At 44.0% G+C, this 117,955-nt stretch overlaps 2 protein-coding genes and 1 long non-coding RNA gene across 4 annotated transcripts in view; 2 read left to right on the plus strand and 1 right to left on the minus strand.

Moving 5' to 3' along the window:
* Positions 1-5,827, minus strand: part of LOC146196602 (uncharacterized) — a 25,373-nt gene extending 19,546 nt beyond the window's left edge. The window contains exon 1 of the long non-coding RNA XR_014705642.1: positions 5,782-5,827. This is a non-coding gene — a long non-coding RNA (uncharacterized LOC146196602). The remainder of the gene's footprint in view (positions 1-5,781) is intronic.
* Positions 5,828-29,539: 23,712 nt separating this feature from the next.
* LOC146196603 (uncharacterized) lies at positions 29,540-81,491 on the plus strand. 2 transcript variants are annotated; one of them, XM_084598371.1, is made up of 19 exons: positions 29,540-29,986; positions 34,516-34,553; positions 44,275-44,439; positions 46,356-46,426; positions 51,987-52,079; positions 52,957-53,019; positions 53,244-53,376; positions 57,586-57,647; positions 59,567-59,644; positions 64,275-64,359; positions 64,453-64,514; positions 66,555-66,629; positions 66,716-66,785; positions 67,790-67,842; positions 69,993-70,055; positions 73,752-73,830; positions 76,743-76,816; positions 78,307-78,384; positions 81,315-81,491. In XM_084598371.1, the coding sequence occupies exons 1-19, from the start codon at positions 29,976-29,978 to the stop codon at positions 81,429-81,431; spliced, it is 1,470 nt and encodes a 489-aa protein (XP_084454497.1). In that variant the 5' UTR covers positions 29,540-29,975; the 3' UTR covers positions 81,432-81,491. The 2 variants fall into 2 exon arrangements, with proteins under 2 accessions (XP_084454497.1, XP_084454498.1); XM_084598372.1 differs by lacking the exon at positions 34,516-34,553.
* Positions 81,492-88,261: 6,770 nt separating this feature from the next.
* LOC146196604 (uncharacterized) lies at positions 88,262-94,936 on the plus strand. The gene is made up of 4 exons (XM_084596380.1): positions 88,262-88,476; positions 89,262-89,332; positions 92,713-92,799; positions 94,547-94,936. Exons 1-4 carry the CDS (start codon positions 88,434-88,436, stop codon positions 94,682-94,684), a joined length of 339 nt encoding a protein of 112 aa, XP_084452506.1. The 5' UTR covers positions 88,262-88,433; the 3' UTR covers positions 94,685-94,936.
* The last annotated feature ends 23,019 nt before the right edge of the window (positions 94,937-117,955 follow it).

A 117,955-nucleotide genomic window follows, 5' to 3' on the forward strand; every position in this document is an offset into this window, starting at 1 on the left:
TCCCACAAGTTGAACATTCCGGCGAGTCCGTCGGTCCAATTAAATGTAAGTACTTGTGCGTGAAAGCCACGTTTAAACGAAGTCTATGTAGTAAGCATGCCTGATGACGCGGAATATCACGCGGAACATAAAATTTTAATGTTTGATCGAGCCTTCTTTAACGAATGTGTCGGGCGTCTGGCTGAGCCCAGTAAGCTGCTGTAGTATTATTCATACAACTCCTAAGAACGCACGTCGTGTCACCTCTTGAAAAAGGCACAGCTGTTTGGAGGCCATTGATGAGTGCGCTTTTCGCTTCAACATTGGCCTGTTCATTCCCATGGAGCCCGCAGTGGGCAGGGATCCATTGAAACATTATCCTGTGGCCTTGCAGCTGGGCAGATATGAGGAGCTCCATAATGTTTAGTGCCAGGGACTGATAGGCAGTGTGGCGCAAGAAGTTTTCCAAAATTTGCAATGCCGTTTTTGAGTCCGTGAATATACACCATTTTTGAGGTTGTTCCCCACATATGCAGCGAATAGCTTCCCGAATGGCTACAAGTTCAGCAGCGGTACCACCACCAGGGCAGGCACATGGCCAAAGCAGAGGCCTTAGCTCACTACTACGGAAGAAAACTCGAAGTGTGCTATGTGGACGCGTCCGGCCCGCACCAAGGCGGGTCACGGTGGCAGTGATCAACGAATCCAAAACGGTGAACGGGCTCACATTTGAAGCCCGAAACGTAGCATAGGCAGAGGAGGTCGCCCTCGCGTTAGCAGCAACACACTCTGATTTCAAAACAATCGTAACGGACTCACGAGGAGCGTGTAGGAATGTTCAACAGGACTGGGTCCCGTACCTGGCCTACCGGCTACTAAAAACAGCTCGTACCTGGCCTATTGACTACTGCAAAACAGCTCGTACGTGGGAAGTTCATCCCGCCCCTTCATAATCTGGGCTCCGGCCCACTCGGGGCTAGATGGAAACGCGGCAGCAGATGCCACCGCCCGCGCGCTTTCTAACCGGGCAACCTCGTCCTCCTCCTCTGAAGAAGAAGTCTTCACACCAGCCTACACTTTCAGGCAAATTACTCTGCTGTACAAAACAGACACAGTCTTTACCCCGCCCGTGTAAAGGGTTAACAAAAGTGGAGGACTGAGTGTTTCCTCGCCTCCTTATGAACACCATGATGTGTCCGGCGTCACTTAAACACTTTGACAATGCCTTCTCCGGGGAGTGCCCGCAGTGTGGGAAAATGTCCTCGGACCTCTTCCACATGGTGTGGGCGTGACTTTAAAACCCTGCCTTTGCACCTAACCCAAATCTCACCCGGGAGGACTGGGAGAAGACCCTACTCGCCTGCTCTGACCTGAAAGCCCAAAAGGCGTTGGTCAAAAGAGCAATGGCGGCAGCGGAAGCCTCTGGGGTCCCGTACTAGGGACTCCACCTAGTGTTTGTGAGGGAAAGGGCACTAAGCCGGACCACAGAGCAACCTCCATGTAACTCTCTCTTTTTAATAAACGTTTTCACCACCACCACAACGCCATCGCCGGCATCCGATTTTCGGTGAACGGGGCAGATAGGTTTAACGGGGTAAACTCGCCACAGGTACTCTCGTGAGGAGAACCGTGATGTATGTTGCTCAGGTTTTCAGGTGCGATGAGATGTAAAGCCCCATTTGACCACACAATACGAACTCGCCTATGTCGCCAGGGGCGCAGCGTGTCTAACTATGGATTTAAGGGTCCACCAAGACTGGATTCGGATCTCAATCTGTCATATTAATATCTAAGCTCCAGTAGGCACTGCCCACTCGGGCCAGTTTGGTGACGTACCGAATCGGTGAGTCGGTTAGACCTCGGAAATTGATCCTTTCGAAACAAAAAGTTTATATTGCTCTGCCTCGCGACCCTCCTGAGTGGAATTACTATTATCAGCGGATAAGCTACGTATATCCCCTCTTGTCCACACATGCACGTCGGCTCATTCTGTCGGCTGATACATTTCAGGCGACTGAATTGCGTCACTGTGTCAGTTAAGTTTCAGTTCACACACTGATGTTCTGCAAACTTTTGATCTTGATATTACCCAGTGGCCCGACTTCTATACTTAATAGTTATTAAAGAATCGATGTAAGAGATAGGCGCATATGCTTACGTGGGACGAAGCTTAAACAGAGAACAGCCAAAGATGTGAGATTTTTCACTTCAAAAAAGAAAGCCAGGCCACATTCAACGGAGCTCCTCGAATGCTCCTGTTCTCTAAGTTGCATGATTAATTAAGACCTACTGGCCTTCTGAGGATCAGAACAAGCCTCGGTTTATTTAACTGCGTGGAATGGTAATTACAATAAATATATTTCTATGAATGAGGCCGACGAAAAAGCAGGCAGTGGTCTGGGGCGGATCATCCACACTAGGGCCACTCCCAATATTATAGCTAAGACATGTTTTGTGCTATGAATGGCGTGGACAGAAACAGAGCATGTCGGCACTAATTGTCAACAGAGATGGAACATTGCCGCGACTGGGTTTCGAACCTTAGCTAGAACAAGCAGATCAGCTTTCCTGGCCCAGGAACGAGAGCACTGTCGCCGCAGCTGAACACGACGCGGGTTGTTGTGGTTCCCTTTAATAGCGGCACATACGCCTCGTGTAAAACTGCAACACACCATAGCGCTGTGCAGTAAAGCATCGCATGAACAGTCGTCTTTTCAACTTCCAAATGCGAGACCCTTTCGCGCTGCATAGTGAACATCGCACTTCTCATGAACTTCCATCTACGCCGCTCTTTCACCTACCTATAGGTAAATACGCCACACACGTACACCGTCTGGACGACAGCGGGCGAGATCCACTACCGTAGTGTCGGGTAAATCCACCAGATGGCGTGATAGAGATCGCAATGCTTTCGCATTTCTGCACCAAAGCAGACTTATGTGCAACCTTAAAAATTTTTTACAGTGTTCTAGCAGCCGGATATTCTAGAACCCCCCCCCCCCCCCCCCCTGTACATTATTAAGAACTATCTCATGGCCACCCCTCATGATCTTTCGTTACTGGCTTGCAGCCCCGTACGAATAGCCAGGAGGTCCTGTATTCAGGAGTCCATTGGGAGCTCCACGTGGGACGCCTGAATCTGGTGGTGGTTGGTGGTGGTAGTGATCATTTTATTTATATACAAAAGAAAGGAAATGATGTTTGCCAGCCCCGGTATCTGCTATCTGATATCTGAAGCACCTGAACTGGGGCGGCGGAAATAAAGGGATGGCGAGGAAGGGGTAGAGGAAATCAAAAAGGTGAGCGATAGGGAGAAAGGAAAGGGCAGGTAAAAATAAAAAAGAAATATATGCATTATAGAACAATATACAGTAGTTTGCTTGAGGCTGGGCATTCTGTTTTCCCGACGAATTTTACTGTCTTTGCTTGTATGCCTTCAATGTGGATATTTGATGCTGCATGACTCTAAATGTTAGCCATAAGTATTAGTTGCCATCATATTATCCCATATTACTCGAGTGGCTATACACTCCCTCGAAGCAATTGCTGATACCCCAAAAATTGGTGCAGCGAGCAATAAATATTGCATAAACTTTCTTCCATTCTGGTAGCAAGAACATATCCTTTACAGGTCGAGTTATAGGAATATTATAGGAACTATTATAGGATTTAGCTGAGTTTTTTTCTTCAATATCTTGCAGGTTGAACTGGGCTGATAGGAAACTGAACAGAAAGATTAAGGTTGTCTACAAATATATCTACTCTTCACGGGGTGATCTCAGAATGATTATTTGCGCCAGGTTGAGAAGTTTGGACTCGAAATGTTCAAGCGTTTCAAGAGACGAATATAGAGTGTCTGGCAGCGATCTTTAGAGTATGTAAAATTCGCCACCTGCGCTCGAATTGCTACCATTAAGCATATCCTATGTGTGACTTAAGAGAGAAAGAAAGAGAGATAGAGGGAGAGAGGGAGGGGTCAAGAACAGGTTGACAAATGTATTTGTGCAGATTTTACAATATACACACATAGAATACGATGCCATATGGCCTCCCAACGTCATAAAACAAAATAGATCTCAATAACAATAGCTACGTGTAAACAAATTCTTTAAATATTTGGTATATGGTAGAAACAAAAATTGATTGAAAGAAGAATACTGGCTTTATTAACAAAGAAAAAATTGCAGATATTATTATGCACATCAAACATCCTCCACCAGCAAAAAGAAAACGTAATCCTTATTTCATATCTCATATGGAGTATGAATGACTGAAAGTAACTTACTATTCCCAATCAATAAAGTGTGAAGTTGCCTAAGTTTGGGAACTGTTCTGCACGCTTTATTTATTTAATAGCGTTCTTCTCATTTTAAATTTAAATTTATCGCTGACGAGAGCCTCATGTAATCTTAAGTGTCAGCTTTCTTCTTTAAGCAATGTTACTCAGCAAGATAGATTACAATGTGTCAGTCTAGGATTTCTAGCTAGACACGTGGAAGATTCACTACAGGTTGACTTCTTTAGCGAATTTTGCTCAACATAATTATTCTTATATTAAATTTACTATTCAGATGCACAAATCTAAACTTGGTTTCTCGATTTATGCTATTATTTGGCCGCACTGTTACCGTTTAATGCTACGGCTGCTGCAGCATTAGGATGTGGGATGCGCACGTCCATTACGGCGGATTAGAATTTCTCGGCGCATTATACGGGAGCACTAATACAGTAATTGTATGTCGAAGCGTCTGACTTGACTGCGCGTACGTCACCACGTTACGTGGCAATAAGCCCAGATGCCAATTATTATCGCATTATCGCTTAATTCGATTCATATTATGGAATTTTAGTGTCATGTCGCTGGAGCTCTGAACACTAGAACCCGACCAATTTCCTAAGAGCTTCAACCCATACTATTTCTCGACGCAGTTGTTCACTCTTTACAATCTGCCGTTCGTACATTCAGAGAAAGAGGCATCATTAATAGCATTTGATATCGGGTACTCATTGCAAGAAACAAGTGATTGACACCACTCTAGCCGACAATAGTTGGAATCGAAGACACTGCATATGGAATAGGAGCAGCAAGTGGGCTGTTAGCTGGTCCGTTTGTGTGGTAGCATATACGTAATATCCTGTGGCTATCAGCTGTCGCTGGCTTCTTTATATGCATGAGTTAGTAAAGATCAGTTGGAAACAATCGAGCAAGCCCCAGACCTCGCATACTGCGTGCCCGAGACAGCAGATGGCCGTCGGTGTTGGGGAACACTCTTGCGCTGCAGAATACTCAAAGGGACTGAAACACAAAATACAAAGAGAAATAAAAATTCGAATGTATTTCTTAGTATTCAAGGGCCGGGGTGGTGCAGTGGTAAGACGCCCGACTACTGTGCCGGAGTTCCCGGGTTCGAACCCGACCACGGCGGCTGCGTTTCGATGGAGGCGAAACGAAGTGGCGTCCGTGTGCTGTGCGATGTCAGCGCACGTTAAAGATCCCCAGGTGGTCGAAATTACTCCGTAGCCCTCCACTGCGGCCCCCCTTTCTCTCTATCCACTTTCACTCCCACCTTCATCCCTTCCCTTACGGCGCGGTTCAGGTGTCCACAGAGCAAGTGTGACAGATACTGCGCCTTTCCCTTCCTATGAACCAACCAACCAACCAACCAACCAACCAACTATTCAAGGGGCTGTTCAGATGCCTGGTTCGTGCTTTACAAGTTGCAACACACATTATTCAGTCATGTGGAATCACGTACCACACATAAAATGAAAGCACAGAAAAGAAAAGGAAATACAGCTTACCCGTCTGTTAGGCGCAGCTGCTTAAGAATCTAAACTGAGTGATATGTGTCATACGCTCTTCACATGGCACTGTTAAGCGGCGGCAGATTATCTGGGATTGGATGATTCGAGGGCCTTTTCGACATTGAAACCAGTGTAGCACCTTGCCTTCGCGCACATTTTCTTTCGCGTGGAACGGCGTCAAGCATCTACAGGCGAATCCATCACAAAATGCCTCTCATAAAGAGCTGTCGCTTACAAACAAAACGCCAATCCAAAGTGGTTGTATGGAAGGTGTTAAAATAGTATTACATAGTATATTATAGGTAAGGCTGACGATAAAGCCGGCAAGGAAATGAATTGGCATTGACCTATCAACAACCACATGCGTCTACTACCAGCACTTCTTAAAATAGGAGCAAAATTGGCCACTGCAGAAGAATCTTCTAAGCCGCATTTCCATGGGAGATAATCTCTAGCTAGTTTCAGGGGTCAAAAGAGCTGGAGCAGAGTATTAGGTAGCGCACACATTGCCCCCCCCCCCCCCCCCCATCTCAAATTAGAAAAAAATGAAAACTGAGGGTGCTGAACTGAAAGTATTTCTGACGTACTGAATTATGATGGCAAAACATTAGAACAATTGATTATTTTATGCATATAGTCACTATTTTCCTCAAGTAAATATCGATCGCCCATGGAGTTATCTAGAATAACTATGAATATTTTCCGTAAGCCAACATGTTCTGCCATATCCGACACTTTGAAAAAAAGCATGCAATCCGTTCATTGATAAGGCTAAAATTATTTTCCGGCATCAAGATAAATTGACCAGGGAACTGAATGAAGCTTATTGCATTCATAAAAATAGCGACACGTGCGTAAGCACATGGTCAGTAATCATCAGTGATTGTGAAGTTTTATATTTGGATTCATAGCAGTATGTTTTGTGCTCTTTGCGAGAAGGTGTAGCGCATGCGCGTTTGGTGGTCATATTAGAGTATATCACCCATGTATGTTTCAAGAAACTTTCAGTTGTTAGTAGCACTTGTCCTAATTCGTCTCTTCTTGTTCCTGTCTCTTGTCGCAGGGCTGGTAAAAGTGATGAAGACGAACCAACTATAGCTCAAATTTCCGTGTTACCGCAAAGATACCTTATGTTCCTTGTTTACTTCTGTATTTTTTACACGGGTTTATCTACACTTCGTGCGTTCATTGCCTATTGGCCTCTAAGACAGGGGTCTCAAGCACATATTGCTTGCTACTAGGGCCGCTCTGGGAAAAGGCCGTCCTTAATATTCTTAAACTAGGAGCCGAAAAACAACCCATATAAGCATAAAAGCAACAAATAAGCACAGAAAGAAGATCAAAAATAATGCTAAATGATAAATGATAACAATAAGCCAAAGCAATCTCGTCCCAGACCACATCCTTCGTTGTTTGTGGGGATTATCTCTAAAAACCGGATCGCCGCCATTTCAGAACGACTGGAATAGAGCAATTGAAAGGGCATAGTGTTTTATAAATACCACAGTCACTTACCATTATAAGATGCGGCGTTGAAGAAGAAAAAAAGGGCAAGTTGTCCAGACTCGTGTCCACAGCTCTTGAAGGCGGCTGACTTATGGCAAAGTTCATGCAGACTAAGGGGCCAATGTCTCTTCTCATTTGCACAAGGAACGTGCGCAGTGGACGATGAGGCTTTTTAATTAATTTTCTTCTCACTTAGAAAACAATCGTGGTGGCAAAGGCCGACTCGCGAACCTGCCACATGCTGTCGGAACAAATGCTTAATTATTGGGAACTGGCGGGCCGCATCACAAAACGCCGCGGCCGGGCCGCATGCGGCCCACGCCCCGCGTGTTTTTGAGATTCCCGAATAAGCCATACACTAAAGCTTCACTGTTCTGTTCGCAGTTCCCAATTACAATGTTCCCAATTACAGTTCCCAATTACAAGCAACATGCTGCTGAAGCAAGGAAAGCATCTCGTTAAGAAATGTAGCTGTATAGCCATGGACAAAGGTTTTCCGGATGCTCATTCGCGAAAATAAAATTATTTTAGGGTTCGTCTCACTGCCATTTAACCAGGCACGCATTTGGTCGGACTGCGTTGTTTTCTTTGTTTTTATGCTGTTCACTGGCCTACTTTGTACAAATGGCCACGCAGAAAAAAAAAACTGTCGGAGGCTTTTAGGTCACCGGTTACGGGCTGCCAATGCGTAAGCATGAAGTGCTGCTGTTTTGTTTCTGTTCGCGTTGTTTTTTAACCGAGTGTTAGCCTGATCAGCGCTCGGATTTAGATTGTGTGTGTGTGTGTGTGTGTGTGTTGGGGGGGGGGGGGGGGGCTTAGCGGTTTGTCGATACCTCTTCAACGATATATGAGCTGACGTTGTAGTCTAACATTGAACTGTTGTTTACGACTAACAAATAATTGGTTATTAACTAGGGCCTCTAATTACTGTAGCGCAATCGTACGTCATATAAGCTATTCGACGGAATGGCTTCGTGCTATAGTGTAAAGCTCAATGTTGATGCCAAATACTTAAATAATAGAATTCATTAAGGCCAACAATTAGTACAATGCAATGATACTGAGCATAATATACGCCACAATTTAACAGTTGATTATGTAATGTAATGTTCAATTTTTATAGTTAACTATGCACCAACAATAATTAAAGCTGCAATTATTTCAGTGGCATACCAAACATAATATCTTTAGAGTAAAGTTTAGTCTATTCACAATAACGAATAAACGGTAACGCACAGTTAACTAATTAGCAGAAATTAATTAAGCCTTAAAAATTTTTAAGTGCAACTATACCTGTCATGTAAGCTATCCAACGATATAACACATGTGGCTATTACGCTCGACATAAGCTACACAGCCACTGCGGAGACATTCTTTACAAGTATTTCATACACGCTGCTCATGAGAAAGGTAATGCTACGCATTAATTAATATTCTTAAAGCGAGAACGCTCACCAGAAACAATTGTTCATACCTGAATGTCGTAGGGTGCCCATGGTCTCGCAATTTGCTTTGCCTTCAGTGTCATGAGCTTGCATTATTGTGCACATAAGGACAGAGCGAGTGAAGCTTGTTTGATGCGCTGCATATATGTTATCAGGTTCTACATGCTCGAGGTGAAAAATGTGCATCTTGATTTTGGAGGATATGCAGGAATCAGCCTTTTCAGAGCGAAACTTTTCGGCGTCCGTTCGCGGATTTGTGGGTCACCGGGGCATAGTCACTGGCATGCTCACTGCCGTAGTCGTCTAGGCCGTGGAAGGTAGTGGCAAAGCGAAGCGCCACTTTTCATGGCTAGTCGATGACAGTGGAAAGGTAGAAATGCGAGCCAAATAATTCTACGTCCCCAGAATTGTTCACCTTTGACAACGGAAGATCTGCGAGAGTGTTCCAATGACGCCTTTGGTTGCTGTTGGCTTCTTAAGAATTCCGGTGCTCCCAGCTAATGGTACCTTATTATGATGTAGCACTACCACCCAATGCAACCTGTATTAATTAGTGTTTAATGCGCGCGAAATCTTCTGTACACCCGCTATGTAAAACTAAGTGGAACGCATGCTATGACGTTCTTTTACGTCGTGCTTTGCCATGCCTTCTTTAGTGCTTCTAAGTGTGTCATGCAACCAGACGATGTCACCCGTTTATAATTATAATTTATTAATGATGCGGCACTATTGGTGCGCACACTCACAGACACCCTTGGCATTCTAAGGGGGCTTAGCTGCCCCGGTCTCAAAGGAGATGCCCTCGACTCGCGTGACAAGCTCAGCCGGAATTCAACTACCTTGCAGTGACAGAAGGGGGTGGCCATTTGGTGCCCATCTTTCGCCGGTTCAAGCCAGAGTAATGTTCAGAATCAGAAGTAAAAAACAAAAACAAACTTTATACACAGCAAGAGACGATACAGAGGAATTCACGCTAACACTTAAAATACACAGACAAGAGGTTCACAGAAAGGCAATGCAAAGTATACAACTAAAGGGGCTTTCAGTAAACACTAGATATTTTATAACACTGAACAATACATGAGAGAGTCGGAACAAATAAACAACAAAATGTTCACGCCAACTTTCCGGCGCTTCTTTGTAAGGAAGTATGTTTATACCCGGACCTGATGAAGCAGAATATCACGCGGAACATAAAATTCAAATATTCAAGGTCATTCATCTGCGTGAAGGGGTTTCGAATCCTGTGCAGGAATGAACAGATCAACAATTCCCTTGCCCAGACACGAGAGCATTCCGCCACCGCCACCTTTGCCAGTGACCACCCTTGTGGTGCATAGCAGACTGACTGTCTCGTGCTGTGCAGTTAACGTCATCGTCTTCGTGAAATTTCAGCTACTATAGCTCCTTCATTTAAGCAAAATAAATGCGCAAACTCACTAGAGACCGAAACCGCAACCGTGTCATACAGGCTACCGAAACTATTGGACAAAGAAATGCTAGTTTGATCATTTGCCGAGAAGCGTACAAGCGCGGAAGCGAGCCAAGGTCGAAGCAGCAGCAATGGCTGCGGCTGTGGCCGATAGCAAACGCTCGTAAAATTTGGATCAATAATAGTTGAACCTCTGCAATTTAATGGTTCCGCTTCACAATGATCCGTTCTCTAAGGTGTTCCCTCCACGTATCCCGGCCCCTCTCGCGCGTCTCCTGACAACTTGACACCCAAATGCCAAGGGCTGCGCGGCACGCGTGTTTTGTGAGACGGAGAGGGGCGATTGAAGTCGCGCCAACGGCTTTGAAAAAACATACGCCGGCCAGTTATTAAACCGAGCCAACTCTTCAGTCGTGCTGTGCTGCGGGCGTTTATTGCTTTTCACTCCACACACTAAACAAAAATAAGTTCATAAGGGAGAAAAGCGGGTAACATATTCCTTTGGGCACTCTGTTAGGCCACGGTATACCCCCCAAGCTCTGTGCTAAATTTTCATCGCTAGAAATACAGAATACCTATTGTCCGCAACGGAAACTGACTTTCATTGTGAAATATGAGAATTTCGAGCAAATACCAAGATTTTAATTGAGATTTTAATGTATCATAACTGCTAAGCTCAAAACGGCTGGTGCAGTCTTTAAATGTTTCCTGCCAATGCTAATTGCATAAAATAAATATGATTTGAGGAAAGAATGCGCCCCTGTTTCTAATAGTATAGCCTTCCCTACATTTTGCGAGAGAAGCCTACCCCAGAGCTGAGAGAGAATTTCATAGCCTTAGAGGACATGCTACCCCCTTTTTACTCCCTTATGGGCTTATTCGTATATAGAGTGCTGAGCGGGAGAGTGTGAGAACTCTAGCTCTTGAGGTACACGTGAGTGGCGGGAACGATAAAAGTACAGAGAGGTGCACCGTCACCTGAGAAGCAAAGGATGCGAGCACCAGCCAAAGGGAGGTGAGCACCTCTTTCCAACGCCTCAATCTCGAGTCATACTGTGGGACCACAATAGCAGCGTGAACAAAACGTTCGCCAATAAGCCGTAAAAATGTTTCCGAAGGAACGTGTTTCCCAATACTTTTTGTCACACTGCACTAACAGCTGAGGAACTATACAGGCTGCTGAAGTGTTACGTCGGTGTGACAGATTTGGGCAACGAAAACTAAAATCAAACAGCATTTATCGACAGTATTTGGCTTGTCTGCCAGCCGAGCGAATACAATGTCAACACATTAAAAAAAAGCATGTAATTTGCGGTGACTGATTGCTTTAATGCATTGAAAAGTGTTTTCTTTCATCCGTTTGTTGTATTCCATGGTACGGCGTCTTGCAAGCAGGCGGGCAGGCAGCCGTCGACACGGACAGTAATGGGAGCGTCGAGGGTAAGCACTTCCGCTCCGTCACCCGCCCCTTTCTTGTGCGCAAATCGAAGTGCGCTTTCAAGAGGCACCTTTCTTCTCTGACACTGCCCGTCAATCTTCCGTGTGTGTTCCGCAGGCCCCGTCTTCTGTGCTTTGACTGGCGGCGGCTGGTTTCTTCACCGAGCTGGGTGCGACAGCCAGCAATGACGCTGCCCGAATGCCGATAGAGGAGTGTGCGTTTTGTTCACGCCAATATTCCATTGTGCCAAGAACATGCACTATTCCGATGGTCGGTGAGAGGCCACCCTTGTGGTGCATAGCGGATTGACAGTATTATCAGCGTGAGCTCAAGGATATAGATCACTTGTGGAGATCGTTACGAAGTTGGAATCTGAATTCACAGGTGAGCACGGGTAATTCGTTCGAGTGTCTTAGTAATTGAAAAGAACTGCGATCAACAAAAAAGTATGGTGTTGCGTTGTTTCTTTCAGATTCTTTCGTACTCATCGTTTCGGAAATGAGAAAACGTAACGTATACGCGCGTTCCATATCATGTGTCGTGCGAACCAGAATCGATGGCTCAAGACATCAGCAAAGCTATTGCTGCATCAGTGGCACACATAATCCAGTTTTTCGTTTCACATCTCACTAATGAACGCACATGCATATCAACATCACAGTGTCTCCAATTTACGCCGATGTTTACATGCACGTAGGAAACGCGCGCGGAAGAGAGCACGCAAGCGGTTACATTAGAGAGGCAGCGGAGAAGCGTTGCCGACATTGCTTTTCCGGTGTGAGACTAGTGTTCACCAACATATATTATGGTGAGGCTACCCAAAACAAAAACATAAAATAATGTGCCTCTGCCCGTGCCACTAGGTATAACAGTCCGTGTAGAAGTTTCCGATGTATGCTGCCGGACGAACGAGACGTCTTTCTAGCGAGTTCGTGTTGATGCGATTTGACAGGGTCGCCAACGCTACACAAACACGCTGTTTGACGGACAGAGCTGACCAGTTTCTGCATGGTGACTCGGCCTTAAGACGGGGAAGAACGCAGGCCTGACACGGGTAGACGGGTAACAGCTAGGGAGAGAAGCAAGTTCACCGTTTTTTTTTTTTTTTTCATTGTGGCTAGCGTTGAAGCACGGGGACCTAAAGCAGACAAGGCAATCAGCGTCGTTTAATTCAGAACCAACTCACTTTATGAACTCTGCCGTATCGCACTCTGCCGTTACGCTCGTCGACACAGGGTAAGAAGGAAGGGAGACAGGCAGAAATGCCAATGAAGGGACGAATATTGAGTGCGAGCTAGTGTGGTTGATTCCTGCGACCACCGAGGCAATAAACAACCTGCTTCTGGAGCTTCAAACGGGGAGGACAGCTTCGGGACAAGAAGGCGTTGAGTTCGCCGCTCGTTTCTGTACAGGACGCTATGAAAGTAACAAATGTTTGACCATCATTCCGTCTTCCTTGTTTTGTTGCTTTTGTTTTATCTTTGTAATGACGTCCCAGAGGAAAGAGGGAGTTCGGAATATTTCCTGGGACGAAAAATGTGTGCGTCATTTCTGCAGAGAGGTTGTTTTGTTCACGCGGTTTACTTACTTTTTTGCATGGGTGAAAACAAGAAAGTATTTTAAGAGTAATGGCATTACTACTCTGCAGACGCAATTGTCATGGGATGTCATTGCGTTTGTAGAGCAATTATTAGTAATGTAATATTGTAATTTTGTCATCCATGCCGCTGAATGAGGCGCTAGTCCACTAAACTCAGCTCTAGTAAACGATTTTAATTTTGGCTTATACATTACCGTATAAAGTACACAATTAACGGCTGTTTTAATGTCAGCCATGTCTGTACCTACGTGTGTCGTGGCTCTGCAGCTTTTGCGGCGTTTCAAAGACTACGGAGATCCTCGTTCTCATGACAGCATTTTTTGACATTTAGGAGAAAATAACTCGAGCGGAGCATCAGCATGTAGCAGTCTCAATCCACTAATCTTTCATTTGGACTGCATCGCTTCGCTAGAGCCATCTCTGAACGTTCCATGTAATAGCAGCACTGCAAAAAAAAAAAAAAAAGTCGTTAAAAGGCTGTATTTCCCATGATCCTCTAAGATTTCAAATGCCTAATTATATCAAATACGCTTTAATGAAATGTGCTATGACTAAACAATTACTTAGAAGCAGACGTAACTGCAGACAGAGGTTATATTCTATTGCATAGAACAAAAGAACATGTTTTAACTGCGTGGCTTCCGCTTCACTCGCTCCCTTGCAGAGAAAGCTGTTGTTGAAATTGTGTGCTGAGAACTTGGCTGATGGAAGTGAACCAACTGTGATATTCAACAAAACACCCAGCTACCTAAACTATCAGATGCATAAATATTCATGGGTTCACATACCAAGAACCTTAACATGGCAGCGTCATTACGACAATGTCAATAACAAGACATTTAGCGTAAACGCTGTGCGATATAAATGGCACAGAGACTATAGGAACCACACGAGAGCCGAATGACAGTTGAAGACGTATTGCCAAAAAATACCAGAAGAATACAAAACCTTACAAGGAAAACAAATGGCGCGCCCTTTATTCACTTCTACGTCAATAGTTTGGAATACCGTAATTTTTGGACTGTAGTCCGCATGTTTACATCGTGCGTACTATCAACGTGTACTGGTTATTCATGACTTTATTTGTTCACATCGCTTGTCAGTACCGCAAATATCCGCCAGTGCCAATGAAATAAATAAAAATGCCACGAGTTGGCGCCTGTGACATGTTACTGCGGTATAACTCATAGAAAATTGAGCTCCAATATGCAAGCAAATGTAGTCGGGGTAGCGAAGAGTGGCCGCTTTCCGGTGCTTATATATGTGATCACATGTTGATAACCTAGTGGATATATATAAGCAATAAATATGCCGCCACATAAAGGTAGACATCGTTATGAATATTCGCGATTCCAGCAATCATGCGGCACCTGGCGGAGAAACCATGCCTCAAGTAAAGAGGTCCAGTAGCAAACGCCCCTTGCTCACGCTGTGGAAACCCTTTAACCAGGCGCTCCACCGCGAAAAAGGAAAAAACAACAGCGGCAAACCGGTTCTGTAGCCGTTAAGGAGCGCGTGTCAGCACAATGGCACATCGCTTCACGTTTTTCCTTCCTGCTGTAGCGATCGGCGCCAGACAATCGATGCATTTTCAATCTCCGCGGAACGAATTGAAAGTGCCGTCTACAATCTATATATAGTTTTGTCAGTGTTTGTTTTACGATTTCTTTCCTGGTATCAACTGTCTTCTACTAACCTTCCTAAGGCACGGAACACCTACGGATAAGTACGAGTGAACAACCGTACGTACTACGCAGCTCGACTTCACGTGTCGCGTACGAAAGTTGATCGGCGCACGTATAAACAACTCATAATTCTAACAGCTTGATCATATCGCTTTTTCAGCTCGTTCTGCTAAGAACGTCATCATCAAATATGTGCAAGGGAGTATTCTACGACGATCGGCTTAATTCATCGCCGCGCCAAGCATGGTGTCTCGAGATCTGCAGGCCACGCAGCGCTTGACATTGCGGTCGGAATTGGACCGCCCGTTACGAGAATTGGACCCGTTGCGTGATCGCTCGCCTATGCGGCCGCTCACTTTCCGCGTTGCAGCTTATCACACTTGAATAAGATCCCAGAATCAGCATAGTTTTCTCAGCGACAGGTCTGTGACGACTACCTAGGTGAACTGATCGAGCCGCGGCCCCTTTTTTTAAATATATTCTCAAATAAACTGTAATTCGCCGGCGACAAAGCACGCTTGCAGGGCGCTCATTTGGTCAAGTGCTTGCATGCGCATCACACCTCGCAAATTACCAGAGCAGCAGTGAATGTAGTTATAAATGTACATTCTTGGTCAAAAGTCCTAAAGCCAAAGGATTTTTGTCTCATTAGCAAAATGAACCCGAAACGCCGTCATTAAAGGCCAAACACCATTTAAAATGCCGGGAAAGGATTTATTACCACAGCCAGAAGCTGTCTGACAGCATTTCACGGCAATTTATTCCTTAATGTGGCACCGTGACGGATTTATTTTGTGGCTGAGACAAAAATCATTTGGCTTCAGGACTTCTGACCACGGCTGTAGATACACGCGTCAGATCCAAAATTAACTTAATTGCTATATTAATCAAACAATTAATTGCTATATTATTCAAACAATTTCGAGGTCGTTCAATTACCTCAAAAATGTACTGGAATCAACACCTTATCTATGCCAGTGATCAAAATGAAACAGATTTCATCTTTTGAACTCCAGTTCTTGATAGCCCTTCACACTTGCCTTTCATCCGTCTTGCCCCAATCAAGTTTAGTTCTAGAATATTTGATACATGTGATAAATGCTGAAGTAAAAGTGAAGTAAACATTGCACAGTAAGAAAGAGATAGTAGTACAACAAATGAATGATTTTGGAGATATATTCAAACATCACCTTGCCAACTGCAGCATAAATGACCCCTGTGAATAAGTGACAGTGACTGATGCGCACAACCTTTCTTGCATGTACATAGAGTGTGCTTTCTTGGACACTTGGCGATTAATTGCAAGGTATGATTTGTAGCTGCTCTAAAGGTTGTAACCCATAAAAGAGCTCTCAAGTGGAGCTTGATAGGACGCGGCCCATCAGCTGTACGAGAAAGCCAATGCACTCATCAGTTTTTCGTGTTTGATGACACACTATTAAAGGCTTTCTGCACAGCAGCTGATATTTAATTAATTCCACAGCTTCTTGAGAATGTTCTTCTGCATGTGCAGTGCGCGAGAAAATTGCAAATGTTCATAAGCACTCATTACACAACAGGAGTAGAATGAGGGGAGGATGTATACACAGAATCAAAGCAAACCAAATAAGGGTTCCAATGAGCATTCAATTCAATCTTTATTCAGCTATTTTACAGAACAATGCAGAGAGCGGGCGAAAAGCTGCTCTACGGCAAGCTTGATTCAGTTCTTAGGTGACTCAGCCTCAGTTCGCAAGCAAACATTTCAAAAAGAGGATATGTCTTCACCTGGGCTGAAAAGAAGTCATGTTGAAATGTTTGCTTTCGAACTGAGCCTTCCCCTCAACCCTTGTTTGTTTTTCTTTGATACTGGATGACCAACGCTTCTATTTGTCACATTTTTAATGCTCTATTTTCACACTGCTAAATAGAAGGTTAAAGGCACATCATCTGGCACAAGCATTAATTGTCGTGTGCCTCCTGCGCCTGATATCAAATTTCTTGTTCTTTTTGCAGCACAGCATTTTTAACGTTTACACCCAGCCACACATGCTGTTTAATCCTCCTAAGTACTAAATAAGCCATTCATTCTCGGCAACAAGTTAACTCAGAAAGGTGTCACAAACTTCTTCCAGTAAACTTGCATGCTTGTATTAACAAAGCACTATTGCATCAATGTCTAAATAGTAGCGACATACTGTAAATGACTACGTGTCTGCACCAGACATATAGTTCTCTTGAGAAGTATTGCTTTCTGCACCTTTCTCACCTTTCCAGTTTACACCTTTTGAAGCCAAGTAGGCAACAGCAGCAAGTGCGGCATTATTTGAGTTGTGTGAAACTCTAAATTGGTATCAGATAAAGAAAGAACATAAGATATGGCCGCCATTTACCATAAAGCATAAGTACGCAACATTAGCTGCTCTGCAGTGCAGCTTACTTGAAAGACAAAACTAGTTACCACATACAGACAAGGTAATCAGCACAGCCTTTGGCTGGAACCTAGAGTTTCCGCAGTCACTGAAGCCACACTTATGCTTTCACTTGGGGTTAACACAGGAGTATTATCTATCAATGTTTAATTTTTAGAGCAGTGTTTTCTTACTACAACTCCGGCATTGCTGCGATCAGCTCGCAGTGAGCAGGAACTGTGTTGTTTTCTCATTACAATGCACACACAGACATTATACATGAATTATTTTAATTACAAACTAAGGAATGATACACTAATTTCTTCCATGACAGCTCTGCACAGTTCTGTGTTCTAATCTTTGAACAACTATGACAAACACATAAAGTGGCCCTGTACTCGCTTTCAGCAAGGAGTACAGTGCCACTCAGTGTTAAACATGTTATCTTCAACAAACACCAGAATATATTTCAGTCGTCTAGTTCGACATGGAAGACCAGGAGCCATGCTTGACGATGATGGCAACAGAGCATATATTTAGAGCATAATATATATTCGAAGTAAAACTGGAAGGACCAAAGATGAGTTAACAAAAACAGCTACTTTGCGCTACCTGGTTGAGACCTAAGCACCTAAATGGTTACAACATAACCGTGTTACATAACTAAGCATAGAGTTCAAGCTCGGAATGGACTGGACTACCCTTTCTTTAACCACTTGATAACAAAAAAATAAGGGCAGAGTTTTCAGTGGCCGGTCCTACAATTCAATTCGTATTGCTAGTCTTGCCTTACCCAGGACCCCACTATATGAACTACATCAAAAACAAATGCAGCGGCGCTATCTCCGGTAAGGGTATAGAACCCTCTCCCGTGGGGTGGCTGTCTTCCCACTTGCCTCCTACGCACCGTCACACCAACGCGTAATTCTTTAGCCTGATGCGCTACCACGTGTCATCCATGCTCGTTTTCTACCAAGAAAAACATAGAAAGGGCTGCAAAGCCGCTATGCCGAAGGCGATTGGGAGCCCGGAGCAGGAGAGGAGGTGATATTCTGGTTCCGACGCTCTGTACTATGCCAGATTGATGTTTCAATTGCTTCCTCGGGAAGTCTGCCGCCTCAGAGGAGAAGACAAGGAGAATCCCCATATTCCACGGCACTCGGTTATATTGGTACAAAGGCACCCTTGTTACAAAGTGCTGTTACGCATCCCTGAATGGCACTCATGTAGTCCATGCAGCTGCATGGGTGGCTGAACGCCTTCCCAAAATTAAGGGGAGGGGTGTGTGCTTTGCCCATAGTAGAGGAAGTTGCATAGGTGGGTACTGGAGGCATGCATCTATATGTGAGTGCAGACCTGCAGAATCACTACTGCATAAAAATACCATACATATTGACAGGAAAAATATTACTGCACTCACCAAAGTATTGTTATAAATGAACATCCAAGCAAACCGAAATGTGAAGAGGCTGAAATACAGTGTAAAAGCTTCGATCAAGCGAATCTTTGCTGGGCTTAACAAAACCTACAGCAGAAGGTTTGAAGTAAATTAGCTAATTTCTGAACGATATATGAAATGTAGAAGAGGTTGTTAATAAACTGATGAGCTTGTCTAAAGACGCATGAAGCCTGCGCGTCTCCATAAGTCATTTCTAAGTTAAGAAACCAAGCTTAAGACCATCAGCTACAATGTGTGGGGTACGTGAGGTACTAAAAAATGTTTAACTGAAAAATTGTCACTATATGTCCTACAGATTTAAGCCTTACGTGGAGTGGGGCTTTAATGTACAAAATTATGATGTTTTTACAATCATAGATAAGCAGAATACTGAGCTACAGGGAGGCTAGTTTGGCAGTCTAACAGTTTGTGAACTATTTAATGAAGATCCGGTGCCCGAATAAATATTTTTACCTCCTCCCAGTGTCGACTACGAATACCCGGCAGCTTTTATGAAAGGCCTGTGATGATTTGTGCTTAGTGAACTTTTACAAATAAGTCTCTAGGTGCCTATAATGCAGCTCCATCATATCATAGATTCACGAAATATACAATAACCATCACTGCAAAAGACAAAGCCGACTCTTTTATATAGTATTCAGGCGAGTTGAGTCAACTACCTACCATCCACATGCTCCATAATTGAATTTAATTTACCAGCTTCATGGGCACAAAACACCCAGAGATAAGAACCTGGAGTGACGTGATGCCTATCTCGTGTATCTCAACTCAGTGCTTTTATCTGTAGTCGTTTTTGCATGAAAAATATAAAATTTAACTTTTGACGTTCAAGCAATCGTGGCTAGAGTATAGACAGGTATACGTTTAAGATTCGAGTAAGCAATGGATAAATTTCTGATTAGAAGTTTCCATGAAATGTGTTTCCACAGACTGTAGATGCATGATTTGTAAAAATTGACAAAACACCAAAGTTTATTTCTTAGCCATGCAATCCAAGCTCCTTCTACAAGGTAAATAGCACCCTTTTCCTTGAATTATAAGATGTTCTAGTCTTTAGGGATGTTATTTTGGGTACACTTCGTGGCTGAGAAGCAAGCCTTGTTGCCTGGTAAAGATAGTGTTGCGAGAATGAGAAGCCTGCCACGCTGATCTCAGCGCCTCCGCTTTATACCATCGGCGGGCGCTATAATAGTATGTGCAATAGTTGCAGTGAAGCAATCCTTTTGATATTTCTGAGCCACTCAAGAAAATGTTCAGTGTCACAGACTCGACTGTTTTCCTGTCGCCCTCTGCGCCGCATGCTCCATACACACGCATCCGCCGGTCCTTTCGCAGTTTTCTGCAGAAGCTGTTCAGCCTTGAAAGCTTCAGCGAGGTAGGTTGATGCGGACATCAGGCCTTTTCATTTGTACTGTTAAAAAACACAATCAGAACAATGAAAAATACTAGCAGTAAATGAAAGGGCACTATGGTTCATAGAAATTGTATAAACACCTTTTTTTTTAATGGTGAAGAAACCCTGTGCAAAATGCGTACAAATAGAATAACTTCAAAAATGGAGTTAGCAACTGAAACTGGAGAAAACAAGGACCAAATTCCTTTACCAAAGATATGTAACATTTTAAGAAACATGTTTAAAATGACAGATTAAAAATAACAAAAACATGCTGTTCTACAGTCTAGTAAAAAGGCCTACCACATTAAAGGAAGAACAAGTGGCTCTTCTTAAACCATGGTCGTGTTATAGCCCCGAAAATATGCAGAAGCATATTATTCCTCAAACAGAATTTTTTTTTCTGTCCTAAATAATCTTCCTGGTGGCACTTTGCAGTCTATAGAGAACAGGTTATATATCATGTAACCTGAAAAGTTCCAAACTCAGAAGCTGGTGCCAAAGAAAAAAAAGCTTCTCTTGCCACCCATCCTACACCAGCAGTGCCATGCTCCCTTAACTTGAAACCAAGCAAGTGGCAAAAGTAAGGGGTGAGATACCATTAACACAAGGTATGGTCCGAATGATTTAGGCACACCGATTTAGGCATCCGAATGGTAAAAGCGCACACATCCAGGGCATGTGCCTCTCCACAACTGATAACTAGTGTGTAGACTGCACAGTAGGGGAGCAAAAGGTGCCACATAACTTCACTTTCACTTCAGTTGTTGAATCACTTTGCTGGTGCAAGCATCAGCGGAGCAAGACAAAATTGAGGCTGGCGAACCATGCAGACGAACGGAAAGCACAGTCTTATGGTTTACTTTCCTGCCTTTTTAGCAATTTTCTTAGCGCTTTCTTTACCTTGTAGCAGGGTTGGAAGTATTTAATCGAAAGGTAGCCACAAGCCAGACGGGCGAGCAGCGTGTGAATACAATACAATACGGTATTTACACCAACAAGATATCCTGCGGGTACGAAAATTCCAGAGGGCCTCGCTAGAGAACAAGTTAATGGTATCCGATAGCGTATAGATGCAGATACACACGGGAAAGAGGCTACGCAGCACGCAGACTTTTCGAAGGCATCACTTATCACGCTCGCATTCTCGAGGAAAGCAAATGCATACTTGCACGACACAGACAGTCGGCGTAGCGACACAACACGAAAACGGAAGACACGTGAGAGCTGAAATTGACACCGGGCAATGCAACCGGCACCATCAATCACGAACGAATTGTTGCACTAGTCCAGTGAAATGCGCTGTTAATTTAAACGCACTATCATGCGCAAGCCAAATCTCATCAAAAACCGCATTTGTTTTAAAATTTTAAAATAATAATGATGACCCTTCGGGCCACAAATATCTCCATATTATCCTCGGAAACAAAAACATACCGTAGACTGCAAAAAAGAAAGGTTTTACAGATCATTGCTATCAAACAGCGGAAGCAGGTGCGACGACCAGAGGCTCGTACGATGAGCGCGGCGCCTTTTCATTCACGCTGAATAATGGCGACATCGTTGAGGTCCTTACCTGTGGTATACGTAAACACACTGCAGTGCCAAGGTGTTTCCGTTTCTCAGAAGCACCGGCGACACAGTAACACGTCGCTTTTCTCCACGATAGATTTCGTAAACACGTTCGTCAGCTGATCAAGATTTCTTGAGCATCTCCAGCGATACCGGAGCCTGAACTTCGATCTGATATTCCCTGGTGCACTTGGAGCAAATCAAAATGAAGGTGAACCGTCACAAATGCGACCACTCTTCACAAAACACCCACATATCGTCACAAGCAAGGAACAGCAATACATTTTTAAGGGACGAGTTACGCGCGGACCTCAATACTGATGCTGATGCTGATGCTGATGCTGATGCTGATGCGGCCATTCCCCTTTGTATCGGGGCAGGAGAAACGGGTAGAAAAATTGAGGAGTGAAAGAAAATTCTATGCTAAATGTTCAGTCAAATAGTCCGAAGAAGTAAGAAAGAAAGAGAAAGAAGAAATTTAACAGGCTTCTCTGTTGCGCCACCAGTCCTCGAGGCGGCGCTTTGTCGTCTCCACTGCCCTCATGATTACCCTAGTCTCTTCGGGTAGTGACGTCGACTGTAGACCGAGTGCTGTCAAAAGCGCCTCCGTTTGCGTTGTCGCTGTTGTAGTGGGGGCGGGTCGCAGTTCTTGGCACTCGATCACTACATGTTGGATGGTCTCGTCGGCCGCGCCGCACCTGGGGCACCGGGTATCCAAGCCCTCGGTGTATTTGGCTCGTATTGTCCTTGTGCGCAGCACACCGCTCCGTGCCTCGCAAAGCAGCCCGCTACCTCGTGTGTTGTCGTAGAGGTTTGCTTTCCGTCATCTTGCCCAGTGTGGCCAGACTTCGCAGCGCCCCCTGTCGTTCATCAGAGTTGCGAATAAATAAATACTACGCATGCAGATGCAATAAATGTAGGCCTTAATGCCAAGGCCGGCGCAGTCAGAACGGTAGCAATGAATACGAAGAGATTAAGAGCCTTCTCGGCAGCGTTGATCACCAGAAATGTGGTTTTGAAGAGTTCAAGGACCAAAATCAATGCGATGAAATAGAAAGGCTTGACAATAAAATGTTTGCTTACCTATTGCATATTGCTTGCGGAAAATCTACACAAAGCATTTTCAGCCAAAATTTGCTGCTGTGGACTATAAACTGGGTGCTAACTATCTAAGCAAGAAAATTTTATTTATAGCTATAATCCAAAACCGCGCTGCCAGATTCATTTGCTCAGACTACTCTCGTTATTCTAGCGTTACAGCACTAAAATCTCAGCTTAATCTCCCAACACTGGCCTGTCGGCGTAAAATCGCCCGTCTTTCGCTGTATCATAAATTTTATCACACTTCCGATCATGAAACTGCCCCGATAACACGCGCTCATCGCTTTTCTCGTCATAGTCACCCTAACGCCGTCTACCCTGAACGGGCCCGCACCGAAACATATAAAATGTCATTTTTTCTTCGAACAGCCAATGACTGGAATGACCTTCCATCCGAAGTGGCGGCCATCACCAATCGTGTTCTATTCAAAACCGCCATTGAAGACCATCTGTGTTCGTATTAACTTTTTGTTTGCCCACCCCTCATGTAATGTCCCCTGTGGACCCTTGAGGAAACAATAAATAATAAATATGCCCCCAACGAAGTATAGTCCGATAATTACGGTATATGCTGTTTCTTTTCAACTCCATCGATATTGGGCTTACGCAAGTCGCGCCTTTATTACCGATGACGTAGGCTTCATGTAGCTCACGCTTCTGTTCATGGTTATATCACCTCCGAGTCTGACGTCATCCTAGTTGATCAGTAGCGCAGTCATTGCGATAAATATTCAATTGTTCTGCGCTTTCCTTTATGGGTCTCGTCTTTTCTGCTTTCGCTCATAAGCTATCAGGGCAGGTTTCCGTAAACCATTTAGCTCCTTCGGTTCATTAACCTTAATTTACACCATGCTTTCTACAAATTTTCTGGCACAGAAAGTACAGTTGTTCTTCTGAAAACGGAATATATGGTTCACGAGTCTCATTATGACTGCAGACAGAGGTTACATTCTATTGCGTAGAACAAAAAGACATGTTTTAACTGCACGACTTCCGCTTCACTTGCTCATTTGCAGAAAAAGCTGTCTTGAAATGACGTAGTGGTAACTTTGGCCTTTCTTTCTTGGGTTTGCAAATATTGCAAAATTTTGTGTACATAACGTTCAGTTCATTTCTTTGATATCTCCAGATGTCGCTATCCACATCCATCAATCATAGTCGCTCCACCTCACCATAACGGAGGAACTAGACCTAAAATTAACTGGTGCCTTTAAAGTTATTGTGTGATTAATTAAAATAATTCCTTTTTCCAAAAGTGCAGGATTAGGGCTATTATGTTTTAAAATGGCTAAATAAAGGCTCTACGTCTTATGTAGGGATTTGTAGCTTTGAGATGGCAGGATACAAATAAGAATTGTACCTTCCGGTACCCTTTAATCCTTAGTCAGGCAAGCTGTAAATATTGTAAAATTAATATTGTATTGGCCACGCAGGCACGATGGCAGGGCTTGGTGGCATGGCGGCTTTGTATTTATGTTGGGTGGCTTTTACGTAGTCGGGCAGCTTCTATGTCAGTAAGTATGTATAAGATACTAGGGGGCACAGATTGAGGCACTAGGGATTAAGTTGGCAGCAAAGTACATGTAAGCGAGCGAGCTTCCACAAGATGTGCCACAAACAACAGCAATTAACGGCATCAAGTCTTTCCATTTAAGGCTGAGCTTAATTATCCTAAATATTTTTTCAATGACTTTAAAAGAATAGTATGTTTTGTGGCTTATTACTGTATTGATATTTGCTGATTACAACTGTCTTTTTTTAATAATTGTTATTGTGTCTATGGTACAGTATTGTGTATTGTTCACTATTGTGATTACTTTGCATTTGCAGGAATTGTGCTTGCTCAGAAATGTTGCATGTGCTGTTGTGTTGTGTCTTGTCCAGATGTTTAGCGGAAGTACTGTGGCTTCTTGAAGTCTAAAATAGGAGCAGCTGGCGTCATTGCCAGGCACGGACCTCTCCTTTAATGCGTATGAAAAAAATACAAAGCAGTACATGCATCTAGGGTGACTCACGATTCTACATCCGCATGACAAGAAATTATCCGTACGCTAATGAAACAAACGTGTGTAGGCTCCCTACCCCACTGACGCATCCTAGGCTCACAAGCCTGTGCTCTCGCGCGCTTTCTTTTCTTTTTTCCGAGTTCGGATGCGCCCCAACGGCACATGCTCGGCTGTTGCGTGGTGTCTGATGAATCGCGGCGATGAAGCTTGATAAGTGCGGAGCAAGAAGCCGCTGGAGAATTTCCGGAGGAATGCGGCTGCTCTAAGACCCGCTGCCGGCGGGCGACATCGTTGCGACGGCCCGTCGCGGCCCGCCACGACGTTCTCGTACGTTCTCGGCGCGCCGGTGGCAAGCCTCAATAGGGAACCTGTTGCGGTACCCGGCGAGAGTGGCTGCTTTGCCCGCCGCCGATCTTTCTATCGTGATATTAGGCATTGTTAGCGTGAAGCTTCTCTTCTCGGTAATCGGACCCACCTTGTAAGCGGCATTGAGGGCATTCTTTTCCTATTCTTTTCGCTGCAACGCCTGTATAGCACCTTCTTGTGTTAGTTTATTTGTTTGTTTTTGTCCTGGAATAAACCGATGTTTTATCCTCATTGTTCGTGGCATTTTGCTCATCGGGTGAGACTACAACTCACGAACGCAATTCAAGAAGGCGTTGCCCCCAAATTGTATCTCTCGTAAAAGTGAAATTGAAGTTTTCAGGTCCGCTCGATGCTTTTGAAAGCAGTTTACCGATATCAATCGAAAGGAACGTGTACCCGTATTTGGTGATAGTCGCTTTTGTGGTCGGAATTTTAAACGAGTATAGACACGTACATTTTCTGTATCGGTATTTTTGCTTTAATCGATCCACAGTGGTCCAAAACAGAGGGACTGCGAACCAAAAGGCCCCAGCACAGATCAATTAATTTATTATCAGTGAATTTATCAGGGCTAGTTTCGGTTTCGATCTCTCCGGACACGAGCGCGCAATGACGTCAAAGATACGATGGATGGATGGAATATAGGAGCGTCCTCTTTGAAACGGGGTGGTAGCAGTAGCTATCATGCTCATTTTTCTCCATATATCTTAATTATTGATTTAGAATGGTTAACTAAACCATCATTCTATTTATTAAATTTTGTTCCTACAATACTAACATTATGTCACTTCTCTGCTTTTAAGCCACCAATCTTCCAGCCGTTTTTTTGCTAGTTTCCACCGCCGGTTTATTCACCCGGCCACTGTTATCTCTAAACCCCAGAGCTTCAGGAACAGTGATTGCGCCTGCATCAACTTCCGGATGGATACCATTGCATTCGAGTATGATATGGTCAATTGTTTCACTGGAGTTTCCACATACAGCAAATGCGTCATCTCCATTGTTAAACTTCTTTTTATAGCTGCGTGTTCTAAGGCACCCTGATCTAGCTTCAAAAAGTAGGGCACTGCCTCTTGAGTTATCAAAGAAATCTTCCTTCCTGATCTGCATTTTCCACTTTCGGTATAATTCCACACTCTGTTTTTTTTTCCATCTAATTTATCCAATTTTTACCTTCTGTGTTTTTCACCTGTTGCTTAATGCTCTTTATTTCTCCGTCCTTGTTACTAGCATACTTACTAGTTAGTTTCCTAGTTCTTTTCCTCCATTGTGAGTCAACGCTTTTTAGGTACAGGTATTTAAATACCTTAGCTGCCCATCTGTTACTGTCCAATTTCCTCAGGCGTTCCTCATATAATATTTTACTCTGAGCTTCCTGTACTTCGAAAGATGCCCAGCCCATATCTCCCTGTACCGCCTCATTTGTAGTTTTGCCGTGGGCACCTAGTGCTAATCGTCCAACGGATCTCTGATTTGTTTCTAATGTCGACTGTACCTCTGATTTTAGGCACAAAACCGCTTTTCCGAAAGTAAGTCCGGGCACCATAATTCCTTTCCAAATACCCCTCAATACCTCATACCTATTGTATCCCCACAATGCCTTATGCTTCATTATCCCGGCATTCCTTCGCCCTTTGGCCTTAAGTGATTGCTCATGCTTTCCAATGTATGCCAATCCTTCGTTTACCCATACCCCCAAATATTTATATTCTGCTACTCTAGGCATTTCAAGGCCTTGAATTTTAAGACCCTGATCAGTTGAGCCGTTGAAAATCATCAGACCCGACTTAACTGCGCTGAAACTGAAGCCTAGAGCGTCCCCTTCGTCTCCGCAATACTTAACTAGAGTTTGCAATTCTTCCAGACTCTCAGCTAGCAGCACAATATCGTCTGCATACATCAAACCGGGGAGGCGCTGCTCTACCGCCTTTCCACCTAATCTGTATGACAGGTTAAAACCTAGGTTACTGTCTTGTATCCTCCGTTCCAGGTTTATCATATAAAGCATGAACATCACCGGTGATAGAGGACAGCCTTGTCTTAATCCTTTGCATACTTTGACATCCTCCGTACTTCTTATCCGAGAACGCCACGCGAGCGCCCCCTACTGGCAAGGTTGATGATCGCGTAAACACAAAATATGATGACGCATTCGGGTCGCGTTTTTCGTCTGCTTGCTGCTCGCACGTACAAACAAATATCGTCGTCGAGCAGCGGTTCAGCGTAGCATAATTAGTACTGCGACGTTGTTTCGCCCAATAGCGTGGATGTTACTAATATTGCCGGGCACTTTAATCCCAACCCGCTCGTCTGCGACTCAAGCGACGAAGCAGGAATCAGCAGCAGCCACGAAAGCTTGGTGGGTTGACGCGCAGGAAATGTCAACTGGTAGGAATATTGAACAAAGGAGCCGTGAAGATGCTGCTTTATCAGTCCGGTTGGCCAACGCTGTGAGCCAAGCTGTTCCAAAAAAAATCTTTTAGAAATGACGCGATCAACCACCGTAACCCGTAAAGCTCTCCCGATGGCTCCCGTGCTCACGCCTGTTCACGCGCTGATTGGTCCCGACATGGCAGGCCTGCGTGCCGCCGTCCGCCGTCCAAGCATGTGGCGCCATCTGGCGCAGTCAAGGCAATCTGGGTGCGTAAAGCCGTGGCCGCCGCGATCGGCTCCCAAGTCAAAGCTGCCTCATAGCATCCGCTATCGGTAATCTAGCTATCGCGGATCGCTGTTCATTTGCTTACATAACTATTTGTACAAAGGACTGTCAGTCAAGGATTATTCGGACAATACGGACGTCCTGGTAGAAATAATTACAGTGATACAAGCGAACTTTTTTTTTCCTAGCTGCTGCCCGGTGCGACGCTAGCTCTGAAGGCATCGCGCAAAGCAAGAAAATATTTTACAAGATTGGCTTGTCTGTACAGTGGCGCTAAACTCCGACGTTTATTATAGCGTTAGCCCGTTCCGAAGCGCCTTTGCTGGCGCTTCGATGTGAAACCAGCGAGGGCTAGCGACGTCTAGGGTAGGCGGGGAGCGGCGCAGTATGTTCCCGGCGCGCCATCGAGAGGCACCGTTGCCGTAAGCCCTGCACTTGTGCAGGCATGCTGTTGTGGCCTGAGTTTAGCAGGCAGTCTCCATACGTACACCGGTGAGGTAACTGTAATATGCACCAACGAAGAAGCCATCCAGTAAAGCGAGCAGAAGCGTAGTTCTGTCTCAGGGCACGGCCGAAAGCGGCGGCGGCGCTGTTCGAGTCCGGCCATGTGTCGTCACTGCTCTTTGCTTTGCCGACTCCACGTCACAGTTGTTTGATTACGTCATGTTGTTTATCTATGTACACGTTTTCGTCACATAGATGTCGATGCCAATGGGTTTTGAAAAACGGAGTTCTTGCCTGGCTTGTTTTTAAAATCAAATTAAAATATCTTCGCGGAAACGTGCGAGGTTGGGATTGCTTGGGGAGCATCTCTGTATAACCAAGAAAGCAATCGTATTCCTTCCGACGCTTCAAAAAATGGTGTCTATACTGCTTTAATAATAAAAAAGCTTGGCATAAATTTTCAAAAGCGTTTTTGAACCAAACTAATTAGAGTTCAATGCAAGGCAAACAGAGCCGACGGTTGCATAAAGTATAAGGTGGACAAATTAGGTCACTAGGTCCGCCGGACGATGTTTCTGGGAGTTGGCGCTGCTGAAGATGCGTAAGACAGGACTCTTTACCGGAGTAGGCGTACTGTATCATCACTCTCAGAGGCGCTGTTACAGACCAGCAGTACCATTAGATACGCCTTTCGCTGTGTTAATACATGCAAAGCTCCGCGTTCTTTTCTCGCTACATGAGCATGAAATTCAACCAGCTGCAAGTTGAACGCATAGTTTCTGCTTTTGTTTTCCCTTTTTTTTTTTTTCATGCCCGTTCATATCTACTCTCACGGATCTACTTGCAAACCTTCTTATTACATGCCTTGCGTGCCCTGCATTCATTGAACTTTCCAGCTATCAGAAGACCTGAGTTGAACACGGTATTCGGTCGCAGCAGTGCTTCCTTCGGGCACTTACGAGAAAGCTTTATTTGGGACGCAAGCATGCACGGCGCACGTGTGTCATTCTGTCACGAACATTGAATGATCACAGCGTTACTAAGATGCGGTTAGCTGGCGAAGAGTAGGGTTACGGGAGGACGAATTTGAGTTACTCTGTCACGGTTGAGCATGATGAATGGCCATTGTCACGCCACGTGTGTCGTGCATGCGCGCACATGGCGACTTACCAGATGTGTCAGCGGAGGAGGCGGCGCGTATAACGTCAGCTACCCTTTTTATTTTTCTGCACTTGCAACGCAACTACGAATGTCACACTGCTTCTGCGCGCGCGTTAACGCTCAAACTATAACTCTGGTCGGGCTGAACCGCGCCGCGCCTACGGCGCGGTGTGCCGACACTACGCCCCTCAGTATTGCATTTATGTTTCAACAGATCAATTTCCTGGAAATTCTTTTCTTTCGTGCAAGGATTTATTGGTTTGACAGTGTAAAGTGCAAAGCGTTTGTATTGTCCCCTTTTCAGAAGCGTTTCACTCAGTTTTTTTTTCTTTTCTCTTAGCTGCGCAGACGTCTGCGGTGACGCTAAACTTCTTCGCACTCTCCGACGAAGGCTTTAAATCAGCTGCTCTTTCCTGACATTTTCCTAGCAGGCCGGTAAAGTCGCATTCGACCGGTCGTGTTGAAGTAGCAGGAACATCTTCACACTGAATATCTCATGGCCAAGTTTCTCAAAATACGGCTCACATGGAATAAATGATTAGAAGGTAAGTGACCGGGCGTCCTAAAACATTTCACTGGTTTTCTGCTGCACTCTAAACACAAATATTCCTGCAAGGGAGTAAAAAGTGGGTAGCATGTTTTCAAAGCACTCCCTTGTAGTGACCCAATATTCTTTCCAAGCCCTCAGGTAGACTTTCTCCTCTAAATATACTGAAGGCATCATCATGAGCATACTCCCTCTCTGAACCATATTTGTTTGATGTCATTAGAAATTAAGGAGCCTTTGCATTGCTGCACCAGAAAGGTTGATGGTGAAAATTAGAAGACATTGAGACCTCAGTTCAAACATTCAAAATTGATAGAAATGATCAGACTTTGAAATGAGAATCTGCTTCTGCTGCCGACCTTAGCTATTTCCTATTTCTAGTGATCAAAATATAGCTCAGAGCTTGGGAACCATGCCCTGACATTAATTGGAACCGCTGTACAGGACCTGCTACTCCCGTTTTAGTCCCATATAGGCGTATTAATGTTTAAAGTGGGGCAATAAGGCAGCAGTTGCAAATGTCATTGCTGTTTTGAACTCGCTCGGCCGACTTTGTTCATTCCTGAAGGGGTTTTGAACTGAATTCTAGTCGTGCCAGTACATCGTATAACCAGTAACTTAGTACGATATAAGGTCACCCGTGCGTGAATCAAAACTTAAGCTTTCATTTGCCTCAAGGAGGTGAACAGAAGATCATCTCCTGCCAGATCTTACAGGGGTTGTCTAAACCAGTAGACTTGCGTAATTATAGATCACATGTTAACTTTGCTCGATCAGCTTGGGAGTACCTACGTGACTAGTTATACATATTTAACTTATCTGGCTTTACTAGAGACTCATACATTTACGTAAGCCATCATTGATCCACTTTTACTGAACGAACGCTTCTTTCTTGAAATCTGTAGCATAGAACAGAAAGGGACTGTGAACGAGAACGGCAAGAAAACTCACACCACTAGCTTTCAACAGCCTGACTGCGCAAATATGTAGCTATTTGTACATTCTGTATTGGCGTTATTTCAAAGGACATGTGTTTAATCAGAGGGAGCGAAGATAACAAACCTTTATAGACAGGGGTCCCATTCAAGCACTTCCTAGTCTGGCTACCTTTTCTGCTTTGTTAATTTCTCGCGTGCGTCTATCCTTACTCTCTCAAAATAAGAGTACTTATAACAGGCTTCACACGTCAGCACTCTACTGTCTCTTGTCTTTTGGAAGACCACAGCATAGAAATATGAATCAAGAAGCCGAACTTCCAGCCTGTTATCACTACATCGGTAAGAACTCTCCTGTCGGCGAATTGTGCAGTCTCGCCAGTCACTTTCGTTGCCACTCACCATACACTGACAGCTCGGAAAGTGTAGAGTGAACTTGATTGCTTTTATTGGTTGCTTTTTTCACGGTTTACGCCAAAAGCCCCCTTCTTTGCGCGTACGCCATCTAACAATGAACAATCTTTATGAGCTCCGGCAACGTTGAGGCGGAGCTTCTTTGACCTTTGTGGAACATGTGACCCAAATATATACTTTTGGAAGTGGGTCCTGGCTTCATATGTCAAATAGTACCGGAGCCGTATGTGAGGCAACAATGGCGCATACAACTATGCATTTAGAGCGGCAAAAAAAAAAAACATGCTTGCTTGTGCAGTTTTCTCACAAGGAATCTTGGACAATGCCTGTTTGTATTGCGCTACGATGATTCCATGTTAGCAAGAACGAAGAAAATAATTGGCGTGGAGGTCGAGCAAGCTATCTGGACAGGAAAAAACAAAAAAAAAAAACGAGTAGGAAGTAGCTCTCTCTGCGTTTATGCTTATTTCCGTTCTCGGAAAAAAATGGCTTTTGCATAAGCACGTACAAATAAAGATGTTTCACTACTAACAAATTTCTCGCGGGCGGCCTCTGCCGCACAACCTATGAGGTATTTTATTGTTGATGGGCACAAAAGCAGCAAAACAGCGATAAAATAAAAGGCAATCTTGTGGCCCGTAGACGATGTTTCGTACAGTTTACGAAATATCAACTATAAATAAGCCACGCCTTCGCATCATCTGCCGATTCGCACACACATGCTCAGAAATTATGCACAAGCGCATTTTCAAAAGACAGCTATTAACGCATGAAATTTTTGCGTGTATAGCAAGGCTGCGCTGTAAACACCAATCAGATCATCTTTCGGGACCTTCGTACGTACACTTTCTATTTATTAGCGAGACTCAGCATGGGGGGGGGGGGGGGGGGGGGGGGGAGACTTATTGACGTAGACGTATACCGGTTTGCTTTACCCCTCCCACGCAGGCCGCGATTGCACTCACCCCTGCCAATGCTCTTGCGGAGGAGGAGTCCGACAAACCGGTATACTCCTACATCAGTAGGTCTCCGGAAAGCTAAATCTCTATTTTCAAGAAGTCATCCCACTGATTCTTTCCCGCCGCCTTAGATTGATGCAGGAAAACTTTAAAAGGAAGAGCATGCAGCGCGTCAGAAGGTTACAAACCGTTCCCATCGATATGTTCATAGCAGCATCTAGTAATATGTCTCATTCGCCAGACTTGTTGTAACATAGTCCTAAACTTCTCAGCAATTCTGGCTCAAACAAGGTAAAACGCCTGTCATCAGATGAGCTGCTCTCATATTGGTGGGAGCCGCAGTGTTGTCGCATGAACGCAGTACATCAGCACTGATCAGGTAACACAGCGAATAAAAGCCCACAGTACAACTAGAATCGGAGTCAAACGGCCAGTTTCTATATTTGAAGATTTGTACGATACTAAACGAGTGTAGATACCGTCATTTAGGAAAAGTGTGCTGCTTGTTAGCAAAGAAGTGATGACGATTTGAGAAATCTTTTGCGGTAAGCTACTGCTATTCATTAAAACTAACACTTCGATATAGGTGATACTTCCGTCACTCCTAATGATGTGAATAATGATGTTCAAGATCTGCCTAGACATTTTTCAGTGTTATGTTTGAATATTCAGTCTATTTGCAATAAACATGACATCTCACGTGTATTTCTCGATGAGCTCCAATCCCTGTTTACTGCGGTAATGCTTTATGAAACATGGGTAAAGGATGAAGTTGACTGCTTTGACTTGGTCAACTATCAGTCATTTTTTTCTGAATAGAACTAGTAGAAGAGGTGGATGCGTTTGTTCGTGCTTGATAGTGTACAATGTGATAGGCTTGATGAAGCTACTTCACTTACGCCTGATTATGAGGTGTACTGTCTGTTTTTAGCCACAAGGTCCTCTTCACTGTTGTATATTGCCTCCAGATGGTTGCATAGAGAACTGTTTACTCCATATGCAACATTTATTTCAGTTTGCCTGTGAATATAATTACGCAGTATATATAAATGGAGATTTCAACATTAACATGCATTAAAATACACCCAGAAAGTCATGACTTCTATTACTAATGGACTCATATTTTCTTGTAAACGTTGTGGCATCACCTACACGTATAACCACAACGACGGCAACACTCCTAAATTTGCTTATCACAAATAACGCTACAAAAACGCTCTCAACCGGGGATATCAATTATGTAATTAGTGATCACCTGCCTGTGTACATAGTTTACAGGGGTGATCCTGAATTCAAATCAAATTGCGAACCAAGAAATGTAAAACTGCAATGAATAAACACAACAACGTTAGATTAATTTTGACACAATATAATAAACGTCAACTGGGAACCAGGTTTTGCTGCTTTGACTGCTGACAGGGCGTTTAGTTGTTTTTTGGAAATATTCGTGCGCATATATTGTGACAGTTTTTCATACGCAGATGTAAAGAAACCAAAACGAGCTCTTAAGCCCTGAATTAGTTCGCATATTCTTCGAATGATTGCTAGGAAAAAGTCCCTCTACCATAAATTCTGACAAAGCCATAGTCCATAATTGTGGGCAATGTTTAAGGCACACAGAAACAAACTTAATTCAACATTTAGGAAAACGAAAAATGAATATCACCTTAATTTGTTCGATGGTTTGGCCAATCAAAAGAAAGTTTGGAATAGGCTTTTTCGAGTGTTGAACCGTAACCTGGCAAATATAACTGACAGTATTACTGTTTACGGCATTAGTTACACTAGACTCGCAGTCGCAAATAAGCGTAATAACTATTTCAGTACACTTGTTGATAGTGAGCACAATAATAGGGCATTGGATTACATTACTAACCACTCAAACAACAGTATTTTCCTAAGATGCTGTGATGAAAATAAGGTGCTCAGAATATTTAAAGGTATAGATATTTCGAACAGTGAAGACGCTTTTGGACTGAAAATGAAACCTGTTAGGTACGTCTTGGACGTTATCTGCCCGATTTTAACTTCTGTCTATACCTTGTCTCTAACTACAGGCATCTATCTTCCCTTCAAACAGGAAAATAGCGAAAGTAGTTGTAATCTATAAAGGTGGTTCCACAAACTATCTGGGCAGCTATAGACCAGTTTCAATTTTGCCTATTTTTCTAAGGGCTTGTAAAAAATTATCATTTACCACTTTCTAATTTTCTTGACAGGTATAATGTGACAACAACTAAACAGTTTGGATTTAGACGTAAGTCTTCTACTTAAATGACTCTTCTAAAACAAAAAGAAATAATCCTAAATAACATAGAATGTAAACAAATAACGTTGGGAATATACATAAATTTTTGCAAAGCCATTCACAGGATTGAGCAAGAGACTCTGCCTTTGCAACTTTTTGTTTGCGGTGTTCGGGACAAGGCACTATCTCTAACCAGTAGCTATCTAACTGACCGATATCGATATCAGTATGTTTCCATATATAATCATTGCTCAACTTATAATAAAATAAAGCATGATATACCTCAAGGAACTGTTCTTGGTCCCTTATTATACAGTTCAGTTCAGTCATTCAGTCGTGTCCGACTCTTCGTGACCCTATGGACCATGTCACGCCACGCTTTCCGGTCTCTCACTATCTTCCTAACATCACATAACTTCATCTGTAGTGCCTCTAGGATGCCATCTAACCATCGCGTTCGCTGCCTACCCCTTCTCCGGCGACCCTCAACCTTTCCCAACATCAAATCTTTCTCCAGCGACTCCTCTCTTCTCATCAGATGACCAAAGTAGCTGAGCTTTAACTTTAGAATTTAACCCTCCAATGAGCAGTCAGGCTTTATGGTTGACAATATCGACTGATTTGATCTTCTGGCAGTCCAAGGAACTCTCAAGAGTCTTCGCCAGCACCACAATTCAAACGCGTCAATTCTTCGGCGGTCAGCCTTTTTCCCGGTCCAACTCTCGCATCCATACATCACAACTGGAAAGACCATAGCACGAGTTATACGGATCTTGGTTGGTAGACTGATGTATCTGCTCTTTACTAGGCGGTCAAGGCTAACCATTGCTCTCTTTCCCAGAAGCAGGCGTCTCCTAATTTCATGGCTGCAGTCTCCTTCCGAGGTAATCTTGGAGCCCAAGAACAGAAAATCTGTCACAGCTTCCACTTCTTGTCCATTGATGCTCCAGGACTTGATAGGGCAAGACGCCATGATCTTTGTCTTTTTAATGTTCAGTTTAAGCCCAAACTTCTCAATCTCTTCTTGTACGCGCATCAGAAGTCTCTTGAGCTTGGCCCACGCCCAAATTACGGACTTCAAACATTAAGATATGTATTACCATAATTCCTAAACCAATACACTTTCAATAATCTATCCATTCTCTCAGTTTCATATAACAGTATCAGAAATATGTTCCTACAAAGCAATGAAGATAATTTGACCCTAAGAAATACAAAGTAACCATGCCATATGAAGCTGCTATCTTTTTGATTTTGTGCTTAATGTACAGAAACTTCACTGCGTTCTATCAGGATAATATTGCATAGATTCTTTATTTCTAAGACTGAATTCTCTTGTTTTTGTTTTTGCTGTGATACGACATCGTCGTGTCGAACCACTGCGGGATATTGGAGCTTTGTCAAGTAGCGTGCGCAACTTTTTTTTTCCTTTCTCCTCAGCCATTCTAAATCACTGGAATAAAATGAACTGAACTGAAGTAAGACGACCATGGTCCTGTGGATTCTACGGACAATGAATACAATTACATGCGTTTGGGCACTTGTCTATGTTTAGTACTTAGTCCTTGTATACTAAGGGGATTTACAGAAGCGGCTAAGTTTTTTTCAATGTCGACTAAACAAAATGCGGCATTGAGGTATATTAAACATGGTTATCATTTTATCCTTTTTTTTTTCTATTTGCCTAATTCAACTCACATATTAAGAAAAGAAAAAGTGGTACAGGGAGTTCATCTGCCATTACAGTGGTCTGGAGGGATTCCCACGGACAGCTTTACTGCGCGATAATGGGTACTAACCATTAATTTGGCCTTCTTAGGCAAGAGTCTTATATAATAAAATAATGCGTATTAAAATTATAGCGCTAAACTTCGGAGGGGGCTCTATTCTCACCGTTAATTTGTAGTTAAGTGGAGTTTTGTAAATCTGTTCAAATCTGTGCTTTACCGCGTCACATAGTTAAGCTAAAATATGCTACTGCAATTCGAGACCTTGTGTAACTAAGCAGTGAGGTCTGGCGGAATTCCAGCAAGCCAGCTGTTGTCAGCACCAGTCACGTCAGCCTTCGAACATCACTGATATTAATCGGTTAGAATAGTCATTGTGGTTTTGTTTAAGAGTTATTCTGTTGTACAGTTTTAAAAGGTTGAGAACAGTTCCGCAGAGCGACAAAGTAAAACAGGTTAGAAACAGACTACAAACCGCAGTAACCATCGGGCTGGATTAGTTGATACCGTGGTTTTCTTATCAAATCATGCAAGATAATCTCTGACTTTTCTTAACTATTCTCCCATGCATAACTGTTCTCCTGTCTAATTTTCAATTGAACGCTGTTCAGATGCACTCTACTGCATTACCAGATCGATGTCGGATAACCGCATGTTAAACTGCAATATGCTTCCTTGTCCTCCCTATAATCCGATAATTGCAAAATGAAGAAAGCGTGGGTAACTTTGTTAAAAGTGAACCTTGAGGGAAACTTTTGCAAGCAGTGTTCCTACGTGTAGAATTTTATTCTTAGAGTAGCGAGGCCTCTTTGAATTCGTTAAGTGACGCGATAGCGAAATCAGGAAGAGGCCGTTGATCTTTCGTCTGCCGAGCATGTATGTCAACTCACTCATCATCAAAATGGCGACAGCGATGGAGCATGATATAGTTTATGCGAATGTGGCTACATAAGTCACCTTCATAACGCCGGTGTAGCCGGCCGAACCGAGCACAATTGAGACGTTCAGCGACCTTTGCTCTAGCGCGCATTTGCATCGACCCCTTGGCGACAGTGGCACTATACGTCATTGTCGCCGTGGTTAGTTTTCTTCTAGAAGTACAAGGCATGTAGGCCGTCGCAGTTTTCTTTGTCGTAAGTGATTTGGAAATGGGTCCGGTCAACGAGCTTTCCCATACAGCCAAAAAATGAACGCAGCCTTTGCAATGATAAGGGCGACACGAAAAAAAAAAAAAAGCTCGCTATATAGCACTAGCCTTGCTTTCAAAACGGAGAGTGCAGTGCGTAGCCATCATTGTCATCAGCATACGGATAACGCTCTCGCAGGACAACAATACATTTCTACATTGTTCCGCAAATAGCGCGTTACTGGTCCGGCCACTGCACTCTCTCTCATTCTATTCTCACCTATCATTCGGCCGCCTCCGGTGGCCAATCCTCTTCTGTCCTGAAGTCGACTATGTTTCCGCAACAGACAATGCAGCGCAGCAAAGCCATGGACTGAACAGTCTGCTAAATGGACGTTACAAATTGGATTTATATCGTCCCAGCAGTACTTCTTACTAAGAATATACGCTCAAAATCCTGAGCACAATTAGTACAGTATTGAACTGCAAGGAAAACTTGTTGATGGATCATTTAAACGGCAAGACGGCTGCTACAAACAAGTGGGCTGCCACACTAGCACGACAAGACCCGACGACAACAGCGACAATCGACCAACCTGTCGGTAGACCGTGTCTGCGGCAGGCAAAGCTGTGGCGCTTGGTCGACAACGACACCTGTGCGACCGAAAACCAGATGTCTTCACAGTGTGACATGTTTTGAAGCCGGAGACGCAGATAAAACTTGCCTTGGAACTGTAGGCGGCCGAGTCCGAGCGAGAAAATCATTCTTGAACGTCATGTCGATGACTAATACGTTTCAGCATTCGATATAAATATATATAAAAAGTATAATTGTTTTATGTTGTTGAATATTCCCCGATCTATATGCGAGCGTCAGCCGCTAAAATGAGCTGGAAACTTCCACGGGGCCGTCGCAGGCGTTCGAAATGTCAACAGAAGCATGCATCTTTCAGTCAGAACGAGAGACATGCTGCTGTATGAAAAACCAAGGATGTGAAACACAAGGTGCGTATCGACAACATTTCCAAGAAGTTTCTTTCGGAAGGATATGTCATGCACTGCAAGAGCGATTTTTTTACAAAGAAAATGCTTATAGCGTACGTCGATTTCGCGACCAGCACGAGTTACATTGGAGCATTTCCAGAGTGCAAGATGAAAGAAGTGAGTTGTAAGGAAGCGACGAAGAAGCGAATGTATAGTGTACGAAGGAGAAAAACAGGAGGGAAACAGCACCTACGTCGCGCAATATCCTTCTGTATTTTCTTTTCCTGGTGAAAGAGCTCGTGATCCTTCTGAAATCTAGCTGCACAGTGTATGTCCTAACGATAATAAGTCGTGGTGGCGCGCGCGTGTGACCGTGATATGGAAACCGGTTTTAGGTGACAGTGTGGAAACCTTCAGCTTCACAATGTGAGGAGTTCAGTCATCATCATCGAGATTTTGACAAGGCCTGCGCACCCCAGCAGCCTACGTCACCATAACGAATGGGCGATAAAGTGCCAACAAATGAAGGTACAAGCTCTGATCTGAGTCGAGTCACGTGGTGTTCTCTTGCCAATTTACCCAAGTTCGTACGCAACATTCATTGTTCAACGCTCATCATCTCGTTGTGACGTTTGCTGATGGGAGAGACGGTCACGCAACGGCCTTGTTAGAATATCTCGGTGGTGACGGCTCAGTTGGCCGGAGGCAGCGATAGCAGCGACTGACTGATGCCGCTGCCGCCGCTATCGAGTTAGGACAACGTGATTGCGTAGAACATTGTCGCCGCCATGCAGAAAGAAGAGGAGGGGGTCCTCCCCTCCCTCTTCCTGCGTGTCGGCGAGGGTGCTCTCCGGTTGCCGAAGCGGCGACTCGCTATCAGCGGACCACGGTGCGTGCATTCCGTTCTCACCCGCTTCACTCGCTGGGGGCGTCAGCGGCATCAGTCAGTAGCTGCTATCTGTTCATCGCGCAACGTTCCTATGGGCCCACGCGCTGCTTCCCGCAACATTACGATATCAGCTCCCATCCCTCGACCACCTTTCCGACGTATACTGGGCCTGCGAATCCCGAACTTGATGCCAACATCACGGAGGCCGAAGTACGACTATCCATGACGCAGCTTCGCGTAAACTCCGCGTCTGGAGCAGATGGTGTCACCAACAAATCTCTCCGAAACTTAGACGATATATCCATCACAGCACGTACAGCTTTTATGAATGAATGTTGGGCGGAAGGCCGAATTCCGGAAGCATGGAAGCATGCGAAGGTCACATTCGTACCTAAACCGGGTAAACGGCTATCCATTGAAAACCTAAGGCCCATTTCTTTAACATCATGCATGGGAAAATTAATGGAGCATGTTGCCCTTAACCGACTCCACGCCTATGTCGAGGATAACCACATCATGCCACCCACTATGCTTGGCTTCCGTTCTCGACTCTCAGCGAAAAATGTGATGCTGCAACTTTCCCATCATGTTATACAACCCCCAATTGGCTCAGGTACCAAGGCTATTCTAGGTCTAGACTTAGCCAAGGCGTTTGACAATGTAGCACATGAGGCTACACTTACCAGCCTCCACTCAATAAATCTCGGTCCTAGGACCTTCAACTACATTCGCGATTTTCTTACGGGCCGAACGGCCGAACTAAATTTTGGAGCCATCAAATCTCACACTATAACACTTGGCAGCCGCGGCACCCCACAGGGGGCCGTGCTGTCTCTCTTTCTCTTTAACTTGTCACTCTTACCACTCCCAGACAAACTCAACCGTATAACAAATCTGTCCCATACGTTATACGCCGATGATATAACACTGTGGGTGTCATCCGGTAATGACGGAGAAATTGAAGAAACTTTACAACTAGTTGTGGACACTGTTACAGAATGCGCAGAGAGTGCGGGCCTCTCCTGCTCCCCCACAAAATCTGAACTTCTTCTCAAGCGTGGCAAACCAGGCGCTGGGGGTTATCCCCAAATCCGGGTGTACGCTAAGGGACAACCTATACCAGAGGTATCTTCTATACGGGTTCTTTGAATTAACATCCAGAACAACGGCCGAAACACAAAGTCCCTCAATCGCCTCAAGGGCACTGTCTCTCAGACAGTGCGCCTTATACGCCGAATCGCCAACCGATACTCGGGCATAAAAGAAACAGATCTCCTCCGTCTGGTCCAGGCATTCGTCATTAGTAGAATCACTTACACACTACCCTACCTTAAACTTAGCGCAGCAGAAACACGACGTGTCGATTCCCTAATCAGATAGGCGTACAAGTCCGCACTCGGCCTCCCCATAAATACCCCAACGGAGCGCTTCAACGCGCTGGGAGTACACAACACTCTCAGTGAGCTAGTAGAGGCCCACCTCACTTCTCAGTACGAACGGCTAATCCACACACCGTCAGGACGCTTTATTCTTAACACCCTCTCAATTGGCTACCCCGCAGCAAGGCCGGACAAAATATCCCTGCCCAAGAACCTGCGAGCTCAATTGAAGATTCCACCTCTCTCGAAGAATAGGCACCCTGAATACCATTCAGACAGGCGAGTACAGAGAGCCAAAAACTTACACAAGCAGTACCACTCCAAACAAGACACTGTCTATGTCGATGCAGCCGAACATGCGGACCGCAGTGCCTTCACGATTTTGGCTGTAAATTTCCAAGGTCAACTGCTCACGGCCGGCTCGGTCGTTACAAATGACCCGGAGGAAGCGGAGGAAGCGGCAATCGCCCTTGCGGTAAGCTCGACCTCAGCCCTACATATTATTAGAGACTCGAAAACCGCAATAAGGAACTACAGCAAAGGCAGAATATCCCCTCTATCACTAAAATTGCTGCTTGCCTCTCAGACGACAAACCAGAAGGCAGGAATGTGCTGGTGTCCAGATCAGCTGAATGGGACATTCAGCTGATCTGGACACTAGCACATTCCTGCCTTCCAGGAAATGAGGCTGCCCACAATATCGCCCGAGGACTCGTCAGCCGGGCAGTGGGACAACCCCTCATGAGGTCGGCGAGAGACCGTATGGCTTCATATCAAGAAATTACCCAATACTTTCGACAAACACGTAGCTTATACCCTCCGGGACACAAATCGCTCTCGAAGGCGCAGGAGGTCACCTGGCGAAAATTACAGACACATTCCTTCCCAAATCCTGTCACCTACGCCCATGCATATCCTGTATTATACACCCCATATTGTAAATTATGCCAACAGAGGGCCAACCTAGACCACATACTGTGAGCCTGTCCACGAGATAGCCCTCCGCGGGATCTGCAGCTCTCCACATGCGAGCAGTGGGAGGCCGCTATGCTCAGCTCTGACCCGCAAATCCAACTCCGGGCCATCGAGCGTGCAACCCAGGTCGCCAGAGCCCAAGGGCTCTTGGCCACCTAGAGCGGTAGCCCATGCTGCCTGACTTCTTCCTCGTCAAATAAATGTTTATCCTCCCCCTCCTCAGTTGCTCTCTTCATTTCTCAGACCACAATGCTTCTTTCATGACAGCCAAGAACTGTTTAGTTTAGTGTTTCTTGAAGGAATACGTGGGAAAAAAAAATTAAAAAATGTTTTCTGTAATTGTACGTATACGTACGTGTCTTGCTAGAAATCTTTGCCTCAGTCTATTGAAAAGGTGAACAGGTGAAGAGCTGCGCTCAAATTTCGCATTGGGAAGTAACTTAATCGTGGGTAATTTTTTCTTTTTCTTTCTACTCCCACCTTCCTCCCACCCCTTACGACGCGGTTCAGGTGTCCACAGAAACAAGTTTGACAAATACTGCGCCTTTCCTTTTCTGTGAACCAATAATAATAATAATAATAATAATAATAATAATAATAATAATAATAATAATAATAATAATAATAATAATAATAATAATAATAGTAATAATAATAATAATTATTATTATTATTATTATTATTATTATTATTATTATTATTATTATTATTATTATTATTATTATTATTATTATTATTATTATTATTATTATTATTATTATTATTATTATTATTATTATTATTATTATTATTATTATTAGGCAGCGGAGGTGGCGCAGCTACACATCCAGTAGCAAGCCCATGCATTTTCTTTTCCTTCTTCCTACAGCCACAACAGCAACGCTCAGGCTTAAGCGTTTCTCCAGTGCAGATTCTGTAGTGATCTCGGCAATTTTTTTTCCTTTACTCTTTTATATCCACCGCTTCTTGGTTGGCACTAACCGATTTTATTCTTCTAACTGTGCCTTTCTGATTCAGCAACCATGGCCTTGTGCCGTATTCAGCCTAGGCCCATAATCATGACTTGTAAGGGGCTTCGTCTGGTAGGGCTGGTTTAATTAGAGTTGATTTAAAATGAAGCGTAGCAGCTCATGCCGTTTCAGAACAAGGGGCCAAGTAAAACAGATAAAAGAAAGCAAGTAACTTTAAAATAGAATTTCGCATGGCAGAAAAAGTAAGTGAAATTGTTAAAAACAGGAGTAATCTGGCAAACGAAGGAGAGTGAGAACGAGAGTAAGCCGAGCCAGCGATGAATTTCACGGGTTGTCTCGCTAGTGTGACATAAGAGGTCCCCATGGGCGAGCGAACGAGCGAGGCAGGACCGTCACCGGCGGTTTGCCGACTGTTCACGTCGGTGCAGTGACACGATGTTGGCAGGCCGAGCCAATGCCGTGCCGTATGACAGATCCTTAACAATAATTTAAATGCGTCGACTTTATTATTTTAGCCGCAGTTTGGCTTCCTTACTCTTTGTAATTTCATTGGAAAGAAGATCCCTGTACAAGGGTCGAAACACAGCAGTGCGTACCTGGCTTATTCGTTGAGGTCGGCTCGATCTCGATAATCGATGGATAGAGGAGCGCTGTTTCAGATCGGCATCATTTCCCCCGCTCCGCGGCGGAAGTCTCCGTCTGCAGCTGTTCCCTGGCAGCTTCCGCTTATCTATTAAGAAGTTTCAGCCTCGTTTTGGTGGAGTCGCTCAAACTTAAGATGACCGCGTAGCTCAGTTGAAACCTGCCGCATTAGAGTGGCACGTCATTCATTTGCATCTTTCAATGCTGCTATGACGTAAGGAAATAGTAAGGGACGCTGGCGTATGCCTGTGCCCAATAGCTTCAGATTTTAAACAGTGTGACTAGCGGCATATTGTGTCAAGGACATTATCTCTGTAAGAAGCCACATTCCTGCTACATCATAGTAAGGGACGCTGGCGTATGCCTGTGCCCAATAGCTTCAGATTTTAAACAGTGTGACTAGCGGCATATTGTGTCAAGGACACTATCTCTGTAAGAAGCCACATTCCTGCTACATCTGGCGCAGTCTTGGTGTCCGCTAGCAATTTCACAAAGCTGGAATGGTCTGTGCTGATGTCTTTGTCGAGAGGAAGCACGAGGATAGAACGACGCGTGTTGGTGCGCTATGACTGGTAGTTTTCTTAGCTGAAGCGATTTCGTATATCACCAGCAGCAGTCGTTGCTAATTGCGCCTGCACATTTATGGCTAAGCATATGTAGTTAAGCTCCAGAAACGCCGGGATGACGAGATCATCTATTAAGTGAACGCTGCACTGCATCACATTCTAAGACAAGACGTGCAGAACGACGAGGGCTGAGCTTAATGAATTCCTGAAAAAAAAAAAATAGAAGGTGACATCTGTTCAAACCAGATGCCACCTTCTATTTTTTCCATTTCATGCTTTGTTTCTGACTCGCAGACAAGTATCTCAGAAAACCGTTGTTTTGGTAAACTGCTAATGATTTCTAGAACCTCATACAGCCTCTCTTTTCTGAATTGACGTCAATTTTATTACGAGAAAGAGAAAGCGAATTCAGCATTTGTGCTGTATTTGTCCGTGTGATGGTAGCTTAGTATTTTCTGTAACTTTTCACAGGGGCACAGTACAACAAGCTATGGCCCAGGGCTACTTTCTCAACTGACTGGTCTGCACCCGTAGGCTTCCTGTATGCAAGACCCCAAGAGAGGCCTACAGGAATCATCGTAGCACTCAAGGTTTTGGAAACAAAGCCGATGAGGTGGACAGCTCTATTTGCGCTCAGTAAGTGTGCACTTGATCATCGTGTTTCGCTGCCTCTGCTTGAAACATTTTGGTATACGGATGCTTACTTGTACTGTAACTTCTAAAGATGGTACCTGAATGGGGGCTTTCTCAAGATAAAAAATAAAAACTTCACGATACGCACGTCTATACAAACGGCCTAGATAACCTCTCGTTTTTCCTACCTCCTTAGGTACAGCCGGCAGTATAAGATTAAGGGACGCGAGTTGTCTTGAACAAATTTTACGTACCAAACGTCGGCAAGTATAAAGAGAAGATCCCCTATTTATATACTTGCCGACGCTTCAGAAAGTTCTGACAAATGTCACTGTACATATCAATTTTTACGTAAACCACGTCTCCCAACCTTTTGCGGCTAACTCAGTGCATCTTGGACGAGATCTGAGCTTTCCCGACAATTCGCTCTCTGTGGCCAAGGGACCAAGTAATGAGCGTTGAAGTGGATGAACTCAGTGCTCTAAGCGGCCTTTGCAGTAATTTTTACCGAAGTAGAGGACGAAATGCTGGGAATATTTTGGAGCTTGCTATGCTGCCCGTAAAACGAAAGCTTTGGCAAGATTAACGAGATAAAAAGCATGCGGATGCAGAGGATTGCCCGCCTCGATAGCTCGGCTTCGATTAGGTATTTTCTAGGATGTATGCGAATTTCTGGCATTGGCGAGAGGAGCGTAAAGTGAGACTCCTTTATTATTCCTGGTAATATCAGTTCAAATAAGTAATGTTGTTATTATTTCCCTTATACACGTTCCATTCAGTCCGGCTAATGGAACACTAAATTTCGTCACTAAAGTACATGTGTCGATTTTTAGCATCGATCTTGGAGGCTACGCCACACCACCAGTCATTTTAAAAAGGTGGTGACTTTTCCTTTAATTTAGGACATCAAGAGTTGCGCTTGACTGGCGGAAAGTTCTTTGAATTCTATTTTTCTCGGCGATTTATAATTGCGATATATCCTGCCAGACCAACAGCAACTAGCTAGAAAGTTCCAGTTCATAATTTTTTCCTCTTATTATTAATTAGATTGAGTTTCTGTCGCTGTGAGTTTAACGTCCCGAAAGTCCACATTGGCTAAAGGACGCTGTAGTGGAGGGCACTGAAAAAATTCAGCGCACCAGATGTCTTTTAAGGTGCGTTGACATCGTACATTTCCGGTGAAAAAATGCTTGGAGGGAAAGCGATTATTTATGGCCTGTTGATCGCACTGTTTAATAAGAAGGAAGCCAGAAGCCATAGGCCATGTTTTACACTGTTGGGTAGAGGCTTATATTCAGAATTTATTACAAGGAACGCTAATGAAAGATTTTCCGCTAGACCCGCATAGTATCCGGTACTTATGCGTAGAAAGTGAGATTAGGCTACCATTTGATTTAATTATGCTCGTGGACCTCCACTGCATATGGAGCTCAAGAATAGCTGGGGACCATCGTGATAAATACTCATGACCTACCCGAATTTGCTTTCGGGAAAGCGTTGGCAGGTTCTTGGCAACACAGAAAGCTGCTGCGGAACCTCTCGAGTGAAGTTTAATGTGATGAAACCAGCCAGACCCATGATAGCTGATCTCGACGGCGTCGTATGTAAATAGCATTTTGTGTGCTTTTTATTGATTTCGTTTTGATGAAATACTATGTGTCGAAGCCAGGCAGTAAAGAAAAAAAGAGCATCGCATAGCGCATTGACGTTTTTCCCTTTCCATCGGCCTCCAAATTCGACCACGACGGTCGGGATTTGGTCCCGCGCCTTAATGCCGAAAGACAAAACTACTCTGCCACAAAGGTAGGCAGATCCAGTATAAGGGACTATAGGAAGAATAGCTGCAATTTAGAAGAATTTTCATTTCCTATGCATCTACGCAATGAAATCGTAACAACATTCTTTGCTTTCTTGCGCAGTACTTGCGATAGGTGGGACAGCCTACGAGTATGTACCATGTGGACAATATCCAACAACCATTACTTCCTTGGTGAGTTCAGTTCCAACTCCATTGTCTTTGCTTCCACGTGTGCTTGTGCTGCGTGGTCCATCTAAACTTTGCCTGCGTGGTTCATCTAAACTTTGAGAAAAACGCGAATCGAAGCTAAGTGACTAAGCATGCATCTGCGCACGTTTCTGCAGATAGATATTGCGCGTCTTTGGGGCGTTGCGAACAACTCAGGCGTTCACCGCAGTGACGTTTTGGCTACGATATTCCAGTAATGTCCTCAAGTTCACATTTCAGTATCTGCTGCACCGGCGGCTATCTTTGAGTAGATGTACACTGGAAAAAAATGGCTGAGTAGTAAACTTTCTTTACGGGTTAAAGACCGCGCGATGTCAGACTGAATCCCGAATCCTAGACCAACTATACGGCGCTCTACAAACTGCGCAGTATTAATTTTGCGCACGCATATCAAATAACTAAAGAAGTCAGTCATTGACTAGAGAGAAAAGCCCGCGAATCCATCACGTGCCGTTACGTGAGGCACAAGTGTTAAAGGAAGGATTTTTGCACTTCTCGAATTATTGAGCAGCTCTGATGGTTCTTCAATGCTGCTATAAGATGAAATAAATCCGACGAGTGTTCCCTGCACGAGTGTCAACCATGGCTGAAAAGAATTGGCAGATGCTAAATGGAGAGGAAAGCTTCCATCACTGGGAAAGTAATGCCTTCACGGACGATGGAAGAATCGCTACATCACCGTACGGGTTAGTTCAGCTAAGAAGACCATTGGATTAATTTTTGACCTGTAGTAGATCGTAGACGCACTTCATCACTGATAGTCTAATGGGAGGTTTAAGATGTTTTTTTGAAAAACACCTACAGCAATTTTCAGTCGAGAGTACGCGAGCTAAATATGTTAAAAGACAAACAAGAGTTAAAGCCTTGCTCTTGGCGAACTATATTCCGGTGGCGAATACATGTGCTTTTTATTCACAGTACATTATGCACGAAATTCTCACCATAGGTCTACATCAAAAAGTTCTGTGATACATTTTTCTTCGCTTTTGTTGAAACAGCAGGGCTGAGAGGTTATACGCTTGCTTACTGGCATTAGTTGATATCTCAGTTTAAACGAATATGAGCGTCACAAAATTTTGCAAGTCAGCAACAGTGAAAATAATGAATACATTGGCGAGTATTTTTCCACCTGCCAAACATAGTTTTGCTTCGACGGCCTTGATCATAGTAATCAAATCGCACGTACAAAATTTTCTACCAATTTCGTTGCTGAATCATTTTATGGGCGGATCGAACACTTGGCCTCGATCTCTGGCATAAGCAAGATGCATTTTTTACTGCTGTCACAAGCTGGCCCGACTGGGGGTGAAAACAAGGCTTAGCGCCCGCAAAGATGTATAGGAACCAAACGTTTCCAAAGCATTTTGTTTTCTAATTTCATATTGTGTCTTTGATGTCTTCACTCGGTGAAGTGCAACCATGAACATTGCAGATCGGATTGTGAAAGTCTGAAATCTCATTACAGAGACGGAATATTTTTAAATTCCTGGGAACATGGGAGAGTACTAGCCGGGAGCACAACCCATGAAAACTCATGTGATGAAAACGTGCAAAAATAATTTTCAGGTTTCGGAGAACGCCAATAGACGGTTAAACGTTAGTGAGTGTTTTGAAGAAAAAGCAAGACAAAGCGTACGGCGTGATTATGTCAATATATGTTTAAAATACCCTGATAAATGTCAAATACCGACATACCACTACAAATTTCAATACCCACTGTGATCGGTGCCTCTTTTCATTCGCGACAGCTTCTCGACTTGTACGCCATACTACCGCGTTGTCTACAATCCATCTTAAATACTGCTGTTCAAATAATATAAAACATTCCAGTTGAAGGCAGTCCTCACTGATCACAAAACCCCCTCGTCTGCTCACACAAGTCGAGTTCACTGACACCGGCGTCGTCTGCGCTAGAAAAGATAATTGCATGCGCCGCCGTCTGCTACAGTAGGTCGTTCTTTTTTGTTTCCTTGTCGGAACGTTTGAGGAGCGCTGTTTCAATGTAGATTTGTCTAGGCCGCATACCGTGAAGAACCGGTATTAGTAAGAAAATTTAGTGCAGCTAGACGAGAAGTTTTCGCGATTCAGAGAAACACCGGCGGATAGCGAGCCTGTTGGCGGCATGTATGGTTTCAGATCAGATATTTTAGAGAGGTTTTTGAAAATAGATTGCTGGCGCAATGATGTAACACATTTTGTAACACATTTGTCTGAAGCAGTCACCAGTCTTTAATGACTGGCATCACTATTGGTACTTTGCAAAACGAGAAGAATATTACGATGAGTTTTGCTTACGTGTATTTCTTAAGCAGCGCTCTGCACTTATACCCTCATGCGTTTTGCAGTGTTATAAAAATACTACAGCTTTGAAATTACTTTTGATACTTTCGCAATTCACGATTGAGCGCAGCTATTGGTAGAGTTTTTGTGACATATTGAGGCAAAGAATTTGAGATATGCTTCAGTATGCATGTGCAGCTAAAAAGTACTCTTTATCTTTCTCACAAACAAAAAAGAAATCCAGCACGTTCTCTTCTTCTAAGAAATCCTCTTTTGGCCTGTGACTCTTTCGTGGCTCGTGGCCCTCTTTCTTTTTTATTTCCCTAACTTGCCTTAAGGCATACTATATAAAGTCAGGTAACTCGTTTTCTGCCAGAAATTGGAGAAGTCTTTTGTTTTTAGTGTTGTCTGTTTTCCACTTGAAAAAATCCTCCTCCCTCTTCGCCGGGAGTCACACTTTCTGAAGAATCCGTGTTCTTGACGCCCTCATTGCTGCACAAGTTCTCAGCAAGTGGTGAACATCCACCTCTGCAGCCGGTGTTCAGCATTTCGGGTAGGTGGTCGGTCCTATGTCTTGGGAGTCCCATCGACACTTGACCGATGGGGTAAGGGCCGCCCCAACCATTATCTTTCCAAAAGACACCTCCTTCAGTCTACATAAGTTATTAGGTAGGCGGTAAGTACACAGCGGGATGAGGGCACGCGTTCAGTTCAGTCGTTCAGTCGTGTCCGACTCTTCGTGACCCTATGGACCATGTCACTCCACGCTTTCCGGACTCTCACTATCTTCCTAACATCACATAACTTCATCTGCAGTGCCTCGAGGATGCCATCTAACCATCGCGTTCGCTGCCTACCCCTTCTCCGGCGACCCTCAACTTTTCCCAACATCAAATCTTTCTCCAGCGACTACTCTCTTCTCATCAGATGACCAAAGTAGCTGAGCTTTAACTTTAGAATTTGACCCTCCAATGAGCAGTCAGAGTTTATGGTTGACAATATCGATTGATTTGATCTTCTGGCAGTCCAATGAACTCTCAAGAGTCTTCGCCAGCACCACAATTCAAATGCGTCAATTCTTCGGCGGTCAGCCTTTTTCACAGTCCAACTCTCACATCCATACATCACAACTGGAAAGACCATAGCACGAGTTATACGGATCTTGGTTGGCAGCTGAGTAATGTCTCTGCTCTTTACTAGGCGGTCAAGGCTAACCATTGCTCTTTTTCCCAGAAGCAGGCGTACTTTTCCGCTAAGAGGATGCTAGGATGGAGACAACGAGGCGGGCATCAAAAGGTAGCTTATTGGGGGGGGTGCATTAGTGTTTAGAACTTGGTGTGTGCTGTTGTCAACTTTTCTCTTTTCAGCGTTCTCAGCATTATCTTGTGTTCAGTATATCTGGATGTGTATCTTTGTTCCCTTACTAAGTGCGTCGATCTCCTGGGTTACACGTAGTGTCCTTGTCACTCTTTTCAGTTGTTTCATGGCGGCTAAGCAGCCTGTATAGATGTGGGCTTCTGTTATGGACTCTATTTTATTTATACCCTTCATTGCATCGCGAATTGCACAAATTTCCATCACAAGCGGGTCCGGATGTTCTGCTTCGTATTCATTATGTACGTTTAGCTCTTAGTGAGTCGGGCTGGCCGGTAGCTGCTGTTCTGCCGCCATTTTCTATAATAGACGCGTCTGTATATGCAATACAGGCTCATGGGAGTACATCATTCAGAGGAAGAGACGCCAGCTTATCTTTACGGCGTAGCTTAGTCGTTTTGTTCGTCTTAATGGTTGTGAACTCCCATAGAGGGAGGTCAGCGGTTGTCGATGTTTGCCTTGTCATTGCATTGATCAAGAATGCCATGGGTATAACATTAGTTCGTTTCATATTTCTTGCTGCCTCTCGCTGTTCAATGGGCCCTCTTTTGCTCAGCTACAACGGCGACATCAACGGCGACCAAGTTCAACCACCGAACGGGTGCATAAGAGCTGTGATTTAAAAATTTGCTTACATGTATTCCTATGGGAACTGAGCTTCTCCCCCGCAGCCTACTACGGCATCCACCAGCAGCCCCCTTTGTCAATAAACACGTTGTTGGTTTACATGTATATTTCGTCGGTCTGCAGGCATATCCAGTGTTTGAAAATATGTTTTTCAGCCGAAATTGAGGTTTGTAGTATGCATCGTGTGCTGGTTGTAAACCACAAAATACGACATTAGAAAATGCTTAGGCAGTAAGAATGCGCGCATTTGGCGCGGGAGTAGCAAGCTGCTTCATATCGCTACAGTTATGTGCAAATTGCTTTGTGATTTGCGGAAAGAGAAATGTTTTCCACAATAGAGTAAGGGTTCCGTGTCGCAGAAATTGAAGTCATCGTGGAAAATCCTGATTGATCGGTAGGGTCAGGACGCTACATTCGCTAGGCCTCGCGCAGGAATTTAATACGCCACACGACACTCACTTTGAACGTGACGTCACATGCGGAATGAAAATAGTTAGAACATGACTTGCAATGTCAATTAAAGGAGGTCGCCGCATATTTGAAAACATTCATCTTCAAAATGTAAGTTATTTCGTTTTAATAAGGATTTTATATTTGTATCACAACCTTTTCTTTGCTAAACCGAAACGCATTTGACTAGATCACGTATTATCACTTGTGCAGCCCAGCAACAAGAGGAAGTTTATATACGTGTCACGTGGTCTTTCACGTTAAATGGTATCTTACGAGTATATGAAAAGTGTAGGTGTGCAATAAGAGAGGGCCCACAGGCTGCTGTCGCGTCATCCCCTTAAAGAGGAACGAAGTGCTTTAATTTTTTTTTTTTTTTACATCACAAGGTACGTTAAACTGAGACTTCTGCTTATTTGGATGGTGTAAGGTGAAATCAACTAAACGCTACGCAAGACATGTGCTTGATAAATTTTTACGCGGTTTCGTAACGTCACGAATGAATGAAATGTGCTTTAAAGATCGGCGGATTGTGATGTACTGCGCATATTCAGTGTAAGTTCCTAATATTTACCGTTGCGTCCTTTGAAAAAGGGGCATTCTTCTCGCCATGGAATGTTTCTTGGATAAAAAAGAGCATTCTGTCTGCTAGACTGTGATGTACTGAAATGTAAACGTTTAAAATTTTCACCAAATTTTTTAACCCCTCCATACTGAAGTTGTCTATTTTCACGCTGTTAAGAGAGCGTTAAGTATGATATGCTTAACAGTCAACTCTCATTGGCTCCTGCAGGACCACGCCACGTGTATTCCGGAGCATTTTTCTGGATATGCTGATCACAATTACGTACCATGGTCTCATGGGAGCAATTGCACGTCGACCGTGGTAAGAAAATTTCTGTAATTTGTAGTGCGTCGAGGCAGCAATGCTTTCTCCACTGAGCATGGCTCTGCCACTGGCTGCTCAAAAAAAAAAAAAAAGAAAGAAAAAGAAAAAAAAAACTTCCCAACACGAGTTTAGCGTAGTAAAGGTGCTAGGTGTGCTCGTCTGCTCGACTGGTTAGGTTATCTAATTTGAGCAGGCAATGCGCGTAATGACACTGCACATGTAGTTTCTGAGCGGAGATTCTTGAAGTGCCCCTCTGCGATCTCAGATGTAGAAGAGCTGGAATAAGCGGTTAATACCACGGGTGATAAAAGCGATCGAGCTATAAAACTTCTAAAACACTTTTATGAATTTGGACGAGCGCAATGTCAATAGAAAGGCAGCAATTTTTCCGGCAGGAATCGCATATATAATGAAGAAAAGTCAGTACTTAAACTGCAAAAAATAATAAGTGCAGTTTAACACTTCAAGTACGGATTTAGCGAGCCTGACAGCCGTGATTAAAATCCGTCCAGCGTGAGTCTTGTCAAGCTGGCGTTAACCAGTTTAAAACTACCACACTGTAGAATGACATGTCATGAGGTATCGATTGTATGTAAAGCAAGAGGTGCAGAACACAAAAAGCCATGACAGAAATAGTGCCAAGGACTTTGCGCAGCAATGACTGATTGAAGACGCGAATTTAGACAACAGGGTCGTTTTGTTCGCTCATCGACTTGGTTAAGCATAAGAAGTAGTGTTTGCACTGAGTACTTGCATGCAGTAATACTGGCTAAGCAGTGCTGGCTTCGTTGCTACTGCCGTTTGATGAGTGCTTACAACCACGGTGACCGTGCTTACAACTAAGAGCACGACTGTTGTTTTTCTTTTTTTGCAGGACGTTTATACTGGCTGCACCTGCCAAGATGGCAACGGAGTTGCAGGCCATAATTACTGCGTGGTATGAAAAACAAATCTGTGCGATTCACTTCAGATTACGCATTCAAAACGACAGCTTAGCCCTTGTGACTAAACACACTTCTCCAAGAAGCTCAAAAACATCGCTATTGTCATCATCAGCGTCACTTCTGCAGAGTAACGCCGTTTGTCTGCGTACCTGTCTCGAGTTCGAATTGTAGCTCCACCCTAAGAGTATTTTGTAACGCATTATTTTTTGTTTTGCAGTATAATGTCAGTAGGACGATAGATGATAACACGGCAAACGTTACAATCGGACTTTGCGGAGTTGGAGGAAGGTGCTACGTCTACGACTTCAAAGCATTCATGGAAGTGGACTTAAGGAACCTGCAACTTGCAAGTAAGATGTATTTTACAGCTACATTATGCGTCCTTCCTTTTCGCGCAGTGCTACCTTAACAACTAACCGCGTGTTCACAAATGACGAGGCACTGAAAATCTTGTTTAGTGAACAAGGCCGCCACAGCACCGCACAATTCGCGCTTGTTGCTAACTGCGATTGAATAGTCACGGGTACTTGAGGCTGTCACCAAAGAGCCGTTCGTCCGAAGCAACGCAGTTTCAGCTAAGACGGTTTTTTATTAGGCAGAAACATCCACTCTCTTGTCTTCTTGAAGACTCGCGAGGATTCTGGCGGCTGATCTGAAACTGTGCTCACAGCTGCAATTTTCTGGCGTGTTGCCATGTTCTAGAGCAGCGCCGATTGTGAGACATTTCTGAGTTACAGCTGTTACTACTAACGCATGTCACATTCTTCTCATTGTTTCGTCCGACGATGATATCGATTTCGAAGTGCATAACGGCTGCAAGCATGACTTCACGCCGAAACTTAGTCGATATCTGCTCTGAAATTTATTTCTTCGTAATTTTACTTACTTGGGAATGGAGAGACTAAGAGCACTCCAGAGCTTTTGGAATATACCCGTTGCCAGGTTCCGCTTCAAAAAAGCTATTAGTTTTTCTACGCATTTTTCGGGTGCTTATAAATTGTCGCGAAATCTGGAAGCAGTCAATAGAAGCTTTTTGCTATTGTCTTCATTACCTTTTAGAAATCACATTTTTTTCTCTCCTTTTCCATCTAAATTAACTATATGGTCGTTATATTTTAGATTTTTTGTTACTGCAAGTCTTCAGCTAATTTTATTTTCCATGGTGGCTGTGCATTTGTCAGAAATCTGAACGTTTGCTACTTACATGCAGTTTCCTTTAATGGCCGCGGGCGCCACCACCATTCGTATACACCCGAATTTGGACCAATAAAAACGGAATTTTTATACATAGGTCCTATAGAAAGTTTTACAACTGGTAACATTGAAAAGCTCTGAGTGCACTCATATAAAGTTTTATCACCTTGCGTTCCGGCTTTAATAACGACGTTAGTAGCCAGTAGAGAAAGTGACAGAGATCTACCAGCAAAGAAACGACCTCGGGATGAAGGGAAACAAGCGGGGCGATGTGCATTGCAGAAGCAGCCCCCCTCTCCCGATAAGCCGAAATATACGATGACATCCGCGCCCGCGTAAAACCTGACGGTGTGCTCGGGCGCATCATCATCATCATCATCATCATCATACTTGCGTAGTGTAGTGTGTTTTCGCGCACATGTGCGCGAAAACACGGTAATGTAAGCGGGAAGAGAACTAAATGAAATTAACAAAGGCGACATTTTCGCTCCTCTCTGTAATAAAGCCGTCAAAATTAATCCGCTGTTCTCCTCTGCGGAATCCCTCATAGCAAGTTCCCTGCTTTTGGGCGGTAAATCTAATTCAGTGCCTCACTAAGATAGATTGGTTAATTGCGCTTGATGATGTTCCACTCGAGTCCCTCAAAAAATTTAAGAACAATATGCTTCTCATCAATTCCAGATTACAGTATATTGCACACAACATCAGGTAGAAAGAACAAACAATAGACAGTTTTTACTCTGTTATAAATTAATTTCAAATCAGACTGGGCCATGACTGAGACCGGGACCCGTGTACGATTCCAGCCGCGGCAGCCGCGTTTCAATTGAGTCGAAACACAAGGAACCCGTGTACTGTAAAGCGTCAGCGCGTGTAAAGCAAGCGCACCGGAGCACTCCCCTACGGCATCCCTCACAGCCTGGGTAGCTTTGGGAGGCTATAAACGCCATAAACCAAACTCGTGAATCAAAGCATAGAACGAATTTCGGTCACATCATGTATACCCTCACTGATCCATCTCCTTCGCAAAGGGACAATGAGGACAAGGTAAAGCTGGCCCGCATGCTTATGTCGCTAAATGGGAACAAAAAATACGCAGCTTTCACTGAATGCGTAGCCGCATAGCTCTTATAGCGTGGAGAGCATCTGAAAACGAATTGCATAATTGCAGGTACCGCCCCCAGTGGCTGTTCTCGTAAGCAAACTGGAGTGAGCTTGAACTGTTATTTTCGTGAGGAATCCTGAAGCTAGGCTGTTCTCGGATACGCTTCTAGACGGTGATTATGTATTACTTTTCAGCGCTGGTCTGACGAGTTTGAAAGGGCGACAAAATTTAGCAAATACAAATATACCTGCAAGTCAATTGCGTTTTACGCTCCCGAACAATTAAAAACGTAAACAGGAAGGTCCACAGAATCGATTTTCTACCAAAAGCAAGAGCTGGTTCAAGTTCACCTCACTTTTCCTTCTTTAAGGGGAAATGAGGGTGCTCGTTATAATACATGAAGGAAAGAAGCCAACAGTCGGCGAGGCCAAGGAAAGCGTTGGGGATGGTACTTTTATGTCTTTTTTTAATGTTTGCTTAGATAATCACAGAAATTAGTAATGTAATCTGTTTAGGGGAAAGATAATTAAACATAAAGTAGAAGAAAAAACAACGTGCCGATGGTGGGAACCGAACCCACGACCTCCGAATATCGCGTCCGGTGCTCTTCCAACTGAGCTACATCGGCCGCTGTCCCCCCTGCTACTTGCTTGGGTGTTTATGTTGTCTAGGTAGCGTAAGAGGGTTCTAGCACAGCTTTCGCCCTCGCTCTTGATCACGTTCTACGTGACGCTGGCGGTAACACAGGACGTCCCACGTCCGCCGCTATGGCTGAGGGTGGCGCTGGTGAACACTCTCAAGGTTCGTATACAGACAACATAAATACCCAAGAAAGTAGCAGGGGGGACAGCGGCCGATGTAGCTCAGTTGGAAGAGCACCGGACGCGTTATTCGGAGGTCGTGGGTTCGGATCCCACCATCGGCACGTTGTTTTTTCTTCTACTTTGTGTCTAATTATCTTTCCCCTAAACAGATTACATTACTAATTTCTGTGACTATCCAAGTAAACATTACAAAAAAAAACGACATAACGTACCATCCCCAACGCTTTCCTTGGCCTCGCCGACTGTTGGCTTCTTTCCTTCATGTATTATAACGAGCACCCTCATTTCCCCTTAATTGATCTGCTTGTAGCTCACGGGGGTCTCGGCTCTGGCAGTCTTGAAGCCATAGGTAGCGTAAGAGGGTTCTAGCACAGCTTTCGCCCTCGCTCTTGATCACGTTCTACGTGACGCTGGCGGTAACAAAGGACGTTGTACGTCCGCCGCTATGGCTGAGGGTGGCGCTGGTGAACACTCTCAAGGTTCGTATACAGACAACATAAACACCCAAGCAAGTAGCAGGGGGGACAGCGGCCGATGTAGCTCAGTTGGAAGAGCACCGGACGCGATATTCGGAGGTCGTGGGTTCGGTTCCCACCATCGGCACGTTGTTTTTTCTTCTACTTTGTGTTTAATTATCTTTCCCCTAAACAGATTACATTACTAATTTCTGTGATTATCTAAGCAAACATTAAAAAAAGACATAAAAGTACCATCCCCAACGCTTTCTTTGGCCTCGCCGACTGTTGGCTTCTTTCCTTCACTTTCCCTTTAGTTATACATCAGATAACTGTATTGCTTTAGTTTTTCAGAATGGTTGGGCTATCATTCACTGTGTAAGAAATCATATAAGCAGAGAATTGTAATACGCGTGGTCATTCAAAAGAGAATACAGAAATAAATGACTGCACGCTTTGTGGATTCATCCCATCCGCAAGTTAAAAGGGAAACTTAGGCGAGTCGGTAATCCATCGCGCAAAAACAATGCAAAACGAAGTTCGAGCCATGCGCGAAAACAAGTACAAGCTACTTCGTCGTCTCGCTTAATGTTCTTGTAGTCTCCTCAGCCCAAGCCTTGTTTTGAGCTCTTTCTACGCAGCCCGCAATTTGCCACTTCATAGCAAAAGTGTTAAGAGATGCCAAGATGGCATACAGTATGTTAGTAACGTACGTACTGGAAAGTCTTTCCGGCTTCGTTAAGTTATGTCAGTAGGTATACTTTGTATCATAAGTCAGTACAGCATCGTGTGAACATGAGAAGGCGTCAGATACCTGACCGCTCAATGCAAGCAGCTGTTGCAACGTTACACCAGTTTATGTTTGGGAAGCAATACGATAACAAATATCATTGCAAAGTGATAAGGTGGCTCGGGCTATTCGTGCCACAGACATGTAACTAAATGTAGCGTCTCACGCTTTGCCATTATTGGTGTTTTCAGAGCGCCTCAATATGTTTCCACTACCTCCTTGTGTTGCTCCAGACCTGGAAGTTGCAGCCGGGGTAAGCTACTTGTGATCATCATTTTTGCTCTGAGAACTAATTTAAACGCAATAGCTTTAAGGATTTCGTCTGGCAGAAAACTCGGTGTCGGTGTAGTTGGCTCTAAGAGAACATCTTGATTTGTCGACAACGTCGTGACGTAACAACCTAATGACCTCCTTCGGGAATTTCAAATAGCCCACAGCGCTCACGCTAAACGTGGTGTCAATGAAGTCAAGTGTGGAATTGAAGCGATTGAATTATTAAATGCAAAGCGAATTAAAAATCCCCGCTGTCTGAATGATGTAACTTTAAAAAAGAATTGATTTCGCTTTGAAGAATTTCAATAATTTCAGGCTGAACTTGAACCCACTAGCCATGTAAGCCCGCGCCTTGTGTCACGACCACGCAAAGCACACTCGCACTTCTTGGGAACAAGGGGTGTTTACATTACTACGATGTGTGGTATTTCTTTCATGTAAGAAAGATGGTATCTTACGATTGCATGCAAATTTGTACGTTTGCACTCAGAAAGGCAAAAAAAAAACGGAAGTAATAAATAAGCAAATACTAAAGTGCATGTTGGCGTTCCATATCCTCTTTGTGCACGTGGACTAGCGATGCAGGTATGAGCATGAGGCAGCCACTGCAACTTCCGGGATCTTGTTTACGTCTCTACCCTATCATATGCTACGCGACAAGCATAAACTGAACGTTAACTGCGATTAGTATCGCAATGCTAAACCTGCGAAATGCTAAACCTGCGTAGAAGGGCTGATATTCGTGGAGCACAGTTGGCAACTATGCGAGTGGTGCGCCTTGAGTGCCTGTTTGGACCAATGCGGGCACTGTAGCGCTGCGCAAACAACCAGGTGTCGCAAACAACGCTAGAGAGAGGAATGTTGTCAAAGGGATCCTTTATAGCGCAGCCCATTGGGTTACCAGGAGGGAATGTCGCCAAGAGAAGAACCGCAAGAATGGTCGGTTTACCTTCGTGCACAAAGTGATGGACAAACGCTAAGCAGATCAGTCGTATGGTGTTGTAGGAGTCGCACCGGCACTCTTGCAGCGTAACGAACTACTGTAAGGTTAGGCTTATCCATATAGCTGAAGTCTAAGAGCAACTGGTAGGAGAACTGATGCAATTTTATTCTAAGCGTCGACGCATACTGTTCCGTTGCGTGGTAGAAACGGCCGCGAGACGCTTTTCGTTCGCATTGCCGATACACCGGAAGGAAGTTTTCGAAGCCCGCCGCCGTGTCACGTGATATCAAAGACTAATCTACAGCAGCAATTTGTACCCCATTGGGCTGCATTCTCTATTAATTCTTTGAGCCCTGTAATTGGTACGTGTACGCGAATAACAGTAGAAAAAAGCTAATTGGGAGACAATAGTTGATTGTATATTTAGATGCGTTTTCCTTTCCTTTTTTTTTTTTTTTCTTAAACAGATTTCCCTAGTTGCTGACTTTATTTGAATCATGTCGAATGTGAGTTTAGTTTATAGGGCTTTGATAGCGAACAGAGGAGTGTCGTCAGTTGCAATCATTGAGCCCATATATGACTACATATCAGTTGATTTTTAGGGTGCGTTCAAAAACTTGCTATTCATAATCTGTATCTAGATAGATTCTTTTGGTGCTGTAGGCCGGACTTTTCACATAAACATTTGCTGTGTTCTAAGGAAAATTTACACGCAGGGCACGGAACCTATGTTAGTTACTTACACGCGGAAGACATGACAAGCAATACAGTTGTCAACGCGTTCGCTGAACAAGTACTCTCTTGCTAAATGCAGAGAGGACGGGGATGCCTAGCATATACGTACATAATTCTGTTAAATTAAGCTTGTATTCTGCTTTGATCAAGTTTTGGCTAACGTTACGAGCCGAATATTTCCTTTCTAGGCATAACTCATGTTTTTGGATTTAATATTTCAGATAAAAGTGGCGGCTGGATGCGAGTTCTTCTGCTATGGACGTCAAAACAAAGATATAAATGACGGGCGTATTTGTGCTGTAAGTAAGTCATCAAACTGATAATGTACTTTTTGTCATTTTAGACGAATAATACGCATATATTCCAACTCGTTGGCGGCGTCACGCGAAATCAGTACTTCAAACACAATTGGACAAATTTAGGAAATAGTATGTGCTAACTGATTTCGTACGTAAACAGTGTTAACATTACAAGCATTCCATGATATTTCAGGAGACCACAGCAGTGATAGGTAGCATCGACGGCGTTCGTAAGCAGCACGCTTGATGCAAGACACCGTTGGTGCTTGTTTACTTCTATCTTGCCAAGCAGGATTTCCCAAATGGCCGCGGGCCCTATAAGGGCAGCCGCCAAGTAAACAACCCCTTCGGCGCCTTTTTTTTTAAAAAAAAAAAAAAGATACGCCCTTTTTAGTGATGGATGTCCTGGTCGGTTGTTTGCTTCAACGTGCAAACCCTTTTCGCCAACTGTCCGTCACTTGAACTATAATAGAATACAAGCTAATTGTACGAGCAAAAGGAAGCAGCTGGAAATAACAGCTCATTGCCGAAATGAGCTGTATTACGCCGTTAACCCATTACACTGTTAGCGAAATGACATTTTTCTACTTTCTACTTTGCTCTTGTCTTTTTGAAGGTCCAGCAAAATATGCTTAAAACTGGAACTTCTTGTTTACAATCGTCGTCATAGAAATGCACCTGGTAAATAAAAGGTAAATAAAAAAAGCAGCTACCATTTCTTCTAGTCATATATCTATTCTTAAACTTGAAACGCCAACTTGAAACGTGGACGTGTGTTTGCCAGGTATTGGTGCGAATGGTTATTAGCTATTCTGCCTTTAACTATTTTTTCGGGGGTTCTAAATGAGCAGCAACCACATTACGTTGAAATCTGACCGAAGAACTCGTGAAAAGGACGAAAACGTTCTGACTGGGCAAACTACGCATGCTCTCCACCCATGTAGTCTGCAGGTTATGCCATGTGCGAAAAGTGCGGCCCAGCATTCTCCACACATATCCCTCCGTGATATATGAAACGCACAAGTCGGTAAAATCCGAATATGCCAGGTTTACTAAGGTGGCTTATAGTTCATGCAGTTGAAGCTGCAATCGAAGAAAAAGCGTGGTCGTGCTCATGTTGTCAACACTTGATAGCCTTTTGAAAGCCCGAGTATTCAAAGAAAAATCAAAATGTTCAAACTCTGCGCTTGTGAGCTGCGACGTCAATCATGCCCTTGTTCTCCTGAAGAAGTATAAAGCACTTATTTCCAAAATTTCATAATGGTAAAGCTTCTATAGTAACACTTCCATAATAAAACAGTTCTATAATTTTGAGGAAAACGCCATAAAAACACGTTAATTCTTCACTGCTGATAATATGGTATATAGGCAGTATGCATCTCGGTCCTATTGGCGGCCATTTTATGGTGCATGTAGCGAAGCGAAACGCTGCCAGCGTATTTAATTTTACCTCACCATCGCCTGCTCCGGCTTGCACTGCTGAAGCTGTGCTTTGAATCACAAAATGGCGCTCGTAACGTCGCGTGAATACCTCCATAAAATACTTTGCGGGACATGTTGGTGCATTGGTTTTAAGGATTCAATCCCGACACTGCCGACGCTCAGAGGAGAGACGCTTCCTCGCTTTCTGTCGTTTCTCCTCTGTTTGTGTGGCACTTTTGTAGCACTAGAATTCTTAAAGAAATATAGCACTAAAATCCGTCTTTCTTGTGCTCGTATGTGTTTGGCTTGGTTTATTTTATAAGTCTAGATTTCTCAAACCAACTCGGTCTACGGGGACTCCGTGTGGGAGAACGCCAGAAAATTCGACCATCTGGGCTTTCTTTTTTGGCGCGCACTTACACGGCACAGCACGCGAACGCCTTGTTTTTCGCAGACTTCGAAAAGTGGCTGCTACGCCGGAGCTTAATTCCTTGTACTTAGGTTCAAGTAGCCGAGCGCCTTAACAACTGAGCCACCGCGATGGTGGCAAGAGATCGGTGAGCCTTCGCTCTCGAAGACAATATATTCGGGCCTGGTGTACATATATCGCATGCCAAGGGGACATTGTTGCCTATTTTGGACTTGGCTTGCGCACTGACGTCCATTCCATCCAGTAGCTCATAAAAATTATTGTCAGGGAGGTACAATACTTCTTCCAAGTTCGGGACGTGTACAATGGGAGGCAGTCGATATATGGCGGCTGACTTAAGCGCTTCTACTGTATGCTTGTACTGGTACGCAAAACGACATGCCGCTGCCAGAGAGCTCTCTTGGCTGCCAATCCTGTGAAGCGCGCGCGCGAATTTGTGTGTGTGTGTGTGTGTGTGTGTGTGTGTGTGTGTGTGTGTGTGTGTGTGTGTGTGTGTGTGTGTGTGTGTGTGTGTGTGTGTGTGTGTGTGTGTGTGTGTGTGTGTGTGTGTGTGTGTGTGTGTGTGTGTGTGTGTGTGTGTGTGTGTGTGTGTGTGTGTGTGTGTGTGTGTGTGTGTGTGTGTGTGCGTGTGTGCGTGTGTGCGTGTGCGTGTGCGTGCGTGTGTGAGTGTGTGTGTGTGTGTGTGTGTGTGTGTGTGTGTGTGTGTGTGTGTGTGTGTGTGTGTGTGTGTGTGTGTGTGTGTGTGTGTGTGTGTGTGTGTGTGTGTGTGTGTGTGTGTGTGTGTGTGTGTGTGTGTGTGTGTGTGTGTGTGTGTGTGTGTGTGTGTGTGTGTGTGTGTGTGTGTGTGTGTGTGTGTGTGTGTGTGTGTGTGTGTGTGTGTGTGTGCGATCTATGCATCTTTAATTTCATTCTACTAGGCGCCGTATGAATTATCAAGGTATCGTTCTGGCTCCCCCTCTGCAGCAGCGCATCGGTTATCCAGATTTAAAAACAATATCGACTTCAATATTAATTTGGTTTAATGTCGTCGCTCCTTTGAAAATTAAGTGCCCAAGACGAACGACAGTTGTTTGGAATAATAGGTGACTAAGTTCTATAATTTAGGCTTATCCAAAGTCGTACCGCTAATTGGTTGCATACAAAATAGTCAACCGCCGCTGACACTAAGTAAATCATAAATACTTGAAACCACATACATACCTAAGAAAGTATAGAAGATTCAACAGCCGTTGCTGTATCTCAATAAATAAAGTACCGGACGCGGACTTTAAAATCGATTATCTCAAAGATTATATTGTTGCGAAGAGGCAGACCAGCAGTGGCGCGAGAGGGGCCCTCGTGCTAGGCCAGACATTAAATCATCGTTCATCCTGCCGCCATGTTGTGCCGTCTCTTTGCTTGTCACCACGCAACATTTTGGTTGGAGGTGTGGCGTACGTCACACCCATCCTCGCCTTGGAGTATCGACGCCATCTTTAAGCCGGGACCATCGCCCGAGAACCCAGGGACATCGCCGAGCAGCTTCGCCCCAGCCCTTCCTGCCCAGACCCGACCAACTACCACCGCCCAGCCCCAAGCCCGGATCTGAAGACAAGGAGAACAGACAGACCAACCAGATCCGAGACGAAGAGCCCGAAAGACCCGAAGGACCCAAAGGAACCGGACATGTACACGCAACCCCCGCCCAGCCGCTCATCGCGACCTCTGGCCATCGGTCCCATGGACTCTGATGATGGATGGTTGGACAGCTCCAGGGAAGGCGGATCACCCAAGCATCATCGTGTTCATCGTCAGTGTGGTGGCACGCGCAACATTCTCTTCTATATTTTCTTAAACATCTACACTGTCACGTCTCCATCAACTTCAACGTAAAGATCGCGACGATCGCTCGGTGGTCCCGGGAAGTGTTGCGAAGAAGATCGGCTGTGGCGCTAGAGAAGCTCTCGCGCCAAGCCAGACATTAAATCATCGTTCATCCTGCCGCCATGTTGTGCCGTCTCTTTGCTTGTCACCACGTAACAATATTATCGTTTCACGATCATGAACACGCACAAAAATGCCCTTGCGTCTTACATGGTGACAATGGCTGTTTGCTATTAAAGCGAAAGCCTTTCATGGCTCATGCTGTCGTGGACAAAGTGTGTCCCGCTTTTGCAGCGTTCTGATTGTCCAAGGTGGGATGTGTCCGTGCCATCTGCAATGCCACACTTGAACGCGCGCCAAGGAACGCCACGCGACAGGAGCGATGTTGTACGTCCAAACTCACAGTTGCCGGAGGAAATTTGATAGATACTGCGCCTTTCCTTTCCTGTAAACCAGTTATAATTATATGTAGCACTGCAACAAATGCCGACAAGAGGTTAACGATGGGAGGCAAATTATAGGATAGGAAGGGTAGGCTTTCACCATTCTTCTTTTAAGAGACATCTAAGAGACCCTCTAATTTTTTGGTATGCATTTCTAAGCAAGCCGCCTCATTTCTGCAAAATTTTTTCGCAGGTTAACCATTGATTTGGGTGGTACAAAATGGGGTTGAATACATGAAAGTATAGCGAGGTTTAACGGAGAGCCATTTCCCAACATTGCCTTGCAGAGACAGCTTTAAAGGTTCGCTTTAAATGTCGCTTCGCTGTTTTTTCAAGCCAAATGGCATAACGAGTCGTTTGTGGCCTCTGGTCGACGTGCTTAACGTGCCCTTTTACGTCATCGGGGACAACGAGAATAAGAGGTGAAATTCAAGAGCATTTTTGTTTAATAGACGGCTATTTTCTTTTGCAGCTGGAATGGTATTCAGGAGCCATATCAGGGGAGCCAATTGTTACACTCACGGGGTCATGTCACAACGGGATATGCCGGACTTCAGGTGATATGCCTATGCATATATCTTCACCCCTCTCTACTGGTATCCAATATCTGGCTATACAAGCGCACGGAATAACATAAGGAACTCTTTCAGGGTTATACGACTTCCCTGTGCAAGGCAAATGTCACGACAGTGAGCGCTACCAGCACTACGGGGTAAGATGCTTATCTTTTTTAATTTCCACTTTATCTTTTCTTTATTTCAGTGACAGAGCTTTAGGTAGTCATACGGTCTATTGACTTAGCTTATCATGTCAGGTGGCTACATCAGTACACGTGCTCTCTTTTAATCAGGCCCAGTTACAATGCTTGGTTACAAGCTTGGTAACGACTGGTTCAGAGCGGGGCTAGCGAATAAAAATTATCCGTGACGTTTTAGAAAGCGGCCTGTGAATACCTAAATGAGGGCTTTTAAATGGTTCAGAAGCGACTTCGCACCTGAATCTGTCACTGAATGTTGCCATCATAGCAAGACATTGTTACTGCAGCAAAATATAGTGTAAGAACAAACGTAAATGGTTACTGGAATGTTACAAAGATTCGTCAGTTGGTAAACTTGGGTTATGTCACCCGTAACTAGGGTTGCGGTGCATAAAAACTGCTATAGTTTCGGTGCATGCTATAGATGTGACATAAAATAATCTCTATTTGGCCGTATAAATAGAATATATCGGTCAAAATTTTCTTTATTATTAACATCCGTGAACATCTTGTTAACGGAACTTGTAAGCGTCCTGGCTATTCGTCAAGTAATATCTTGTAATGATATATTCCTCACAGGATAGATGGGCTCAACATTCAATGAACAATATTAAAACAAAAGTAGGCATGAGCCTTGAGTAGGTATAACTTTGAGTCCGGAATGCGGCTGCTATCATCAGCTCTACATCACACACACAGACACACAAAAAAACGCCCAGTTGATACTCAATACTTTTTCCGTAATCAAATGAACACTCGACTGAGTCTGAATCAAATGATCGGTTGTTCCGACCAGACGTTTCCAGCTTCCAAGTAGAATCAATAGAGCGAAAGGCGCACGCAACGCCTTGTAAAAAACAATAACAAAATCGAGTATGCAGGCGCGTGACTACTGCCCTCGTGATGCAACAGAGCGATAAACTGAATTGCAGAGCTTAGATCACATGGCTAGCAACTGGCTGCAATGCTGAGTTCATATTTCTGTCAACGGCTGCAACCAATACTGCGCTTCGGGAAGCGTAGATTCGAGATAACGTTTTTGCTTTGTTTAATTGTTTTTTCACATCGGTTTTCAGCACGTGACCAATGTAAAGATGTGCTCTTGTTCTTTACGTGGAGTAATGGTTTCTAGAAACTTCCTTTATGATTGTATGTACAAAATCTCGCCTTTGTGATTACAGTATAGGAATGGGCAAATGGGCTAAAACCTCTCCAGAGTAATGAAGAGCTAGAGTGTGAGTGTGATGTTTCGTGGTTCGCGATAAAAAAAAAAGTCTGACATTCATACTGTGTCTATAACTGTTACCACGTATCTGAAAAAAAAAGGAACATGATTTGAAGTTCTTCATATTCTTTTTTGCTGTGTCATGAAGATTGGGGACGAAATCTGCGTCGTACAAAAGTAACTTCTCGTAGTATTTAGCACTCTCATTTTATAATTATTTTATGCCGTTGTTAGAAAACTATGATTTCTCAAAACGAATCATAAATTTGACCACTATGAATAATGTCCCCTAATTTGCCTTTTTATGGCATTGAAATATAGATCCGTTTTATATGCACACTAAATAATAACAGCAGGGGCCGCATGCCTCTTAGCTTGTTGTTTTTTTTTTCAATATATTTTCCAGGAGCCAATTGATAGTTTCTAGTTGGTTAAAAAAAGTTGCATCGCTTTCATTAACAAGGTTTGCAAAGGAGCCACTGTTTCAGCGACGTGTAGTCTCGCCTAATCCGTCGTGGGTGTTTTCTGCTCGCTGCTTATATAGCAAACATATGTGTGGAGAGGCATGTTTTCTGGAAGGAGTACAGGAATTAATAACTCGTCCTTGCCATGAATGTACAACAAATCGAAGTCTACGCACTTCAATAATACTCTGCTGGTGAGAAAAAAAAGATGATGTGAACGCCTATTATAGCTTTATACAAACATGTGCTGAAATTGGCATGCAAAGTGACATTGATAGTCATTTTTCTTTCGGCTTGTTTTTGTAGGCATTGCTGGACAAGTGCACATATAAGTGCCCGAATGGATCAGAAATGCAACGCCCTAATTATTTGCCATGTCTGGTAAGCAGTAAGCATTATATTAAGTTATTTGAAAAATACAGGAATCCGCAGGAGACATACTCAATTAGACATGCTTACATTTTCAGTTCCGAAAAAAATCTTTTACGAAGAGAGACGTGCTTGGGTTGTGCCTAAGTGGAATTTGTTCAGCGATTAGTAAGTATGATGTAAACAGCATTTTGTCATTGTACGTACAAAAATTAAAGTTCAATGATTCGCCGCATTGTGCAACTTTACTGTAGTAATCGCTTTTGACTGCATTTAACGCGCAGGTCCCTCCAATTCGCAAGGAAACTAGATTTGCCAAATCGTGTCTTGTTTTACATTTTTGTTCCTTTTGGTTTACAAATCTTGTTTTGCATTTACTTATGCAGTAATCATTCATCTAATTGTGATCGTAGTGTTTCTCGAAGTTACTTAGAGGAAAAAAGCGGTACCGTCATTGCAAGTTTCTTTAAGAATACTTTATCTACCCTAAGAGTGCCGAGGAAGAGTGGCTTCATATTTAGCATGGGGAGGGGGAGAGGGGGGGAGGGAATGAAAGCACGACCGGTGAATAAAGTCATGTTGCAGGTATTGCTGCGGATAAAACTTGTTTTTGACTAGAAAAACTGCAAACTGGCAGACTGGCAGGATGAAACTGCACGCTACTAATTCGCCAGTTTTGCTTTATGCTAGGTGAAGAATATCATAGAAAAGTAGTGAAAAGAAGAATGATAATGAGGGCATGAAGTGACAGAGGAGTGTCGATTAGACAGCTCAATCAAGTTATGTGGATCCTAGCGCCAATTAATAGAAAGAAAATGACTTGAAGAGGACATGCAATCTGTGGAAAAGATAAATGTTAGTTTGCTAGGGTACTGAGTGGAGGCTAACAGATTAAAAACGTAGCCACTAATGGTAGAAAAACAGTGGCAAACTGAGACATGGGAATGTGCTAAAATGAAGCCACGGCTTGTGCAGGCAGCACTCAATGGGGATCAGTTGAGGACCAAGCTTGCAATAGATGTAATAATCATTTATGATACCACACAATTTAATGGATACGTTCAGACTTGTCTGAATGAGGCTGGTCGAACGTGGTTGACCTCGAAAGCATAGCTGAAATTGTTCGAACATTCTGGTCATTTATATACCTTTTTGCTTGCTTTTTGGAACAGATGAGGTACACCCATGCGAAATGAACTATATTTCCTACTGGTCAAACCACCTGGTAAGGCAATTCATTGTGTGTACACTCTTCAACACCAGATATATAAAGCTCTTGCGCCTTGATCTTGCAGGATTTTCTTTTGTCAGATGGATCTTTATCACCCTCCGTTAAAAAAAATGCTAAACTCCTGGATTTGTAAGACACCGTCTCTGGAACGCTTTGCTACAACGTTGTATTTAGCGCGTTAGCACTATGACCACTCCTCTCACATTTTGTCTCTATCTGCTGTGCCTCTTTCACAAGCATACCTCTGGCAGGGGATAGTTACCAAGCGATATGGACAGGCAGTGATTGATCGGAGTTTGTTGTGACGTCACGAGACCGCCCGTCATGGCCGAAGTGGCATGAGCTGCAAACTTAGGCAGAACACTAATAGACGGGAAGAGAACCCGCCGATACTCTCGAATCCCGAGTGCCACGTGCGTGGTACTCCTAGGCCACGCTGGCACAGTCGTCCTACTTGTTTAATATGGGCTTCATGGCTAAGTCGAATAGCCTTTCACATAATGTTATAGCTTACGACTGTGCTTATGAGTATGTGCGACCCTAAAACAGAACCGAAGCGAAAATAGAAGTGCGACTGCAAATACTTTGCATTTGGCGCAACTACACCAAATCCATCGTCATCTTTTTAAAACGCCCATGAAAGGGCCCATGAAAAACTATTTACTAAGACTAGAAAATGCACACGAGTAAACGTATCTCGTCAGTACTCTCCTCAATGTAATTTCATTTCTTAAATCTAGCGTCCCTAAAACCGAAAAATTCGTCGATCGAAAATGAGGCCCCTCTTCTCCTCATTCAACTCAACTCACACCGGCATGGAACAAAACAAACGAAGAACACGAGCCGCGACGGCGTCCACCCCGCCCCGTTCCACCCGCGTCACTTAGGAGCGTGCAATGAGTGGGTATACCCAGTAAGCCCTGATGACTTCATATGGGAAGTTCGCATCTAGGGGAACGTGTCGCCCTAATCGATTGGGAGCAGTCGCCAGGAGTACTTTTTAAAAAATTATTTTGTACTTTATCGGCTCCACTCAAATAATTCATAAATTTGACTCGAATACTCACAAAAACCACGTCTATGAATTTCTTTCATTAGAATATTAGAGGAGGTCCCGTTTAAGGGCCCTTTAAACAACAGTGTCAAAGGCGTTGCAAATATGAGGTTTCTACGGCCTTTTTTTCGTCGTATTCTCCCCGAGTCGGTTTCTCTCACCCGTCAGAAGACAATTCTTCGCAAGTTAATTTCCCTTTAGAAACAGATGCGGGATGCATGTGGCAATTATCCAGAATTGTTAAACGTGGTTATGTCGGTATGTATAGGGTAATGTTTCTATGCGTGTTTCGATGCTAACCTTTCGTCTCGAGAGGGCTCACCAATGTACATCGGTGTATGTATTAAACGCAGTTACTTGCATCGGAGGGCTAGACCTGGAAGCGCGTTGACGGCTTTCTGCGGATATGGTGAGCCCTCGAAGGCGGCAAATTAAGTAGTAGGGAGTAGAGGGACTAATGCATACAGGGCAGTGTTTCGATACTTCACAGAGGTATGGATGAATGAGGGAAATGCAGTTAAATGGCTTCAGGGCACAAAAATCAAAAGCAACTAGCACACCACGTTAAGTCGCCCATCATTTAATCATACACCAAAATGACTTACAGTTCACTGCGTCGTTATTCGGAGGCGTTACTGGTGAGCATGGAGAATGATAAAGTTAGTTTTGCGAAAGAGGACTCGAATAGGTTTTAATGTGGACATTCACCGCCTTACCAGTCGCGCATGACCCTAATATTTTGCTTGGGTACAATCAGATGTATCCATTCTGCGGGATGTAAGGTGATACTTATTTCTAAACGGGAGTGCCTACAAAAAGTCCAGAATGTTTAGCTTCACCCCATTCGTATTGTTTTTCTTCATAACAAGTGAGGCTTATTTAATTACACATAACCAATATGAGAGCACGCTGTAGAGGTGAAACTCGCGTGAAGTAGGAATGTAGAATAAAAATATTGATGATATTGGTTTTTCTACTGAACAAGTGTGTTTCAGGGCCAAATGCTTGCTTACAATTTGTCAATTTGTGTCATAAACACCAACCAGGAATTTGCTAATAGCGTCATCTTCGTGTTTTGTTGCTCATTTAGGTCAGAGTCGCCAAAAGTTGTAAATGTCACAACAGGCCCCTAGAGAATGGGAAGCTGTGCGCGGTAAGTCGAGACACGCAAAGTTATCAATTACTGGCTTGAAGTTGTGTGAGGATTTCCTTCTCCCATTTGGAGAGACATTTTTACCATAGGTTTCGTTGGTTTTGTACAGGAATCATCATCATCGTCATCATCAAGCGGACTGTACCCCAGGGCAAAGGCCTCTCCCGTTTTTCTCCAATTACCCCGGTCCTGTGCTAGCTGTATCCACTTGACCCCTCCGAATTTATTAACCTCATCCACGCACCTAATTTTCTGACGCACCCAGCTACGCTTACCTTTCCTTGGAATTCAATTGGTTACTCTTAGAGACCATCGGTTGTCCTCGCTTCGCGCTACATGTCCTGCCCATTCCCATTTCTTCTTCTTAATTTCAACTAGAATTTCAATAACTTGAGTTATTTCTCTGACCCCACGCTTCCTATCTCTTAAAGTTACCCCTACCATTTTTTGTTCCAAAGCCCTCTGCGTTGTCCTCATCTTTAGTAGAACCCTTTTCGTTAACCTCCATAGTTTAGCCCCACAGACGAGTATCTGTAGGATGCAACTGTTGTTTACTTTCCTCTTAAATGATACCGGTAAGCTGCTAGTTATGTTTTCTCACCTTCAAGATGCGCTCTATCCCAGTCTTATTCTAGTTATTTTCTTTTCGTAGTCCGGATCTGCGGTCACTATCTGCCTTAAGTAGACATATTCGCCTACTACTTCCAGTGCTTCGCTACCTATTTTAAGCTCCTGTTCCTTTCCCAGGCTGTTCAACATTATCTTAGTCTTCGGCATATTAATTGTTAGGCCTACCTTTCTGCTTCTCCTGTCTAGACCATTAATCTTTAGTTACAATTGGTCCCCTGAGTTACTTAACAAAGCAATGTCAACAGCGAATCACAGATTACTAAGATACTCTCCATTCACCCTGATGCCTACCTGACTAAACCCTTTCTTAATTGGAATTTTATCGCTTTCTTTATGCAGAACTATGGTTTCTGTGCACCCACTACAGATATCTTCCAGTACTTTCGCATATAGCTAGTCTACCCCCTGATCTCGCAATGCCTTCATTGCTGCTGTGGTTTCGAAAGAGTCAAATGCTTTCTCGTAGTCAATGATTGCTATGTATAGGGGCTGGTTATATTCCGAGCACTTTTCTATTACCTATAGTTGATAGTTTTGGGCTTAAACTGAACATTAAAAAGACGAAGATCATGGCGTCTTGCCCTATCAAGTCCTGGAGCATCAATGGACAAGAAGTGGAAGCTGTGACAGATTTTCTGTTCTTGGGCGCCAAGATTACCTCGGAAGGAGACTGCAGCCATGAAATTAGGAGACGCCTGCTTCTGGGAAAGAGAGCAATGGTTAGCCTTGACCGCCTAGTAAAGAGCAGAGACATTAGTCTGCCAACCAAGATCCGTATAACCCGTGCTATGGTCTTTCCAGTTGTGATGTATGGATGCGAGAGTTGGACTGTGAAAAAGGCTGACCGCCGAAGAATTGACGCGTTTGAATTGTGGTGCTGGCGAAGACTCTTAAGAGTTCCTTGGACTGCCAGAAGATCAAATCAGTCGATATTGTCGACCATAAACCCTGACTGCTCATTGGAGGGTCAAATTCTAAAGTTAAAGCTCAGCTACTTTGGTCATCTGATGAGAAGAGAGGAGTCGCTGGAGAAAGATTTGATGTTGGGAAAGGTTGAGGGTCGCCGGAGAAGGGGTAGGCAGCGAACGCGATGGTTAGATGGCATTCTCGAGGCATTGCAGATGAAGCTATGTGATGTTAAGAAGATAGTGAGAGACCGGAAAGCGTGGCGTGACATGGTCCATAGGGTCACGAAGAGTCGGACACGACTGAACGCCTGAACTGAACTGATAGTTGATAGTGTGTATGTGATCGATGGTAGAGTATACCCTTTCCGCAATCATGCTTGATCCTTTGGTTGATTAAACTCTGAGGTTGTCCTGATCCTATTAGCAATTACCCTAGTAAATACTTTGTACGTAACAGATATTAAGCTGAATGGTCTGTATTAAGCTGATTGGTCTGAGCATCCCCTTTCTTATGAAATAAGATAATATTACGTTCTTCCATGATTTCGGTACTTTCGATGTCATCGGGCACTGCGTGGTGGCCAGTTTTTCTAGCACGATATACCCTTCATCCTTCAAAAAATCTGTAGTTACCTGATGCTGTCCAGTTGGTTTCTCTCTTCTCATAGCTTCTAAGGCCTTCTTAACCTCGTCCTTCGTTACTGGCGGAACGCCTGATTGCTCTTGACTACAGTCAATTTCATTTTTGTGCTGACTCCTTTGGCTACTCTACAGGTCTGTATAAAACTCCTCGGCTACCTTGATTATATTGTCCATCTTGGTAATGACATTGCCCGCTTTGTCCCTCCGTGCATACATCTGATTTTTGCCTAGGCGTAATTTCCTCTCCGCTTTCAGGCTACGATTGTTCTTTAGAGCATGTTCAATTTTCCCCATATTATACTTCCCTATGTCAGCCACTTTTCGCTTATTGATTAGCTTTGATATCTCTGCCAGTCCTATGCGGTTTGTTGGGTTGGAGGATTTCATACTGTGGCGTTTCTTAAACAAATCTTTCGTCTCCTTAGCTACTTTATCGGTATAATCTCTAGCAATTCTACCGCCTACATCTACCACGCACTCAGTAATGATATCTCTGAAATTATTTTTCACTGCCTCTAGTCTAAGGTCGGCTTCCACGGTTAGCACTGAATATCTGTTCTGCAGCGAGAAGCTGAATTCTTCTGCTTTTCCCCTTACCGCCAATCCTTTGATGGACTTCTTCACTGGTTGGTTCCGTTCCCTCTTCAGATTTAGACTAATTCTAGACCTTATCATCCCGTTGTCACTGCATCGCACTTTCCCGATTACCTCCACGTCCTGCATGATGGCGGGGTGAGAACACAGTGTGAAGTCAATTTCATTTTAGTCTCCCCGTTGGGGCCTTTTCATTACCACTTCCGGTTCTTCCGTTTACTAAAGAAGGTATTCATGATTCGCAAGTTATTTCGTTCAGCGAACTCAACTAATACCTCCCCCTGATATTCATTAACCCAATGCCATAGTAGCCCACTGCCTGCTCTCCAGCTTGCTTTCTGCCTACCTTTGCATTGGAGTGGCCTATCAGAACAGTATACTATGTTTTTCTTTCCGCATTGCCAATTCTACATCTTCGTAGAAGCTTTCGACTGCTCGGTCGTCATGACTACAAGTAGGCGCGTATGCTTGTACAACATTAAGTTTATATCGCTTTTTAAGCTTAATTACGATTCCTGCTACCCTCTCATTATTGCTATAAAATTCATCTATATTATCGGCTATATCCTTATTCACAAGGAATCCTACTCCTGGTTCTCGTCTCTCCAGTAAACCTCGATAACACAGTAAATGGCCGTCTTTCAGTACAGTATATGCCTCATTCGGCCTCCTCACCTCGCTCAGCCATATCATATCTCATTTCATACCCTCTAGTTCCTCTAACAGCACCGCTAAACTGGCCTCACCAGCTAAAGTTCTTGCATTAAACGTTACCAGAGTCAGTTTCCACTGTGATAACATTGTAATGTAATATATTATTAGCGTGGCATATAGTGTTTAATAATTCAAGTGTGTAAAGCATTTTTATTACTTTTGGGATAGGAAATTAATGTTGTTTTTGCAATTATCCTTTCTTTTTCAGTTGTCCTATAAATTCGGAATCGGTGGTTATTTACTAAGAGAAGTCGGGATATGCTATGAAGGGGAATGCAGACATCGCCGTAAGAACGTTTTCATTTGAACTGAAAAGCGTAGCAAATATTGAAAGATTTTTGATATGCTTAGCTATGCCGAAATAAACAAATTTGACTTTTTTTTATTTGTGGCAATGATTGTAAGAAGAAATAATTTATATCAGTCACTTCCTACCTTCTATCAATGTACAAATTTGAATCTAATCGCTGCACGCAATGTTTAAATGCTTATGAGGGTTGTGATGCTGTTGCTTATGGCATTTTAGGGTGAGGTGTAGTCTGGCATAAGATATGGGATGCAAGTTACAAAAACGCTTGGCTGATATCGAGCACTTGGGCTTCTTTAACGTGCACTGAGATCTAATGGTATAAGGGCGCCTAGAGTTTTTCTTCTGACAAAAACCGGCTGCCTGGGCCGAGACTGAGCCCTAGTCCTTTGGCTCAGCATTCGAACCTTCTAACGGCTGAGTCACCGCTATAGGTCGGTACTGCTGCTTCGTGAAAACAGTACACGCGTAATAAAAATAGAAAGCCCACTTTTCGTCCGTTTTGTTCAAGAAGTGCGAATAAATCTGGTCGTGGTGATTACTTTTGCTTCTCCCAAGTTTAGCCACTACTTTCAAAATGGGCTAAGTAACTTAAATGGAATTTAGTCAAAACCATTTGAGGTAAAAAAAGAACTGGATTTTATGTTTGTTTTCTCCACAAAAATAGAGAATTTAATTTTTTTTTTTTTTTTTTTTTGGGGGGGGGGGGGGGCAAGTGGTGATGTTCCTTTTTTTTTTTGCGCCAGATTATGTTTCAGTCCGTTCTGTAGCGGCCTTGCGATGCGTTTCGGTGGAGGCAAAACGGAGAAACGTCCGTGTGCTGTGCGATGGCAGTGCACGTTAAGGACCCCAGGTGGTCGAAATTACTCTGTAGCCCTCTACTACGGCTCCTATTTCTCTCTTTCCTTTTTCTCTCCCACCTTCCTCCAGACGGTTCAGGTGTCCAGAGAAAAAAGCGCGAAAGCTACAGCGCATTTCCTTTCCTGTAAACCAACTTATTTATATAACACTCACACCAAGCTGATAATTGATCATTGATAAATGGTTCACAGGAAGGGAAAGGCGCAGTATCTGTCACACTTCTGTCTGTGGACACCTGAACCGCGCCGTAAGGGAAGGGAGGAAGATGGGAGGTAAAGTGGAAAGAGAGAAAGAGGAGCCCTCACACCAAGCTCCCAATGTATTTCTGATTTAATTTTAATTGGATGACATAAAAAGAAAGGCGCAGTATCTGTGACACTTCTTAGTGGTGACCTGAACAGTGTTGCCTTAACAGCGCCGTAAGAGACGGGAGGAAGGCGAGAGTGAATGAGGAAAGAGGTTCCGCAGTGCCCACAAAAGCAGGTACTATTTCTCGTATTCCTGCATCTTGTTGGCAGTGGTAATTGGCAGAGTGGAAGGTGAAGATCCCAAAAAGTTCCGTGGTCCCAATATTGCCTCTTAGTTTGACTGCATGAGAGCTGGAGTAATTCATTTGAGGTTTCAAGCAAGAAACGAAAGCAGGGAAAAGAGGGGCCACAAACGTTGTCGTCGCAGCAATGACATCAATTCAAACACCACACAGAAGGTTCCAGATATTCTTACGCCGGAAATGTTTTGGGCAGCCACTGCGGTCACAATATGTCTGGTTTGTTTAAAAGCAGGGGAAAGGTTTATCATTTTTACACCTTCTCTACGTATTACAAGCGATCTAGACTGGCACTGGTTTCAACATAGTAAGCCGGTACTGGTTTCAAAATGGAAGATTGGATAATTACCAATGCATAGGGCACGTCTTACAACGCCTGTTAAAAACATGCAAGGACTGTTGAGAAATATGTCAGTGTATTTAAGGAGCATTTGCTTTGGTTCATGTTTGGTCATGATTAAACACGGATTCTTTGGTTATACATCATGTCACCGTACCAACTTGCCCAGATGTATCTTCTATTACGGATTTTTTCATAGCGGAACACACAGATCATAAAGTTAGAGGGGACAAGTGCTAACCGAGGACTGTTAATTTGAAAAGAACCACAGTGCAATATTTTAATTCTTCATCGAAATAAACAATCAAAACATATCACACTGCTATTCCTGAAAAGGTGCTCAACAGAGCAAGTGCACTGATCCAGATGTCTCACCCCCATCAATAGAATAGTCAACGATATTTCTTCTCAGCCTACTTGCCGTAGTAGAAATAGTGTTTTCCGATGTGCGACCGGCACCCAGCGTAGAAAAAAACCGCCGGTGCAAAGCGGGGAGCATTCGAACCTAGAAATTCCTCGATCGCCTGAGCCGATTACCCCACGTTTTAAACTGCAACAAACTCAATTTAGCCACGTTAACTATTCAAAGACAACCACAGAGGAAGGGGGGGGGGGGGGGGGGGTTATGTTCTCCCTGTGGTTGTCTTGTTTGCAAATATAACTGTGTAGTTAACGATTAACTACCTTAAAACCCTACCACTTTTACAATTTCCTGCACTTTGACGTGTGGCTGATGCACTGATGAACATTCACTCCGGGAAAAACATTCTTCGAGAAGCATACACGCCGTTACATCACATATGACTAAAATCTTTATAGCTGTCAATTCGCTTCGCAATCTTGAGAGTTCCCGCAGTGCTCCGGCAGATGTAAGTTGTCACCGTTAGCAGCTGATGGGTCATTTTAAGGTTCCTTATCATTTCCTCTGTATGAGGTTATCAGGAACAAACAAAAAGCATTTTTCCTGGCAGACGTCTCTGACGTTCTGTCTGCTTAGTGTGTGTACATGTGCATGCGCTCTCTTTGGAATAAATTAGCGCTTATTCCGCCTACCTACACTTGCTGCGTGTTACACTGTGAAGTAATCCACCTTTGATCTCCGGCATAACAGGTTGCAGTTACCGTCTTTTTTATACTATTTCAGCGCCAGACAGACCACCTGATTACAAATTTAAGAAGAAAGAATGCCAGGTTATAGACGTGCAAATTACGCCCGAGGTGAGCATCAGCCTTATTTGCATTTCTTATTATAAGAAAAAGTCACTCCGACTGCTCCGCAATAGGGGGAAAACTAAAGTCGTTAAATTTAAACCTAACCAATGAAAATAGCCCGAGTATCGGTTAACACATCATAATCTGCAATGCTTTTTCTTATGAAGATTAACCAGTACACTAACGAAAAACACAGTCTTGTTATAACCAGCAAAAGAAAAAAAAAAGCTTTTGCCGCACACCATATTTACTTTTGCAGTTCAGGGTAGAAGGTGCAAAGTAGCTTTTTTATTTGCATTAGCTCAGGCGATGCTAAGCTATTTTAGTAAACGCACTATACTATGACCATTCGTTTATCCGGATTTCAGAAAAAGAGCAATAAAAGAGCGCCTAAAGCAGTAAAAGCTTGTCTTGAAGCGCATGTGATATGAGTTCAACTGCATTGAAAAATAAAAATATATATACTATAGCATATATATGGGCAAGGGCAGAGCACGTGTATGGGCCTCCCTCCCCAAATTGGGACCTAATATGAAAAGGAAATATCGGCTAAAGTCGGCTGCTTTACCTCGAGCTCTTTCCTTGAAGAGCTGCCAGATGATGGCAGATGTCTGCTTCTATCACTGCTATCATTTTCCAGCAAGCTTTAAATTTAGTCATTTTAAATGCAATAGACACGACAAAGAGTGACTGCATTTGTGATGCTGATAGCTATGACAGCCGGAGCAGCGGCGACAGTGACAATGATAAACAACCTCAAAGCTATCTGCAACCGGGTGCCAGAGATAGCTTCAAACTCCATTGTACAATAAGGAACTTTCCGCTGACTATCGCTTGCAAATCAAACTGAAAAATTCTCCTGTATAGATAATAACTGCAACCATACGTATGAAAAAAAAAAGCACTGATTTTACCCACAAATATATGGTATCACGGTAAAATCTTTTTCTTCTGGGCGCTAATCATTATGGTTGAACATTGCCTTCTTATCAAACTTGTACTCATAACAAAATTTTATGCATCAGTGTGGGAACTACAGTATGGGACATTTAATCACGTGTCAAATAGGATAAGTAATATTTGAGACAAATTACAATAAAGGGGTGAATAGTTTTTTCGCATTCATTGCTGGAGATGGGACGACGCTTCGGGGCTGACGTTTCGTACTTGAAATGTGGTCAAAAGATTTAGCTGCCGGAGACGTGCTAGTTTAATATATAGTAGCGGTTTAGTGGACACCCGCTCCGCGTGTGCAGTGGCAAATGTGGGGCCAAGTGTGATCACTACGCGCGCGTATAGGAGGCGTCCGGTAAACCAGTATATGTCTACGCTAGGAATACGGTAGTACGTTTCCTCTATGCTTAATGTCTCTATCTTTTCATATTTTATAGCGCTTACTGCCACTGAGAAGAGCCCTGATTGGCTTACGTAGAACGAGACAGTTCTTTCACTTAAATATGAACATTTCACTGTACAACATCCGAATTTTCTTTCAGCTGACTGTAGCTGGCGCCTGTTCGTCTACGTGCCGACGTTACGAGGTCGAAGCACGCCCCAACGGAACATTATGCCTCGTAAGTCAGTTCAGTAAGATTACTGTCAGCCGACAACGAGAGCCTTTTTGCTATTCTAGCAACACTGAAGAGAGCGCAGGAGTTCTGGAAACTACGATCGATTATGAGGTCTCTGACTCAAAATTAACAAGAACCGTTGCAGCCATTGTTGCTGCACGATTTCAGGAGGACATTCAATGAGTAAAGAAATTAGGTGCAGTTGAGATCAACAGTACTTGTACATACATGTATGGAGTTTTTCCTTGACCCCGACGTAGCTGCTCCACTGTTATGGCCGATTGCTTTGTAGCGTAGTGAGGCTTTTCAATTAAAACTGAGCTAAGTGGGATTTTATTAAACATTTTAGCCGTTGGTTTCAGAGACTCTTGAGCATGACTTAGTGTAGAGATTGCGGAATAACAAAAAAAGACTCCTGCGCTAAAGTGTTAAAAGAGGCGACTACTAATATTCTGCCGCCTCGGGAAGGAACAGCAGTTTACGTTAGGTAGCGAAGCACTGGATGTAGTGGGCGAATATGTCTACTTAGAACAGGTAGTAACCGCAGATCCGGACCATGAAAGGGAAATAACAAGAAGAATAAGATTGGGCAAGCACTCGCAGAGTGTGGCTAGCAGCTTACCGGTATCGCTCAAGAGGAAAGTATTCAACAGTTGCATCTTACCTCTACTCACCTATGAGGCTGAAACGTGGAGGCTAACCAAGAGGGTCCTTAAGCTGAGGACAACGCAGAGGGCTGTGGAACGAAAAATGGGAAGGGTAACATATTAAGATATAGGAAGCGTGCAGACTGGGCAGAGAGATAACTCAGGTTACCGACATTCTAGTGGAAATTAAGAAGAAGAAATGGGCATGGGCAGGACATGTAGTGCGAAGAGAGGATAACCGATGGTCGCTGAGGGTAACAAACTGGATTCCAAGGGAAGGAAAGCGTAGCAGGGGCGGCAGAAAGTTAGGTGGGCGGATGAGATTAAGAAGTTCGCAGGGGTCAAGTGGATGCAGTTAGCACAGAACCGGGTTAAGTGGAGAAATATGGGAGAGGCCTTCGCCCTGCCGTGGGTATAGTCAGTCTGATGATGATGTAGATGATGATGATGAACGGATTTTCTCGGCCCAGTCGTATTGCATACATGTTTATAACTCCTATTACACCTATGACCTTGCAATTATTTGACGTCTCAAATACAATTTAGTTATTCTTGTTAGCGAAAAGTCCGTGTTCTTAATGTGGTTAGAATTCAAACGAAAGATTATATCGGTCTAGCCGCTGCTTGATTCAGTGGAGTTACTTGCGTCAAACCGCGAAAGTTTCTTGTTTCAGGTTCAGAAGGACTATCTCAGTTTTCTTCAGGGTACTGGGAGGTTGTGTGCCAGTAATTAATTCGCATTTGTTGGGTCCTTACTGTTGATGATCAAAAATATCAGTAAGGTGCCTATTTATATTATCCTTTTTAAAGTTCTCGTGTGTCCAAAAGAAAAATAAATCATTACACACACACTATACCTTTCCTCTGATGTCTTGAGCACAGCTATTACGCTTGTTTACTGTTTCATCCTCATCTCGAGGTAATAGGAGTCATCGGGAGCTGCGTAATGCACTTAGGTCTTTATTGGCGAGGCGAAGTTCACTTAGACAGATTTATATGACACCCTGAAGCATGGATATCGGATATACTTCTCAGCTCTCTGTAGGCATTTTTGGTAAAGCGCCGAATATGTCGCATTAAAGAAGCACATTCATATACTTATGTGCGCCTTTGTATTTATCTTGAAACATCGAAAGGACTTTCGTGATGCTCGGGAAAACCTATTGCGTTCGGTAAATTCCGGTGTATCAAGACAGAGTGAGTCAGGTGTACACGTCTGTTTTCGAGTGTAACGCCACTTCTCGCATGCAAAGCTCAGTGTCATGTCGTTTCGCATGAGTGACATTGAAAGCCTGCACCCAACCACGTGACTCACCGTTAGCAGAGCGATGGAAAAACCGGTCGCAGGTCGTTGGGCTGTGAATCGAAGGCGCCAGGCCGAATCTGACCAACCCTGCAGATGTTGTGCGCCGTTCAATATTTGGACATATGAAAAAAAAAAAAAAAATCGCGGAATGCAAAGAATGTGTGACCTTGCGGTAATAAAGTGTTGGTGTCCACCCAATGGTGAGACAGATACTGCACCTTCCTTTACACAAAGCTAACTTAGGCGTCCAATTTGTCGTAGTAGCTTTCCACCCTTTTAAACCTGTTTCTCGCACTCACATTTTCAGTGTTGTTCTTTTTATTGTTAAACAAATGTGCTTTACTGTGTACTTTCGGTATTGTAACATGCTCATTTTAGGTATTTTTTTCCGTTATTGCCCCCCCCCCCCCCCTGCTATAATGCCCCTGGGCGCTGCAGGTACTTGTATAAATAAAATAAATAAATAAAGAGAAAATACAAATAAAATTGCATAGATGGTGTTATAGGAGCTATCGCATCTACTCTCACGGCGAAGCCTCATCGTCCCTCTAATTAAAACCTACAAACCATGCATAATCATACTTAAAGCAGCTTGAATTCGCATAACAAGATTCAAGGCATGCTTAAACCCCTGAATGTTTTGGAACAAGAACCTCTTAATTGGAAGGCCTCAGTTCTTCCTAAGAAGAGCTGCGCGGATATTCTCTTCCGCAGACTTTACCTCAAACTATTAATGTGCATTTGCATCTTTTTGGAACAATCTACCAAAATTCTGAGCAAAAAAAAAAAAGAAATGTATATGTTTCATTTTAGAAGGACAACCGTTGCAGCAGTAGAATTTAGAAAAAAAAAACTGCGCAAAACGAGCACTCGAAGAACACGTGCAATTTCGCAAACAAGGTCATTTTTTCTTCTAGTGATCTAAATAGAGTGTATTGCTGTTTGTTTCGTTAACAATATGTTACTTTGCTTTGTTACAGCTCCAGTACACGCAAACTACATACCATGGAGTACGAAAGAAGCAAACGCTGCAAATCGGCGAATGCTGGAACGGCAAATGCAAGTACTCCGCTAACAGCTTCGATATAACAATATGAAATTTCAAGATCAACTCTACGCCAACAAGTGAACAAAATAAAAGATACCCCAATAATTTACTCGATGCTGCTATCTCAGCAAACTTATTTCTCCTTGGTAACAGCGTTAGTAGCTTCTACTTGCGGTTCCCAATACAGATATTCGTTTGCGTGCATGCCCTTCGCTACTCGAGCGTTCACTAATACCTTAACCCGTGCCTCTACTATCTCACGCATTCTGATTAACATGCCTTTGTGAGCTCTCACACTATGGAAAGGACCACCAGTCGTTCATATGTAAAGTTCTGTTTTAACAAAACCGCACGAATGTGTCTGTCACAGGATCCAAGGGTCATCCGGGCGCGATTTCCATCTCACCATCTCATCTCAAAGGAACTGGCTGAGTTGGCAGTTCTTATCAATTCGGCCATGTTAGGTGGCCTCGTAAAGTTACACAACCCGACCACCACTCAATGCCCCGTTTTGTTTCCCGCCAGCTGACACCGGCATGGGATTCCCGTCTTTCTTCGCTCACAATGTCTACGCCGGGTTTTCTGGAAAATGGGGTTTATAACGCTATCGCATTATTGCTTCAGAGCCCAGGTTTTAAACACCCGTTCCTGAATTGAGAGGCGTCTATATTGACGAGGTGTAATCTCTGGACAACTCTAGGGTGGTCCAAGAATATATCCTACCACAGCTAGCACTGGCCAACCTGGGGCACAAGGTTCTGTTCGGCATGTTGCAACGCGTCATGGTCATCCGGATCACAGACGTCTAGGACAGTCTTGTAAATGGCATCGTTAGGATTCCGAGAAGGCTCCTAACGCTACTTCGTCCTATATATGTATACACTTAAAGGTGCCCGGTAAGTGTCGGAACAGATGGGGTGACCATACGGGAACCCTATCTATTCCATGTATCTCGAGTGTCCCGGGCTCATCTCGTTCCTCTCTATCGTAACTCCTCCCGCCGCTGCGTTGACCTCGAGAAACACTTGTGCAGAGTTCTCCAGAACAAACCGTTGGTCCAGGAAGTCGAACATATGCTCCCTTCGTTTCTCCGGCCACGAGGCTTCATTAACCACAATCAAGGACTAGGAAAGTAATTTAACAGCGTTTGTTCCAGGGATAGCTAGTTCGTGTTTTCAAGGCATAATCCTCTTTAGCGCAACTAGAAAAAAATATAGGAAAGAAAGAACTCGAAGAACGAGTATGTGTGAAGAATGAAGTGCGTTCTGTAACTGTATAGATACCTAGATGAGTCTCTAAATTTGTTTGCTTCATTACAGTTCAAAATCAAGCACGTAAAGAGTAGCGCTCAAATTTCACGTTAGTGAATATCGTAATCATCGGTGTATATTTTCTTCTGGTGCATAACTTTTCGCAGCACGCGGTGTCAATGATCGTGCAGGCGAATGTTTCAAGCTTCCTTTCCAGGCGTCTAGCACTGTTTCCAAGAAATGCGTCGTGTCGTACAGGTTTTAAGTACCTGCTGTATTGAACGGTAGGACATATCATGCACGTCCAGAAAAAAGATATCGCTTTTCAAAAACAGGAATTTAAGTCGAACATCGCGAAGTTCTAGCTAGGTTTTGCATAGGATGTTATGTCCAGTGCTGTAGTTTTTTTTCCTTTTGTCGTGAAGGAATATATTATTTAAAATAAGACCTAACTGGTTTTTGGTCACGGAAATATCATCATATTATGAATAAAACAATTAAATATAATCATAGATATATTTAGAATAGGGCTACGATTCTGTTATTGTGGTGAATGCATGCTCTCGCGACCCTTTCATGCTAGCTGAAGCAACAAGTTACAGATATGCACCTACAGTTTTACTCTCAGATCTTTCTGTCCCGCCGGGGTGGTGCAGTGGTAAGACGCCCGACTACTGTGCCGGAGTACCCGGGTTCGAACCCGACCAGCGGCGGCTGCGTTTCGATGGAGGCGAAAAGCAAGGCGTCCGTGTACTGTGCGATGTCAGCGCACGTTAAAGATCCCTAGGTTCCGTAGCCCTCCACTACGGCTCCCCTTTCTCTCTTTCCATTTTCATTCCCACCTTCATCCCTTCCTTTACGGCGCGGTTCAGGTGTCCACATAGCAAGTGTGACAGATACAGCGCCTTTCCTTTCCTGTGAACCAATTATTTTATTATTTATTAAATAATAAGAAGATAGTAACCATTTACTGCTTAATGTATCGTATTTACCAAAAGTATCCAGGTTACATTGTTTGCTTCTCATTCCCAGTGTAGTGTCGTTACTACTTTTCTAGAGATCACAAGGTTTTAAATAAAAAAAACAAAAAGAACAGGAGAAGCGTTACCTTCCCTTACTGGGATTTATAGCTTGAGGGATGGTATAACAACCTCACTCTGTGCCTGAGGAGCGAGCCATGGAGACTTGTTTCTTTTCGCAAAGAGGGCGCACTTGCAGGTGTCATCTTGACTCCAATCAGACGGTAAAAATATTTAGAAATGTTGGGTCACTAAGGCGGCAGTCTTGCTAAGGAGAGCTCGATCATTTTAATTGTGAATTTAGCAAGAGTGCTTCTGCTTACTATTACTGCTTGTACTCTGCTTGTATTACTATTACAAGACATGCTGGGCTAGCCTCTGAGATAGGATGTGTGATGCCTCATAGATTTCACGATAAACATCAAGTGATCAATAATGCTTAATAACACCCTTGTTACAATGGCGTTTTCAACGGCAGTTCAGATGAACGCCGGTTGAACGGAATTTTGTGGTTTTACATGAAAGCGTCATCTTCATTTGAGACCTCGAGGAAAATTCAATTCGACATAGGTCAGCGGTCACAGTTGAACAGCTCAACTGAGAAGATATCAGCCGGGCATCTACTTCTATGGGTGCATAATACTATAGGCCGATGCATCATACACAGCAATGCAGGAAGTTACCGCAGTTTAGTCCCTCCCATCCGCATTTTAACTCATGCGCAACCCCCCCCCCCCCCTTTTTTATTGTTTTTTTTTTCTTTTTGTGCCTTGGAGCTTAAAGCGATATACTGTGGCGCAATTGCTTCCTTTCCGCTTGTACCCACTTTCAATACTGTTCGTATTTACAATGATTTCCTCACCGCCCTGAAATAGCTCAAGGCTGTTCGGCTCACGTTCCAAATTACACAACGTTCACCAGCAGGCTAGCGTCCTTAGCTTGCTGACCTGCAGATTAGCGGTACGGTAGCGATTTCGTTACCGTCATCGCGCTCGCTTTAACAACGCGAGCCACAGCCAAAGCCGAAGCCGCCAGCAAAGCCATGCTGTGCAAGTCACTATATCTGTAAAGAAAATGAATGTGGCGCTCCAGAAGCAAAACGAGAAAAGAAATGTAATAAAAATCAAGACCAAAACTATCGCAAACCAGATGAGCGCGTCTTTCTCCTATGACGACAGGCAGAATGCTTCTCGTCAGAGCTAGACATTTTTCACGCGCTGTGCTGTTCGCATCTAATTTGACGACAATAATAAAGGCTTTGTCAAAAGTTAAGATCCCAGATGGTCTGCTTCCTAGCTATGTAGTGACACTTTTTTGGATTTCATGGAAGTCATTCCCGTTGTAGAGGGTAGGAAAAAAAATCTTAAATTCGAAGGATTTGGAATACTGGGAATGCATTATGAGCCACACGGTGGGGCTCAGAAGCAAACCCCTGGGATCTAAATGTTTGACAAAGACTACGTTTTCCAAGACCTAGATGTCCAAGACCAAGACCTAGGAACAGTTTCCTGTCTATGCTTGGCTAACAGTTATAGCGCTGCTCCACAACAAAGAGAAGATTTTTCGTGCGGTAGTATATTCCTCATTAGGGCAATTTTCACTAAATGCAGCGCAGCCATCGCAAACAGCTACAAAACTGGAAAAAAGGAAACCGACACGATCCATGAGGACATTAGGAATTCCTCGATAATCGGAAATAAAATATGTACGTGTATGGAAATAAATGCTTTTCATAATTCGATTTTCTTCGCGTCTTTTCCTTATTGAGAACAATGCATTTTGTGTGGCGAATACCAGAAGGGTGGTCTACATACCGCCTAATCATGACTTTCTTCAGCTCATTTCAAATACAGTTAAATTAGCAAAACTTGGCTGTCTCCCTGCACTGCAAAGCTCATAGTCTTTTCACCAGGTTACGTGGAATTATGGAAAGATAGATGCTCACGAGGCGTTACTACTTAAGCGAGTTTTACTTAATAGTGTCTCTCGAATAAAATTTTAATGCTGTAGACCATTGATAATGAAGTACAGGCACTCTAGTGTATATTTATAAAGAAGCAGTGTTCTGTTTAGATCTGGCATATGTATCGACTGCCTAATGATAGCTCTGAAGTGTGGAAACATAAGTACACATATAAGCAGCATCCCATACAAGGCAGCAAAAGAATTGTATTGATCGGCAAGTTTAATATTCGCGCATACGCCCCGCCGCGGTGATGCGCTGGTTACGGCGCTCGACTGCTGTGCCCAAATTTGCGGGATCGAGTCCCGGCCACTGGGATCTTTTCGATGGAGGCGAAAAGCTAGGCGCCCGTGTGCTGTGCGATGTCAGTGCACGTTAAAGAACCCCAGGTGGTCGAAATTTCCGGAATCCTCCACTACGGCGGCTCTCATAGCCTGAGTCGCTTTGGGACGTTAAACATCATAAACCAAACCAAACGAAGCCAAACCTTAGCAGAAAGTGTTCTCTGTATATCTCGGAGATGTAATCGATGGTATTCTAATACGCCTCATAAATAAAAATAAGAAAATAAATAAAGTCGTCCTCACATTCTCTTTGCCGTTATCTTGAACAATGCATCATTGCACAGAGGGAGCGATATCGAAAGAAATGTTACACAGGTTTACAAAATTTTGTGTGCCGTTAGGGTTATCGGTAACGGTAAGTGAACTACCATGCAAGTTCAAGAGAACATAAAAGCAGTGAAATTCTATCAAATGCCATGTTGGGTTGTGAGACGAAAAATGGCCCAAATACAGCCACCTACACTGTCAGCGATGGAGACGAAACGGTTGTGCAAAAACCTCTGAACAGATCGTAGAAAGAAGGTAGTTTGCTACTACTATTCATTCTTTCGCACTATCGAGTTTCTCTTACCTCCAATCAGAAACAATGACATGGCTGTCAGTCCTGCTATGAAAGTAGGCGGCTGGATGAGAATCAAAGAACAATTGCGGCCATTGCTGCATTTCGTACTGCCCGTCACCTTTAATTATATGTGTCTTTATCACGTGCGTGGCCCCCACTAAAGCCTAGATTTCCGCGAAAACTGAAAAACAAGATAATGCAGGAGGACAGTTAAGCTCTGCCTTAAAATGCACGAACTGACAGTTAACTGCTCCCATCCGCAGCCCAACTTGCCAATCCACTTTCGCGTAAATACACTTGTCTACTCGGTTAATTACTAACACTTAATCTGTGTATTTGTTATCTCACGAATACGCCTTATCAAACAATGCGAAGCTACCATTTATGAAAACCCACTCAGAATAGGCATCAAAACCCACTTAGCCAAACCGTCAGGCCGTACAAATGTGTATGCGTGAGCTGTAGGGGTACCATGTTTGATAGCTGCCAGCTACCCCTAGAGCCATGCCTATGAATTTTCGCTCACAGTGCTGACGCCGAAAAGCTGCGGCGCCGGAGTTTTTGAGAAAGGGGCTTTGAACGCTAACGCTTTAAAACAAGCAAACAACAAATAACAGAATAAATGTTCTTGACAGGTGTCTGAGTAACGCGTTGTGACATCTTGTCGTGCTCTGTCCATACGTAACGTGACGGCAACCTCGACGATAACGAGAAAAAGCGAGAGCGTCCATGATTACGCCAGATGTTAATGGATTTTGCACGTTTCCGGTACGAGGCACCTGCGCGCCCTTACGCTTTCAAACTCTGTGACGCACCACGGTGCAATCTACCAATGTAAGCTTGAGCAATAATGCAAGTGGTCGCTCCTGTCTTTCAGTGGAGACGATCAAAGCGGCTTATAAAAGTGCAATATCTGCACTCGTCACGTCTAAACCCTCTTTGTGGACTTGGTTACTAGCGATTTACTGACGACGATGATTGCCACTGACGTCTTCAACCGCAAAAGCTGAAGACGCCCTGACACCCTGTCGTCAGTTTCCTACGCCGCCAGGGAAACCTTCCAGAGAAAACATTCGTGACTTAAGGCACGCGTCCTTAATTAAAGCCTTTCGCCCCAGCAGAGCCAGACGCGGAGCTGACTGTCGCAATCGCGTAATGGAGGCCCTGAGGACCGGCACTGGAAAGCTCTGTGTTTCTTCCACAAATCGAAACAGAAGAGGGATGGTTAATAGGTCGTCTTTTGTCTCATTGTACTCGAGATGAATGCAGAAGGATAGCCATCGCATCCAAGTAAAGAGACATGGAAACGGAATACGAGGCGACCAGAAGAAGTCCTAGAGACGGTTACACGAGAGTAGCGTTTCTACTGCACGCTTTTCCTGCACGAATGCCAAACAAAACGCCTCGCAGCAGGCCCTTCGTTTGGATTACGTTTTCCTGCTTTATCCTCGTGTTCTTTTTTCTTTACAAGTTTTTTTTTTCTTCTTTCTTTTCATGGATGTGTTCTTTCGCCTGCATGACGCATCGCATTCAACACGTAAGGCAGGGACACTCGTGGCAGCGCCATCCGATCAAGGTCGCCCGAGTGGGCGCCTCTCTCAGCTCTCACACATCGCCGCTCTTCCTTTGAGGAAATTCCCGCCTTATTTAGGCCCCCTCTGCCTAATCTCCTCTCCTATCTCGCCGTGTATAATATTACTTTCAAACATTCTTGATAGCGTAATAGTTACTGCGACAGCGCGTTAGAGGTTAGGCACACGCATATATATGTCAGTGTTGAGGCCAACCAGCAGACACAGCGAGAGTTCTGGGATATAAAACCACAGTTCCTTGTGCTGTCCTTCTTGCTTATTAAGAGAAGACCTCGCGGCAGCAGCTTTTACTCGGCGTGCAAGATCCAGCGAACAGAGAACATGAGGTCGTCAATAGGCTGCGTCGTCGTGTTGGTTGTTTTGGGTGAGTCCTCTTTCATGCGCTTATGATGCGATGGCAACACTACAAAGTGATGAAATCTTTACGTTAGGGGCCATTATGATGCTTTATGCGATATGGTAGGAAGCAAGCTTCTAGGCCCCCATTCAGTAGAGAAAGGCGTTGATTCAGATGCGCCTCTAGTCGTCACCGAACTACGAACTATTACGAAATGATAGCGCATCGTACAACGGCTTATATAATTGGATAATACAAGACGTTTACAATAGTAAGTGAATGCAGCCGTAGCTGTCACTCTGGCAGATATTATTTACCTTCCAGCACCATGCAGAATTATAGCTGCAGAAAGCCGTGATTCGTGAATACCACTGCTGAAATACGCGTCTTTATGCGGTACAACGCGCGATTAATTGACCAAATTCGCAATGCTTCTTTTACTGAAATATGATTTGTGATTGTTCTAAGCCGAACATGACAGCTGGAGAAACAATAGCCAGTTGACCAATCCTAAAGAAACCTTGATTATAAAAAACGCGAATATGTATAGTACAAAGTCATGTGGTATATAGCTTTTATTGTATTAGATGGCATTTATGATTGCCTCATGTCATAATGTATAGTACTGCACAAATTTTCACAGGTTTAAAAGTGAGAATGTAAACATTGGGGTATCAAATATTACACGGCTGCACCAGGGCAGACAAAATGAGGCAGAGCGGTACTACTCAGTGATATTCTAGTGATTTCGTTTGAGTCCGAGGTTTTTTATTTATCTGACTCAAGTTCCTGATTCAACGATTGTCGTGCAGGAGTTCTTGTCAGTTTCACAGAAGCCATGATCACTGATGACCCGGAATGCCACCGAATGCGAACAAAAGTGGTGAGTACTATCAAGCGGCCTTGCATTTTTGTCACAGTAACCGCTTCTTTTAGAAAACCCCACTCAACTTCCTCCTCGTACTGAATCCTTATACGTAATTAATATATGTTTATTTTATATATACTTGCTTTTATTAACAAAGAAAGTTAAGCCTGTGTGTGAATTCTGCGGTGATGGGCTCACTGTAAACCACATTAGTCACATGTACAAAGCTTGAAGACCTGAGGAAAAATATATTTTACTTTATATTACAGTCAACGCATCCCATTTCATCCAGCACTGATTTTAGGAGAACATGCACTTGTTCATCCTTTACATATTTTAACGTTTTTTCAAGAAATCCACTTTTTATGCCAACTATAGTTATCTAGTCATCTAAACTTGTGCTTGGAGCATGATAGCCATAGTTGCTTATGCGCCATAAAACCCCGTATAACTTACTTATTTTATAAGAAGTTATCACTCGACACCATGCTCCCAAAGCTACATTTTATGCAAGCGATGTAGCTCAGTGAAACACCTGGTATTTTGCACATTAATCTTTACAAATTTTTTCGTACCATTCAGTATGTTTCAGAACTGCTAAACATTTAACTGCTAATCAGCAATTGCAAAACGCTGCTAGAACCCACCTTCTTTCGCGCGTGAGTTTCATCATTCAGTGATGCCAGACCGGAAAGTGGCTGCCACACCAAACTCTTGCCGAAATTTCTCCGGATTTCTTCAGGACCTAAAATTGCCATAAAATGCATTAAAATGGCGAAGAATTAGCTGTCATCGCGTGCTCACTTTATTAAAATATCTTGTTATTGAGCCCCTCATCACCATTTCGTGCTTCATAAATATCGGACAGGGACCTGAGTAGCATATCTCCCCAGACGCCCATGTGCGAATCTGTACAACTGTATCTGAAGTTTTCAGCGACGTCTTGTTACTGCATTTCGGCTTCAAATACTTGATCTGACTGAAGTACCGCTTCATCACTGCGTTTTACACTGGGCACGAAGGATCGGCCAGTGCATACAATACCAACGGGCTTTTCATCTATTAAGTGTTTAAAGTCTGGCTCCATCGGAGGGGATCCCTAGTGATTCGAGCACAAGTGAAAAGGGAAATGGAGAGAAGGAAAGCAGCTGGTGACTTGCTTCGCATATCAGTTCGTGAAAAGGGGAGAGATGATATTTTTCCGTCTTAGGCTTTAGAAACTATATGTTAATGGTCTTATTAAAACTCTGTACAAAATTGCGTAAACAATAGAGAAGAAATGTCCTGAAAACCATTGAAAAAAAAATGGCAGCCTGCTTTGTATTCATGCAGTCCTTATACATTGAGCACGGGGTGTCTCATACCCCTTTTAAATACTGGAAGGGGGGTCTCGGACCCCCTGAGATCTTCCTGACTTAGAGCCCTGCATCTATCGCTTTTTTTCATCCTAGAAAATGCCTATTCAGAATGCTGCACAATCTTCTGGACGTTTGCCGTCGCAGACGGCCTTCTCAGCTAAAGATGCATAAACGTTCTCCTTTATTGCACATCAATATAACGCCCAGGGTTTCCTCAGTGAGATAGTGAAGTGGATGTCTCAAAACAGGAAGTCGATCTTGCCGTCTGAGACAAGACTCATGGATGTGAAATCCCATATTGTCTTCAAAATCGCTTGGTTGGCTGGAAGACGCTGTTCCACCTACTTTAGCAAATCAACGAGGAAGTCTTTGCAGCGTTTATTTAACCCTTTCCCCGCAGGTTTTTTAGTTTTGACGCCATCTTTTTTCGTTGCTAGCGCCTACGTTGTCCCCTTGGCGCTACAGACACCAATAGATCGCGCAGAAGTTTACCAGGCGCGGAATCGAGCCAAGATTGAAGTCGCAGCAGCGAATGCGGCACCGGTCGACGCTCTTGATTAGGTACAAGGATAGTTGAACCATTACAATTGTCCAATTCCGTGGCGGCTACGAATAGGAGAAGACGTTTTAGAGCGCTTTCAGGAACAGAGGGTTTAAAGAACGGTTCGTAATTCTGCCCCTGGTCAACGGAGGGACTCACTGAGAAACGTCATTCCGAAAGAAGGCTATATTATATAGCTTGTTCAAAATTATTGGCTTCCCCTTTACGTGAAGCAAGTCAAAACCTTTGCACACCTTGACTAAATCAATATTCAGTGATTCGAAGTGCTAAAATTTTGTATTAGCAGCGCAGTTAGGTGATTACTTCGGCATGAATAGGTTTTCGCCAATAATCATCAAATTTTGCCTGGCGTGGTAGCTCGCCTACCTCGACATCAGGAGCTCTGAAATAATATTTCCGAAGTTCGATGGAAATTTCACCAGATGGTAACGCTGATGCCCGTATTAACAGCATGAGATACAAGCGCTTGTGCCTGAAGTGAATGGAAGAAAACTGCCTTCTGTTCATTTTTCTGAACCTTAGTCACATCGGCAAGCAAGTCGAACTTTTTTTTTAGCTCTTTGCATACATCCGGTGTATTCTTGGAAGTTGTGAGAATAACGGTTGTCACGTGAGCTTTTTCGCGGCCCTACTTATTCAAGCTCAACAAGAGCATCATCTCGAGAAAGTAGCATGAAAATATTGTTTTACAAGAATACACAAATCAAGACTTGCGTGATGTTACATCACATATAGTGGTCATTCCAGAAAGACAAAAATAAATTTTCGAAGCGCAGCATTATGCATAGAGAACACGTTCTCAGTTCTATCCAAGCTGTTCTCATGAACGTACGGCGCTGCTGGCCTTGTTCACGAAGCCCTTGGTAATCATTTTTTCACGACGCAGGCATTCGAGCGTATCGCAAAGTTTCCTTAGAACGACGCGCGTCAGTCACGCGATACCTCTCACGCCTGCAAAGGCCACCTTGATTAACATGAGACACGAAACGTTTTGCATGAGCGTCTTCCTTAGGCCAATTGTTTCCTTTCACGAAGATGTGACTGCGACAGTTCTATGTACATACATCCTGAGTCGCAGAGATTTAAATAATATTGCGTAATGCGAGTGCGTGTAGACATAAGGCATGATCGTTCATTGCGGTTTAGTTTCATCATCACGTGCTTCTCCGTCTTTTCTTTTTTCTGTTCTTTTTACACGAACACTGCATAACTCATCACACCAGCCGTACAACTTTCTTCCCTGCTTCAAGGCCTCCCTCCCTTCTATCTGAATCTCTCGACATGCGGCACTTATTGCACTCAGCTACGAATTATGTTTCACATCACTGGCATTTCCGGCAACGGTATACCCACCTCCCACTTATTAGTAGAGCTCTTTAACCAAGACGTTTCCTCGAGATTTGTGGAAGCCATTTGTCTGGACTCACAATGCAGAGGTAACATGAGGAACCTATTGTTTCTTTGCACCTATGCAGGACAAAGTGCGCAGCCACTGCGTGTACCTTTGTCACACGCCCGAAGGATACATACGGATGGGAGTAGAAGACGGCACCCCTTGCCGGGTAAGTGACACCGGAAAATTTCTTCCTGTCTTCGTAATGAGCATGTGAAAAGCTTACAGAGAATTGGGCAACGCATATCTGCGCTTATTCTGCAAGAACCGCTATCATCAAATTTAATTAAAAATGTGAAAAACTTTGCATCGGTCTTGCATCTCGGTCCTGCATCATGAATGTAGAAATTCGCTAAAAAATATAGAACATACCACACAATATTTAAGGAAAAGAATTTACACTAGTAGCTAGCGCGACTCTAGGCTTGTGTTTAAATCTCACAGTAAATCGCTTGTCTCTTGTGTCGTCCCTTCTGTATTTTTTTTACCACTGCTCTGCATTACGATTAAGTTGTAAAAAGTCGTGTCCAGGATTCTAGGAAACATTTTAGCTGTGTAATTTGGCAACTCAGGCATATTTTAAAATATTATTCCCCGTATGTTCAGGGAAATGGTCTTGACTACCGATGGGTGGTGACAGTTTGCCTTTTAAACTTTTTTTTTTTTGCGCTCGCCCCCAACTAGTTAAAACTGTCGTATAAAACAAAAGCATATTTTTGCTAATTAATAGCAAACACTAAAAGCTTGCCGAGCGAGGGTCTGCGAATATATTGATTGTAATTGTAAAGTTATAAAACGTGCGAAATAATTACTTCCAAAATCTTTTTTCTCGAAAGATGTCGAAAATGTTTGGGTATCGTAGCGCGGACTTTGTGCACGTCCAAGGAAACACGCATTTACAAAGAATTTCAGGATACGTTTTAAATTTTTAGAACACGCTTTTAGTTCAAGAGTTAAATATATTATATTTAAGTTTGTAAAGGCAACAAAAATCAATATCTTGCTTTGGGTTAGCTTCTCCATGTTACAAGGTCTTCTAGATTAGTACCGCGAAATGACGGCACAACGCAGAATAACGTATGAAGCGGCCTCCAGCTGTTATAGATTATATCGGTTGCCAACTGGGAGTATTTGAAGACAAATGTGACTTTACTGAGGACACTATTTATTCAGTATAAACTTCTATAGCCAAACTTAAAAGTAAGAACAGCAAGATATGGAGGCCAAAAGTAAGTAATCCCCTCTGTCACTTGCACATGAGCAGCGTTTCTGGTCGACAAAGCAAGCCGCAAACGGAAGTTCTGACTGTTATTTCTGGTATTTTTGCTGCACTCTAATGAGTTTCGATGACGGGCCTTCCTTTGTCAAAAAAATCACAATTCAATGTTCTCGATAGTGCTAATTGAGGTATGTGCTTTTTTTTAAGGTTTGCTGCTCTAAGGGTCATAGAGTAATTATATTCATTGAAATGGAAACCCCTAACGGAAACCTGGATTCTGAGCATAGTGTAGAATATAGTTTGTTCACTAAGACAGAGTGACGTTTTAAAGCAATGTGCAATAATTTTCGGGGGCACATGATTGGTTTATGCTTGAACTGAGGCACGTGGCAACCTCTGTATGTTTTGTTACTTCTTTTTGGCCTTCAGAAGTATATGAGTAACAAAACTAGTTCGTAATGTTTAATATCCTGATCAGTTGCCATCAAGAAGGCTTTAAATGTAGGCGAGCATGTAGTGGTTCATCGCAAATATTTCGGTGCAAAAGAACTTTTACGAAACTTTTCTGTCTCGTTCTGCTTTTGGCCAACTGATCGCACCACTTGAAAGTGTCGAATGACGCTCACGACATCTTCCAGGCGCTTTTTTCGTTCTGCATGCAGTTACTTGAACCATCCATTTTTTTTTTATTTTTCAGTATTTCTTCCAAGAAGGCGTATGCCAGCGAGGTCTGTGCCTCCTGGACAAACCCAAAAAGGGCGTTCCCGCCGAAGGCGACGGCGACGTGGACAAGAAGGCAGGCACTGCAGCGGCCAAGGACGACCAGACACCCTAATGAACGCCAACTCTAACACCGAGCGCGCCTGCGCTCGCTCCATTTAGGACGCGCATCTCACTCTTAGTTTATTTGTTGCGTTTATGTGTACCTGTGATAACTTTATACAGTTATGATAAACTCTTGACTTCAGAAAGTGGATTTTTATTTCAACTGGCGCTGCAGAGATGAGCTCTTTCTTGCCACTTGTGCTTGTTGCCTTGCTGACATACGCGTGGGAATAAAGCTATGTTTGCCTTTGCTGGAAAATAAGGGCGCGAATATGTCAGTGCACGTTAAAGAACCCCAGGTGATTGAAATTTCTGGAGTCCTCCACTACGGCGTCTCTCATAGCCTGAGTCGCTTTGGGACGTTAAACCCCACAAACCAAACCAAACCTATTATTGTAAATATAAGAAACTGAGTGCAGTCTGTAGAAAGGAAGTAGAGCTCAGGTCTGCCTTCCGCGCGCACGTGCAAAGGCCTTAAAACTGCGCTTTTGCTTAAATGTTGCTCTCAGGGAAGCAGTGACGTTCAAAAGGGCTTTTTTATGACATAGATTTACACGTTTTGGCACTATTTCTGTAATTTAGAAATCGTGAGTGCAGAAAGCAATGAAATTGGCATTCCTCTTTTGAAATTACGTGCTTCCTTTGTTTTATTTTTATCTTAGGGTTTTAGCCTTTCTCTAAAGCGCTTTTTATGTTGACAGAAAATAAACAGTATTGAGACCAAAATGTCATTGTATTTGAATTTCTTTGACAATGACCTCGTCCGTCAAGAGGGGGGGGGGGGGGGGGGCATGCCGTAATTAAAATTGGGCCGATAGGAGTGTGGCTGGAGCATGACGGCCAAGTCGGCAACCAGTTAAAACAAACCGGCGTCGGCACCTAACGTTCGCATTCTCCTTCGCTCCGCTGGACATCGACTAATGGACGACCAGCTGCACTCTTTCTCTGAATAAGATTTGAAAGACGCGCATGTTTTCCATCTGCTCTGCTAGGCTCTGCTTGTTACGTGCAGTCAAGTGAAAGGGTCAGCTATTAGGCGTCTACCGCCACAGTACACAGTTTTCTTCACCCCAGTTTCTATCACCCCCCATTTCCCCATCAGATCAAAAAGTGTGGCTGTGTATTCGACGTTAGTACATGTGAGTGGCCGGAAAGCGTCCCCTAGGAGTGTCCTAACAACGAAGGCATAAATTGAGCCAGTGCTGTCTCTATAGTCAGCATACTCCCTGGAAAAATTTTGAAATCTACTTCATTGTGATGAAACCACATTTGAGCACAATGCCAAGTACTGCGGAAAGAAGAGATCTAAAACCACAGTGCTGTAGCTAGCTGTAAAGCGCCAGATAGAGATAAGTGGGACTCGTTGGCATGCTTACAAATCTCGACGAATCTAACTACAGAACTCGGAAGTTAAGGGTGACTCTGAAGTCCCGTAAGACTAATCATAAAGCTTCAGGAAACGCTAAATTTGCATAAATATAATAAACAATCAGGATCTAGTACAACTGCCTAAAAGGGAAAGCGCCCAGCGAGAAGGATGTCTGGATAACGTAAGCCACGTTTTTCCAGTGATCATCGACAGGCTGTGGAAGAAATGTTAAATATGAAGATATATGAGTCGTTTCGTTTATTTTTTATTTTTCTGAAGTATAGCGGTTAACTTATATTCAACTGATCAAGCTATATTAAATGCTGTTGATACATTTAGAGCGTTCCAAACAACATCAAAGAGCGAAATTTCTGCCAAGATATTTGCATTTTTAAGGCTGCTTCTTCAGCTCCGAAGAAAGCGCCCCGTGGTAGAGTTATGCGATTATTAGGAATAGTCGAATAGCAATCCAATATTCTCCCATCTGATTCGTACAAAAATCAATATTGCATGTTTAAGAGTATTTAGAACTAGTTAAATATGTTTGAAGTATTCAAATATTTTGAAATAAATGGCAAGAAGTATTCTTCGAAGACTGCTTCCAAAACATGGAATCGGTGTTACGCCTTTGACATTTTTGATACGAACAACTCCATAAGCTTTACCTCTTGTCGCAGCGCTACCTCTAGCCCTTTGCTGTCTAATTGTTGAATAAACCCAGCGCGATTTACTTCACAAATCTTCGCACGAGTAGAGAAAGTTGGTAAACATATTCGCTGCATATTTGGTTCAAAAGTTTTAGGATACCATTGCAATTCGAGTCGGCATATAGTCGCACTGTTCGTATTCGATTGAAGATGCGCTATTTGTATTCGAATCGGTTCTCAGAAAAAAGAATAAGATTCGAAAAAAGAAAGTTATACCAGATTCGTCATAGCGGCGAGAACGTTCACCGTGAAGGACGACTTCAGGAGGGGTGTGAAAACGCGTGCTCTACCCCACCTTGGTTAACATTTTGTACCTATAGTTCGAAGAGTTCAAAATTGTCTCCTACGAAAGCTAGCAATGAAACCTGAGCCATTTTGCTCTGACACTCTGTTGCATCCTCTTTAAAGCTCTTCATATAGCTTCAGTCATTTACGTCTCGAATTATTAGCTCTCAGTAATATGTAGGCTAGTGAAGATTTAAAAATTCCTCCTCTGTTTAAGCGGTGGCCGAAGCTGCTATTACCGGATCACATTTGAGTGCTCTTTCTTTATATTTGCCTCGTGCTTGCCTGGACACACGATGTACAATAGGCGTCACTGTTTCAAATCAGTGTGACTAAGGCTTGAAAGCACTGCAACGCCATTTGTACGTCATTACAGGCTAGAGTTATCGTTTCGGTTTCATCCTCTTAAGGGCACAGGGTAAGCTAAAATTCGAAAAAAGAAAATTCATTTTATTTTGTGATTTGAGAAGTTAATCTGTTTCTGCACATGTTTTGTGGTCGCATTTGTTGTTTTTTTAAGCCATATTTTATACTGAAAACCCTCTTTCCGAAACCAAGTAGTGAGCGACCACGCCCCCTTTTTGGATACCTTTCGCGTTTCTCATGAATTCTCACAAACAAAAAATCCGCTGCCAGACTTAAAAGCTTGTCTGGAATCAGCGGCATATAGAAAGCAGTCTGGCAACTCTTGTATAACGTTTCCCTTTTTTAAGGTGAAAGCATTTAAGCGGTCATACTCACGGTGATCGTCCGTCCGTTATATCCAAAGGCTAGAAGAAGTCTTGCGAGGCTGTAGCTGGCAGCTGGCAGGTTGTAGATGGCCGAGCACTAACTGGACGTAGGACTTCCTGACATTACATTTGGCAGAAGCTGCCGACTCAGGCCTCTCGTTTCATAGGGAGGGTGATATCACAATCAGCCTGCCAAAATCTTTACATTCATCTTATCCCTAGAGCACGCAGGCATGTTCATACGGCTAGGTTAAAACGGGGCGTTGTATGTTGACTGTAAGACTATCGCGAAGGTTGGAGTGAAAACAGAGAGAAAGAGGTGCTGTAGTGGAGGGCTTTGGACCACCGCGCCATAGAGGCTTTCGCCTCATAGCAGTTTAATGATCCAAAGTGCCCCCTAGAATTCTTTTAGCCAGAACAATACAGACGATACGCAGTTTTTCCCACGTTTGTGCAACCTTGGAACGTCTGCGTTCCAGTACGTTTCCTTCTTCGTGCCTGCGTTCGTCGATTTTGAAATGTAGGAATATAGGAAATTTAGACGAAATGCTGAAGGCTGTTCGGGCAACCTACATCCACTTATCATCCACAGACAATGAATAATGTCATGGACTTTGCCCAAAGTGGTCTGATACGCGGTGTGCTTTCAACAGAAGTCAGTCAGCGTGCAAATGATTTATCCACAAGGAGGGTTTGCCTGCATCTGTCTTGCAGGCGATCAAACCCGTGTATAGGCAGCTATCGCAGGCTCCGCTCCTGAAGATTTGCCCTAATGTGCGAACTAAGAATACTGATGAGTCGTTCAGTCATGTTGCTGGGAACGCGCGCCAAAGAACGTGTTCGTTAGTGTCCAGACCGTAAGGATGGCAACGCTGAATGCTGTCCTTTAATTCAATGATAGGAGTATCGCACGAGCCAACTTTTTGTAGTCGTGTATATTCAACTCTGGACGCAGCATCGTCACGTGGCTGAGGGAAGCTGACCACAAGCGAATGTGCTTTGGGGGCCGGGCACCACGGCAGCTCAGAAAAGAGGCCCGGCAGGCAAAGCGACAAGCCGAAAAGCACAAAAATGTTTTTGACACTGACTGCGAAGCCAAGGGCTATTAAATTGATGAGTTTGATAGCGCCTGCGCAAACATAAAAGTGCTTTCAACCTCTTTTTCAACTTTAGGCTCAATTATCTCAAAACAGTGATTCTATTACAAAGGTGCCATTATTTTTTATACCTTTCAAGATAAAAGGCTGATATTTTTCGTCTATATACATAACCGTTGGCAACTACGGAATTAGAATTAAACGATTTGAAGCAGAATTTTATTCATTACGAATTTCTAAATATACAAAGACAGCCAAAATTTGCTTATTAGGGGAAACAATTTAATTAAAAATTAATTTTTAACTGGTTCTGGTATGTCTAGTTCAGTAAATTGTGCACAAAATTACGAACAAAAAGGTGCATGTGTTACCAGGGTACCGCTTTTAGGTGCTGAGAAACGTGTTTCTAGACATGGCCAAAAATACATGGGAAGTATAGGGCTTACCCTCTGCCCTTATGCTTAATGCGTAGTCCTTTTTTATTTATCTGTGATCATCTCTCCATAACAAGTAATGGTAATTATCATGCTCGGCTGTGTTTTTGTAGCAGTTGTGGGAAATAAAAATAAAAGAATCAATTGAGAAATTGGGCACAGAGAAGACTCTCATTAGCGAAAGAAACGATCAGCTAAAGTACAAAGAATATACTTTTTGGCCTCTAAAGAAAAATAAGATACAGCAAAAAAAAAACGTATAGAGGCATGTTGGTGAAATATTAAAAAAAAAAAAAAAAGGTGTGATAGGCGCGTCATCACTGTGCGCTCCGTTTGGAGCAACGTTAGTTTGGAGACACATGATTACGTTCATCAGGGCTTAACCGAGTTTTTGATTGCGGTAGCTTAAAATTACCATCACAAGCGGTGCAGATCAAGTACAACTTTGTGGTCGATGTAGTATGCAGCCAGTGAAAAAAAGCATAAGAAAAATGCGTGAAAAAAACTGACCGACCCTCAATATTGCGTGCTAGTACAAGGAGAAAGTACGGCCATTTTTAGGAGGAAAACCCTGCAGCTCACGCAATACGTGACGTCAGTGACGCCACGTCATTGAGGAATGCGCCACGTGGAAATAGCGTTCGTGGTCTCCTCTCTCTTCTTGTTTTGTGGACGTATGTGTAAGCGCTGCCACTTGCTAGAGCTGTCCCTTTCCTGTTAATTTAGTACAGGAGTGGACTGCGGCGGGCTGATAGTTTTATTCCGTTTCGATGCCTTTTGCTCGAAGGACTTTCCGCCGAGTGAATGGCGTCATAGTATTGTGATAACAAAATCTGAAAATTCGGTTGCTACCTAATTACAGCGTCGTTCATGCGGCTATTAGGAACTTTACAGTGATAAAGACGTTCCCGAGAGTGGCCGCCCACCTGCACTGCATTGCCATAGGCTGGTTTAATACCGTTCCCTAAACGGTAATGTATAGCCCAATTTTCGGTACCGCAGTTCGTTTCTGAGCTTTTTCAAATGCGATTTGTACTACGGAAATTCCAAGAAGCAGTCTACATAGAAGTAAATAGATGCAAAAAGGTATATTATTTGCGTGTTTTGTAAAATAAAATTAAAAAATCTCCTTAACTGCTTCTTTTCACTTTCAAAGCGCGGCGCTGGCTCTTTTCTTTAAGGAAATTTATTTTTCTTTATTGCATAATAACGCTAAAGAAAACAACAAATAATGCGTGTACCTAATTTCACTGGGATGCGTAATACGAGCCCTTTGTGCCCCCGTTCTTCGCCACCATAACACATATCAAAGTTCGGGGATTGGGAGGTACGTCGGTGCGGCAGGATATAGTAGCATACATTTAAGAGGTAATTCAATATGCTATCCGCTCTAAAGCGTACTGCTCTCGGAATTCAGAGTTTAATGACAGTGGTTGTTCGGCACGCCGATCTTTATCATACGACTTTTCCGCAGACCCAATACTCTTATCAGCTCCATGAGATCACAATGCATGACACAATTTTCTTCAGCATAAATCAACTGAAACTGTACGGTGTACTTTCAATGTCCTCAAGGGCCGGTCGTAATATGCATATATACATAGCCACCATGGCACAAAATAAAACATTTATCAGTGACCTCTGGCGTATTACAAAGGCGGCCATAGAAAAAAACGAAAACTATTGCTTATAATTTAGTAGTTATTTCGTTTCATAAAAGTTCATCAATTTAAAGCCTAAAAGTGCTGCTTAACCAGAGGCTGTTAGGGGAGGTGGTTGAGAAAACTATGTCGGTACTGTCACATGCAGAGGAATATACCAACGTTGTTGCGGTAATGAGGCCTGTTTGCACCGTGCTGCTACAGGCTCTTCACAAAATGGCACAAAAGGCCTGTGGCGATAAGCTCCAGGTCGAGGTCACCCATAGGGGCGACTATTGTAGTAGGGAACAGCTTCCGCCTCACTTCATTGCATGTGGCAATGAATGAACCGCCTGAGGTATTCTTACTTTGAGGTCACGATGTATAATTTTGAGTTTAGTAAGCGATGTCGCATTACTTTTTACATTGGACACATTTCGCTTTGCTACTCGCGTGTAAAGCGAAAAGTTAGGTAAAAGCGCAAAAGTGCCATGCGTCCAAATGGCGTGTTTTGATCTCAAAGCTGCTACTTGATTATTGGTGTATAGCAGCTATTCCACAGGCCGCCTCACAACGCTGTATTATTTTACTGCTTTCGAAATTCGGCGTTACAAAGAGCGCAGCCACGCTACCCTGATGCGGAGATTTGAGCGCGTATTTTTGGCCCTTGATCTGATTGCAATGCACACAAGTTTGCAGCACTGTCAGTTGTAAGGGCGGTGGCCTATACCAGTCAGGGTGCGGCGTACCATCTGTTGACCACGATGTAAGAGCCTGGTAAGGACGAAATCATTTTGTGGGCGTCACCCTGATCGGCTAAGGTTGACTTAAGCTTTGGCAGTGTTGCAAAGCGTTTGTGAAAGATTGTGAAACTGGTGTACAGATACTGTGATTCGTGCCACGCTCCTGGCACCATGTGAATTGTCTGTTGTGCGAATGCTAAATGCGTGTTCTCGTCATTTTCGTGGTCCGCTTTGGCTCTAGAACGATATTACAGAGCCTAAATACCAACCACTTGCCGTACTGACGTTATATATTTTTTTTTAAACAAGGCTTGGGGGGGGGGGGGGGGGGGGGGGTCTTAGTCCATAAGGTGCGATTATCCCTTATTCATTTCATTTGGCGTAGTGACAGCATCACGGCAGCATGGGACTAAAGCAGCGAGCGGTCAGTCACATAAATCGCAAGGCAGAGGGTCTCACTGTTGGCGATAATCATAGCCACTCACAGCAGGCAACGACTATGGCTGTGTGATGCAGCCAATGCTGAGGCCCGGTGTCACCAATGTATCAATGGTCTGGTCGTTTCTCAAGGACGTACGAGTACTAAAAGAGCAGGAAAGTCTTACCCTACTGAGTACTAAAACCTCGGCTTCGTTGCCCAGCCAGTGTCAGTAGACCAAAATGTATGCAAAATAAGAAATGAATAATAGATTTTTTTTTTTTTTTTTTTTTACAGAATACGCCCCTAGCTGATCTCCCCTGGCAACTGCAGTCCGACAAAATGATATTTCGTTTGTTATAATCGCATTTCTTATAGATCCTCATCCCAACCACTAATACTCTTCCTTTCCCTCTTTCCCTCCCCCAGAACAGGGTAGTTATAGTCGGTCAAACAATCATAAGACCTAACCTTCAGTTTCTCTTCGACAGAAGCTGCTAATGCAAGCCCTCTACGCTTGCTCCAATCCCACCTTAAAAACATGCTTATTTTTGTATTCATGAAATGCAATCTGCAGGGCATTGTATCGAAATTCAACAAATGTCGCAGCGCTATACAGTAAGGCAATGATATGTGATGTCACCTCACAGAGGAAGGCGCAAAGGTATATATTCCGTCATACCTTTCTCTTCTAAAGAAACCGAAAGAAAGAAATGTCAGCTAGCAGCCATATATTAATGGAGTGGAGGAGGTAACAAAATACACATGATCGAAACCTTCTGGTTACAAAACTCATGCAAAATTAAACAATAAATATAGACTTTCAACTACCTTGAACCAAGTTTCACAAGCTTACGTTAGCCCTCGGTCGCAGCCGCAGACGCCGCTCCCTCTTCGATCCTGGTTTGCTTCCGCGGTGGGTACGCTTCTCAGTGACAGACTAGTCTGGCTTCTCGTCATTCGATGGTCTCGGCATCCTGTCTGGCACGGCTGCGGTCCCAGAGGTGTTTAGAGAGATGGCATATGTATATGGCGCATTTAGTTAGGTCAAATCAGGAGAGAGCTTCATAAAGACTACAATACACAGCACGAGAGTGTTTCGCATTTAGAACTTGATGAATGCGACGATGTTAACTGAACAGCGTGAGTGTGTGTTGCAGTTGTACACGAGGCGAGATCGGCTGCGGCTATAGCATAATGCTCTCGTTCATAGGCACGACGATGAACGGCCTTTGCTGTACAGCGTAGGATGAATACGACGATGTTTTGCTGCACTTAAGATCTGGTGATTCATCTCTTGATGCATCTCAAATATTCTTGGAGTATGAAATTATGCCAATCACGTCAACTTGATATTTCTCTAACAAAGCTGCGCTGCCGTACCCACCTCTAAATTTCTATCTTCACAGGTCTGGTTTAGCACTTTCTTCAGCCTGCGCATTTTGCGATGAACAGGAATCATTAGATCATTTTCTATTGATTTGCCGCCGCTTTATTACGTTGAGAAGATGGTTGATGAAAAAGGCATTGCAACAGCTAGGACTCAGTTTAAGTAGCCCGATATTATTATCATCTGGCGCTACTATCCTTGGCCACAGTTACAGGTCTGCCTTTACCACGATGTAATTTTTTTTTACTTGAAACAAGTTGTTTGCCTTGCTAAATTTTCTATCATCACTTGTTCTACAAATCCAGTGCCATTTTCCTGTGTGCGTTAAAAATTTACATTTTTTATTTCATTCTTTTCACCTTCTCGTTTCTTTTCCTCTACCTCTCCAGCCATTTTCTTTTTAGACGTGTAAGTATACATCAAAAACTGTCTGCTGCCCATTTCGTAGCTGGTCCTGCTGTGCAGATATGGGCCCTATGTTATTTGGTAAAGAACAACCTCATACAGCGCACTAGGGTGCCTCGATGTAGCGCAGGCACCATAAGGCGCACGAACACGTGGCGCTACCTGCAGAACACGTGAGATACAAGGTGCAAAGATTATGCAAAATGACGTGAAACTCGCAAATGAACGCAGTAGAACTAACGCTGTTAAAAACGTTCGAGATGCCATGAAATAACGTAATTTTTAAAGCGTACGCCAAAGAAGTGGTTTTTTGACTACGGTACGAACTTGCTTTTCTTCTCGGAAGACTGCTTTTAAGTCCGTTTGTGAAACAAGACCGAAAAAGGGTACATATCCGTACATTTTGCAAGGAACCTGCTTTCAAAGCACACGGAAAACACGTGAAGCAAAATTCCATCTAATGAACGCATCGAACCAGACGCATTTTATGCACTACCGGCCAGTATGATAACTGCAAAAGTTAGGTAACCTCATGAGGTTTCGACCTCAACTGTTGTTGCGACTGAAGGAGACCTCAAGTTAAAAATTCTAGAAGGCACTTAAGACCACTAAAGTGCGATGAGGCAAAAGCCATTATAGCGCGGTGAATCGTAGCCCTTCACTACGGCACCTCAATCTCCCTCTCTTCTTTCACTCCCACCTTCCTCTCTTCATTTACGACATGTGTCCGCGAGGTGGTGTACGGCTCTTCTTTCTCTCTTTCCACTTTCACTCCCACCTTCCTCCCTTCCCTTGCGGCGCGGTTGCCGTGTCCACAGAAAACAAGTGAGACAGTTACCGCGCCTTTCCCTTCCTATAAATAAATCAGTTTAAATCAGTGGTGAAGGGGCCCTGCCAGTGTGGTGCAGTGGGAAGACGCCCGACTACTGTGCCGGAGTACCCGGGTTCGAACCCGACCTCGGCGGCTGCGTTTCGATGGAGGCGAAACGAAGAGGCGTCCGTGTGCTGTGCGATGTCAGCGCACGTTAAAGATCCCCAGGTGGTCGAAATTACTCCGTAGCCCTCTACTGCGGCTCCTCTTTCTCTCTTTCCACCTTCACTCCCACCTTCCTTCCTTCCCTTACGGCGCAGTTGAGGTGTCCACAGAAAAACAAGTGAGACAATTACGGCGCCTTTTCCCTTCCTATAAATCAATCAGGTGGTGAAGGGTGGCCCCGCCTGGGTGGTGCAGTGGTAAGACGCCCGACTACTGTGCCGGAGTACCCGGGTCAAACCCGACCTCGGCGGCTGCGTTTCGATGGAGGCGAAACGAAGAGGCGTCCGTGTGCTGTGCGATGTCAGCGCACGTTAAAGATCCCCAGGTGGTCTAAATTACTCCGTAGCCCTCCACTATGGCTCCTCTTTCCATTGCCACCTTCCTCCCTTTCCTTACGGTGCGGTTGAGTGTTCACAGAAAGCAAGTGAGACAGTTACCACGCCTTTCCCTTCCTATAAATCAATCAATCAGTGATGAAGGGTGGCTGTTCCTGGCCCTACGGGGCTGGGACTGGTATTTCAACGAAGCTTGCGGCGGGGGCTAGCCTGCATCTGTTGTAGGCTGTCATAGCACCAGCCACCGCTTCGGTGGTGAACGACGGCTGAATTAGTACTCCCCAGATGGGGCTGGGACAGGTAGGTCACCGCCGCTTGCGGCGGGGGCTGGCCTGCCACAGAATTTTTATCTGTTGTGGGCCGTCGTTGCGCCCGCCACCGTTTCAGTGGTGGACGACGGCTCTTGTTGCGGCGGGCGTCTTTCTCTCCCTTTTCCTTTTCTTTCTTCTCTATTTTCTCTTCTGTCTGGAAGAGGCGTCCGTGTGCTGTGCGATGTCAGCGCACGTTAAAGATCCCCAGGTGGTCGAAATTACTCCGTAGCCCTCCACTACGGCTTCTCTCTCTCTCTCTCTCTCTCTCTCTCTCTCTCTCTCTCTCTCTCTCTCTCTCTCTCTCTCTCTTTCCACTTTCACTCCCACCTTCCTCCCTTCCCTTACGGCGCGGTTGCGGTGTCCACAGAAAACAAGTGAGACAATTACCGCGCCTTTCCCTTCCTATAAATAAATCAGTTTTTTTTTCTCTTCTGTCTGCGCGAGGCAGCGGAGGTGGCTCAGCTACAGAGCCAGTAGCAGGCCTGTGCATTTTCTTTTCCTTCTTCCTACAGCCACAACAACAACGACGACGGCTCTTGCGATGGGCGTTTTAACGCGGTAGCGTTAAGGGCCCCGTGTCAAAGGAAAGTTGGTGTCGTCGTCGGCGGCCGTCGTCCCGCGTCGTCCGGCATTGGCCGTGAGCGAAAAATCCCATTATTAAATAAAAACGAGTAGGAAAAATCGCCGACCTGATGAATCGAACTTGAGCCTCCGGGGTGCGAGACGATCGAGCACGCGAACCACTGGGCCACGCCAGATTTTTTTTTTTTCTTTATTGCTAAATGAGCATGACAAAATATACAGTAAAAAATATTTACAAGGTTGGCAGGCCGCTTGCCGGCCGCGAAAAATGCAGTCGTTTCATTTTGGAAGATTTCTAAACATCAACATTCTATATCTTTCAAAGCATCGTGTATTTTCACAATGCACTCGGCAAAATATTCATACACGGATCTGGCACGAGTGTCACCGTGCCAGTAATCCATAGCACTCAGCCACACACAATGCAGGCCCAGCAGGAATATGGCATCGTATGGTATTGTATCGTCTTGAACTGGCAGAAACCTGATACCATGCGGTGTAAGAGGAAGATCATTCTGAATGGTACGCTGCAACACGTCCCAAAAGAAGATAGCGTTGTTACATTCAAGGAACATATGTTCGATTGTTTCTGGTTTGTTACACAAAAAACAGTTTGTCCCCCATGGTACATATATGCGCCTTTGTCCATTTCAAACCATCTAGCTGGCGTGGCCGATTTAAACAAAGTTTTAACTCGGCCACGCCAGCTAGATGGTTTGAAATGGACAAAGGCGTGTCTATTGATTGCGGTGTTGTCTCAGAAATGTACCTTAGAGAAGTGTATTGTGGCGTATAATAATAATTATGAGCATGTAAATTACAGAATTACAGAACACGCAGTTAAGCGAGTGGCAAATTACTTTTCCGCTGTACTTCCTCTTCGCTTGGCGTGCACGTAGCGCCATCATGCGTGTGGCGCACGGAATAAGATAGACAGGGCATGGCCTCCGAGGAGGGGCAGGAGGAAGAACATTTATTTCCGCCGAATATGGCGCGGCAGCCACCTCCGGGTCCGCACGCAGGCGTCCGGGGAGGCAGTCTGTCGCAGATCGGGAAAGATGGCCTCCGAGATCTTCATCGCGCCGGCTCGGATCGGCAACTGCCGACGAACTACGAATGCAACTTGAGGCCCGCGCGTTTCGGCAAGGTGGCTGGCAACGCTTCTACGTCCCAGAAACACGTTTCAGAACGAGTAATTACCTAACAGTCGTGCTTTAAACAAGTTAACGAGTTTTGTATCATGTGAACTACGTCTTTGTGTCACTCAAAAGCGCGACAAGCAAATGAGTAGGCGGTGCGAACGGGGCGCGATAACGCTATCGCGTTCCATTCTTAAAGGCGAAGCTCAAGCGTCCTCCAAATTTTTTCTCTCCCTCTTCTTGTTTCTTTCTTCTCTATTTTCTCTTCTATCCGCAGGAGGCAGCAGAGGTAGCTTAGCTACAGAGCCAGTAGCAGGCTCGTGCATTTTCTTTTTCTTCTTCCTACAGTCGCAACAGTATTTACTCTTTTTTATTTTAGTTTTTCATACTTACATTTCCTTCTCTATTCCCTAGCATTTATTTCTATTTATTTTTGCAATGTAGTTATACATCTCAAAATCTAATATCTCTGCACCCCAATTCTTGGACGATCCCCCTGTGTGGGTATCTGCCATCAAATTAGAGGAGAACAACAACAACAACAGCGCTGACATTGCACAGCACACGGACGCCCCTTCGTTTCGCCTCCATCGAAGCGCAGCCGCCGCGGTCGGGATCGAACCCGGAACTCCGGCACAGTAGTCGGACGTCTTACCACTGGGCCACCGCGGAAGGGGTATATTTTTGGGATGCATTACAACGGACCATAAAGAAGGATTTTCCAACTAGACTTGCACGGCATTCGGTGCTTATGCCGCCTTTTTGTTTTGCGCCTGAGGACTCGAACAAAGATATCGCTCTGGTGCAATTCGACGGGTGAGCCGGTGTCCGCGAATGGCGAAGTGTTTCACATTTAGCCCTCTACCCCAGCTGTTCTGACCACTGTTTTTGTTAGCGGAGGCAGAGTGTTCTAAGACGTAATTTAGCATACTCTTTCAATCCGACACGGGATCACACACCTATCGGAGAACACCCAGGGCATTTGGTAGCCTTACAACAGCATCCTTCATGAAAATTTTCTGAACGTATTCCTGTTTTTTTTTTTTCTCAATTAATTCATGTGGTTTCTAGATAATGCCCAATTAATTAAAGAAAACATGGCAACCATAAGTTTTACCTCTTTCTGGGACTAAAAACAAATGAGCAAGTTTTCGTCATTGTCGGCATCATCTCTAGGGTTCATCAAGCAGCGTTTATCTTTTCTGTATACCGGGTGTTTTTCTGACAGTTTACAGGTCGCTATTTTACGCCCTGTGAGACATGCACTAGTGTGGTATGTGAAGGTGGATTTTCAGCAAGGCGGAAATTTTGTACGTTATAGAGCTAAGTAATTAAGCAATATTAATTAAATTATCTAATGAATTTTTTATTGTGGGTGCTAATAATATTCTAAGCAAATGAAGACCGTCAACAGAAAAGCTGAGTCCGGTTTTTAAGTTTTCACTATCGGCAATATGCATTTCGAAATATTTAACGTCAAAAATACTTATTTTAGCTCATAAAGCTGGCTTCCCACAATGCAAATATTTAAAACGGCGTCGCTGCACGAGGAATTATCACGGAAATAATACTCACTGCCTTCTATGGCATAAAATAGACAAAGCAGAGCGCCCGAATTCAACCTGACAATTTGAGCTTGAGGCGAGATTTAGTGAGGTCACCAGTGGTCACAGGAAAAGTGAGGTGAGGTCGCTTGAGGGAACCTCAACCTCAATTGCTGAGGTTGGGTGAGTGAAGTCGCCAAAACTTATTTCAGTTCGGTGAGGCCGAAGCTTTTGAGGTGACTTGTAGCAACAATTTACCGACTTGCGTACCTCTCTTGAAAGAGAACTTCGAAAAGAGCACCGTGACCTTAAGCAGAGCCTTGGGTTCCTCAGTAAACAGTATGAAAAAATGGTAGCAAAATGCACCCAACTCGAGGAAGAAAACAATGAGCTTAAGGCTCAGAATAGTTACTAAGCAAGAGAAGCTTAAAACAGTCGCTGCTCAAACATACAAGAAAACTTCCGCCTCGAGCAGTACTCATGTAAAAAAACATCGAACTGAAAAATGTGCCCAACACTCCCGATGAAAGGCTAACAGAAGTCCTTGGAGAACTTGGCGAAGCTGTAGGCGAACCGATAGAAGAAAGGGAATTTGTTATTCGTCACTGTTTTCCTGCCAAAGATGCTCCTTTCCCGCACATAGTTGTACAATTTCACAACCGGTCTAACGCGATGCAGCGTTGGAAAAGGCGCGGAAAATGCGTCTATCTGCTACGGATGTCGGCCTCTAGGAAAAAACGCCCATCTGCGTTAACGAGCATCTCTGTCCGCAGCTGAAAAAGCTGCTAGGAATGACAGTGGCAAGAAAGAGAGATGAGCTGCTTGTATGCGTGGACGAAAGGCGGAAAAATATTTGCCCGTGGAAACGAAAAATCTTCAGATAATTGAGTGCTTCAGATAATCGAGTAGCAGTGATCTTGAAAATATTGTTTAAAAGGTTTGGGTGACGCCCTGATTTGGTTATGCAACAGTGGGATACCAGATGGCACCACAAGCATCTCCCTTGCCGCTTGTTCTAGAAAAGTACATTTCTTTCTTGGACATAAATGCTCAGTGAGCCAGAAACAAAGATGAAATAACAGCACTTTTTGACTGTTTTAGTTTTAAGTTTGATGTAGTGATGGTAAATGAAACTTTGTACCAGGATGATTCAGAAGCACTTCGTGTGCACGGCTATCAAACCTTCCACTTGAATCGGAATGGGAGGATAGGGGGTGGTGTAATGATGTTAGTGAAAGATGCAGTTCAATTCGACATTGTTGACACTTTTTCTGTAATAGCTGAGGATTACGAAATGCTAACTTTTGGATGTAATATGACTGCTTTTTCTTTGGCACACCGTCCGGCCAAAGGTGAATAGTGAATTGTGCTGCACTTAGAAGCTAATGTGTTCACTAATCTCAAAGAGCAATTCACTCCTATACAGCAGGGTACATCCACACTCATATATATCAGTTCAGGAGTTCTTCAAACACATATTGCTGAACATATACCTATATATTTAGTGCTTAGTCATAAGAAATTCCAATTAAAAGACACGAGGCGGAGTGTTAATACGTATCGGCAGATAAATGGAGGTTTTTTTATCGTTTACTTTCTAAAATATCCTGGGAGAGTGTTCTTTCAATCGCTGATGCGAAGGGAGCTTACAACACCTTCATATAAAAATTTATAAATGTCTATAATGATTGCTTTCCCTTCAGAATCCGCAAATGGCCACGTAGAGCACGCAAACATCGGATTACTGCAGAATGTATCAAAGCTATAAAGCTGAAAAGTGTTCTTAACAAAAGTTTTTGAAATACAGAAAAAAAATGATTTAGACGAATTCAAAAAATGCAGAAACAGGAGAAACCACCTTTTATGGAAGCTAAAAAAAGAGTACTTTGAAAACTTTTTTATCCAGGACACGAAACAAACTCTAGAATTCATTTGGAAAAAATTAAATAAGCTCCTAAACCGACACCCTGGGCGAATAGTAACACCAGCGAGATGTAAATGGTAAATGGTACAACTCTTGCAGGACAAAATTTTAGTGGTAGCTTTTAATGAATTTTTCATATCAGTAGGAAATAGCCATCATGACCCAAGCTGTATAGATTTTAGGCACCAAGAAACGGAAGAGATTGTATTTTTATCTCCAGGTACTGCAGATGAGATCGTGTGTCTCTAAACAATGCTACTTGTACTGATATAGATGGTTTACAGATTCAGCCACTTAAGTATGTTGCTACTGTTATAGCTCCTATTTTAAAATACACCATTAATCAAATATTTTCATGCGCTCAATTTCCTCGCTTCAAATTATGAGATTTATTAAATTTGTGTGGTATTAAAGCGCACTCGTGCTTTGCAGCAGGTAATGGTGCTGAAAAACTTTTATTCAGCAGTGCACTCTTCATACTCATGCCTTGCAGCAGCGCACTCTGCGCACTCATGCTTTGCCGCAGCGTACGCATCCTTTGCAGCAGAGCACTCTGCGTACTCATGCTTTGCAGGAGCAGCAGCGCGCTCTGCGTACATGCTTTGCAGCAGCGCACTCTGCGCACTCATGCTTTGCAGCAGCGCACTCTGCGCACTCATGCTTTGCAGCAGCGCACTCATGCCTTGCAGCAGCACACGCATGCTTTGCAGCAACGCACTCACGATTTGCAGCAACAATCGCATGCTTTGCAGCAGCGCACTCATGCTTTGCAGCAGTACACTTATAATTTGCAGCTGCGCACTCATGCTTCACAACAGCGCACTCATGATCTTCCGCAGCAATCGCATGCTTTGCAGCAGCGCACTCATGCTTTGCAGCAACACACTAATGTTTTGCAGCAGCGCACTCATGATTTGCAGCAACACACTCATGTTTTGCAGAAGCGCACGCATGCTTTGCAGCAACACACTCATGTTTTGCAGCAGCGCACTCATGATTTGCAGCTGCGCACGCATGTTTTGCTGCAGCGCATTCATGATGTGCAGCAGCGCGCTCATGATTTTGGAACAGCGCACGCATGCTTTGCAGCAGCGCATTCATGATTTGCAGCAGCGCACTCATGCTTTCCAGCAACACACTCATGCTTTGCAGCAGCGCACGCATGCTTTGCAGCAACACTCTCATGATTTCCAGCAGCGCACTCATGATTTGCAGCTGCGCACGGATGTTTTGCTGCAGCGCATTCATGATTTGCAGCAGCGCACTCATGATTTGGCGCAACGCACGCATGCTTTGCAGCAGCGCACTCATGATTTGCAGCTGCGCACGCATGTTTTGTTGCAGCGCACGCATGCTTTGCAGCAACACACTCATGTTTTGCAGCAGCGCACTCATGCTTTGCAGTAGCGCACTCATGATTTGCAACAGCGCACTCATAATTTCCAGCTCCACACGCATGCTTTGCAGCAGCGCACGCATCTTTTGCAGCAGCGCACTCATGGTTTCCAGCAGCACACGCATGCTTTGCAAAAGCGCATTCATGATTTGCAGCAGCGCACTCATGATTTGGAGCAGCGCACTCATGTTTTCCAGCAGCGCACTCATGTTTTGCTGCAGCGCACGCATGCTTTACAGCAACACACTCATGTTTTGCAGCAGCGCACTCATGCTTTGCAGTAGCGCACTCATGATTTGCAACAGCGCACTCATAATTTGCAGCAGCGCCTTATAGTTTGCAGCTGCGCACTCATGATTTGCAGCTCCGCATGTATGCTTTGCAGCAGCTCACGCATGTTTTGCAGCAGCGCCCACATGCTTTGCAGCAACACACTCACGTTTTGCAGCAGCGCACTCATGCTTTGCAGCAACACACTCATGTTTCGCAACAGCGCACTCATGATTTGGAGCAGCGCACTCATGATTTGCAGCTGCTCACGCATGTTTTGCAGCAGCGCACTCATAATTTGAGCTGCGCACTCAAGTTTTGCTGCAGCGCACGCATGCTTTGCAGCAGCGCACTCATGATTTGAAGCAGCGCACGCATGATTTGCAGCAGCGCACTCATGGTTTCCAGCAGCACGCGCATGCTTTGCAGCAGCGCACTTATGGTTTGCAGCAGCGCACTCATGATTTGCAGCTGCGCACGCATGTTTTGCTGCAGCGCATTCATGATGTGCAGCAGCGCGCTCATGATTTTGGAACAGCGCACGCATGCTTTGCAGCAGCGCAATCATGATTTGCAGCAGCGCATTCATGATTTGCAGCAGCGCACTCATGCATTGCAGCAGCGCACGCATGCTTTGCAGCAACACTCTCATGATTTCCAGCAGCGCACTCATGATTTGCAGCTGCGCACGGATGTTTTGCTGCAGCGCACGCATGCTTTGCAGCAGCGCATTCATGATTTGCTGCAGCGCACTCATGATTTGGCGCAACGAACGCATGCTTTGCAGCAGCGCACTCATGATTTGCAGCTGCGCACGCATGTTTTGCTGCAGCGCACGCATGCTTTGCAGCAACGCACTCATGTTTTGCAGCAGCGCACTCATGCTTTGCAGTAGCGCACTCATGATTTGCAACAGCGCACTCATAATTTGCAGCTCCACACGCATGCTTTGCAGCAGCGCACGCATGTTTTGCAGCAGCGCCCTCGTGCTTTGCAGCAGCGCATGCATCTTTTGCAGCAGTGCACTCATGGTTTCCAGCAGTACACGCATGCTTTGCAAAAGCGCATTCATGATTTGCAGCAGCGCACTCATGATTTGGAGCAGCGCACTCATGTTTTCCAGCAGCGCACTCATGTTTTGCTGCAGCGCACGCATGCTTTGCAGCAACACACTCATGTTTTGCAGCAGCGCACTCATGCTTTGCAGTAGCGCACTCATGATTTGCAACAGCGCACTCATAATTTGCAGCAGCGCCTTATAGTTTGCAGTTGCGCACTCATGATTTGCAGTAGCGCACTCATGATTTGCAGCTCCGCATGTATGCTTTGCAGCAGCTCACGCATGTTTTGCAGCAGCGCCCACATGCTTTGCAGCAACACACTCACGTTTTGCAGCAGCGCACTCATGCTTTGCAGCAACACACTCATGTTTCGCAACAGCGCACTCATGATTTGGAGCAGCGCACTCATGATTTGCAGCTGCGCACGCATGTTTTGCAGCAGCGCACTCATAATTTGAGCTGCGCACTCAAGTTTTGCTGCAGCGCACGCATGCTTTGCAGCAGCGCACTCATGATTTGAAGCAGCGCACGCATGATTTGCAGCAGCGCACTCATGGTTTCCAGCAGCACGCGCATGCTTTGCAGCAGAGCACTTATGGTTTGCAGCTGCGCACTCATGATTTGCAGTAGCGCACTCATGATTTGCAGCTCCGCATGCATGCTTTGCAGCAGCTCACGCATGTTTTGCAGCAGCGCCCTCATGCTTTGCAGCAACACACTCATGTTTCGCAACAGCGCACTCATGATTTGGAGCAGCGCACTCATGATTTGGAGCAGCGCACTCATGATTTGCAGCTGCGCACGCATGTTTTGCAGCAGCGCACTCATGATTTGGAGCAGCGCACTCATGATTTGCAGCTGCGCACTCATGATTTGCAGCTCCACACGCATGCTTTGCAGCAGCGCCCTCTTGCTTTGCAGCAGCGCACGCATCTTTTGCAGTAGCGCACTCGTGGTTTCCAGCAGCACACGCATGCTTGAGCAGAAGCGCATGCATGATTTGCAGCAGCGCACACTCATGATTTGGAGCAGCGCACTCATGGTTTTCAGCAGCGCACTCATGATTTGAGCTGCGCACTCATGTTTTGCTACAGCGCACACATGCTTTGCAGCAGCGCACTCGTGATTTGGAGCAGCGCGTGCATGATTTGAAGCAGCGCACTCATGGTTTCCAGCAGCACACGCATGCTTTGCAGCAGCGCACTCGTGGTTTGCAGCTGCGCACTCATGATTTGCAGCTCCACATGCATGCTTTGCAGAAGCTCACGCATGCTTTGCAGCAGCGCACTCACGATTTGCAGCAGCGTACTCATGATTTGGAGCAGCGCACTCTGCGCACTCATGCTTTGCAGCAGCGCACTTTTGATTTGCAGCAGCGCTCGCATTCTTTGCAGAAGCGCACTCATGCTTTGCAGCAGGGCACTCGTGCTTTGACCAGCGCTCGCATGCTTTACAGCAACGCATTCATGCTTTGCAGCAGGGCACTCGTGTTTTGAGCAGCGCTCGCATGCTTTGCAGCAGCGCACTCATACTTTGCAGCAGGGCACTCGTGCTTTGAGCAGCGCACTCAAGCTTTGCAGCAACGCAATCATGCTTTAAAGCAGCGCTTGATTGCTTTGCAGCAGCGCACACATGCTTTACAACAGCTCACGAATGTTTTCGGCAGGGCACTCATGCTTTGAAGCAGCGCACGCATGCAAGACGTATTCTGCAGGTGCCGCGTCTCTTATGGTACAGCGATTTAAAATATTGTTGTTTTTAGTCCTCATAGAAATTGCACATATTCACAAGGGGGATCATCCATGACCAGGCGGTTATTACAGGGTCGTATATACTGCAGACATGAGATATGAGAAATTTGAGCAACTCAGTTTCAGTGACAGAGATTGGTGAGGGTGGTACTGGGGCTTACTGAGCTTTAATCTGTGCGGTGAAAGAGCAAGAAAAAAAGGAAAACATAACTAGGATATAATCGCAGCCCTCGCCCCTACTCGCCTTCTTCGCCGTTCGCCACCACCCGCTGCCTGGACCGTGGCCCGACACTATGACATGCCGCGCTGCACTACACCTCACCGCTGGTGCCGCCATGCGCCGGCACTCGATGCCGTCAAAGCATGACTTTCTTTGCTAACTAGCATTACCGTTACTCATTTGATCTGATTTTATTAGTGAGGGCATTGTAAATTTTTAACAAAAAAGGCTCTGCCTGCACCACATATGGATAGCAGGCAAATTGCTAATTGAAAATAAAAGAATGAGACTGAGCCTATCAACAATTGTAAGTCAATGTTTAACATGATACAATTGCTGGATAACAATAGACATTAATCTTCAGTTGACGTCTTTCCAGCCTTCTTGATGTTCTTCCCTCTTCTTTCTGTTCACATGATTCTTGATGGCTAACAATATGATATTAACTTATTCTGGTCACTTGCAGACATTGCTCGAAATGTTGGGTAGTGTTGGTGGTTTGTATTTCTTGTTGCTGTTGGCAGGGCTGGAGGCTTGAAGGCTCTAACGCTTTATGGTTATGGTTGGAGGTTTTATCTGAAATGACCTAGAATAAATACCCCCCCCCGCTCCCCCCCCCCAAAAAAAATTGATAGTACTGTTTTTTCTTTTCCCAGTTTTTCCGTTTTTTTTTCTTTTCCTCCTTTTCTTTCCTCCTTTAGAATGTCACCGTGATGTACTCTATTGTGTAAAGGAAGCTAAATAATATATTATTATTTTGAGCTGGATTTACTCCGCCCTTTGTGCTCTATAATGGGTTCATATTTTTATAAGAAACTTTGAAAACGAAGTATATATTCAGTATATACGACTAACCCAGTCGAAAAAAACTACAGAACTCGGTCAAAAATACAAAATATCATCTAGTTCTGTCGTAACCATCAATTTTTTCTGTAGTTCTGTAGTACTTTTCGGTAGTTCTGTAGTTTTTCTGTAGTATATTTCTGTTATCTGTAGTTCTGTAGCACTTTTCTGTTGTAACTACAAAAATTTCTGATGTTACTACAGAATGTTCTGTTGTCACAACAGGTTTCCCGTCAAAAACCGCACAAAAATTTTGTCGTAACATCAGAAAACTTTCCGTACTTTTTTCCGACTGGGAAGAAATTTGTCAAAGTAATTATTGTTTGATAGATTTGAAATTCTCAATTTCAAATGAATTCATCACTGATATGAATATTTAAATCGATAAATGAAATATTACCACGAATAACATAAGTTAATTATGTGTGAAGCTTACCCCCCGAAGCAAATCCGCAGCGCCAAGGCAGAGCCCCCGCCCTGACAACTAGCAGCTCCCTGCCGCCCCCCCCCCCCCCCCCATCCGCTCCCCAGGCCGCCCAAACAGGCAAGAAGGAAGCAATAAGGCAGAGACTAAAAGAAAATGTAAAATGGAAACATTTGATTGGGTAGTTGAATCCGTTCTTCTATTGTGAATCATTTCATTTATGCAGTAGTCTCAACTGATTGGACACTGAGAGGGACGAAGTTCACTTCTTGCCTTTGGGAGTGGTGGCAGCCGCAGTTCATAAATCTTGATTAGATGCAGGGGTAAACTCAACTGCTGTGGTCGTTGGGAGGGTTGGGAAGGACGATGCCCGCTCCATTTCTTGAAAGATGGGAATGGGGCAAGCACCAGTTAAAAGTCATTGTTTGGAGGGGCGATGTCCACTCCATTTCAAGATGGGAATGGGGCAAGCCCCAGTTACAAAGTCATTGGGAAGATAACTTTTATGTTGCGAGGAGAATGAGGCTCAACCCAGCCATGTCGGGAGTGGTGAAGCCCACTCCATGCCGCTGGGAACTGGAGAAGCTCTACTCTTTAAAGTTGTTGAGAATATATAGAGGAACAGAATAGGAAAAACATTGTATGTAGACAAAATGACAGTCCACTTCCAGTGAAGATAAGCCCAGTGGAGGTATTAAAATGTACCTATTTCCTCAACATTAGTCATTTGTCACGCCTTCCCGGCGAACTCCCAGGGCCGCAGATGAGCAGGGAGAGGAGACGGACCCCCGGGCACAGGCTCCACAAGGCCGGAAACAAATGCCCCCGGTGAATTCGGTACCAGTAATATTAGATTTAAATATTATACTGATCTTAATTTTCTAAAATAGTTGATTTTTTATTAAAATTTGGAGGTGTTTACACGGACTATTGTGTTGTTGTTATTGTTGTTACTGGGCATGGGGAGATGAAATCATTTATTTTATTTGAAGTGAATTTGGTGTAAAATAATTAAAAAATTATGTATATATTGCCTACTATTTTTAACCATTTTTTTCTATGACATCCAAGCGCGATTTATTTTTGATAATTTACTGTTTATGATCTGGAAGAATTTCTTCATATTTTGTTTTTCTAATAGTGTTCTAGATTCGCAGTACCTGTCGATTCCGCGAAAAAGAACGACTGATGTCACCTGCAACCAGTGAACGCCGCTTATATCCTCG

This window comes from Amblyomma maculatum, chromosome 3 (assembly GCF_055883805.1).
Source record: "Amblyomma maculatum isolate TAMU_Amacu chromosome 3, ASM5588380v1, whole genome shotgun sequence".
Lineage (NCBI taxonomy): Eukaryota > Metazoa > Arthropoda > Arachnida > Ixodida > Ixodidae > Amblyomma > Amblyomma maculatum.

What these genes read in the sequence shown, in the direction of transcription:
- LOC146196603 (XM_084598371.1), top strand. An exon ending in CAACAACCATTACTTCCTTG is followed by an intron (nt 46,427 to 51,986) that starts GTGAGTTCAGTT and finishes TGGCTCCTGCAG; the next exon opens with GACCACGCCACGTGTATTCC. An exon ending in AGAATGGGAAGCTGTGCGCG is followed by an intron (nt 70,056 to 73,751) that starts GTAAGTCGAGAC and finishes TTTCTTTTTCAG; the next exon opens with TTGTCCTATAAATTCGGAAT.
- LOC146196604 (XM_084596380.1), top strand. Translation starts at nt 88,434, where the DNA reads ATGAGGTCGTCAATAGGCTGCGTCGTCGTGTTGGTTGTTTTGG. An exon ending in CGTCGTGTTGGTTGTTTTGG is followed by an intron (nt 88,477 to 89,261) that starts GTGAGTCCTCTT and finishes ATTGTCGTGCAG; the next exon opens with GAGTTCTTGTCAGTTTCACA. An exon ending in AAGACGGCACCCCTTGCCGG is followed by an intron (nt 92,800 to 94,546) that starts GTAAGTGACACC and finishes TTTATTTTTCAG; the next exon opens with TATTTCTTCCAAGAAGGCGT.